Source organism: Epinephelus moara, chromosome 1 (assembly GCF_006386435.1).
Source record: "Epinephelus moara isolate mb chromosome 1, YSFRI_EMoa_1.0, whole genome shotgun sequence".
In the NCBI taxonomy this organism is placed as follows: Eukaryota; Metazoa; Chordata; class Actinopteri; order Perciformes; family Serranidae; genus Epinephelus; species Epinephelus moara.
In genome coordinates this window covers 43,653,793-43,758,302 of record NC_065506.1, presented here as the reverse complement: position 1 = coordinate 43,758,302, position 104,510 = coordinate 43,653,793, and the positions used below count along the sequence as shown (strand labels likewise).

The 104,510-nt window shown below is 39.4% G+C and overlaps 5 protein-coding genes across 6 annotated transcripts in view; 4 read left to right on the top strand and 1 right to left on the bottom strand.

Annotated features, from left to right (window-relative positions):
* The window catches only part of slc35c1 (solute carrier family 35 member C1), a 9,714-nt gene extending 4,662 nt beyond the window's left edge, over positions 1 to 5,052 (top strand). For both annotated transcript variants that reach the window (XM_050046376.1, XM_050046369.1), the window contains one exon: positions 2,337 to 5,052. In XM_050046376.1, the coding sequence (XP_049902333.1) occupies positions 2,337 to 2,917 (581 nt within the window). In that variant the 3' untranslated portion in view covers positions 2,918 to 5,052. The remainder of the gene's footprint in view (positions 1 to 2,336) is intronic.
* A 9,552-nt stretch (positions 5,053 to 14,604) lies between these two features.
* On the top strand, positions 14,605 to 32,823 carry LOC126391459 (inactive serine protease PAMR1-like). The gene is made up of 11 exons (XM_050046252.1): positions 14,605 to 14,908; positions 18,976 to 19,137; positions 19,311 to 19,436; positions 22,378 to 22,492; positions 23,624 to 23,845; positions 27,312 to 27,520; positions 27,645 to 27,839; positions 28,081 to 28,147; positions 29,606 to 29,856; positions 30,952 to 31,289; positions 31,976 to 32,823. Exons 1-11 carry the CDS (start codon positions 14,773 to 14,775, stop codon positions 32,546 to 32,548), a joined length of 2,394 nt encoding a protein of 797 aa, XP_049902209.1. The 5' UTR covers positions 14,605 to 14,772; the 3' UTR covers positions 32,549 to 32,823.
* Positions 32,824 to 49,842: 17,019 nt separating this feature from the next.
* slc1a2a (solute carrier family 1 member 2a) lies at positions 49,843 to 65,164 on the top strand. Its single transcript, XM_050046310.1, has 11 exons — positions 49,843 to 49,950; positions 53,286 to 53,425; positions 54,234 to 54,386; positions 56,673 to 56,923; positions 57,020 to 57,128; positions 58,350 to 58,476; positions 58,684 to 58,917; positions 59,718 to 59,912; positions 61,493 to 61,627; positions 62,377 to 62,584; positions 65,093 to 65,164. Exons 2-11 carry the CDS (start codon positions 53,296 to 53,298, stop codon positions 65,162 to 65,164), a joined length of 1,614 nt encoding a protein of 537 aa, XP_049902267.1. The 5' UTR covers positions 49,843 to 49,950; positions 53,286 to 53,295.
* Positions 65,165 to 68,220: 3,056 nt separating this feature from the next.
* LOC126391498 (uncharacterized protein DDB_G0271670-like) lies at positions 68,221 to 72,497 on the bottom strand. Its single transcript, XM_050046336.1, has 5 exons — positions 72,364 to 72,497; positions 69,609 to 70,397; positions 69,447 to 69,503; positions 69,272 to 69,350; positions 68,221 to 69,170 (listed from the first exon to the last, which is right to left on the bottom strand). The coding sequence occupies exons 1-5, from the start codon at positions 72,458 to 72,460 to the stop codon at positions 68,993 to 68,995; spliced, it is 1,200 nt and encodes a 399-aa protein (XP_049902293.1). The 5' UTR covers positions 72,461 to 72,497; the 3' UTR covers positions 68,221 to 68,992.
* Positions 72,498 to 83,335: 10,838 nt separating this feature from the next.
* The window catches only part of apip (APAF1 interacting protein), a 24,915-nt gene continuing 3,740 nt past the window's right edge, over positions 83,336 to 104,510 (top strand). Inside the window, exons 1-6 of the mRNA XM_050046405.1 lie at positions 83,336 to 83,474; positions 89,628 to 89,696; positions 94,683 to 94,783; positions 97,865 to 97,913; positions 98,020 to 98,137; positions 100,592 to 100,727. Of these exons, the coding sequence (XP_049902362.1) occupies positions 89,631 to 89,696; positions 94,683 to 94,783; positions 97,865 to 97,913; positions 98,020 to 98,137; positions 100,592 to 100,727 (470 nt within the window). The 5' untranslated portion in view covers positions 83,336 to 83,474; positions 89,628 to 89,630. The remainder of the gene's footprint in view (positions 83,475 to 89,627; positions 89,697 to 94,682; positions 94,784 to 97,864; positions 97,914 to 98,019; positions 98,138 to 100,591; positions 100,728 to 104,510) is intronic.

The window sequence follows — 104,510 nt, the reverse complement described above, 5'->3', positions numbered from 1 at the left end:
TCCAGACCTCCATGGGTTAATAAATTTGATTTCCATTGATAATTTTTGTGTGATTTTGTTGTCAGCACATTCAACTATGTAAAGAACAAAGTATTTAATAAGAATTTTTCATTCATTCAGATCTGGGATGTGTTATTTTAGTGTTCCCTTTATTTTTTTGAGCAGTGTATATAACTTTGCATGTAGAACAGAAAAGACTAGAGGCATCAGGCATTGACGACTACACAGCTCTTTCCTAAGATAAAATGAAACAAGATGAAACAGATTAATGCAACGATGAACTATTTATTTTTAACTAAAATAAACAATTGTGCAACAGCAGTTGAAATAGTATGAAATACCTCCACACATGACGTATGACGTACCACGTGTCGCAGTAGATTTAAAGGGAAAGGATCGCGTCAGGTATAGGTTGCATTTTCCGATACCCGATCCATCTATTTTGATGATATCGGGCTGATATTCGATCCAGATATCGGATCGGTGCATCCCTAGACTCAAGCGGTTTCACGTCACAAATCAGTGTTTCTCCTACTCTGTTAAGTGCGTCCCAGACAAGCTGCTATCCCAGCTCCTGCTTATTTGTGCTCACCTATTGTCTCTGGAAACTTAAGACCCAGACATTCAGGAAGTTTTTGCCAGGAGCCGCATTAAAGCAGGTTCATGTTACAAACCAGTGTTTCTCCAATGCTGTTTAGCATGTCAGAGACAGACTGCTAGCCCAGCACCTGTTTATGTGTGCTCACCTTTTTTCTCATGATAACCTAACTTAACTGTTTTAAAAAAAATCAGTCTTTTCCAATGCTCTAAATGACAGCAGCTGCTATGGTGGCCAACACAAAAATGTGAATGGCCCTATGTAGAGTCAGTGTTTGGTTTTTAGATTATATTCCATTTCTGACAATATATACCCTAAATCCCACACACTGGACCTTTGAATGAAATGCAGCATTGTAAACAATATTCTGTTCCTGTATTCCAAGTTTCCATTGCAAATGATAGCCTGCCTTTGGGTATTGTTTTGAATTAGAGTCCCTCCTCATTAATGGAAGGCTACATGATGATAATCATAATGATCATGTTAATAATACACTGCATCTCACAAAGAGATGAAGGCACTTGTCCTACCGGTCTGGACAGGCAGTTGGGCAGTTCAATGGTGTTCATTATGTCTTTAGTGTATGATAGTGACTTTAGGTTCTTCTATCTCAGACATGTTAGGATGTTACTAGTCTCTGTATACAGACTCTACATTCAGTGAATGTAGAGTCTGTGGGCAAACCCCAGAGATCTTGCCTCCGGAAGAAGAGCGGAAGAGCCCTGGTTTCCGGTTGTAGGCTGTTTGTAGTCCGCGTGATATTGACCAATCACGTTTGAGCCGGCTGCAGTTGTTGCCAGGTTAAACGGTCCGTGCGGTGAACTAACGAGGCGGAACATAATTGGCGTCACTGCAAACTCTGAATCCATCGCAATGGTTCAGCATATTTACTTATATATAAACGGAAGTCGGAAACGGAAATTCGCCTCCTCCGCCCAAATCAAACCGGAATGCCAAAAAATCAGGGGTCTGCCCCCAGAGGCTGTATCGCCGTCTGCCAGAAGTCAGACACCGAATACAGCCGATGGGTTCCGAGAATGGGATATTACATACCTTGACATGTTTCGGCGGAAACTTACACCTTCCTCAGAAGTGTCACTTGGTGATGGTTGTGATGCGTCTTTATCAGCTGATCTGTCAATCAGCCGATATTAAGGAGGCATGACCGTCCTTTCAAAAATTGACAACATGTCAAGGTATGTAATATCCTAACATGGTCTGAGATAATAGAACCTAAAGTCACTAGGCAGTTGGGCAAATTATGTAAATCCCTGCCATAATGCCCAGTCTCTGCCCTACCATGGTAGATATTTATGACTATTTTATTTTCTTATATACTTCAGATTGTGTCAAATGACCTTGGTGACTATGTAGAAGCTTCTTTCCTAGCTAAAGTTACAGTGGGATACATGTGTTTTAAGACTGCATTTTTTACATGCTACAGAGTGTATCCTCTCTGTAATACACAGCCTGTGCCCTTCCTTCAAGTATTTTATTTTACTCCAGATCATAATTTTTAACCTTTGTGAATATGGAGACGTTACTACTTTCCCAGCAAAAGTTAGTGGGGTGCACGTTCACACGTACACATTCTGATTTATTAACTTGCACGACTTTGAAAACACTTGTCAGAAAGATACTAAAATATTTCAGTGCTAAAATTTAAGCTGACATGTCTTGTGTGAAAACTGCTTTATTGTGTATTGTGATGAGTCCTTCATGTGTCCATGCTTCTCAGGTGGATTCTGGCTTGGTGTGGACCAGGAAGGCATCGCAGGCTCCCTCTCCTGGACAGGCGTCTTTTTTGGGGTGATAGCCAGCGCTTGTGTCTCTCTGAACGCCATCTACACCAAGAAGGTGATGCCAGCAGTGGACGGAAACATTTGGAAACTGTCCTACTACAACAACATTAACGCCTCCATCCTCTTCCTCCCGCTCATCCTTGTGTTTGGAGAGTGTGGCCGTGTCGTCAGCTTCAGCCGCCTCACTGACCTTGGCTTCTGGGGCATGATGACACTCGGAGGAGTGTTTGGTTTCGCCATTGGCTATGTCACAGGCCTCCAGATCAAGTTTACAAGTCCACTCACGCACAATGTCTCAGGGACCGCAAAGGCCTGCGCTCAGACTGTTATTGCAGTGGTGTACAACAGCTCCAGTAAAAGCCTGCTGTGGTGGACCAGTAACATGATGGTTCTCGGTGGCTCGTCAGCCTACACATGGGTCAAAAGTGTAGAAATGAAGAAGGCTCCTCGCAGAGACCTTGAGGACTCAGCCAGGGAAAAACTGCTGATGGGGGAGAAAGGCAACACGGGAGTGTAAACTAGGCTGAGAAAGCTTCAGCTTTTACCTATGTGGTGTGAGAATGTGAAATAATGTAACATTTAAGGCCTTTGCACATCAAGTCTGTACTTTTTAAATGCATTTTTTTAAAACCTATAATCAGTCAATCATTCATTTATCGTAATCGCTTATCGTGTTAAGGGTCGCAGGGGGGCTGGAGCCTATCCCAGCTGACATTGGGTGAGAGGCAGGGTTCACCCTGGTCAGGTCACCAGACTATCACAGGGCTGACACATAGAGACAGACAACCATTCACACTCACATTCACACCTACAGACAATTTAGAGTCACCAATTAACCTGCATGTCTTTGGACTGTAGGAGGAAGCTGGAGCACCTGGAGGAAACCCACGCTGACACAGGGAGTTCATACAGACTGCACTGAAGGGCACTCCCATCCTGGGGTTCGAACCCTCCACCTCGGTTGCGAAAATTTGCAATATGAGACAACACTTGAAGGACCTGAGCTGTCCTCCCGCTGTGTCTCCACACTGCTACTTCGTCGTTTTCTGTGTGCGCTCCTCATCTTCTATTACATCCTCTTCTTTGTCGTCATCATCATCCACCTATATATTACATTGTGTTGAAATGTCATAACTCTGAAGCTTTCGACAGATGCAAACAAACGCAAAAAAAAAGGAACCTACTCTGAAACCTTAAATAACGAATGAAAGTTTCAGTGTCAGCGTTTAAACTTCATTGACACAATGTGAGGTCATATTTATCTTTACTCGCTGTTTCCACATAGCTCTGTGCACAAACACAAGTTAACCAGGAGTCTGTTAATTCCTTCGTGAACCTCCGACATCTCCGACGTGTTTCAGAAACTTTTCCTGTTTTATTTATGCTGAAAAATGTAACTTTTGCGGCAAATTTCAAACAGACTGTCTGCATTGTGCCGCAGCAGGTCAGCATAAAGAACAAATTAGCAAATGTACTGACTGTAATACAGCCCAATTAATGCACAAAACAGACTTGGTGTGCAAAGGTCTTTAGAACATGATCAATCAGTGATTGAAGTTATACACACGTTGAATCAGTGATTTTTTATTTTTTGTTGAATTTAATAATCTTGTGGTTTTATACAGTTTGACTTGAGGCCTGAAGGAATTTGTATATATTTTATTTAAAACCGCTCGCGTGCATTTGGGACCTTTTTCCACTTATTATGAAATGGAAATCATGTTTTTATTCACGGGTGGGGGGGTATTTTTACTCAGACTGAGAGGACTGGTGTCATAGTGAAATAGAGACTTTTTTATTCCCATTGTTTTAATCATAATCTGAAGAATATTTATTAGCGGGTATGTGAAACATGCGAGTGCATGTCACTATTGAGGTTTGTAGGGAAGCCTCTGGTTATGATCATGTCGGCTTCCTCAAGTATGAACAAAAGCAAGACAGAAGGATTTGTCACATCCTGCAGTTAGGTAACGTACAGGTAACCTAAGCTAGGTAATCAGAAACCTTGTGTCAGTGCGACTGATATAATGGGCCTTTTATCTCCAAAGAAAACACTCCGTCGGCAACTGCTGCAGTCATACACTTGCACATTGTTTGCTAGGGCACAGGATGTTTCATAACTGGACACATTTTAAATAGTAAACCCAGCCGATGGCATAAGGTCGTTGAAATGTATGTTATCATTTCAAAACAAATGCAGACAGACTGAAAGAGAGCCCTGTTAGCAAACCTACTCACAGGTCTCTCACCTCTCGTGTGTCGTTCGTACACTTACCTGTGACATTATCTTAAATGTCACAGCGGTGAACAACTGCACCGCAGCTGAGGCTTTGTTTGCGCTTGTTATTCACTCTTTACTTAAAGTGTGACACACCAGGTTCCTCTCTACATAGCCTGAAAATGCTTTCAAAATCAGCTTTTTAAAATGTCTTTAAATGACTGTAACACAATAGAAACAAAGCCAGGGAGCTTATTTCAAAGAAAACATTAAAGATGGTGTACAATTCAACTGTTTTCAATGTTTTTATTAAAAGGGAACTTTGTGGCTTTACTGTTAAACGATGACATTAAATTTATTCATGTTTTGTATTTATAAAGGATGATCGTTTGGCATTCTTGTCAAATAAAATATATATAGTTTATTTAAACATTTTTCTGTGTCAGTCTACATTCTCTAAATGCAGCTTAAATTTAGAGACTGTCATCATTTGTGTATCTTCAGCTTTAATCTCATGGTAGTTCAGAGTCAGACTGAATGTAGGGCAGTCTGAGCATTGACACAATTACTGGATCTGTCCACATGCCTGCTCATCCCTGACGTGAGAAGTTCACAAAGCTGGTGGTCGTGATTGGAAGCACATTGCAGTCTTTTGTGGAGCTTGAAAGGTCACTACTGTGTCGAGTAGTCTGCTTCAAGTGCCAAAATCATAAAGCATCTCCACAAAAACTGACACTGACTGGATCTTAGTTATAAAGGTGACCAGTGCTCGGCACATGGAGCAGTGAGCTCTAAAGGCAGAGGTCTCTGATAAGTGAGCGTATATGAACACCTAACACCTCCCTCCATCTGAAGCTGATGTTTGACATGAAGACAGAAGAAAAAAGGAGTGATTCCTCAAAGAGCATTATATTCAGAGCACTGAGGAAGCTGAATATTCTTAGACCTGCTAATATAAATACATAATGTCTTAACAAAATCAACCATATATATCTGTGCTGGTACTCCTGTCTGCTTCTCCAGATTGGGGACCACCATCTACTGTAGGTAATAGAGAAAACATTTCTAAAAAGTATCACTACTAGTGCTAAGCACAGAACAGATCCTGTTTATTCTCTTGTCATTCTGGAAATTGTTAAAGTTGAACATCAAAACTTGGGGCTTTTGGCCTGTTTATTTTCTCATGCCTCATTTTGTCTGACCTGAAAGTTTGTTTTTAATAAAATCAGGTAAAGCGAGTTAATTTGCGTTATTTATTTGAATTAGGAATATTGAAAGAACAAAATACTACAACATAAATGTAACTCATTTTTGTTCAGTAAATCCAACACACCTGTGTAAGGTAAATTCATCATAATTATAGTATTATATAGCATTTAATGAAGACATTTTGGAGAGATCTGCTTAAAAGCATGTAGTAATAATTACATCTCTGGTCTTTTTCCAATTTATTCAACCTAGTTTCGTGGGGCCGGTTGACATAAATAAATTAAGTAAATCTGATGTTTTTTTCTTGAAGTGTACTTCTACAGATTTAAGTCACTGTATGTGATTTATCCCATTTTAGGTCACCAGTAGTCTCGCTCACCAGACCTTTCTCAAGAAAAGAAAGGTCTGGCTGGGCCGACTCTCACTTTAAGATTGGAGAAAAAAACGCCCCGGCTGCTTGTATTTCTTTCAACCAATCACAATCGTTCTGGGCGGTGCCACAGCAACGGTGCGCTTGCAAAAATATTGCCGGGGGGAAACAGGTTTTGGTGTAACACGCCCACAAAAATATCGCCTACAGGACGCGAACCATGGCAGAAAAATGGCTACATCCCCGCAAGATCAAACACTGCAAAAGTTAGTAAAGGACGTGTTGAAAACTGCTACACAACCGGAGGTGGTAGGGCGGGACTTCAGCGGGTGGCTCGTTCCGCCCAATGAGAGGCTGATCTATGCAGCGAACTTCCGCCCACTCAGACTAGGTCACCAGTAGTACAAGGAACAGAACCTACTACATGGTTGAGGATGTTCAAGACTTGTGCAACCCAATGGGCAGAAAAAATGTTGGCATTGTATATGTTTCCACAAATCATGGATACGTTACATTTGTGCAGTATTATTAGGGGTGGGAGATCACCAGAGGATCCACGATATGATATTATCACCATAATTAAGTCACAATACAATATCAATGCGATTTGAAATATGTTGAGATAAGCTGACTATTGCGATAAAATATATCGTGATTTATCACCTTTTTTTAAACTGTAAATTATGTCACCAAAGGAAAACTTTGTGAACATCTGTTTCATCTAATCAGATAAAGTTTTCAGTCTGTTCATCTCACCTCAGCCATTTGTTTGCAGCTGTAAAATGTATGTTGTGGACTGAAAAAGCAATTTACTTTACTATTCTAGTCGGCAACCTAAAGTTTAATTTGTATTTGTAATATAAATAATCTATATAATCAAAAAATAGATTCTTGGCACTGTGTGACATTACAATATTGCCACAAAAAAATATTGCAATACTATGCTGTATCGATTTTTCCCCCACTCCTAATTATTATGTAGTGTATACATTGAAACCTTATGTTTCAACAGTGCTGTGGTGAATGTGTGGGTAGGCTCAGGCACAAAAACCACTTAGTTATGATTTTGGCCCAGCAGGAAACACAGTGATGTCTTGGTAAAATAGCAACCACTTTTAATGACGCCATTCCCAATGGAAAAACAACAATGGGTTGCTAAAAAACATCCACGTGTGGGGGCTATAAAGTCCTGCTGTGACTCACTAAGGAACAACTAAGTGCGTCTGTTGGTCTCCCACAGTGGTCTGCAACACGGCTGGATCCCATCCACCTCTGGAAAACTGTTATAGCTCATAAACTGTGTCACTTTAGAAACATTGAGATAATACGTAAAACATAATAGTGGTTTGCAGAAGCATACAGTGCCAACAGTTTATTATATCTGCGAGCAAATTTCTAATACTTGTGTTTAAATAAGAAACATAATATTCCCTTTAATTTTTTGAGACTACTATCCAGTGGTCAAGTCGATTACATCTGTTTTACATTCAATTAAAAAGGTCTTGTATCTCACTCTCTCTCTTTCTACTATTTTAAACTCAGCACTAACGTTCATGTTTGACCTGAAGCTGGCAATAAATTAGCGCTAGCTCCACTTACCAGAAATGTACAGCTCCAGAAAGTGGAGCATGTGTTTAAGATTTTTTTCTTGTAACTTTTAATAGAATAGAATAGAATAGAATAATGTTTATTCGGACATGTTTAAAAGAAACAAACAAGCTTTGGTTAGAAAAAATAAAATTAAAATAAAAATATGATAATAAAGAAATAAAAAATGAAAGACATGAATAATCAAGTTGCGTAAAGTTAAGGTCAGCCATTCAGCAAGTCACAAAGACAAACCAAAGAAAACAAAAACAAAAAAAACAATCAAACAAAGAAATACAACTCGGAAACATATTTACATATTTCACGTCCGAAAAGGAGCAGGAAGGAAGTGTTACTGTGAACTTATCTAGTCCTACCCCTTTTTTCTTTCTATATTTTATCTTGAAACTTTATGTTGAACCTAAATTCTTAAGCTTTCCGCTTCGTTAACATACAACTCAAACAAATCAAGCAAGAAATCCATAAAAATAACATTGCAATCAGAATGAGACATACTTCAACAACAGGACAACCTACATGTCCTGTTCCGTCATATATCCCTTCAGTATATTGTTTTTGAACATTCGTTTGAACTTATTTAATGATGAACATTCTTTCAGTTCCTTGTTACAATTATTCCACAAGGTGACTCCTTTAACTGTAATACAGTGATATTTTGTGTTTGTTCTCACTAATTGTTTCTTAAATATACTGGTTCCCCTCAGGTCGTGCTGATTTTCTCTCATTTGATTGAACTCTTGGATACTGTTAGGTAATAATTTATTTTTAGCTTTATACATGATTTGAGCTGTTTTGAAGTCAACCAGATCTTTAAATTTTAGAGCTTTTTATTTGATAAAGAGTGGGTTTGTTGTTTCTCTGTAAGTGGTTTTATTTACAATTCTTATGGCTCTTTTTTGAAGACTATAGATTGGATTTGTGTTTGTTTTGTACGTGTTTCCCCACACTTCCACACAGTAGCTTATGTATGGAAGAATAAAGGAGCAGTACAAGGTGTATAATGATGTTTTATTAAAAAAAACTTTGACTTTGAATAGTATTGCAATTGACTTTGATATTTTGGTTTTGATGTAGTTCATATGTGGCTTCCAGCACAATTTATTATCTATTAATATTCCAAGAAATTTGTTTTTAGACAATTGTTTTAGATTAGAGATTAGAGTTGGTGAGACACAGTTGGTGAGACACATTTCAGCATATTTACATGAGGATTTACCATTTAGAAAAAAAAACAAATGTATATTTACAGTCAACAGTTTCTTTTTCCAATTTGTTTTTTTAATGTTAACCACTGTACTTAATGTCTGTTGTCTGCAGGACACTCACAGATCAGTAACCCCTGCAAAGCTTAATATCTATCTGCCCTCATAATTCCTGCTACTTCTGGGGACTTATTTAAGGTGTGTTTCAGTGAGGTGTCCCCTCTGTGTGTCACTACTGCCAGTGTGAGCAGCTCGGTTATTGTCATCACTGGATGTAGGTGAGGGAGGTTAGTGGATGTTGGAGCAGGATTGGATGAGAGTCTCTGGGCTCCAAATGAAATATTTCTCTGAGCAACAGGGGGGCTAAAAATAGCTGACAGAGCACCATGGGCAATTACATGTACCAAAAAAACACTGGTCTCTGATGTCAAGAACTCATTTCAGCAGTGAATGTGGCCTTGTGACACCAATGAAAGTTTTATAACTGCGTCGAAATGTGGAATACATAATCCCCCCCTCTCCTCATCTTTCTCTCTCATGTCTGGTTGGGTCAGGTTCAACATGACAGGACGAGGCAGAGTCTTCAGTAGTGATTGACAGTTCAAAGGCTGCGGGTATCATAAGTAGTCACTCATGCTTCTTTATAAGTGTCAGCTCAAAGTGGTGGTCAGAATGTGGCTGTCACTTTGTTGATGCGAGAGTTCATTACTGCTGGAACCAGTTAAAAATCGTATCTACAGTATCGTCTTGCAGTGTGTAGAAACACATCCTCCATGCACATGCAGTGAGAGTTGAATACCTTATGTTTGTAAAGACCCTTGTTGTGATTAAATGCATCTTAAACCTGTGTATATATATATTTTTTTCTCCACTTGAGGGCAGCGAAACAAGCTGCAAACACCGCAGTGACACAATACCGCCGCAACATGCTCATACTGAGCAACAGAGGCATTCATTCGGAGTCGTGTTTCTGGCCACAAGACAAATCTATTCTAACAAGAATGCCTGTATTTTTTATTAGAATGTACCAGTAGGCTACACATGATGGACAAGCCATAATATGAACAGCTCTCTCTTGTCACGGGCTAGCTAGCCTGCTATCATGGTCAAAAAAACTCACTTGAATTTACCCTTAGCAAAGAAACAAAGTGTATTTGTGATCTGCACCACCAGTCCTTGTGGGCCTTACCAGAGCCGGACATAGCATATCCATCACATTCAAAATTAATTGTCCTAGCAGTCGATTTATATCCATTCATTCATGGCCCAGGAGATTTAAAGCATCATCATAATGGTTTGAATAGCTTTTCCATCAGATCTAACAACAGTGCTGCTTAGGATGGTTCGATCATAAGATAAGATTTTTTTTCCCCCTAAATGCAGTTAGGAAATGTTTCTGTAACAGCAAAGATCCTAAATGTGATCTGGAACTGAGATAAGACAGGATTTCAGACTCTTCAGACTGGGTCCCAGGGACCAGTTGCACAAAACACCTTAAGATTTCTCCGTAAGTATGACACTTAAAGCTTAATTTCTCCTTAGCTGAGGGACCTACACAGTTGCACAGCATCTCTTCAAAGGTCTCCTTCGCGAAGGAAAAAACGTTAACTCATTTACTGCGTTGAAAGAGATTTTACAGCAGTAAAAGTTTCCATGGAGATTTTGTTTCCTTGGACTCATGCTTGTGATTCCTGTTATCATATTACAAAGTTGGCTTGTAGTTAGAGAGTTGAAAAATGGCAGAAGAAAAGAAGACAAGACACCCATATTGGTTAGAGGAGGAAAGGCTTATACCTCTGGAGGAATACAGTCATAGAACGCACAGTAAACTCAGTCATGTTGCAGTTAAGACAGAGTGAGAGGTACCTTACATTTTTTTATGCCTGCATGCTTTGGTCACTAAGGTCTTTTGTACAACGGTCTATAGGGATTCCTTAAGTATAAGACCAAGAGAAAGAGAAGACCATACTTGTGTGAACATTTTCAGCAAACCTTAAGGACAAGACTTGAGGGTGTTTTGTGCAACTGATTTTATTATGAGGAAACCTTACCTAGGACTTTTGGGAAAATCTTAACTTAAGGTGTTTTGTGCAACTGGCCCCAGTTCTTTAGACTAAAGAAGTTCTCATGCAGTAGAATATTATGGGTCATGGTTTGGCATCCATAGTTTTTGCCTGACCACGCATTCTTCAGTGTGATTTAAAATTTGACTATAGTTCGTCATCCACACCTGCTGTGTATGCTCAGGGTCATATCATTTATGTTGAAGTCTTTTGTATGTGCTAAAATGACAACTTGAAAGCATGCCCTGATAATTATTTCTAAGTTTATTAAAAGTGAAATACAGCCAATATCTATGGTAAGTCTATAATTTGTACAATCTCATTTGACACTAATTACAGCTTTTCATTTTCTTTGACACATTAGTAATTTTCACATATTTTTTCCCCCCTTCCTCCCACACGTTTTCTCACACTCAAGCTGGACAGAGTCTCACACTAGCTGCCAGACACCAAAGACGAGCTTGTGAGGAAAAAGTCAAACATCTAGCAAGCAAACGTCCAAAAGTTTTTGCAGAAATTGGTGGATAAGGTGACCAAAAATCTGGGGGTGGCACACCAAGATCAAAAGTCATAATTGAATTTCAGGAATTCTACTATGCTGTTGAAGTTTATAGGCTAGTTGAAATCTATGACAAAATGGAACGTTAAGGAAGTGCACACTGATATAGTTTAGTTTCTTAGTTTACAATTAATATTACTAATTATCAGATGTAGAGTAGAGTTAACATTTTGAGTTCTCCAACAATCCTGTTTTAATGTGTTACGTATCTGTATTATGTGAGAGGATTCATTGTCTCTCACATAGGCTGATTGTCCTTTTCCTTAAAAAGACAAGAGTGCATTGATTGTAAGGAACAAAACATTTACTGGAAACAAGCCTTCTCAAGTTTAGGGGAGACACATTGATACCCACAGAACCCAATTTCATTCAGATATCTTGAGGTTAGAGTTCAAGGGACCTCTTTGAAAATGGCCATGCTAGTTGTTGCATTGCCAAAATTTAGAACATTATTTTGACTTTTCCAGACAAGCTATGCCTACATGGTTGGTACCAATGGATGCCTTAAATTCAATCAGGAGACACTTGTTCTGAGAGAAAAGAATATTTATTTACATGTGTATATAAGTATGAGAAATGTGAACAAGTCTTTGCCGATTAGATCCCATCGTGATGTCATTTATTCCAGGAGGGTGGTAAAGACGTAGTAGATTAGTGTACATAGTTAAATAGCAGTTCTTTGCTAATGTATTAGCCTTAACAATGTAGGATTATACTATGTTAAGGCTATGTCACCATGAAGTTATTATGGATATCGTCTGGCCTCTAGTGGTCAAAACTATATACATGAAGCTTTAAAAGAAAAGTCTAACAAAAAAAGCCTTAGGTTATTGCTTAAGGCCTGGGCTAATAACAAAAAAAACCAGCCCTGCTCTCAGCTTTGTGACAGTTGATTTTTCAAGTACTCCAGTTGATGTATGGTGTATCTTCACGAATGACATTTCTCAACTCAAACAGGAAAACTTCATGTAATGGTTTTAAAGTTTCTGTAAAATTCAGCATCAGATCTGGAGATTCATGATTTTCACTGAGCATTGACGATATGTGCAAGATCTATTTGGTTTTCATTGTATTTTTTGTACTTTTTTATGCATGCCTAGTTTTTTAAGTATTTAAATTTTGAAATCTTGAATCTGACGCTTTCCCCTTGACTGCTGTAACACTGGAATTTCTCAATTGTGGGATCACTAAAGGTGTATCTTATCTTATCTCTCATCTTACATAATGTAAATCACTGTTATATTTCTGTATACCAACAATAATGTAATCAAAAGAGAACTAAGTACATTTGCTGTGCATATTTTTAAAGGTCAGGTGTGTAGGTTTTACATACAAAGTGGTGAAAAAGGACCTGCTTCGTATGTAGATACAGAACGAGCTCATTTTAAGGTAACAAAAACACAATCATTCTTAGATTATAAACTACGGAAACGTATTGCATTCACTTGACAAATAAAAAAAGCCCTGTTTTTCTGAGTAATTTTTTCTGTTTTTCTGAGTAATATTTTCCCTGTTTTTCGTGGTAATTTGTTCTGTTTTTCTGAGTAATTTTTTCCCTGTTTTTGAACAAGGAGACGAGATACTTGAAACTCTCGCGATAAGCTCCCACCTGGCACCTGCAAGTGACCCCTGCCTCCATGGTGACTCCTGCTCATGGATGTATTTTGCATCCGTGCTCCTGCTCCTAGACAATTTCAACTACGGGATCAGTAAGGGTAAAGCACGTAATTAGTTACACACAGGGTATGATAATCTAGCTATATTTTCAACTGCATTCTTCTAGTGTAGGCCTATCGCTCAATGTAACAGGTTAGGTTAGTAACAGGTTGTAACAACGTTAGCTGACAAACGTGTATGGGCATGATTTTATAACCTGTTACTAACCTAACCTGTTACATTGAGCGATAGGCCTACACTAGAAGAATGCAGTCGAAAACATAGCTAGATTATCATACCCTGTGTGTAACTAATTACGTGCCTTACCCTTACTGATCCAAAAAAAAATTACCACGAAAAACAGAAAAAAATTACCACAAAAAACAGAAAAAAATTGCCACGAAAAACAGGGCTTTTTTAATTTGTCAAGGGAATGCAATACGCTTCCGTAATAAACTAATGAAAAGATCGTTATGAATATTACATACAATTTCTTCCAATAGATGCCACTAAATCCTACACACTGGACCTTTAAAGTACCATAATAAGTAAGCTAAAAGTTCCAGTCTCTCAATCATCTCCCACAAATGCAGATTTTGAGAACCATATTTATCATTATTTATTTATTTTTTTTAAAAAAAAGGTAAAAGACAACAGTCTTTATGAAGCGCAAACAACAGCTGAAGTCATGTAATATTATCAGTCTTAATCTGACTGCGTACAACCTGCTGTAATGGAGAGGATGAGAGCAGATATGAAAACATGGAAACTCCTAGGTAAAGGCTTAGGTAATGGAAAGTAACCTTGGGCATGAAATGGGCTGTGACGGTCCTGTCAGCCTCATTGCTTCTGGCAAATCTATGGAGCCTGACATCATAAGCATTTCACATCGAGGGCATCTGTTATCTGTCTGCCTAGAAGTTGTGAAATTGTCGTGACTGGTGTGACAGCTGGTGTATGATGAAGCATCAGTAAACACACTTGGCTTGATGCACCTGCAGATATGTATTCTTTCACATGACACAAGGAAAAAAGACTGTTTTTGAATATCTAAGTTGCTGCTACGGAGAGATTCACTTCTGTTCTCTGCTCAGTAAACTGACAGATGGATTTTTTTTTCCTCTCTGGACTTCCTTCATCACTCTACACTGTTTTCCTCATTAGCATGTCTTTATTCCCCTCAAATGCACTTTCCACTTCCTTTGCCAACTAGTATTTTCCCCCTGTGACTATGCAGCGCACAGCACTCATTCTGGACTCACACGAGCAGAGAAACAGGAACTGGTTGCAGACCTTGCACTGATTTGAACTGAACCATTTTAAAGCAAAAACAAGCTTTCACGAGTGAATCATGGAAAGGAATGGGTTAAGGATCTGTCATTGTGCTGAGATGGGAGAATTCATCATCCAAAGCTACGTCATATTTTGAGCAGACAGGAAGATCTGTAGATAACGCTGCTGCAACTATTTTCTGGGGACGTCTTTAGATGTTTATTGCAGTGAGCTTGGCAGCCAACATGCTGACTTTCCTCACAAGGAAAGTGCCCGTGTCACCTCTTCTGGACCCCAGAATATACTACCTCCTCTTAAATCTCTGCTTTTGTGTAACAGCTTGGCCACATGGTGAGTTTAAGACATTTCTTGAAGTTGTTTTTTTATTAATGCTGTTCTTACTGTGCACAACCTCAGAGAATCTTAACATCATATGGTCTTTTCTTTGTGAAAATGTTGCTAACTTTTAACAAGCAATAGGTCTGGTGACTTAATTGCTGACTAACTGTGGAGTTATTTCATGAGTCACTTCTGCTGCTAAGGCTTGTCTCGGTTCGTGCTACAGACTCTATGTGCCTCCCTGAAATAACATGACTGATATTTTTACTTGAACAACAGTTTGGAGATGTAATCATAAGGCTTTTTCTGTCATTGTACTTTTTCTATAATACTGAGAGCATTAAAGATTCATGATTACTCTATTTGTCCCTAGGGAAATTTGTCTTGGACATAAAGCCTGCCTTATAAAAATACAGAATCAGACATGAATTGCATAGCACAGACAAGTGCAGACATAAAGTGCGATCAAATAAATGGAACACTGCCCCTCATTTTACACAATCCTTATGTCCCGAGTTTAGGAGATTCACTGATAGTGTGATGAAAGGGCTTTTATACTTATGCAAGTTATTCAGGAGCCCTATGGCGTCCATAAATGCTGTTCCCATACTGAAACTAACAGAAGTATAAAGATAAAAAACAATGACTGGCCAGCTCACTCAGTGTAAAAGCCCATGGTATAGATAGGCAGTCCAGAAATCCACCCAGGCACTCTGGTTGTAGTTTAATACATGTATAAACCAACATGTTTCGACTAGAGAGTCTTCATCAAGGTATTTTTACAACTGACTACATAGTGTCTTAACCCAGTGCAGCACCAGTTTATTATTATTATTATTATTCGATTATTAAATCCAGAGGCTAGAAATTATACTTGAATTCAAACCCCCACAAGTCATGCTCAAGGATAGATGCTTTTCTGGGTTACTCAGGAAGTATGCTTGGAGCTTTAGAGTGACCACTGCCCCATAACATTGGCCTTGTCTTCATCCATTAAACTCTCTCTGTGGAAAGTGAATATTTTTTTATTCTTAAATAAAAATTTGATTGGAAGAATTCATATTAAAACATTTTTTATGCAAACTGTGAATTGGTTAAGTCATTTGCAAAAGTCTGGGAAGCATACAAAGCTTATCAGCTTATCCGAAAAAAGAGCCAAATATTAAATGATTACACAAGAAACATACTGTATTGGAAGCAGCTCACAACAAACCCAAAGAAGGACCCATTATACACTGATATGCTGTAAAACAAGCTAGAAATAAAAAGAGATAATTTAATTTGTATTGTTTAAAGTCAAAATACTTTGAAAATGGAAACAAGGCTGGAGAGCTGTCAGCCCAAAAGGCGAGGACTTTCTCATCTTATCCCTGAAATCAGATCAGAAAGTGGTGAAATATTAAGATCCCTTCAAGACATCAATAAAAGTTTCAAGGAACAGAACACTGTATTATTCAGAAGTTCACCCATCACCTGATGATTTAGAAATGTTTTTCAGTGAAATAATTTTGCCAATACTTTATCCCCTGAAAATACAGAAAATCTCGAAAGACCAATTTCTCAAGCTGAGATTTTAGCTGCCTTCACCAACATGGCCACTGGCAATTCCCCAGCAATGATGGGCTCAGTAGTTGAGTCCATACCTTACCCAACATATTTTTCTCTTATCATGGTCCTACTTTAATCCTAATAAGGATCACTTACACTACAGAGGATATCACCCTATCTTAATACTTAATTCAGAGAGAAAAATATAGGCAAAAATCTTTGCCACCTAAACTCATTCACACTGACCAAAACAGTTGAATTCCACAGCTGAACCAACTCTTGCAGTGCATTTGGATGCTGAAGAGGCATTCGACTGCATCGAATGGTCATACCTTTTCAAAACGTTGAACAAATTTGGATTTGGTCCAAATATATGGATATACTCAACACCTACTGTAAAGCCAAAGTAATCACAAATAGTATAGTCTCTGAACCATTCAAACCAAGATTAGGGACACCTCGAGATTGCCCTTTGAGTCCTATACTCTTTTTTTGTTACTAAAATCACATTGATCAGAGAAAACCATAGCATCAAAAGAAATGTAGCCCCAGTGACAAAGATGAAAATACATCTCTTTGCAGACGATATCTTATTAACATTATCAGATTCTCTGACGTGCCTTAGATATATTTCTGAGACTGTGAAGGCCATTTTAGGATACAAGATTGTTTTGGATAAGTCAGAGGCTTTACCTTGAAATGCTCAGTGCCTTACACAATATATTGCTGATTTGTCCTTTAAATGGTTACCTGATGGAGTGTGCTCTCTTGGTGTGACTCTAAAGTCCTATATAGATGATATTGCCCCTTTTAGTTTGAAAAAAAGTAATCAATAATGCCAAATATGATATTGACAGATAAAATCTCTCCCTCTAACTATTTGGGGTAAAATATATTTTTTAAATTTTATTTAACCTTTACTTAACCAGGAAGTCCCATTGGGATTGAAAGAGAGCTGGCCAAGGTAGCAGCCAATCAAAACACATTTAAGATGCAACAAATACAACATATAATACAAAATTCCACAATAAAACAATAACTATTCAAACATAGTGGCCTCTCAAGAAAAACAAGCACATGTCCCTGTTACCACATTCTTTATGATGCCCATCGATGGATATAAGTGTTTCTAATTTTAGATCTTTTTGAAGATTGTTCCATGTCCAAGGTGCAGGGTAGGAAAATGCAGTTTTCCCCAGATCTATTAAAACCTGGGGTAGTACTTTTGAAAAAGATGAATGTCCTACAGTACTGAGAATCTATTCTCTTATGGCAGCTACTCCCCTTCCCTTGGATATAAGTTGTGTTTGTTCAAGAGGTTGTGAAAAAGTTCCCTCTATGCCATCCATGTGCAGATTCCCAACAGCAATCACCGTGATCAAGCTTGATCAGGCCACCTGTGCCTAGTGAGACACAGGGTGGAACCAGTTAGTTAGCTTATCTTTAATTGAATCCATAAAATGTCAAATGAAGTAGGATTTCATTAAGCAGGTTTACACGCTTGTTCTTGCAGTGTGTAATAATCTTGGAGATGTATTGTACTTGTGATTATTTCGCTCTTTCCACCAGTGTTATTGTGGTCACTGGCAATCTGGTATGAAGAGGAAGTAGAGGGCTTAGTCTCTTCCTCTTTCTGTGTGACCAGACACTAGGGGGAGAGTATATGAATGATTGCTCACCTTGAAATATTTCTTGCACTTACATGTTTGTTATTTTTCTGTAAGGATTAGATCTCAGTCTAGTTTCCTTCTCTGGTTTACCTTACCTCCATAGAGTGGTTTAGTCCAACTAGGTAACCCTCATATGGTGGGTTCGTCCAATAAGGGTGGGGCCAGGAAGGGTTAGATCAAGCCACTTGGGCACTGACTGTGAACACCTCTGTTTCATTGGGATTTAGGATTAATAAAACCACTGCCTTTTTTTGGTTTCACACTAAAATCCTTCTTTAGTGTAGAATTAGTTCCAATAATGCTACAGTCGTCGTTATTCAGAGACAACAAGGGTTAGCCATAAGAATTTATGTGGAGTGGGAAGACAGGGGCCAAGGCCACTGTGTATAGCTGCCACATTGCATTTAACTCTAAATATCCTTTGAAGTAAGGTTATGGCTTTAATTCAAGAGACACAAAATGGGAAAGCATAGACCGGCATGCTTCAGACATGTTAGAGGAAAAGGTCTCATTTCAAGGGCTATGTTCCCCTTTGTAAGAACACAGACCACAGTTTTCTTGCTCAATTTGTAAAAACATTCGAGGACCTGATCAATTTTAAGGTCAATACCTCTCACAGTGCTCCATTAGGGAGCAACTACAGGTTCATGTTGAACCACAGGCTGCTAAAAAACATGAAGACTGGTTCAGAAACAACAGTCCAACTTGAGGTTGAAAGCATCATCAGTCACAAAACCAAGACAGATTTAACAGCTCAACAGTTTGTCCAGTCCTTCGTGTCATGAAACGTAAGTATAGCATTCAAAATGCTTATTAAGTTTGATGCCTCTGTCTTTTGTTTTGCTTCCACACCTCTGACAGGTGACAATTGCCCGAGCTCTGAGTGGAGCGTCATGTGTCGTCCGTGTTGTGAGTACCACCTGATCCAGTGTCGGTGTCCCTCAAAAGGGTCGAAGGTCGGCTACACTGTTCCCTGCTGCCGCAATGCTCTGAATCAGTGTGACCCCTGTATCTTTCACCCAGGTACACTCGCATTGTTGCTTTTAAAATCTATGACCTGGTCACTGGTTAGTATGCTGAATCACTAGGTGTTGTATTAGTCAGTGACTAAAAGTTGCAAATTGACTTCTAAATGTTTCGGATGATTGTTTTTGTGTTACCTTCAACTTCTTTCTGTTTCTTTTTGTCCTTGCCAGGTTGCAGTTTGTTTGAGAACTGTAAAACCTGTCACAATGGAACATGGAAAGCCAATGACAACTTCTTTGTCAATGGAAAGTATTGTACTGAGTGTCGCCAAGGCTGGAGTGGAGGGGACTGTAGAAGTAAGTTAGATTGCTGTAAAGAAGAATTGCTGTAAGGCCTTAACTTACCAAAGAATTATTCTTGCTGACGTGAGAAAATAGATCACACAGTGCATACTTTTAAGAAAAATTTAATTATACAAGTATGAAGAGGTGCAGATTAGTTCTCATAAAGCATATACAACGCTTCAGCTGAAGGCTTGATTTTTTTTTTTTTTTGGATTACATTACATTAGATTCATGGACGGATTACTGAACAAGCCCACTGGGCACAGGCACATGGGCCTAAAGTGCCCCCCACCCCCAGCCTTCACCTGTAAAATGTCACAATGTCAGTTAACACTTACTGACCAGAAAGAGACTCAAAATGACCACAAAGGGACACAAAAAGAACACAAAGAGATTCAAAGGAACTGAAGAGAAACAAAATAGCTGCAAAGAGACACGAAAACAACCACAAGGAGACACAAACTAACTACAAAGAGACACAAATTGACCAAAAATACACAAAATTACCTCAAATAGACACAAAGTGTCATTTATAAGACACAAAGTTCCTTCAGTGAGACACAAAATTACATTCAAGGGACACAAATCAACTACAAAGACACACAAAACAATAAAAAATGACACAAAGTTACCTCAAGAGACACAAAGCTCCTTCAATAAGCAGAGGTGGGTAGTAACTAGTTACATTTACTCAGTTACATTTACTTGAGTAACTTTTTGGATAAATTGCACTTTTCAGAGTAGTTTTAATGCAAAATACTTTTTACTTTTACTTGAGTTATATNACTTTTACTTGAGTAATATTGTTCTAAAGTGTCAGTACTCTTACTTGAGTACAATATTTGGCTACTCTACCCACCTCTGTCAATAAGACACAAAATTACCATAAAGGGACACAAAACCACTATAGAGACACACAAAACAGTCAAAAAAGACACAAATTTACCTCAAAGAGACACAAAGTTTCCCAAGTAAGACACAAAATTACCTCAGAGAGACACAAAACGACTACAAAGACACACAAAACAATAAAATAATACACAAAATTACCCCAAAAAGACAGAAAACAATGAGGAGACACAACCAAATAAAGATGCATAACAACTATGAGAACTGATCAATTGAATTGCCCCTTTGGGGACTAATAAAGTTGTCTGAACTGAACTGAACTGAACTGAGAGATGCAGTATAAGTCTTTGTGTCTCGCTCTGTGTAGGAGAGGAGGTGGGGCCCTTTGCATATCTGTGTCCAGGGTGCTGTTGTCTTACAATCTGCCCATAGTGAGATTAAATATAGGAGTGAATAAAGTGTTATCTGGTTTTTCAACATATGAAATGAGCTCCTACGGTAAATGCAACCTCTGATAACTGAGTCATTCCACAGTGACTGACAGGACTCTTTGATACTGACAGTGACTTGATGTTTTGACGAGCTATAAATCCTTGTTCATGTTTGCAGCATTTGTAAATATTATAAATTATAGGTTTATTGTAAACTGAGTTTATGTAAGAAAGGATTTGGGGCTGAGGTCTGCAGTTTGTCCATATTTGTAGTACACCAAATTGACACTTGGTGGCGACAACGCTGTTTTGTTTGCTTTCAGCCGAGCTACAACTAGAGTCAACTGCTGTAGTCGTAGTTTAGATTCAGTGAAATATTGAAATATTAATGAGAATTGAGAGCATCATTATCAGCACTGTGCTGCAGCTGCTGCCATTCCCACATAAGTTAAACTAAATGTGTTGTGGTAAAATCCCACAGGAACGTTGTGCTATTAATAGAGGAAAGCAAACACGTCAACCAGCTTGCCACTCCTGCTATTCACTCTCATGATATTTTTCCATTCTTTATTTCTTCATGGCCCTGGGGAAACTGCCACTCGGATGCCTCTCTGTCACGTACTATCAGTTTAACAAACACAAAGAAAGGCATGGTGCCATTGTTCAACTTCTGTTGTCCTAATCATCCTGTTTGGAGTTTGTATAGGTCCAAGGATCATGGTTTTAATAATGTGAAGCGAAGGTGTGTGTACAAAAAGACTGCTGAATTCCTAACCTTTAACAATTAAATGCCAACTCAAACCCTAATCTCAGCCCACGCCCTGGAACGTTTTAGTATCGAGGACCAGCAGAAATCAATATGTAGAATTTCCAGTATCTTGGGGTTTTTTTTTTCATTACTCTGAAGAGCACTAATGCCAGCATGAATATGATTATAATAATGGTTATTGAAGTGGCTGGTTGCATGCTGTCATTTTTTGGGAAATTATCTGTCCACTTGCACAGCATGTCACATTCTGCAGAAACCCTGAATAAGTGAGGAAAAAATTGGGTGATTTATTTTCTTAATCTGATCAATTATCTTCAGGTCTGTGTTCATGAGTAAAGAACAGGATAATATTTCTGAGTTCCTTTATTTTTATTTATTTTTTGTTATTTTTTTAATTTCATTTTCTATTTTTACTTTGGGAAAACCAGGATAATCTTTCTAAGTTTCTTTATAATTGTTATTATTTATTTATTATTATTTATTTCTTTTTTTTAGGCCACAGATAAAAAAAAAAGTTTTGGTGTGTTTTTTTTAATTTATTTATTTATTTATTTATTTATTTTATAATTTGTGTTTGTTGTTGTTGTAATACTCATTTCAGGCACAACAGGCTAAAGTGCACCACTACCATATGTTCTTAATAAGACTAAAACACTCAAGTTTTCTTCCTCCTGGTTAGTTTTAATTTCTCCATGCACTCCAGACAAAAGGTACATATATTATTTGTTGGCATGATATGTAACATTACTGTAGAACAGCCTAAACAATGCCCTTGAGTGCTTGGTCGTTTCCTTCCATAGTCCTGCAGTAAACAATAAAAATATTCAGTGCACCTGTGATAAACACACATTTGATTTGATGTGAATTTACTCAGTAAAAGTAATTACAGTTCTCTTGTGGGTAGCATGTGGAGGTGTCATTCACCGGGCTCAAGGTCACATAGCCATGGAGAGCTACCCAATAAACGCCAGATGTGAATGGACAGTGCAAGTGGAGAGGGGCAGAAGCATCGAGCTGAGGTGGGTACCTCATTTCGAAGCTTTCATGTGCATAAAACACTGAACACTGATCTTAAACAGATAGTGCTCCACCTGTTACATGTGCACAGGTGTGTGATGATTAATCAGCGGTGGGTTTGTCCCACACCTGTGCACATGAAATGGGCGAGGCACTATCTATATAAGATCAGTGCTGTAAAAAATGGTTTTAAAAAACTCTTGACGAAGGTCCAGAGGGACTAAAACCTTAGTATGATCAATAAATTGGGAAGCTGAGCAAGAGAGAATCAGCTTCAACGCACCTGCATCTGCGACAGTTAGATGTGTTTAAACAAAACATGTGCACAGAACAAACATGGAAAAGTAATCAGTGTATGAAACTAGAAAAAATATCAGATTATTACTTTATTTGTAGAAGCACCAGGAGTCATTTTGTTATTAAAGTGACTTCAGCTGACAAACAGTGAGGAAAGCAATCTAGGGATTTTACTGTCTGTGTTAGGATCAATGAAACAACTGGAGTGGAGAATGGTTTAGAGTGAGGATTTATTTTAGACTAAAGTCAGTGTAAGGTTGACAAAATATTTATAGAGATGCCACTTCTTTCACCTGGTGTTAGGTTTGAGTGCAATTAAAAAAACATCCACGGCACATAATTTGAGATGTACACACAGTGTCCTGCAAAAGCACAGCTCACAACTTTAACTGGATTAATGTGATGAGTATAACCTGTGACAGGTTTTGTTCAGTTCACTTAACTCAAAATCCTTTTCTTTGAAACAGGCCAAGCTCAAGGATTTGCTTGTTTATGTGCGCTGGATACTAGTTTTCCTAGTTCCCAGTGTTGTTAAATGGTTTGCACCCTTGAATCTCGCCTTTTCAAGAGTTTTGGTACATGTAGCCAAAATTGAACAGTCCCATCTCAGGGGAAAATTGCACACTGACAAAAAAAAAAGAAATAGAGGAGGCTCTTCAGATGCAAAAAGAGTGAGATTATTATAATTGAGTGGTTTAGCCATAGCACCATCAGCAGCACAAGCAGAGAGGATAGACAGCTCTGCGTGAGTCCACATAATTGGACTTAGAAGACTGGTGTTGTTTTTTTTTGAATTAGCTTGAAAAATCATTTCAATTTAACTTCTCTTACTACAGGTTTTCACTGCTCAGCCTGGAGCCTGATCACAACTGTCGTTATGACTACATCGAGGTGCGTGATGGCGACGATCTGAGCTCCCCTGTGATTGGCCGGTTTTGTGGGGATCTGCTGCCTCCTCCAATAAAAAGCTCTGGGAACGTCTTACACATCCTGTTCGCCTCAGATGGCTACAACAACTTTGATGGATTTGTTCTCACTTTTCAGGAACGTTCAGGCAGGTACATGTGTGACACAATAACAGAAACACCAGTGTAATGCAGTCTAGTAGAATTACTTCTTTTAAAAGCTCCAGGTATGTTTTTGCCAAAGCAGTATTATTTCATCCACATGCTGAGCTGCATTAAGGCGGTCTCCTCTGTGGAATCCACATAAAAAAAGGTTATGCATGTATCAGCCTGATTTATTCCCATTCATGATATACTGCAGGTATTTACTCCAGACACCTTCATCATGAAGACATGATACAGATGATACTCTGCGCTCCCTCCATGCGTGCAGCACCTCTCTTAAATTGCATACACCTTATGTGCTCCAGGACCTTTCTCCTTCATCCCGCTGTGTGTGTGTGCAGTCTCCTATACAGGGCAGCGATGTGAGACGGACAGTCAGAGACACAGATTAATCATACTCATACCTCTCCATTTGCCCTCTTTGAAGCAAATTATGCATTTAACTTGCGTGCCATTTATCCAGTATTTACCCTCCAGGACATTAACTCCTGCTGGCTAACATGAACATATCATAGTGGTGCTGCTGCAGCGGGTGTTCGAGCCCCGCCTTTAGCCACAATTCTGTAAGATTACTTCCATAAGTCAAATGAAGTTATTTTAGCATTAGTTAATTCTCAGGGGGAAACAATTATTAAAACATCTACATGATAATATAAAAACAGACTAAACTAAAAGGTGGTGGTTTTAGAGAGGCTGTAATGAAATGGATTCATTCACTTCCTCCTTCAGCTCTGATCTCAAACTGTTTCGTATGCTGTCCAGTCAAAAACCTGGGATTTGTTGGCCGCCCCAGGGCAGTGTCCTAGCACCAATTTTCTTTTTTTCTATGTACTTTAACGATTTAAAATCAGCCTGCTCATGTAAGCTCTTTCTTTATGCAGACAATACTGTAATATTAGTAGAAATGTCAGTCAAAATTTGTTTTCCATTGAGATTCAAAGTATTGAAAACTGGCTCTCGTTTAGGGAAAATGAAGGCCATCCCATTTTGGAAACTGAGAAAGACAATCTCTGGGATTTTGGACATCAAAAACTCTGGGGCTGGGGTTTAGTATATCTTTGAAACTGCTGCCACCTTCTGCTACAGTAACTTCCTCACATTCTCACTCCCAACTTGTCAAGTACCGACACATGGTCAGGGGCCCTACATGTCAAAATATGCCACTCTGGTAATATGTTGGTGCTATATTATAGGCAATATTTTCTAGAACAGCAATGTACACATCTTGGCCAGGGAGGATAGATGTATTGAAAGAGGCATGAAAGAAGCCATCTACGTCAAACTGAAATGACCATCGTTAAACAGAAGAGGTGGCCTACGACACCACTTATCAGCCACCTACAACGCAGTCTCGAGATCCCTCCCCAGACAAAATGAAATGAAATGAAAATGAACTTCAGGCACTCATGCGTGGAGCAGGAACAGATGCATTTGAATTAAGTTAAAAAGCCTTTATTTCAAAACATGGCTGCTTACATTAAAACACTGACCGGTTTCGACTCTACGGTCTTTGTCAGGGTGTAATGGTGTAAAGGCCCTGACACACCAAGCCGACGGTTGGCCGTTGACCAAAGTCGGGCCGTCGGTGAGCGTCTGTTGCCCTAGTTTTTGCGGTGTGTCCTGCACCATCGGCACTTAAGCGTCGGCGGCTTTTCAGCCGATTGAGCATGTTGAATCGGCGACGGAGCTTGTCGGTGAGAGAGATCACTCTGATTGGCTGTTCAGGTTTTATTTCCTCACCCCTGTAGCGAGTTAATCTGCCTGTAGTGAAACCGGGGCTAACAGGTGCTTCCTCCTCAGGCTCCACTTCACTCAGCTGCCCCACAGACCCGCTGCTTCTTCCCACTTTAACCTGAATAACAAACCGGAGCTAGCTGGGAGCGGCTAGCGGAGCGTTAGCCGCAGCATGACCAGAGGAAAACACAGCCAGTTAGTCTCCGCTAGCCGCTCCCAGCTAGCCCCGGCTCTCTGTTTGAATCCAAACAGAGAGCCGGGGCTAGCTGGGAGCGGCTAGCGGTGCTGCGGTGCTCGGCTGCACAGATAGGAAACCCCTTGGCTGACAGGATGTACCACTCTTTCACTCCGCTCTCTCTCACGCAGGCGCAGAACATACGTGCTACTTGGCCGTCGGATGTAGTCCGTGTAGTGTGTTCAAATGCAACTGACACAGGGCGACGTGAGGCGACGTGAGGCGACGTAGACGACACAACAGTTGGCTTTCGTCGCCGCTAGTTCTTTGATGTCGGTTTGGTGTGTCCGCACCTTAAGGGTTCACACCCACACAGAGTTAAAAGCATGCGACTCTGCACCAGTCAGTTAGAACTGAAGAAGCCTCTTGGATAAGAGGTGAAACGTCTTCATGAAACTCAACCAAGTCCAGTTGCCTACGATATACGTAGCACTTAAGACACTCTGGTAACCCTCTAGCATCAGTTTTGGACACTTAAGGACAGTGTGTCAATTTAGCTTATTACACGCATTGTGTCTTTTTCCTTTTACTGAGGAAATGTACAGTTTCCGCTCATTAATATAGACTCTTTTCAAAATAAACTTAGAACATAGGTTAAATTTTTGCTTTTAGGGTTACTTCTTTAGGTTTAGGCAACAAAAGTGCATGCTTAAGAAAAAAAAAGACATCATGGTTTGGCTTAAAATATGTGCTGGGAGTTAAAACCACATCCTCCATACATTCAACCATCCAATCCTCACACTAGACAATAAATATGTTTAATGGGTAAAATAAATAGGTGTAATAGGTGAAACACACTTTGCTTGACAGAACTCAGCACAAAAACAGCATACACACAAAAAGGCACCAAACTGGAGAGCGGAAAGCTGCTGCACAAATGCGCGCCGCCATCTTGCTCACCATCATCTCTACTTACTAAAGAATTGCTAAGCATCACACAACAACACTTGGAAGTCCGGAGTCTGTTTGACCTATCCACCTCTCCACCTCACTCACCCTAAGCAGACTTTCTCGCACTTTATACTACGGCATTGCTTGGAGCTTTAAAACATGACGCTGCCTGAATTATCTCATTCCATCAGTAAAGGGTGCCCTTGGTGCATCGGTATTTGATGCTGAGGGCCACTGACCAAGTATCTGTATGTGGGAGGGGACCAGGTTGTTCCCCATGACATATTAAAGCAATAAATTTAAAAAAAATACTCATTACCTCCCAACACACGTGAACTTTTTCAAAATCCCAGAAATCAGTTCCTTGTCCCATTGCAATCTCTTCAGGGATTGCCATAATTATGCAGCAAGAGGCAAAACATTTTTTTACATACCACAGCAGTGCTTTTAAACAGCAGCACAATATCTGCAACAACTGTAGAATGAGAGGATTTTCAAACTCTGTGATTACCTTCATACCTTTTATGTGAATTCAGTGACTGACTTAATTGAGTTATGCATTGCAGCAGAGGTTTGTCTTTCATTTATCACCAGAACATCACCAGTTTCAGCCATCAAGGATCCAGTGTGCGCACCTCCAGAGAAACCAATGAATGGATATTTGCTGCCTATATATGGACCAAAGCAGGAGCTTGTGTCTGTAAACTACCGGTGCCATCCACCTTTCAAGCTGACTGGCTCCCAGCAGAGGATCTGTCTGCCTAACAGCACGTGGAGTGGCCCAGTTCCTTCATGTGTAAAAGGTACTTTTTCCACCTGCTAGCTTCATTAGTCGCCATTTCTGATGTTTGTAAGGTATAAAAGCCATATAATGCAGTCTTTTGTGGGAGTTTGTTCCTTTTCTCTCTCAAACACTTTCTCATACAGGACAAACAAGCAGAGTCCGGTGTCGCCCTCCACCAAAATTGCTCAATGGCTACCACAGACCGGCTCCTAACACAGCTGATGGTGCAGAGGTTATTGGGTTTTTCTGTAAAAATTCCTTCATCCTGAGTGGAAACCACCAGAGTACCTGCCTCTCTAATGGATCCTGGAGTAGCTGGCCACCCAAGTGTGTGAGAGGTAGCTGTTTTCAAAAACACATTAGGGTTGGGCACACACACACAAAGTAGTCGATTTTTCCACGTCATTTCTTTGTGAGGACGTTACAGAACGTTTCCAACATACAGTTGGTCTGACATTTTGTTTATCAGATTTTGATTTATCTGAAGAATTATTTCTACTCACTCTCAATAACTTAACTTTATGCGCACAATTATTTATCTCACAGAAAACAAATTGTTTCTTGTTTGTTTCCCTACAGCATGTCGAGAGCCCAAAGTGTCTGACCTTGTGCGACAAAATGTTGTGAAGCCATATGTGATATCCAGGTGAGATACTATTTCATCAGGTTCATTTCATTTCATCCAATACTAATGACGATCAAGCCCGTTCTCATTCCGAACTCATCAAACACTGTTGCACCTCCACTAGGCAGGAGTGGAGGTGGATGGGGCCACCAAACCCCAGACTTTCACCTGGGAGGCTGCTGTTGCTTCCCGTATGAAAGTTGAGCCAAACCATAACCTTCCCATGGTCCTGTGGTTGATTATTTCTTAAAATGGTGTCAGGAATCGTTTTTATCTTTGAATGTTTTGAAGACAAAGGATATGTGTGTTGATTTTAGACGTGTGCAGCCCTCATCTCCTGACTTCACAGTGATTGATGGTCAGGCAGTTGAAACTGGGCACTATTTTTGACAATAAGATGACATTCGAGAAAAATACAGACTTGATTTTTAAGAAAAGTCAGCAGCGTCTTTTTTGTCTTAGGAAACTTGCTAAATTCCAGGTTGACTCTACCCTGATGACTATGTTTTATCGTTCTTTTATTGACTCTGTGATCACGTTTTCCTTTATCTGTTGGTTTCAATCCTTGAGGGTAAAAGAGCGAAATCTTCTAAACAAAGTTGTTAGTGTTTGTAGTAAAATCACAGGGTCTGCACAGGAAACTTTACAGGACCTTTACAACAAACAGCTGATTAAGAAAGCAAACTCCATCTTGTCCGACTGCTCTCATCCTCTACATCAACAGTTTCAGTTTTTACCATCAGGTTCACTGCTCCGACTCCCACTTGCTAAAACAAACAGATACAAGCACTCCTTTGTTCCTTCTGCTGTCTCTCTTCTAAACGCCAGAAGGAAAAGGTAGCTTATTCATTAGTGCGGAACATCTTAATTCTTTTTATTTTTAACATGAGTATGAGTGAGTATTTATTAGGCTTGTCCACAATGTGTTTATCATGCTGTGTGTATTTGTGTATTTTTGTACTTTGTGTTGCTCCCACTGCTGCGAAACTAATTGCCCCACTGGGGACAAATAAAGCAATTGATTGATTGATTGATTGATTGATTGATAACATTTTTTTTTTCTGTTTTTTCTAAACATAACCTCATGCTTTTGTTGGACATTGAAATAAATTTATTATAGCACCAACAAAAGCCCTCAAATCCCCAAATTTCTTCTGATGAATTTTCATTGGGCACTGATACAAAATTAGGCACCCTTAAGTAAAGCTTGGAGGCTTATTATTGGCCCATGAAATAGGCCTAGTATTTTGACCAAAAACAAATTAGCACAAGGTCCAATTAGAGGAAATTAGTAATGGAGTTTGCTCTCACTGCTGATGAAGGCGACAAAATGTGATTAAAAGCTCTAGGAAATTACCAGTAAGTGGACCTTGTGTTTAGACTTTTTCGTCAGAGTACCTTTAAGTGTGCATTGGTAATGTTTGAAACTAAACACTGTAGCTAAGGAGCAATTAAGAAATACGTTTTTCTTTTTCACAGAGAGAATCCAGAGCAAAGAATCACCCTCTCAGCCAGGTACAACATGCACGATTTGTTGTCAGCTGGTTTTATTCCACTAACATCAAAAAAAGGCGACACTGCCGACGTGGAGCTCCCTCACGGCTTTCACCAAGTCTACACGAGCATCGAGTACACATGTGCATCCCCACTCTACCGCAACACAGGAAGCTCCCGACGCACTTGTCTGAAGTCTGGCAGGTGGAGTGGGCGCCATGTTACCTGCACACCAGGTAGAGCAAACTTTAGATATTGCTCTCTAAATTAACTAATAGATTGTATTACTCTTGAATATAGAGGTTTATTCTTGACCTTGGAAATGGTTGTTGCATTTGAAAGCTCATGTGACACCTAACTAGTAGGCATTGAGTAAGGATTATTTTGTCAAATTCTTGACTTTTGTACTACTTTTACACACACTTCAAATGAAGACAATGACAATGACTTCTGTTTAGCAAAACTTACAGAGGCTCTCTTTAAACTGATGGTTTGACATTTTGGGAAACACACAAATTCTCTGTCTTGCAGAAAGTTAGCTGAAAAGATTGATACCACTCTCACATCTACATGACGAATATAAAGCTACAACCAACAGCTGGCTAGCTTAGCTTAGCTTAGCTTAGCATAGCATGAAGACTGAAAACAGAGGGAAACAGTTAGCTTTACTCTGCACAAATACCCTTTTTCCATTGTCACTCCTGGCCGCGCCGAGTACTTTCTAGTATCTTCTAACTGAAACTCTGTGGTTTAGACTTTAGATATCTGCTTTATTTTACTGTTTCACGTTCACCATTCGCCGTATTAGAAGTTGCTGCTCAAAAACTCCACATTTCCGTATTTTGGTGTTTCACAATAAAAGTTTACACATAACAAAATAATGACTTTTACTGTGAAGAATCTATGGAGAATGAAAAGTGCTATTACTGAATTAGCAGAGCTTTGTTAGCAGCTTTTCTTCAACAAAGGCAAGTCTAATAATACGGCAGGGAGGAAGAGTGAAAGCAGAAACAGCCACAGTGAGATGATGGCTCTTTCTGCACCTCTGCAAACAGCTCACCTCCAACAGGTAAACTCCCTTTACCTGCCCTGCTGTGGAAAAACATTTGCAGCAAATATAACAAGCCCGAGCCAAGCCAGCACATGACTGTCAAAAAGAGGTATGAGTGTTTCTAAACGTTTTCCATGTAAGGAAAAGGACAGAAGACATTTTACCTTGTCTTTACATGAAAGGTTAAAACCAATATTGTGCACACCTTTTACTGCCAATTTGTCATGAAGTTGTATTTTTGATAAAGCCTCTCTCCTCTGTGACTGTTCCCTTCCAACAGCTTGTGGCAAACTCAACACTTCCACTCCACACAACCTCACAGACGCACCATGGCCGTGGCATGCAGCTGTCTACATCCGCTCACCTCCTGATCACACTTCCAGCACCCACAGGCCCCATGGGGTGACCCTGTCTATCCAGCAGGGGGCCTCAGAGGAGTCCACATTCTGGTACCTTGCCTGCAGCGGGGCTCTGCTCAGCCAGCGTAGCGTCCTGGTGGCAGCTCAGTGTGTGGTCGACAAGGACAAGCAGCAGACCCTTCACCCAGCACAAGTGAAGGTTGTCATAGGCGTACGGCAGCAGACACCCAAGGACCGGCTGAAAAGCCTGCACCTCAGGGTATAATGCGTTCTGCTAATCAGAAGACACAGTTTTGAGTGAAAATCCATCAAATGTTTGTTATTTTTTCCTTAATTAGATGAGCCAGATTAGACATAGGCTGAAATATTTCTTAGATTTTTAGGTTGCATATGAGTTTAGTTGTTCAAGAGAACTTCATTGACTGTATTTCAATGTGCAAGGTCCTAACTACTTGTTGAATTATTCATCTCCATGGTGGTTGGTTATATAGATATTTTTCAGCCACATTTATCCCACTTATAACCTAGAAGCCCAAACTTCTTTTGAAGTTGCAATTACCAAAACCATGTTCATCATTGTTTTTATTTTTAGATCATACAGTGCACAAAAGTTTCCCATGAATGCAAAATCAAACAGCAGATGTAGTGAGAAAGTATTAAGCAACGGATCTTCATTAAATAAATATAATCTTCTGGATAGGTTTTTGTTTGTAAATGGAACAGGAATATATCCTGTGGCAGTTAGATGTGCACTTAAAGCTTTGCCGGGATACGACTCTACTTGTTTTGGATTAGAATTCCTTGCACATCTTGATGCATATTATATAATCATGACAGATATTCCAAAACCAACAACACTTGGCACCTTCGCAGTGACATCAGGCCTTCTCAGGTGTTCCAACTTTCACTTTGGATTCATTTTCATTTCTCTTTCTGCCCCGACAGGTTTCAGACATTTTAGTCCATGCGAGTTTTCACTCTGCACCGGACTCCAACGTGGCTGTGCTCAAGCTAAAAGACAAGGCCAAGGTCAGTGAGCATGTGCTGCCAGTGTGTCTACCCAAAGTGCAAGGTGGAGAGGTGACAGCGCAGGAGGCTTACACTGCAAGGTGGATTTTACCCAGCGATCACAGGCACCTGAGCCGCTACACTCCCTCGAGCCAGACGAGACTTGTCGAGTTGGCAGATGTAACTCAGTGCGAACGAGAATTTGCTCAAGGAGGAACACATAACACAGAGATCAGTGACAACAAACTGTGTGTCATAACAAAGCCATCCAGTCCTCAAAGCCCTTGTCCCAGTGTTATTCCAGGTATCATAATTGCGCCAGCTGGGTTTTCAGCTACAAGTGGTGTCCTGCCGGGTCACGAGGAGACTCGGGGAGCCTCCAGCACGGGCTGGCAGCTTCTTGGTTTGGAGACTTTAAGCTTTACGGACGAGAACTGCCACCAGCAGACTCATAGAGTTCAGACATGGATAGCCAATTTTCGAGACTGGATAGAGAAAAACATGAAGTAGACTTCCTCAGCTAAAATCTTACATTCATTTATTTCCAGTTTGGTAAATCTCACAGTTGGTAGAAACGGTGCAGACGAAGAGGACGGTGAGAACACAGCATTTGTACCTGCTATCTGTGTCAATACCATGTAAGGCGAGAACTCTTTTACTGGCACACTACTTGTATCTCTCATGTGTGCATGTTATTGTTCTGTATTTGGGCCACCTCCACTTCAAACAGCGCAACATCAGCTGGTTACACACCCACATGCTCATGATCTTTCAATGTTACCTGATGTTTGTGAGCTTTATTTTTTCAGAATAAATTTTTTGAAGATAAAGACTGCTTCTCCAACAAGTACTTTTTGAGTCTTTAATGCTCATTATCTCAGCACTGCACTTCGCCCAGTTAGAACATTATACAATTAAGTTAATGACATTGTCACTGGCATGAGAAATCTATAAGTCTTCCTTAATTTACTGATTATCTTTAGACACTGTGTGCTTCTAGCTTCTTTCTGCTGTATTTCTCGTTCTTTATTATGTCCTTATGTCTTGATGTTTTTAAACTCTCAGTCCATGTTACTCCACTTTATAACTTTTATTTAAACATCTAGTTACTATTGCTATCATGAATATAATATGTTATATTTACAGCTTTAGAGCCGGGCTCCTGCATCCATCCTACACTTCAAACTCTTCTTCCTACTGGAGTGTCCTTGAGCAAATCACTGGATCACTGCCAGCTCCAGGCCTCTGACCTTGGACTATCCCAAACATAGATGTTTTCCAAGATGTGTTAAGTTATTATATGCAAAATAGGGCAAAGGTTTATCTTCTGCTAAGTTTATATTAGGAGCTATTATTCTGTTTGTGTGTATAGTTTAAATTCTAGATAAAATATTTGCATGTTTTACTTTTCTGTTAAAGACCACAAATATTTAAACAGCCAATAGAATGCAACAATAGATTTCCCTTATTTGCATGCATTCCCAAGTTATGCATGTGCACGACAGTACACCGTGTACAGACTGTATGTTTATCTCCCACAATCGCTGCTGTATGCACAGGCTGTGCAGACACACAGGCACTTTGCAGCCTGCGCAGCACCTGTGTGTCTGCAGCGTGTTTGCATGTGAGGCTCTGCATTCGTGAGTTTCCCTGCAGACTGTCCAACATGTGCTGTCATTGAGAAACACACTGAGAGGATTTGCTAAACTTAGCTCTTACTCCTGAGACGCAGACGCCCGCTGTGCTCTCCGCGGCTTTGTGCAGGACACCTTTTAAGCCCTGCCAATTAAACAGTGAGTGGCTCAGTAGTCGGCCTCTGCAACTTGCAAACTGGTTTGCAACATAGCAACTGATGTTTGTATTTGTTCTTCGAGCTGAATGACAGAACAAATGCAGAAGTCAGATCTAGAAAATGCAAAAAGACTGCCACTGTAAACACATGAGTGACTCTACTGCACATGCAAAAATAACAGAAAAAGCCACATGAGTGAACAAATGTCAGGAATACATTGTAAATACCTTTTATAATGTTTAGCATCTGAGTTGACATTATGGGCTTGTGCCTTTGTTTTACACTAGCAGAGGTCTATGTCTTACTGCATGATGTCATGACGCTAAAAATAAGGTGAAAGTCTGCTAATCTATTACTCTTTAACTGAGAGAACACCCCACCCACACCTGAGAGAAAGTACTGACCTCTCATCTCAAATCCCCACCGCCCTGTCTGTGCATCAGTGTGCAAACTGTGCATGTGCAGTTTGTTTAGGTTGCAGGGGGGGAGTTGTAAGTATTTCTACACCTTAGAGCAGGAGAGGAGGAACCTGCTGCAACACCTGTATTATTTCTCTCAAAAAAGTCTGCAAAAATCTTAATGCTAATTTAATTTCACCAACACTTGAAGGAAATTAACATTTATTCAAACCACAAATTTAACGAGGACAAGACTTCCACAGGTGAGCACTTTCGTTTAAATATGCTAGAGATGGATAATTATCCTAAGCTAATGGCATTTGTCCGTGCATCTGACTGGACAACAGGTAATTATAAGTAGTAAGGAGAGCAGTTCAGCCTGCGATTTCCCTCAAGGTGACCCAAGCTTCATCCTCTGCAAAGTACAAGCAGTGTCATTCAGCATCAATATGCTGAATAACACTTCTCATACTTAAGATGTTTGCGAGGTTAGACACACACTTTATAATATGCAGCAGTAACGGAGGAGTTTTTACAATGTTGCTTGTGCTGTGACCTAATTCTGAGCATACCTGAATGTAATGGTTGCAGCTGCCGTTGGTTGTATTCCTACTCCTACTCCTGAGTGAATGGCTCATTGTAGGTCAACTCAGGATACTGGTAAAAAGGCTCTGAGGGAAACTAATCACTGCACAAAGTCTTGAAATTACTTGGTTTGGTCCTTTTCCACCTAAAAATGCTTGAAACACATAAACTGTTAGCCTAAATTTAAAGATTAATGACTTTACATCTGAAGCAGGAGCGAGTCATCCCGTGCATTTTATGGAAGTGACAGTTTCTTTAAGCAATGTAAAACTGCTGGCCTTGGGCCACATGTGCATCATTAGAGATACGGCGTTCTGTGAGATTCACTCCCACCACACTCTCCAGCTCGAGACAAGGCTGCAAGAAGATGAAGTTCAAAAGAATAGCCTGAAGGGTTACACTGTAAATCCTGAGTAAAATTAACTGGATGGGTTGTACAACAGACAGCTTCTTCTTTTATGCTCCTTGTTAGGGAACGTGACTGTAGACATAATCACACGGTATAGTATAAATAAAACAATACTTTTTGCACATTTCAATTTGGGACCTAAAATACAGTGCACTCTTACCGAGACCTTAAATTGTACTCAGAGTTATTGTATGTAGTGGACACCTGTGGCATCAAAAATGTTTTTGCTTGACTCACTCACTCACTCACTCACTCACTCACTCACTCACTCACTCACTCATTGTACTTTTTTAAATAATGCACTTACTCCTAAAAACCCCCCCAGTATTTTCACATATTTCTTTGCATACCCTCACCAGGGGCGTAAATATAGACAGTGCAGGCAGTGTGGTTGCACTGGGGCCCGTGGAGTTGAGGGGCCCCATTGCCACCTTGAGATACGCCCATGTAAAAAAAAAAAAAAAAAAAATCCCCTTAAATAAAAAAAATGGTGCAATTTTCCACATATGCTCTCAAAAAGGCAAATCCATCTTCATAATGGTTTATAATTATAAAAAAACTGTTTAGTTTAATTAATAATTCCCTATTAATTTAATTTTCTTTCATAGTTTTTGTCATGTACAGATATGTAATGATGATTGCTGGGTAATATGTATGGTGATGTTGTCCAATATCAAGTCTCTGTTTAATCATGTAACGATATGATTTACAGTGGGTAGTTTTGGTGCAAAATCTCTCAAGACTGACAAGCTGGGCACATCTGTAAGCGGGTAGCATAAAAGCGGCAGTAAGACACACTGTCTTAGATACGCCTAAGACTACTAAGTCATAACTAATAACTACGGTGCACCAGGGCCTGTCACAATAGCGTGCACTGGGGTCCATCGTAACTACCTTACACCACTGATCCTCAGAGTTCAATTACCAAATTCCATCTTAGTGGATATTGGGTGTTGTGTATAGGGTAGCTGTTGGAAAAGTTAACTTGCTATGTTTTCTGTAAGACCAATATTTGAGGCTGTGGCAAGAGGCCCATTTTCATAATTGTCATGGGCTGTAACCCAGTAAAGCAAATCATTGCCTGTTGAGTGTGTGTTGACATTTTTATTGTTTTTCTGGACAGAGAGCCATTTAATTTAAAACCATTTCTCACCTTCTCTGTTGTCCTAGGCCACATTTCCCCCGTATGAATTGAAATGTATTGATAGTATATTTTTGCACATTCATGTATGCACATGTATGCCTACCACAAACTGTATAAAATAATGGACATAGCTTTGTGACATCAGCGACTGGTTTGTGGACTTGTGGCGTAAAGCCTTGAGTGTGGCATTTTGGCCGTCGCCATCTTGGTTTTTTGGAGCCAGAAGTGACCATAATTGGACAAGAGGGTGGAGCTAACTCAAATGCCTTGCAGTCATTAATCATGTGTGAATCAAAGCCTTATTAAAATGTAAATGTGTGAGTTATATAAAAATCACCAGTCATACAGCTGTCATAAAAGCTGATATTAACTATTGAGACCAAAACTATTTTTTGTTCCAGGCTGTTAACATGTTTATTTCTGCTGTAAAGTTCAGCATTTTAACATGGTTGGCCAAATCAAATTGCGAATTGACTCACTTCTGGAGCCAGCCTCAAGTGGCCATTCGAGGAACTGCAGTTTTTGTCACTTTTGCGTGCTGCTGCTTGGTGTGTACCCTACAGTGCCCCCCTACCCTCCACCTGCCAAAAATAAAGGGCTCCCCCAAAAGCTATGGTGTAATTTAAACTCTGGATAGCATGTGGCATCTCAGAGGTCCTGTCCTCATCGGAAAGTTGCCAGCTTTCCAAACTTTCCAATCTCGATTCAACTCCCAGCGTAAAACTTGAATGTATGAGTGTTAGCTTGCAAGCCAGTGAGATAAAACATATAAACAAGATTTTGGAGCTGTTGATAGATATATTTTTCTCTCTTTTTCTGGGTCAATAGTTCCCACTGCTTCCAGCAAAGCTAGGCTAAACACTTTTTGAAACAATGTTTTAAATGCACAGAGATGGAATCTGACATCAGTCCTCTCACCTCAGCAAGCATATCATCCTAGCTGCATAATTCAGCCTTAATTTGCCCGTACTCTGTGTAAGGAAGGACAAGATGACTTTGTGAAATGAGTCTGAGTGGAAACGGCATTTCCTTTTCAACTTCATTCTCAAGTGGAGGGCATGATGGCAGAGCAAGTCAAGGGCTCCTTAAATTTTTTAATTGTACATTTCCTGCATAAGTAAGAGCAGTTAACTCTCATAATCAGGAGCCGGTGCTGAGCTCTGGCCCGGATCCAGCTGAAATCCTGCTCTTACAGACAGATGTAATTAAAACCATCAGTGAAACACGCTCGTCAGCCGTGTGTCATGCCTCTATGATGCAAAACTGGGTTTCTATTAGGTAATGACGGGACTCACCGTATGTGACCTTCCCTGACATGCACGGTGTTGCATTTTAGTACGTACATTTTATTAGCATTGTTGAGAGACCTTATAATCCTGTCATTATTTATATTGTGATTTTTATTCACAGTCGAAACTGAAAGTTTGACAAGACTACTAAAAACCTTCCGTTGGTTTTTAGTGCTACTTCAGTACAGTTGAATGTTTACCTTCATCCTGTCAGGCTGGCATCAGTTGATATCAATCAATGCTCTCTTTCAGACTACTCTAGATAGTGTTCATGATTGATTGATTCATTGATCAATTATTACCTCAGCTAAGGAGGTTATGTTTTAAGTTTATTTGTAAAGGATTACAAAAAAAAACTACCAGCCCAGTTTTCATGAAACTTGGTGTAAAGGTGTAGCATGGGCCGAGGAAGAACCCAATTTTCCGAGTATTTTTATTGAGCCAAAGATGTAATTACTTAAATCATGTTGTAGTATCAGCGCTCATGTCATTTTTGAGTTTTGAAATAATGCGTTCACAGAAGCAGGAAACATGAAAGTAAGTAAATTGAAAAATTCAATTCAAATTCAAAAAATTTAATTTCCCCTCAGGGGGATTAATAAAGTATATAAAAATAAAAATAAAAAATAAATAAAGGGGGGAAAGAATAAAAATAAAATAAAAGGGGAAAAAAAGTGAAACTAAGTCTAGATACAGGATTTACCTTAACCCCTTATATTCCCTTATCCACTATCCTTGTCTCACTCATAAATTCATACTCAGAATGGGATATGTAGGGGCAGAACCCAGTTTTGGAGTGGATCCGAATCATGGAGTGGAAACACAAATTATTTTTCACCTTCTTTTGCATTGCGAGATAGGGCATTAGGCCTTGGTGGAGTTCTGCATTCTGCGAGTGTGCTTCGAGTTGTAGTATGTTGTCCCTTCTCACTTTTTAAAGACATTCAGTGAGGCTTGGTGAGTGTAGAGGGACAACCTCGCAAATACTAGGCCGGACAGTGCAGACGCAGTCTCAATGTATGTTCGGAATTATTGTCCTGCTGGAGATCCTTGTTCACACAACACTGAGCCTTTGTTTCCCAAAGTAATCTTTTGGGTGAGTAATACATTACTGTTTTCGTTTTTTTGTGATGCATGATATCTATTTGGTTTCGAATTTGGATTTGTTGTATTCAAACATGTCTGTATAATATTACTTCTGATGTTTATAGTTTCTTTTCATGGAGGAATGCTCTGTCCCCAATGTGGGAGTCAGACAGTGTCATTCAGCTCTGCTCTGATTGAACCTGATTGTTTCAACCTGAGCGAAGACTCTCAATCAAGCAGATCACAATCACCTGAGTGATGAGTGTGTGTGTGTGTCTATATATTGCTTGCTCTGCTTTAACCTGGTGATTTGCCAATGTCTGACAAAGATCTCTATCAGATGGGAACAGTGCACAGTTAGAATTGTTTGGAGCTACTATGCGACTCTTGCCTTAGTTTGATTTTTTTTTATCTATTACCTGTAAAAAATGTTTTGATGTGCATACCTTCCACCCTGCAGTGGCAAAGAAATACCAGTTTTATGCACTGTTTCATTAATGTCTCATTGGTGAAGATTAGCATCTGGAATTTTTAGACATGTTGCGACTATTCTGCCGTGAGAACAAGAAGGTCTGGGATACTTCTGGCTGTTCACAATTTGCGAGGTCTTAAGGGTTTGTTTTTTTCACAGAAAATTAAAAATATATCACGCACTACAAAAAGTGACAGCCCTATTTTTTCAAAGCACTACAATGAATTCATATTTTTTTCCTAATTAGTCTGAAAATGTCCAGAATCAGATTATTGGTTGTGGTTTTTAGATCTTGAGTATAAAATAAGTGACCTACAAGAGAGATAAAGAACTTTAAGAATTCCTTCAACTTGCAAATTACAAAGATAATATACTTTTGTTTTGTAGTATAAGTGTCAATGAGACAAATTAACTGCACTTAACTCCAGTTAACACTTTTTAAAAGATCTTGACACAATTATATTGTTTATAATACAATGTTAATACAACTGACATTCTCACACCTCATGTGAATTTTTGTTCTCATTTATTCTATAAAGAGAGAAGCTTCAGAAATTAATTCAAACTGCATTGCTTGTATAAAGAGTTACTGTGGCGTTTCAATTTAGTCCATCACTAAAAGAATATTATGTTTTGGTAATTATATTCACAATGTCACGACCCTCTGAAGTAAAATCTCTGTGTGTGGGTTGCATCGGGTGAATGCCACGATGAATGACTGTTTGACTATAAATAAAAGGCGACTCTCATAGCTGTCTAAACTGCGAGCAGAGTTGGGTTACATTTTCAGCCTCCAGAAATAATATCCATAAAAGAATCTCCGCAGCAGATGGAGATTTCTAAATCTGTAGTGAAGCATATAATAGTTAACTGATCTGAAAGCATGAAATCCCTAAAAGCATTGACAGTTTGACACTCTGGCACAATGAAACCATCAAAAAAAAAACATTAATCCTCATTGTTTCTGGCCCATTGAATTATCGCTGTTTTAGCGACTGACTGACCCCGGGTTGGTATCCTTAGACCAAATCTCTGCAGTTAATGGACTTTCAACGTCCACAGCAGACACGTGTCTGTGTTATGTAACAGGGGTTAAAGCATGCTGGGACTTGTATTCTCTTAACTTGTATTTACAGTATGTAGAAGGTGTAAACACCTGTCAGGTGATATAGATATATTGTAAATAAATGAATACAAGGGTAACTCTTTTTTTTAGATGTGTATTAACAAAAAGTCTCAAACTGTAAGTGTTTCTCTGTAACAGAAAACATGAACTGACAACCGTGACACTCTAGGTATGTAGCTTAAAGGGACAGTTCGGGATTTTTGAAGCGAGGATGTACACAGCACTCATCCATAGACAGTATATCAGAAACAGTAGGTGTCAGTCGGCATGACCCCAGTTTGGAGTAGCAAACTAAAGTCTAAAATCTAAAGTTAAAGTGTATGCTCTACTGAGAGTATTTCACTGCTTTACCTTAATGTCAGACAGGGATTTTCAATGGGAAAATGAAGCCGTTATATTGCTCTCTTCAAAGCCAAACTCTATTGAGAAAAACAGTGATTTAATATTGCTAAACACAGGGGCTGTAGGTCAACACTGCTCCAATCACTTAGTTTGTTTCTGATATTGTGTGACTTTGGTGTTTAAAAGGGAGAGTTTAGATTCACCAATACCACACAAAAACACTAACTAACTAACCAATCGATGCAGTGATAGACCAGCAGCCCGCAAATTCAGTGAGCTAAAATTAGTGTTTCTCTCAATGGAGTCTGGTGGCTTTGATGAAAGCAGACTGGGTACCAGAGCCACTAATGGCTTCTTTGTTGAAACAGGCTGTCTGGCGTAAAGGTAAAGCAGGAGGCATGCGGACTGACATCTACTGTTTCTAAGCCATTTTCCCCTTTACATCAGCTCCGCCAGTCTCTTGGCTGATGAGTCAAATAGATATGATATCAAAAAGGTTTTCATTCTTTAGATTACAACTCTGGGCATCTTTAGGATGGCACTTTCTCACATCGACCACTGATAATGTGGCTCTGACTGTGAATTGTCAAGTTTCAGGGTGCTTTCAGGGTCGAGGCTGAAGAACAGAATCAGCCTGCCATCAGCCTGCATCCTTCAGGGTCATGTACAGGCCATTTGGAGGCATTATTTAGTCACTGAAAAATTAGACACCATTTACACAAGCTAGACAAAATCAAAACTCATCAGAACTCCAAATAATCAGCACCTGAACTGCTCACAGATCAGCGGCAAACACGAAATTATAAAGTGACAGTAACTTTACGTGCCTAAACCTAACCTCTGTAACTTTATGTTAAGGATATAACGTGATTTGTGGGGGTGCTAATTTGTAGGATATCATATGAACTGCTGTGTGAGGATACGTTAAATTGTTAGAGCGCCTGCCACTTGTCCACCTTTGTGGGATTGGTGATTGAAGGTTCATATCCTGTCCAATGGCCCTGTCAAAAAAAATAATCTCAGACGACACATGGTTGATTGGACTCATATTCCTGGACGTTAAAAATTTTCCACATCTTTTAAACATCTTGAGTTTTATTCCTCTTTTATATGCACACACTAACACACACGGTACACTTCAGATGACAACTGAGATATAACCTCTACGACAGTACTTGTGATCTATTGAATTAACTTTTACGTCACCAGTATCAATTTTAAATTGGTTTTAACCTATTTTGACGATATTATAAATGGATGTAAATCATAATTTTTATTATGAAACAATATAAAATTAATTCTTTGGACAACAATATGATATTTGCTGATATCACAAAGTCTGCCACAATACGATTTCAATTCAATTCAATTCAATTCAATTCAAGGGCCTGCACTCAATGAGATAATATCAATAAATGTCCTCATCGTCTGTCTCTTAGCTGCCATTATCCGCCTGGCACTGGGCCGCTACCACTGTTTGAATGTTTAGGATGGAGGTGTGCTTGGATGGAAATGGCGACACAGATGTGCCATGGACTTTCAAAATACAGGCTCATCCTAAAGATTACAGTATGTGTTGATGTTTCCACTTTGCATCAATGATAATGGAGCCAATTGAATCCATTTACCGATCCAGATCTATGTATCCTTACATACAGTAGTTAGAGTTAGACGTTGGAGCCCTTGCAGTCAAAGGGTCCACAGTGAATTCTTTAACTCTAATGTCAGAATATTAAATTGGTTTTATAGCAATTGTCTTCGTTCCATGGTTTAGGTTTAACAGGTCAGTCTGGGGCCATGAGAACCACATCTAGGGCCAAATCATCTTGGTTCATGATCCAGTTTTGGGGGATGAAGATTGAGAGCACTACCCATAGAGCCTTCAACATGCCAAACTTGTTTTTACTTTTAAATGTTAGCCTGCAGCTATGGGAACATCGTCCAGCTGCTTTGGGTTACTGGGCTGTCTCATAGGGCTTGTGCTGATGTGGTCCAATGCAATGCACAACACTTACGGTTCCTGATTGTGGTATTTGGGGGCTGAGATTTCATTAAACTAGTTCCACTACAGCCTGGTAACAGAGAACGCCACATGTCCACACACCTTATGAAGAACTGGAGGGACAGAGATTTGAGTCCCAGTTTTTGTAGATCAGTGCCATTTAGGCTTCATGAACGATGGCGTGTGTGTGTGTATTCATTCATACACCATCACTGATGTTCAACACCATTAAGAAAGAATCCGAAAAACGTGTTTTAATCCCTTTCTTTCAGAGCACAAAGGTGACAATATAATTCTGTCCAAAAAATTCCTGGCTTTATGCTGTATGCACCACCACCTACTGAGCTATCTGCACAGCTTGAAAGTAATTTTGTATCGAGGGAAATAAAGGTTTGCAGGTACATTCATTTAGTTGAAGGTCTCCATCATCTGAACACCATGCTGTAAAGTAAACATTTTGTCCATTACGGTGGTTTGTTAGATTTTGTAAACAAATACTTTTAGAACTGTAAATGAATGCAGATGCACTTAAAATTCCTCTTCTAAAATTGATTAAATCCCTAAAACTCCATTCATCAAAATGGCATATTTACAGGTATTTTCTGTCATTAGAAAATACCTTCATGCATCAAAATGGCTGAGATGTATCTCCACAGCTTTGCCTCATTTAGGATGGGCAAAAAGTGAAAGAGAAAATGAAACTTTACTCGCAAAAGACTGCTTCTCCTCTGATACTCCTCGTTTTGCTGTGGCGTGGAATTGGTTTCTTAGGTTTGGAACAAACACTCCAGAGTCATTGAATCTGAAACCTCCAGTGTGGAGCAGGAACATATTTACGTAATTACTTGTATGGATTTAAAGCTGCTTTTTGTAGCATTTATAACATGGCTGAATTACTTTTTTCAGCCTCGTTGGTCTTTTTACTGTATTCTACATTTCATGCACTGTAACGTTTGTTAAATTTTTATAGCTGCAAAAATTGCAAACAGAAGCACGAACATATTTGCAGCAGAATTTAACAAGATTTGTGCGAAATGTATTAATTTTGAGAAACACTAGCAGTAATAACGCTAACATATGTTCCAATATTGTCACCAGCTGTGACAACGTCATGAAAGGCTGGTATTGTTTTCACTTTGTGAGCCTGTGTGTGTGTCAACGTGACAAAATGTGGCCCTGGAGACACAAACAACTACCACCAAGTGTTGTGAGTACTTTGGCAGGTGTTTGTGTCTGTGGACAGATTTTGTCACTGCAATAGTGTCACAACAGTGCAAGCTGCAGTTAAGAAACTTTACGGGTGTGTAGTTGAGGTCAAAATGAAGGCCAGTTTGAGGATGGATGCAGTCTGAGCAAGGCTGATGGAAGTAGGGGGATAGGAAGCAGGGAAGGGGCCATTGCCCTCTGACTTTTAAGTTGCAGATCACTGTGTTGTGGCTGGTGCAATTCCACTGCAAGATGGTCTCTAGTTTATGGTTGTTAAGTTTTAAAATGAAACTTTGAGGTGAGAACATACATTTAGCACCTTAAAAAGTTAGCCTGAACGCCTACGCAGCATTCACACTAATGTTATTGTAATCTTTGTCAGTGTATCAGCATTCAAACAGGACAAAAGGGGACTAATGGGACAAAAAAAACCTGTAGAAAAGAAAAAGACAGAAAAAAAGAAACGCTTAACTTTATAGTCATATTAAATATTTTGGAGTCCTTTGTGTTTCCAGCGAGGAACAAAGGTTTCTGTTTATAAATTCAACCGTTGACTTTCACACATGGATGATTGGGGCTCTGCCTTTCTCTTCCTTTGTGTATATATGTGTGTATGTGTGTGTGTGTGTGTGTGTGTGTGTGTGTGTGTGTGTGTGTGTGTGTGTGAGTGTGTGTTGGTGTTTAGCAGGTGCCTGGAATTAAATTCAGCCCAGTTCCACTGCTTAATAGTCTCTCTAGCTTTTAACATAAAAGGTTCTCAGACAAGTGTAAAATATACATGACTGCATCAGTATAATAAAGTATTAAATAAGCTTTGTTTCTTTTAACACTACACATTTTAATTACTTAGCCAGCAGAATTGTTTATAGGTAGTTAGTTATATATTTTTGTGTCTAATGACCTTGTGCTACATTTAGTCAGTTTTAGGGGTCCATATCTGTGGTGTTTGGGACTTTGTTGTGCAGAGACGTGTGCAACAATTCAGATAATAACACAGCCTGAATCACAGATCAACATTGCTGACTTGTTTCTGATTATCTGTATTATTGTTTAACTATTGGTTAATTGCCACAAATTGATCCATTATCAACCGACGCACCAGAAGAATGAGAGCTTTGTTTCATGATTTGTGGAAATATGCTCAGTTATCACTGTTGCAGACTTGTTCTCCGAGTGTGTCTGATTGATCGGTGTGTATGTGCGCTGGATTAGGGTGGCTCAGAACAGATTAGTTAATTATAGGCACCGTCTAAGCGTGGTGTGCCTTGTCAGGTGTTGCAGCATGAGGTCGGCTTGGTGCTGAGGGGAGAAAAGGCGGAGCAAGGTGTGGAATTGCATGGGCAAATGCTTTGCCATGTGCTCTTAGATCATCTCTCTTCCCCCTGTCCACGCTTTGAGAGCAGCTCAGCGATGGGAATGTTCACACACACTTCACGGATATAAAGTGTCACCTGCTCAACACCCTTTTGCCCTGGTAACGCTGCAAACTGCAACTGCCTGTTTCCTCCAGCCAATATTTGGTACTTTAATATTCACTGACAGCTGGCATTTAATTCTCCTTTGATTTTGACCAAGCAATTATTTGATTCCAAAATCAAGGGATAAAGTAGTAACATGGTAAAGCTTTCATAGCACCATTTCAGTGACTAAATTATACCAAGGAGTAGTACAGTGGCACTGAAGGTCAAAAACAACAACACTCCAGAAAACAAATTTCAGAAAACAAAACTTTCCACAAACACAGCATTTAAAAAACACAATAACATTTCAGGAAACACAACATTTAAAAAAAAACTCAATGGCATGTCACACAACACAATATTTCACACAACATGACAACATTTCAGAAAACAAAGCATTCCAGAAAACACAACATTTAAAATACACACAATGACATTTCAGAAAACCAAACAACATTTACAAAAAAAACATAGTATTTTACAAAACATGACAACATTTCAGAAAACAAATTGACATTTTACAAAACTCAACATTTCACAAAATCAACAGCATTGTAGTATGTTGTGAAATGTTTTGTGAAACGTGTTTTGTTAAATGTTGTATTTCATAAAATGGTGCTGTTTTTTCTCAAAGGTTTTTTGTTAAATGTGCAATTGTTTGATTCCAAAGTCACGGGATAAAGTAGTAACATGGTAAAGCTTTCATAGCAACATTTCAGTGACTAAATTATACCGTGGAGTGGTACGGTGGCCCTGAAGGTCAAAACACAACAGCACCTGAGAAAACACAACATTTCATAAGAACAATGACATTTTACAAAACACAACATTTAAAAAGACACAATGGCATGTCACACAACACAAGTTTTCGCACAACGCGGCATCATTTCAGAAAACACTTTTCACAAAACACAACATCTAACAAAACATCACATTTCAGAATGAACAACATTTCACACAACTCAGTATTTTACAAAACATTACAATTCCCACAAAACACAATATTTCACAAAACACAACATTGTAGTGTATCGTAAAATTTGTTTTGTTACATGTTATGTTTCATAAAATGTTGCTGTGTTTTCTAAAATGTTTTTAGTCAAATGTGTTATTTGATTCCATTGACAAGGGATAAAGTATACCGTGGAGTCGTACGGTGTCCCTGAAGGTCAAAACACACTTTAGAAAACACAACATTTAAAAAAACACAATTGCATTTCACAAAATGCAACATTTCAGCAAACAAAACAACATTTTACAAAACCAACAACACTGAAGTGTGTAGTGAAATGTTGTATTTTATAAAATCTTGCTGAGTTTTCTAAAATGTTTTTTCGCAAATGTTTTTTGTTAAATCTGTTCAGTGAAATGTTGTTCTGTTTTCCGAAATGTCGTGGGGGTTTTGACGCTCATGGCCACCATAGATAAACATTATTAAAGCTTAAAGCCTCATAACAGACAGCACATCATCATGACTGAGACCACACAGGAGCATGGCAACTGTCAAAATGTTAAAATGGCTCCAAAGACCATACACACCTCAGTAATCATCTTGTCCCAACATAAGATCAAAGAATAAATGCTGCCATGGCAACACCATCACAATGACTGTATGTACAATGTCCTTGTCACTCTGTGAAACTAAAAGAAGCCGTGGTCTCAAAGTATAATCACACTGAGGCCACTCGGTGAGTAAGCAGCACTAAACAGCTGCACAACTGAAAAAAAAAAAGCTAAAATCACGGCCTGACTCGTTGCAGTTGTTGCTGGTCTCTGCTGAGTGATTTAGGTAAAAAAATAGATTCAGCGCTGGCAGAGCAGCACGGAAAACATTCAGGCTCATATTATGGAACTATAATAAACACACAATTTGTAATATCATAAAAGGTTTATATTTCGCTTGATTCGCTTTTTATTTGCTCTCATCAAAATTATCGAGTCATCTCAAGCAATCCAATATTTAAGACCAGGAACAGAACTGACAAGCCATTTGCATCTTAAACCCTCTAATAAAATTAGTCAAAAATATGAAATCTTTCCCAAATATGAGCCATAATTAACGTCTGATTAAATACTCAAAAATGTGTTGAGGAAACTGCAATCACATTTTCTATTTTGTTCTCACAATCAACTTTTATTCTGCTAAATGAGCTCTCCTTGGAGCTTTTTGCCACTTAATTTGGAACTTATTGTTTCTTGTGAACTTCATGCTTCACATTAATTAAGAGCCTGACATTAACCCTTAAATCTCTGCTTTTCTCCATACTGGCTCACATATTAATAAAGCATACACATAAACAATTTAACGCTGCAAATAAATCATTGAGTTTGCAGGAGGCTTCGTCATGTTATGAAGACCATTTCATCATTCAATAGTACTAAATCATGTTTAACTCTCCACACGGCGGCACAGACGAACAGTACACATTTTATCAGCCATTATTAAGTGTTATCTGACTCCAATTAATAACAGGAGAAAGCCACATGAGACCCAGAGAGTTATCATTCAAGGGAAACACAGTAGAGCCCAGCTGTTGAAACTCTTGGCAATGCTTTTTGAAAAGGCTGTGCCAAATGAAAGCTCTACAAACTGTGCTCTTTGTGGCTCTTAGTAAATGTCAGTGCTTCTTGTGCTATGTTCTGCAAGTGCATCATGTGAATTCTTAAGGTCCCTCTTCACTCAGAAATGTGTTTTTCATCTATTCATGTCTCCTAAAATGTTTGACCATGACTACACTGAGTTGTATCTTTGCAAAGAAGATATTGGTGAAGATTCTCAGTCATCCAGATCATGGTAACCATTGCCACCAGTGCGATATTTTTTCTTTTCAAGATACTCGAGCAAATCTAGTTGCCTACGAAATAGCATTTAGGCTGTAACTGGAGTGGCATTTTCATATTCCTGAAGTGAAATTGACAATGTCTATGCACGTCCTAAAATCAGAGATTCAAACTTATGCTAGATTGGGTACGTCACTGATACAAAAGCAATCGCTGTTTAATATGGGAAACGCATATCGGGAACAGACTTCGACACAATACCAGTAGAAGAAATCTGAAACCTCCAGCACGGAGCAGATTTCTCAGTACAGAGAGCGAGAGTTAGCATTAGCATAGTGAAAGTACTGACAGCACACATGGTAGAGTGCAGTTTTTGGACGAAACCAGACTCTGGGGCTCTCTTCCACTAGCTACGAAAAACCCATCACAGCAGAAATTATTATACACAAACAAACACAAGATGCTTACGATACCAACCATTCTAACATGTCTACTAGTTGCCAATTTTGGTGCACAATACTCCACTCCTCTGGGTCTGGTCTGACTGAGGCTTAGACATGTATGGCCAAATTATGTATTGCTAACATGCTAACATTGGCCATCTTGTTGTGCACTGCTCTTTTACTGTTGCCATGCCGTTGTTCTGACGACCCGTTACTCCAAAGTCCCAATATTTTGGAAAAAAATGTCCTGTTGGACCAAAGGCTCATTTTCCCAAAAAGAAACGCCCATTGATCCGAAGTTCCAATGATCGGAAATTACACATTCATCCTGTAGTTAGGAAGATCCATGGCCTGTAATCTGTCGGCCCTGAAACAATATTTTTCCTACTATGAAGAAAGCATGACCTGCCCTACTCTGCCTCTGACTGGCATATCCTTATATTGTTACCCGAACCCTAACCAGTCTCATTCCTCATGCCTAACCCTATCAATCCAACCAATGAAGGCAACGAGCACTAGCCAATCAGAGGCAGAGTAGGGCAGGTCAGGTAGGGCCTTCGAAAATATTGGTGTTTGATTTTGGGATAATGGAATTGGACATATTTTCAGATTATTGGGGTTTCGGAATACTGGGCTGTCAGAGCTTGGCAGCCCCATTTTTACTTGTCAACCTAGTACTGGAGAAAGTGATGGCAAAAATCCAATCCAAAAAATTCAGAATCCAGAATTTCTCAATGAGGGTGAAAAATAAATCTGGAAAATCATATTTAACAAAACATCAGCCTAGTAGGCAATTTCAATGTGTCTGGGTGGTACTTTAAAGAAGTATCAAGATAAATAACCTTTTTTTTGTTTTGTTATTTCATAAATTTATGTTATCTAATTAAAAAGCTGTTTAAAATATCCAGACTTGATTTGTTTTCTGTGAAGTAGGACCGGTCAAGGAAAACAACTCCCAACACTTATTTTTACTCATTCAGGGCCTCCTGAGGCTTGATGTCTTTGGACTGCCAAAGACACCAACAAGGATTTTCCCTCCCTTGCTAATCTCAGCAGGTTGACTCCACCCTTCCTGTCTGGGAGACTTCTGTCAGACCTCCAGTACAGTCACTTTTTACCTTTACGCACCTCCCCGAGGCTGAATGTGCAGGCATCTGTGATTGTGGATGTACACTGAACACTGAGGAAGAAGTGATCTGCAGATTTTTAAGGACTGAAGAGACTGTTCCGAGGGGGATAAAAGACTTTTTTGGAGGTTCTGACTGGATTTACTAATGCATGAGCCATGACTTTGTTATTCTTTTCACTGACGCGGATGGCTGTGTAGTAGCTCTCCACGAATTTAATTTTAATCCAAAGCAACATTCAAAACAACTGGTAAGCATCATTAGTAGCATGTAGTGATGTGGTAGTAATTTATGAGATGAGTCATCAAAACAGTGGTATTGAAGAGGGGCCATCAAAATAATGTTCAGCAGCTCCAGTGAAGCTTAAAGCTGAATGATGCATGAATGATGCAATGATAGCTGTGGTCTACTGTGTCCAGCGATAACTGCTGTTAGCGTAAATGTCTGTTTAGATTTACAGCAGTAGAAATCCTGTTGGTGATATACTAATAGACTTCTTTGTCATTACTCTTTAAATACAGCACATACAGTCTGTCACGTTCTGCCCTTTGGCCTTTCATAACGAACATTGTAAGATCTTGATAGACATGTTGTGTGACTTTAGTTTGCATTGAAAAAGACAGAAATATTTTCTTTCTTGTTACAAAACCGCCTACCATTGTTTGGTCTTAAATGATTTTCCCAATGTTCTCGGAGTGCCTAGCTGTGCAAAACCAAAGAGAAACTCTGTCCAAACACTGAAGTTTGGTATTCAAATTAGTAATCTCCCACATAACAGTTGTCAGGCGGGTGACGGTGACACCTTGACTTTTCCTGGGAAGCCCCTTTTCTGTTGCATAACTCAATCACTTGAGTGCTGGAGGTACTAATTTTATCCTCTTTAAAAGGCTTAAGTCTCATTAATGCTAGAGCACAGTGTATCAGACAGGCGTGATTGACTTGGCAGTTGTTTTGTCCTCACCTTATATGTTCCCTGCTCCCTTTAATGTCTGGCACAGCCAGCTATTCAAATTGTGAATTATCAGTTCTTGAATGTGGGAAGAAGAGAACATTATGTTGCTGCTTTTGATGGGAGGCATTGTCCCCGCTCTGTACTGCAGACTGTCCTGGAGGGAAGTGCTTTTTCTGAAGGAAATGTTTCTTACTAAATCCACAACCTTTGCTTGGAGAAACTTGAGTATTTTTCTGTTGTGTTCTCCGCTGGCATTAATATTCCAGGTGTTAAAGTCATGAAGGTTGAGAGTGTTCAAATGTCACGGGCATTCGCTGTTACATAACCGTGCACGTCTGTGCTCTACAGAGGATTTAAAGGCTGCACAGGGGAGAGCTGATCTTTAAGTCAAAGAGGCTTTACGGCAGACCACAACAAACCTGAGCTACTTGTTGCTTCGGTGAGATGACGAAGCAGTAAGATGAAGGATGAGAAATTTGCATCTCTAAACAATTCAAGTCCTCAAAACTCACAGAAAACAAGAGGCCAAATCACTGACTACACACCACAAACACTTAATTGATACATAAAGTATTTGCTTGCCGAAGAAAAAAAACTTTTCAGCATGCAGGTTTTGTTGTTTTTATTCAACACAGAGTATCTGGAATTATCATAAATGACTATGCATAGACATCCAACAGAAGCAACAGCAGCAGAAGCAGAGGGGAGGATATGAGTAACAGCTGGTGTTCTGTTTATTCAAATGGAGTAAAAGTGGAATAATTTGTTTAAAATGCAGATTATAAACAGGCTCTTTATTGATTCTGTGCTAATTGTTTGGAAATGTCAGTCGCTAATTATGAAAGGCCATCTGCAAACTTTTTACAACTTTGCATGCATTTAGAGTGCAGAGTGTGCAGAATTAATTGAATGCAATCATGTGTGCATGTGCCCTCATTAATTACTTAATGACACAGTGATCACCTTTTTTTGAAAAACTAATCTTGTATTCAACATTGTAAATTTACCCCGCAAATGCATTTTTCTGGCACTGAAACACAATGCCATCAAAACTGTTTTTTATTTTCCTTTTGGTGTGTTGGGGGCCCTCTTTTCTCTCCTGTTTTGAGTCTTCAGTATCCAGTGTGCTGTCATCTTGTCACTGCTAACTCTATTGTTGGCATGATGAGGGTATTAGACAGACGTGTCTCCTCCGGTGCACATGGTGTCACTACTCAATTTTTAGCAAGGGATAGAAAGATATGAGTGCACATTATCCCCCAGTAGGAGATCATTGCAGTGACAAGAATGTGATCCCTCACTGGCTTCCCACTCTGCAATGGAAATGGCGTTAATGTATGTTGGAAAGCACAACCCAACTTTTCCACTTTTTGTCTGTGAATAATAAAGGTTGTCTCAGCAGCAAGTGGCTGTGATAAAGCTTTCTATTTGTTCCATACTCCACACTTTGTAATAATACTTCTACTAGAAGGCATAGCTCCAACTAGACACTTAACCCCAACTCTGTTTTTCAACATCCTTTAACAATGTCTTGTCGCAGCTGTAATTAAATAGAATTTTAATCACTAAGCATGTCTGCTTCTTTGTAATTTATATAGTAAATAATTTCATCCAACCTGTTCTAGTTCTCAAGTTGTCAAATACTGACACCTTGTCAAGCCCACTCGCCATCTCATACTGACGCACAGGGCAACCTTTACTATGAGAAACACATTGTAACACAGGGTTGATGTTGTGAAATGATCGTGGTTATCTTTGGCTAAAAAACAAATTAGTTAAGTTTAGAAAAGACCATGTTTTAGGTTAAAATAAGTACTTTGCTTTGAGGATATGGTTACATGCAAACTAACGTGATGTCAGTATGTTGCTGACATGACGTAACTTATGTAACATTATGTTAAAAGATTACTGGCTTTATGTTAGTTACGTAAAGTTACGTTAAAAGAACACTGACTTCTGGTTTCCAATGGGACACAAACAGCAGTCTCCTGGGTGGAAGTCCTGTGTTATTAGACCCACTCATCCACTCCTCCCTCCCACACACCCTACAAAGACTTTCTCACTCTTTGAAATGCATCAGTTTCTCTGAGCGTCAAATATTGCCGCGGGTGGGTTTACATTGGAGTTATGGTGAAAATACATTGGATCTATTGACATATGTGAAACTGACAGATCCTGTTTATTCTCTATGGGAGTCAGCTGCATGATGGATACAGCGTGGTGAACTGATTGACCATTTATCTGAATTTTATGCATAGTATGAGGTCCGTCCATCACAAACTGAGATCAAACTGTCAAACTAGGCAGAGCTGAACAAATATGAATTAAAATTCTTCTTCTGCATTGCCCATTTCTGCCTCAAATGTTTTCAGAAACATATTTTAATGTACTGTTTAGCTGTAAAATGATAACATTTATGACCCAGCTGCCATCTCAAAAACAATGATCTTGGAGCAAGCCAGACTGTTTAGGGTTCAGACACGTCTTTCCATTTGTTTGGGGGATTTGGTGTACAGTATCTTCACCACTGGCTGAAAGCCTGGTGCGTATCATATAGGCAGTAAAGGGTGCCTTCCGGTCTGATTCATCACAGTGAAACTTAAAAATCTGTCTTCTTCCTTTAATTCTTTCAGTGCCAACAAAATGCAGAAGCAAGTGGAAGTCAGAATGGGTGAGCCCCACCTGGAGCCCATCGTGGACCCTCCTGAGAGCACATGTAGCTCTCTGTGTGATAAAATCATGAAGAACATGGTTCTCACTCTCACAATCCTCGGTAAGTTATTGGTCCTGCTACTTCCGTCCACAAACCATCCATTTTCTATTCTTGCTCAGGAAGGCTGGAGCCTTTCCCAGCATGCATTAGACAATCCGCCCACACGAGGAAAACATCCTAACTTCACTTAGAAAGCCCCCAGTCTTTCAAATCCAGGACCTTCTTGCTGAGAGGCAATAGTGCCAACCACTGAGTCACTGCTGCTGCCCTACGTGAAGCCAAAACCTTTTACTAAATACCATTTAAATATGAAAATTGTTCACAGCTTCTTCCTTTATGTTAAAAGCATCCAAAAGAAAAGGAGTTTAATTGTGTTCTTTCTCTGGGTTCATACTGCAGCTAAATTACACTGTGATACACTGAAGTGAGGAGCTACTTTAATATTTCATTTGAATGTACCAGAAGCAAATTAAACAAGAAAAATGTGCTCTCTTCAGTGTTCTTCTTTATTGTTTTCAACCACTTCTTTCTTTTCTACGTCTGTTGACAGATGTCCAGTAATTAAAAAACCATATGGATCAAAGTTATATTTTCTTTGCATCATTGTTTTTATAAAGGTGAAACATTCTTTATGTGACCTTAAGAAGACACATACATTATAATCACAGTATTTATAGGCAACACTATGCCACTGTGATCACTCTTAGATGATCGGTTGTCATGTTAATTAAGACTCACATAAGCAAAAGGTGAGATTGTTCATCACATACACATTAATAGAATCATACTCAGGCACCTTCAGGGTTAGCATCTCATAGCTCAGAGTCACCTGGTTCGGCGGTTGATTTGTGTTTTCTCGCCGGCTTAGGTGTGTTCCTGGGTTCCATTGCTGGAATGCTGCTGCGGCACATATCGCCTCTCCCTCCTGATGTCATTATGATCATCGCCTTCCCCGGAGAGATCCTAATGAGGATGCTGAAGATGCTTATTCTGCCTCTTGTTGTTTCCAGTCTGGTCACAGGTGGGTGAGGTACAGTAGGTGCTGCAAATGTTCCGCTCAATTTGCTGACAACTGTCCTGAAATGAGGTCGCATGGTGCGACTTGTTACTACCTGAGAGTTGGGTTTCAACAGGAGAGACAGGAGAGTAGGTGGATTTTTTTTTTCCAGGCATCTTGTTTATGAACAAGACCTGTGAGGAGGCACAGTTCTTTGGCACAATGTGCAGATGTTATTGTTTTTTCACCATTAAAACTATTTTAGTGAAAACTTATAAAATTAGGACTATAAAATGTATTGATATATAATATATGGACATATTTATATTTGATTGGCTGTATACTAATTGTATTGGCAACATTTTCACTGAAATACACATTAAAAAGTATATGGTTGTCCTTTATTGTAATGTAGGAAAATTTGTTTAGCCTTTTTACTATGCTTTCTAGCTGTACTCATGTGCATCTAGATCACTGTAGACCTATTCAAACAAACTCAATTTATGTGGCCATAACTCAAACACATCAAATCACTTGAAAGATACTGCACAACTTTGCTTTACAAATTTTGTGATAAAAGATAATAAAGCTTTGAATATAGTCCCTAATTATAACTCAAAACTGTTTAACAATCTACCTGCCTAATTAAAAAGTAGATACACTTTTAGCTGTCAGGCCTAAACTTTATGACAACAGCTTAATAACCTGAGATAATACTAAATAAAAATCTTTCTCCAGCTATCCAGTTGTGAGGATAATAATAATCAGCTGCACAAATTATATTCAAAAAGTTGTCTACAGTACAGTGTGCTGACAGATACAGTACGGCCTTTCCACTGTTTTGAGAGTGTGCACAACTTCTGGCCAGCCTTCCTCACCAAACTCTGTTACCCTGCATATGATAAATACTGCTGTTACTCATAATGTGCTATTCCAGAAGTTGAGACAAAAGGCGACAAAGTGCAGAAACTGTTAAAATCACTTCCTGTCTGGCTGGGTAATTAAACCCTTGAATTCAAAAGAAGTCCAACTGTCTAGCTATGTACCGATGTGTAATTAAAGTGCAGTTTTTAAAGTTTCTGACTGAGTCATTTTAAATTTTCGAGGTCCAGAATCAATGTATCCTCATACCAAAGTTCATATATCTTAGGAAAAGATATGCACATTGTTCATATGATGTCAGAAATTAGCACCATAATATCTTACAAAATAGAGCCCCTATTGTTTAGGTTAAGTTTAGGAAACCATCAACACGTTATGTATTTCGTGTACTGTTGACTTTTCCTTGCTGGCAGTGGTCGTCAAAATGATGTCAGAAAGATGTCGTCTTTCTCTTCTGTCGGACAGACGTTGAATTTTGATTGGAATGAGAAAAGTGTTGATGATATTTTAAATGTCTAACAATGTTAGAGTTTCAGTTTTGTCATTAACATTATGAGGTTTTGTTCATAGTTTACGGCTAAATGTTCTTATTCCATGTCAAGATGACATTGGCATTAACATTAGGAAAATGTTGGATTTTGGTTTCGTAACAACACAATTTTAAACCATCAAAACGTTAACATTACATAACTATTGTTAGTATTCTACATCAAATTGACGATGTTGTTGTCCAGACATTGAATTTCAATCACCCAGCATCACAACCTAAATCCAACCAAATATCAGCATCTAAAGATGATGGTGGCCAGTTGGGTTGGTTTCACACAGGACACAAACAGCAGTCTCCTGGGTCAAAGTCCCGTGTTTGTTTGCCCCATTCATCTGCCCCAACCACCTTCTTATGCAGACCTCTTCTGTCTTTATATGATGTCAACCGACTCCCTCCTTTGCACTCATCATATGATGGACAACAGCCTGCAGTGAATAGGTCACTTGATCACGGCCTCCTGGCTCATGATTCCATGGGTTATATATGAATTATAGAGCATTACTTTATTTTTTGTAGGTATAAGTATGAACAGTGAGTGAAAACAGCGTGAGAAAATTAGTTTTTCCAGTGTATTTGCACAATATGTCCTCACACACGGGACTGTCACAAACACAACACTTATCTAAATGAGGTTAGCCTTATGTGTGGAGGCTCCACAGTCCAAATGCTGCAAGCTGGTCTGAGTGGAAGAACATTTGCAAATGTTTAGTGAGGGGAGCTGATCAAATTAATTGTGATTAATAACTACCTAAAGAGGAGGTCGGAAAATGCATAGATTTGACTCTGTTAAATCACAACCTTATCCCTATATATTAAAGAGAGAAGAAGAGATATTGGACACTTACTTTTTTTTCCTGTAAATCATACTATGCCAACAGGACTAGCCGGCTTGGATGCCAAATCCAGTGGACGCTTAGGCACCAGGGCCATGGTGTACTACATGTCGACGACGGTGATCGCAGCCGTCCTGGGTGTGATCCTGGTGCTGCTCATCCATCCCGGTAACCCCAAGCTGAGGGCTAATCTCGGACAGGGAAAGAAGAACGACGACGTGTCCAGCGTGGACGCATTCTTCGATCTCATCCGAAACCTTTTCCCAGAGAACTTGGTGCAGGCCTGCTTTCAGCAGGTAGGCGTCTGACAGAAAGAGTTCACCCACCACATGATGTGTGATTCATATGTCAGTTTCTCCAACTGTTTGTTCTTTTCTTTGCCTCTTGTCCAGATCCAAACAGTAACCACCAAAGTACCAGTGCCCACTAACAGAACCAAAGCACATCCACATTTCACAGTTAAAAGGTCGCTGCAGTTCAAGAGTGGGATGAATGTCCTGGGTAGGTGAAAAGTTTGAAAACACACCCACTGCACAACTGAAAAAGAAATTGCAGTAGCTGAAGAAAACAAGTTATTTTTTCAGTTTCAATTACATCATTATTAGAAAACACTAATAATATATAGTATGATAGGGCATTATGTCGGTACTATAGAGATAGTGTGATATATATTGTCTTAGATTTTAGATATTGTAATAAGTAAGTATAAGCATAAATGCTGTCTTCTCTTAGTTTTAAAGGCTGTATCACAGTAAAGTGATGTCATTTTCTGAACTCATCAGACTGTGTTGTTATTTGCCTTTACCCACTTAATCATTATATATATTTAAATATTTTTGAAAGCACCTATAGTCAAACCAACAACTTCGCCTTAATATGTACATCAACCAAAACAGAGCAAAAAACAATTCCTCCTTGGCATATGTCAGTTCACTTAACAAACTACACAGAAATTCATGCAGTGTACAACTTGCTGACTAACCTTAGCTTAGGTTACTGTTAGCTTGTTGGTTGCCCAGCTAGCTGTAACTCATGGATCAGCTGTTCGTTGCTTCGAAGCTGATGAAATAATTTGCAAACCAGCCCTGGAGTCTGGATGATTAAGCTTACATTATCCTATCAATAGAGTGCTCCAGCATTTAGTCGTAAAACTCAGAATTAAGTTTGCATTTTAGCACTCCTGGCTAACACTGTCTTGAAGTCAGTGGGTTTTTGGTGAGATGCCTGAAATAAGCTTGTGGCTAACCCAAGCTAAAGTGACTTTAATGTTTTGTTCTACGATATAAAATACGTCAGTAAATACCCCACTTGCAAATTTTGAAGCCCTCATGTGTCTTAAGAAAGATGATTGCAAACAAGTGGCTAAAACAGACTACAGAGCGTCATCACGCCAAATATGGCTTCACAGACTTCTTGTTTTGGTGATGTTATGGTCATGCATTCTTTTATAGCCTAGCATTAGCTTTTTATTTTGGCGATTGCATTTAGGCTTCAAAAATCATAAAAGTAATTATTTGTGAAGATTGATTTTGCTGAACAAATGTGCAAGTATAAACTTTTGTTTGTCACAGATCTTATTTTTTGCAATAATCCAAAATCCAATGGAAAAACCCCATTGGCTTTTACTTGAGGGAACTCTTGTGACGCTAACTTCCATGTTGGCTGAAAAAAAAAAAAAAAAACTTCACTCTATTCTAATTCACTGTATTCTGTGCTTTGCAGGTTTGATTGGATTCTTCGTCGCTTTTGGAGTCATTATGGGGAAAATGGGAGAAAAGGCCAAGCTGATGTTGGAGTTTTTCAACGTCCTGAATGAGATTGTTATGAGGCTTGTTGGTGCAATTATGTGGTAAGTGCTGTCCACTATAGGTCTCACTCCACATTCAGTGACACCGCCTGACCATTCCACTGATTTTTCCTCCCACAGAAATGATATTGTTGCAGAATATCCAACAGCTATCATATACAATAAATTCAACATACTAACAATAGACCTGCGGACATATGTGAATTTAATGTAAAAAGTAATCCTAATCACAAACGTATGTATCTTCAGGTACTCCCCTATTGGTATTGCATGCCTCATTTGTGGAAAGATCATCTCCATCGCTGACTTGGAGGTGGTTGCGCGGCAGCTGGGGATGTACATGGTCACTGTGATAGTGGGTCTCATCATCCACGGAGGCATCTTTCTTCCGCTGATATATTTTGTGATAGTCAAACAAAATCCCTTCACGTTCTTCATGGGAGTTTTCCAAGCTTGGGTCACGGCGCTTGGAACAGCATCCAGGTATGAGAGATTTCTGTCTCAGTTCCTGTTTAATATTCTAGGATTCTGCCTCTCTGACCCTGGTGAGCTCAGTGTGACTGTCTCTAAGCAGGTTTCCTCTCCAGTGTGCAGCATGTTTTAATGAATACCCTGATTTCCCTTTTCCTCCATGGCCGTATGGTAAATAACAAAAGTAACCTTTATTTCAAATGGTGAAGTAGTCTCGCCAGCAATGGCTTCTTCCTTTGGCTCCATGCGGGATAACTTTCCTGTACCCAATGTTTTATTAATGACATAGATGCACTCTTTCCCCTCCTGGGGTGAGCTCAGTTCTCTCAAGTTCTGGCCTGCTCACTGCTCCACCATCTGCGGGAAACACTTATTAATTATCAGACCAAAAAAAAAAAAGTATACAAAACAACTGCTGAGTCACAACTGCTGTTTTCTCTATGAGATTCACCCTCAAAGTGAATTTAAACTAGTATAACTTTTTGTTTCTTTGGTGAAGTAAAACTCATGAAAGCCTTAGCCTATATTAGTCTATTTTATGTAACAAATTAACAATGAATAAATTACCATAGTTCAGAGTGGATTTATGTCAGTATGAATAGAAGAATAGTGTAATTAAGTTTAAAAACTATTGCAGCATCAAGTGTGACCCAGTCAGATTAATTCTCAATGGACAGTCCGTAATAATTAGTTGTAGAGTTCTTTATTTCTGCAAGTTTTTAGTGCCAAATTGGGTGCAAACTAAACCTCACTGCATGTTGTTCGTGACTGTCATAACAAAAACTAATTTTTCCTGTTATTTTTTTCCGCAGTGCCGGGACTTTGCCTGTCACGTTCCGATGCTTAGAGGAAAACCTGGGCATCGACAAGAGAGTAACACGCTTTGTCCTCCCAGTGGGCGCCACCATCAACATGGACGGCACGGCGCTTTATGAGGCTGTGGCTGCCATCTTCATCGCTCAGATGAATGGGATTGTCCTGGACTGGGGCCAGATTATTACTGTCAGGTGAGAATGTGGCTAGAGATGCAGATATCACAGCACATTTGCAAGGTAACACTTTGGCTATCAATTAGATGAATTTTCTGTTAAAATCTGCACGGTCAAAAGAATGAAGATAATATTACAAATGGGAAACATGGGTACAGTAAAAAAAATTAAAGGGCAGAGTCATTGCCATTATTTGGGGGGGGGGGGGGGGGGGGGGGGGGGTTTAGGAATAAAAATTCCCACCCAGGAGACGGGGGGTGCNGGGTACAGTAAAAAAAATTAAAGGGCAGAGTCATTGCCATTATTTGGGGGGGGGGGGGGGGGGGGGGGGGTTTAGAAATAAAAATTCCCACACAGGAGACAGGAGTTGCCATAGACACCATGTTAGTTTGACTCTAAAAGTCACAAAATAACACAAACAAGCAAACGAATCAGAGGCAGTGATAGACTAGCAACTCCTTGTTGTTGTTTTTTTCTTTTTTTTTCTTTTATTTAATCAGAAAAACCTCTTGAGATTAAAAAAACTCTTTTTCAAGAGTATCCTGGCCAAGACAGGAAGCAATATAAGTTACTGACAGACAACATAGAATAAAAAAACAGAATCAAAAGGGCAACTACACATGGTTACAAAGACCAGCTAAGATACACCCTGACATTGTCATATAGAAGATTGTGTACAAAAATCCTGCAGCAGAGCTCTGAAACAGCCGAGAGGAACCAGTGAAGCAACTTTAAGTCCCTCTGCAGAAGATTCCACATACAAGGAGCTGCATACATAAATGCCTACTTACCAAACTCTGTATGTACCCTCAGTACAAAACATGTTCTGAGATCGGAGAGCACAGCCATTTAGCCATCTTGTGCTCTACCTCACAGCACACGGGAGTTGCTGTTCTCCCCGCTGCCTCAATCGTTTAGTTTGTTTGTGTTATTGTGTGACTTTCGGAACCAAACCAACGTGGCGTCCACAGCAGCACAGGGGTTTATATGTATTGCAGTAACACCATCATGCCAAATCCTGCAACAGGTCACATGGGAAAGGTTTTTGAGGGGTTTGGGAAAATGGCATTTTGACTCTAAAACACACATACTTTAACCAAAATTTGAATTTTAAACACTGAACACTACTGGGAAGCTACACAATTATATAAAAACCTTAAAATAAAATAAAATTAAATAAAAAAATTAAATTAAATTAAAAAATTAAATTAAAAAAATTAAATTAAATAAAATGGAAAATAAGTAAAATAGAATAAAATGAAATAATAAATAAAAATAAAATAAAATAATGGAGTCACTTTATTTGACATAACTTGGAGAAAACTTTATTTGTTACAGACATGTTTTTCATAATCAATCTAACAATCAGTTTGATAAAGATAATTGTCTTAATTATGTTTGTGTACTGTAGACTCATACACTTCATACATAGTTTGAATGATTAGTTTGGCTATATCAGATATTTGATTTGTCATTATACCATTAGTACTAGAAACACAGTGGCTGAATGTTAACAGTGCTTTGTGGCAGTGGTGTGATGGAGCCCTGCAGCCTGTGGTCTGTCCTCCTGCTGAGAGCTGTCTTTGCTTCATATTTAGTATGACAGCCACCCTGGCCAGCGTTGGAGCAGCCAGTATCCCCAGTGCTGGACTTGTGACCATGCTTCTGATCCTCACAGCGGTGGGTCTGCCCACTCAGGACATCAGCCTCCTGGTCGCTGTCGACTGGCTGCTGTAAGTAACATCAACACAAATGCTATTACTGAAAACAGACAGACACATTCCAACACCGTGCACGGGTTTGTAATTTCTAGGTTTGTTAAAGTAAAGTTCATGACCAAATGTCTGTGACAATATGTGACGAGGTCAAAGTGAGAATGTGTTGGTGTGCAATATGGCGAGCTCTGTGGAGGAGGACCTGCTCCCTGTGTAGATATGAAGGGCTCATTCTAAGCTTACAAAAACAACTCTTCTTAGATAACGGTGATTATACACCAATGAAAACAGTAATGAATAGTATGTTCCATTTCTGCCAATAAATCCTCCTCTAGTGTCCTTTCACTTTTTAATGAGACCTATGTGAATTTCATTTTCTACTTCAGTTAATTTTCTTTCTTTCTAAACTACAGCAGTGGCCAAAGTAGCATCAAAACAGATGCTTGCATTTAATTTGAATGTTTTTTTAACTTATTTGAAACAGTTTTTGTTACCCTCATTACATAGTGAGCATGTTGTACCGTTCTTTAACATATGTTTTGGGGGTGTGAAAAACTCATACAACTCTGACTGTCAGGCTTCTGTAACATTTTGTTTTTGTAGATGTAGAGTTTTACTTTCATTATGCCCACTCACTGACTCGCTGACATCTCTGTGTTGATCCAGAAACATAACAAACATTTCTTAAAATTAAAAATCTTGTTCTCTGTTTATTTCATTAATTATATTCCTGTATCTTCCACGCCCCTGTCCTCCTCGACACACAGGGATCGTTTCCGTACCTCAGTGAATGTGGTCGGGGACTCCTATGGAGCGGGTATTGTCTACCACCTCTCCAAAGACGAGCTGGACTCCTACGACCAACAGGCCCGGATGGAGGACTTTGACATGGCAAAGACACAATCCTTCTATGAAAATAACACCAACCAGAATGTATACGCTCACCACAACTCAATCTTGATAGACGACTGCAAGGTACATTTCACGTTAACGGACATAGAGACTTGTATGTAGAGAGTCCTCCCCAGCTCTGTGTCTGTGTTCGTCTTTCTTTTCCTTTCTGTGTTTGTGTTTCTTTTCTATGTGACTTCTTATATCTTTGTTTTGGTGTCTATGTGAATAGTAAATGTCATGTTTTCATTGAAAAAATGTTTTATAAAAAAGGGTGGAAAATCTTCACCTGTTATTCATGAAAGAGCCAACAAGTCCTCCAACCCTTACAGCCACATAGGTCGTTTGTGCCGACCCTCTAATACAACCCACAGGAGTGTTTCCTCAATTGCTGGTGGCAAGAGATCAACACATCCTCATACCTAAACAATAGAATAGGTCATTTGCCAAAACAGTTTGTATTGCACTTTTCAACACTTAGTTAACGTGGTTAGATTTATTACTCGGTTTAGGTTTAGGAAAACATCATGGTTTGAGTTAAGATAAGTATGTTACATTTGTTAAGTATGTTACATTAGTTAGCTTACATGCTTTGTTTTGTGCCCGGTTCACACTACACTATATCAGCCTGATTATAGCCCAACACAGCATCCAACGGTGTCGGCTCCGATCGTGATAATCCATCGTTTCATCTCGTGTAGCGTGACATAATAGACGACAACCGACGCAGCATCTGGGATGCCTCGCGACATCCTAACAGAAAGTCTAGCATGTTTAATTTTCTTATTGTTGATCATGACTTCTCCTGTCACATCCGTCACTTGGACCAATAGAAACACAGAGCTATCTGCTGCATCAAGCCAGTAAAGAATGTTATTTCATCATCATAATGGAGGATATAAAGTAATAAACTTAAGAAATAGAAAGAAATTTACTGACCACAACTGCAGAGGGTACCAGCTTCATTTGAAACAGACTACATTGGAACTGGACCTTTTATATATTATTCCCTCTGTATTTTTATATTTTTACTTTTTATCCGCTCTCATTCGCCTTACTAAAGTTAATGCATCATGCTGTCATTTCAAATTCAACACTTCCTTCAAATTAAAAGCCCCTTATAACTTCGGTTGAAAGAATCCCTTCATTTTCTAAAAAGGCTTTCATTGTGAAAAATTTGCAGGAACTTGTTGTGATCCTAGTGGCATTTTTTTTTCTTTACATTACTACAATAACATTTTGGCTGGCACATGAACACCCACAGTGACTAAAATAATCGTAATAATAATAAAAATGGGATGAGAATAATCCAACGACATCACACACGTCGTGAGAGACGACCAGCAATGATTGGTCGTGGGCTAACACGCAGTCTATCATGTCTGTCGGCCAAGTCACGGGATGATATTATGACTCCACAATCATCTAATCTGACATGGTGACTGTCGGAACAGACGAAAATGTCATGTAGTGTGAACCCACCGCATAAAAGAACTTCTTGATTTCTGGTTTCACACAGGACACAAACAGCGGTCTCCTGGGTCAAAGTCCTGTGTTTGTTTGACCCGTACATCCACCCCAACTTCCTCCTTTAGAAGGAAGTCAGGTGACGCAGAATTACAACACTAGAGGTCACCACCTAACAATAAACATAAATGTGGGTTGTAATTAGCTGCTTGCACAAACAACCTATGGGGCTATTTTTGGGGGGAGGACAATCTTGAAAAAGCAGTTTTTGTGGTACCAGGTTCAACAAAAGCAAAGTTTGTTCTTTTTTTATATTATACTTTTGTTTATTATCCTCAAAAACTCTGTTTTACTCTCATGAAATCCAAATGAAAGTGTTTACTTGTAAGCATCAACCATTCCAAATGCATTGTCTTGTACACAGTTATATTTGACTTGTATTCCTCTGTGGTATGTTTTCATTTTATAAGGAATCTGTTCTTTTTTTTCTTCTTTCGCCTACTTAATTGGACATGTATTTGTGGCAGCCCTGACCAAATTACAGTTTTCAATGATTTTTTTCCGAGTTTTTGTAACCAGTGGTATACATAAAGACTGCTTTCACCCTGTTTCATCCAAAGTAATGCATACATTCATGAAATGCCTATCAAATATCCTCTCCTATCAATATTGTAGTTAACAAACGAGAGCAAAGTCATTGTTATTTTTAGAGTCTTTCACTCATACAGTAGAATTTTGTTGATATTTCATTGTCTGTATGATGCAACTATTGCATGCTGATGCTAAAGTTGCATTCTCATTATTTTTGATGACTGAGTATTGTAATTCGGTTGGGCAGAGAATCCATAAAATACATGGCCAACTCTGAAAAGCTCTAATTATCCTGGTTTTTATATAACCCTGTAACTGACAAACCACATCAATATGTGAACAGCATCACTGTATCATTGTATCAGTGTATGAGGTGACATGTTTTTCAATGCTGGGGACTGACACATTAATTCTGCCCCAAGGTCAATGACTTGAATGTAATGATGCAATGGCTTCTCTGCTCCCAACCGGTGACAGTTTGTAAATGACGGTGCCTTGGCCCAATAGTTAGATGTTCTTGATAATTGCTTACAGGTCACCATGGGCAAAAATGGCAAGACTGCAGAGTTCTCTCTTGTTGAGGAGGGACCATGGAAATGCGAGTAAAGCAGATCCAGATGCTGCTGCGCCTTACCCTGAGTTCCAACAGCTTTTACTTTCTGCCGACACAACTGTAAATATCGACAAAAAAAAAAAAATCACAAAAGAAGAAAAAAAAGTGAACGTTAGCAGAGTCAACTGTACCACAAGCACGAACTGTCGGCCAGTCTTTTTTTTATCTCAGCTACCCATCCGGGTGGCCACTGGAGCAAAACTACAGATGAACTCTTATTAGATCTTGCATTTGCACTAAGTAAACACAAACTGTTATGAACTGGTGCATTTCATGCACTTTGTAGGGAAGAATAAATCATTCGGTTGACAACACTCAGGGCCTTACTTGGTGTTGCTGCAAGCTTCCTGTTCTGTCAACGAAAGAATTCATCAACCTTGTGCAACATCTCATTTTTCTTTTATATCGAAGCATTTTCTTTGTAGCTTAAAGGGCAGAGAGATGATACGTGGATGATTGTTTTTGCCAGGTACATTTAAAACAAGGACCATGTAAGAGAAGCTGGTGTAAAGGACTTAGAACAAATGTTACAGATCAGACGTCATTACTGAATGGCTGGTATTATCAGTGTGTATTTGTGTATTCCGAGATGCTCTGTACTCTTCTGACATGTCCATTAACACCGGAGCAGAGGTTTAAAATAATGCAAGCTGTGTCTATGAAAACAGATCATGAACTGAGGGATACAGTGCTTTGTGTGGCATTATGATGTAAGTGATGGTTAAACACTTCGTTACCTTTGACTGTTTGACTTATGGGATTACATCCTGATGTCACACACACATGGACAAGCCTAAGAAGCACAGCTTAGGACTTAGAGCATAAGAGCAGAGGGTGTGTCCTCTAAATGTGGCAACAAACAGTACAGGATGTGTTGTGGAAAGCTGTAAAGCACACCACAGAGCACGTGAAGGGTGCCCTCGCAATTATTTATTTATTTTTGTATGTATGTTCTTTACGAGTGAAGCACTGAGTTTCTGTCTGTAGTCAAAAAATATGCCTGTGTACTGCAATGTCTGTGTGTTCATGTGTGTTTCTGAGAGCAGAGAGAGATTAACAAGAAAGGAAAGTTGGAGGTTCAACATGAGAAAAAGGTGCGAGTGTCTCTCAAACTCTCAGCAGGCCAGTGCATTGCTCTGTGTTTTATTTCAAACTGTTAATTTCTTTGCTATATGACAACCTTGCCTTGACTATGTCAACTGCAGAGTGCACTCAGTGTGATGACATTTCTGGATATAAGTTACCACTATTCATTTGAGTAGAATATTGTGATTCTTTAGTAGAAGAAGTAAAGCTCCTCCAGTTCCCCCAGCTTTACTGCGCTCAGAGCGAGGGCGGCTGGGCCTTCCTCACAAGCTATCACTTAGATTTTGCACTATACAGCATTTCTTAAAAATGTGAATAACTGGCTTGTAATAACATGTAAAGTTAACTGGCTGTGATCACGTCTGTTTAGCAAATACACATGAAATTCTGCCTCCAGCACCCGCGTAAATCTGAAGCCGTAACAACAAGGTCATTGGATGTCGGCTGCATGTGTACATGTTTTTGAGTTTAACTCCTTGTAGCATCTCTGTTCAAACCAAGGTAAAAACGGGATTATATATTTCTCTTTTCATATAAGCGATGGCTTATATAATCATGTTTAAAGTGCCTCCTTGCACTTTGTGTATATACTCTCTTTAGTGTATGAATCAAATGTATATAGAATTTGACATTTTATGTCATCTATCAGAATTGTTTTTGCTATGCTAAAAGTTTCTATAAGACTATAACTATATATATGTTACACTCTTAGTGCAATGTAAAAAGTCCAGTGTGTGAGATTTAGGGGGAGTTAGTGGCATCTAGTGGTGAGGATTGCAGATTGCAGCTAGTTGAAACTTTTTCCTGCTAGAATTCCTTCAGTGTTCATTGTTCAGGAGATCTTTAACAGGAGCTGAATTATCTGCAGAGGTCTCTTACTCTCCAAAACAAACAGACCAGGTAACTGAAACTGGTAAACACTGAATATAAATCAGTTATAAATCAGTGTTTCTCCTACCCTGTTTGGCATGTCGCAGAAGGCTTACATGCCCAGCACCTGCACATGTGCTCACATATGGTTTCTGTTAACTAAATTGGTGCTCATCGTATTTCTGCTCTAGATTGATTTCCGATGAGTGAGCCGAATTATCCACAGAAGTCCACCTGTCTCTAAAGCAAACAGAACCGGATTTGAAACTGGTAAAATTACACAATAATGCAGGTTCACGTTACAAATCAGTGTTTCTTCAATGGTGTTTGGCATGTTCGAGATGGGCTGCTGGCCCAGCAACTGCTAATATGTGCTCGCCCTTTTTTTCTCTGATAACCTAAGATCCAGACGTTTAGGAAGTTTTTACCCTGAGCTGAGTTATCAGCAGAGGTCTCCTCCTCTCCCAAATAAATGGCTCCAGAGATTTTAACCTGTAAAATTACAAAATAAAGCAGTTTTGAGTGAGTACGTGCTCCCTATTTAGATATAAACAGCTCATTCTAAGGTAACAAAAACACAGCGATTCCTATTTGTAGGTGATTATACACCAAAGAAAACATAATTAATATATGATATGCCATTTCTGCCATTATATCCCCCTAAATCCTACACACTGGATCTTTAATTTTACATATATAGGCGACTAGTTGTCTCGAACGTTTGTGAACTTAGGGTTATTTATTTACATCATACCCTGATTTATGTCAAAAACCCATTATTTATTAATTCATTGTATCACTTTTCCATCTATTCCATTTGTTATTGGGCCTTGATCTAAATAAGAATATGTTGGTAGCCTACTGGCCTAGTGTAGCAAGTGTTTTCTATGAACATGTGAAACTGTATAATATTTAGATCATAAAACCTATATTTTCTATCTTTCTTTTTGATTCTATGCACACGTTGCTCCAATAATGTATTTAACATTTTCCTTGTGTCTGACATTCATTGTAATGCAAAACGTCTTCTGACTGTGACTGACTAAATGCAAGCAGGATTGAATGCACTCATACTAAATAAACTATAACAGAGCACAAACACCATTTGTCAGGCAAATGGACTGAAAGTGTGTAAATGTTTTAATACTTGTGTGTAAATATTAATGGAAACAAAATAAATGGTTATTGATGAGCTGCAGTTGTGTGTTGTTTTTTTTCTCAGATGTGGTCGGGTGTGATCCAGAATATGAACAAACACTGAGCGCCTGTTACAACAGCCGAAGGGCTGTGTAGGTTGGCTAATAAGTTAGTGGGCTGAGCACTGTTCAGCACTCAGAGCTTCTTTAATGACTGTGGGGGTAACAACAGAGCAGCTTAATATAAGTTACAACACAAGTCGTCAATAATATTATTACAAGGAGATTTAAAATAATATAATAATACAACAAAGACACTTTAAGGCTGGACGCTGAATCATTTTCTTGCATCCATTATAAAAAAAACTTTAAACATTAAATATGTACAAAAAATAAAACACTGTAACGTCTTTGTTTTGAAATAAATGGCATTTGTGGATGATACCCGACCAGTTTTATATTTTACAGTTAATGCAAGAGATGATATGACAATAAATGCATCAACCAAAATATTGATGTAATTTCAGATTAAAGATATTAGAGTTTTTGAGAGTCAGCAGGAATATCAAGATTCTGGGTCAGACTTGGCTCAGAGCTGTAAGAGTCCACAGAAACCTTTTGCTCAACAGCCCAAATAGTTTTGCTCCTCTGATCAAATTCATCTGCTTTAAATACGTTCTTGTGGTTCTGTGATGAGTCTCACGCCTCCAGAGGATCCGTTTCTGAACCTCAGTGTGATGAACATTTCTCTGGAAGCTCATCCAGGGGGATGACTGTGTACTCTGACGCCTTTCCGTTCTCCCTGGGCTGGTCTTTGTGCAGGAATGTCTCCATCTCTAGCTCCCTCTGCTGGTTTGAGGAGTTAGTTTCGCTCACAAGCTGGGATGTCTTGCTTGGTCCATTCCACCTGCGCACAAAGAACCAGTAAGAATTTAATTATACACTCAGAAAAGTTAAAGACAAAAATATTGTTTGGGGGATTTTTTTCCCCTGATTATAAAGTCTTACTTGTCTCTGGTGGCGATGGCAACGCAGAGCATTATCAGTGCTGCAAGACCAACAATAAAACCAAGGATGATGATCCAACCTGGAGATATGGGAGAGCTGGAGTTAATAAAATGGACTTTCATGTTTAAAAATGCAAAAATCTGGTTTATTAAAAGCAGTGTATTTTTGGACTCACCTGGTGTAGTGTGTCCTTTGTTCGTGGGTTCTGTCGGGCTGGGTTGTGGTTGTATAACTAAGGACAGAAAAACACAGGTTAGATATCTTCAGCAGGCAATAAATAAAGACATTGTGATAGTGATTGTAAGCATAACTATTGAAAAAGGAACAGCATATTTACCTGGAGCTCCAAGCATTCTTGATTCTTTTCGCACTTCAGTGGCGGATGACATTTGTTCTTCACCTAATCCATATGCATTCTCGTTGAGAATGAGAATTTTTGGCATTTCAGTAGTGGTTGACACTGTAGTGCTGTACATTCCTGATCCCGATCCTTCGCCCGATCCTGATCCTTCATTTCCTGCAAACATTACTGGAGCCTTAGGTGTGACAGAAGCAGCAGTGGAGCTTGATGATGCAGTGCTACTTTCTGTGCTGGAGCTAGAGGTCATACTTGTGGTTGTACTGGAATGATGGCCAAGCATCCCTCCATCCCCAGACCCTGATTCAGAGCTGTGGGTGCTCAGGAACCCAAAGCTGGAGACAGCGGGGTCAGTAGTTTGAGAGTGCGAGATGTGGTCGGGGGTGACGCTTGGCTGGGCTTCATTTGGCCCTAATGTAGACGTAGTGGTGGACTGAAGGCTTTGGGTGGTGGATGAATGTGAACTGGAGCTGCCAGTGTTCCCTAGCAACACTGTGGAGGTGGAGCTCTGAGCGTGTGACACATGCGGAGTTGTACTTGCAAACTTGTGGAAAATGGAGGTCGTGGACTCGAAGTCATTCCCACTGCCCTCAATCATGTCATCCTGTTTGGAGTCAGTGGACGGCTGCTGGGATGCTTGAACGGTTGTGTTTCTTTTGGGTGATTCCGTTGTGCGCGAGGGGGTAAAAAGGTGTTCGACGAGGAAGCCGTCTGTCACAGCCTCTCTCAGGACGTCATCCTCAGCTTTGGCGGGGATCTGGGTCACAGCTAGGACAAGGAGAGACAGAAAATTCCACAGGTCACCTTAAGTGTTTGACTACCAGCCCTGACATGAGCGGAAAGGAAAGTTACCAAGCCCTATTCATGTATTACAAAATTGCCACACAGGGCTTATGTGCTTCGCCCCAAATTCTTGTATAAACCTGCGTTATGTTCTTCTTTGATGAGGTGTGGTGAGGGACAGTAATGATTAACCTGAGTGACTAATCGTCTGAGTGGGTTAACAAAAGAGAGGCAGGCTCATCAAAGCATCAGTTAAACAAGAGCATACCACTCTTTGGACACACCCATTGCAACAGAGTAAACCATGACTGTTCTGTTTCTCTGTTTTCTTTGGAAGGAAGCCATTGTCAGAGTTTTGGTGCGAGCAGGAGGACAAAATAAGGAAATGTATAATTAATGCAAATATTCTCCCTTTTTGCTCATTGGCACTGTTGTGTTTTTAATATTTCAGAGCATATTACCATAATGAGTAGCGGAAATAAAGTATTTAATATTTAGGGTTTGCTCAAGTCTTGTAGTTAAGTAGGCTACAATTATCAGGTTACTTAAGTATTTCTATTGTATGCTGCTTTATTCTTCTACTCCACTACATCAATATTTCATATTTCAAAAAGGCAAAGATTAGAGGATAAATAATTACAAAATGTGTGTGGCAGAACTTTTTCTTCTTTAAGCCCCATTAATCACTTCATAACCCCTCAGGTTTATCTTGCGACCTCTTGAAGGGGCACGACTTCCTCTTGGGAACCTCTGGCCTAAGCTAATTGTATAAAGTACGAAGACAGAAATATGCTACTTACTGCTACAAAAGTATTAAAAATCTAATTATATAATGTATTATATTATCAGCGACTCCATCAGTGGAATATATACTTTAACTTTTGATACTTTAAGCTATTTTTTGGGGAGATTTTTTGCCTTTATTTGATGGGACAGATACAGTGTGAAAGGAGGAGAAAAATGGGAACGACATGCAGCAAAGGACCATGGGTTGGAATTGAGCCTGGGGCACCAGAGTGGGCACCAGACTTGTGATACTTTAAATATATTTTACTCATCATACTTTTGTACTTTTCTTAAATAGTATCTTAAACACTTGATTTGTAGTTGTGATGGAGTATTTTTACATTGTGTTATTAAAAACTTTACTTAAGTAAATGATCCATATATTTCTCCCATGCCTGACTATAATAAGAAACAATCTATTGCCTTAAAAAATCTTAATAGAGTTAGAAAAAAGAAAGAAAGAAAATGTGAATTCATTGATGATTTAATGAAACGGCCTAAGAATCAAATCACACATCTCCACTTTCCATCTCTGCCCTGTCACGTTCAGCTCCGATGTTCCCTATGAGGTTACCAAGTTGCCCGGACTTGTGTAACACCTCTTTGCCAATCTTTGGTTTCACCTTACTCCAGACACACGCATTAATGCACCTCCTGGAGCAGCTCAGAACACTGTACAAAGATCTCTGTGTGTAATCTGAAGGTGCCAGTGAAACCTGTGCAGCGATAATGAAATACTACTCTGGAATTCTTACAGAAGGAGTTAGACCTGAAACATAAAGAGCATCTTAGGTAAGGAGGGGAGTGCTGACTCATGGGGTAAGAAAAGGGACACCATGGGAATTATTGAAATTTCAGAGGTCTGTGTAGAAGAATTGCTGTATTTGTCAGACTGTAAAACCCATAACTATGGCCTCTCCTGTGAAGAATGTCATTTTGCCAAAGAAGTTCATTGAGTGAATATACCACCTGTGAATATCTTACATGAGGATATAACCAGGAAAAAATCTGCCTAGATTTGGGTCTTAATTCCGTAGTGAAATCCTCTGAGACAAAATCACATATCTAATAAAATCATACTAATACTAAGCTAAAATAGTGTTGGTTTAAGTGTTTAAGAGAGATACACTGTGAAAGACTGACAAAGAAAAAAACTTTCACTTACTATCAACAGGTGTTGAGTGGACGACAGCAAAAAGTCCAAAAATAAGTCCAAAAAGAAGATTCCTCATCTTCATACCAGAAACTTGTGACGCACCCATGGACTGAAGTAGACTCTTAGTGAACAGGAACTATTTGGCACACTAAACTAATAATGAAGTGGATGAATCATGCCTTGCCTTTTATACACAGCAGCAGGTAGGTGTTACATCAGTACAACAATGTCTGGTGACACACAAACACACACACAGGAGAGGGCTGGCACACCTGTGAACACACCCTCCTCCTCACTTTCTCACGCTTTTTACTCTCTTCCTCAGGCACGACACACAAACAGTCAGGGGAAAAAAAAAATCTAGTTTTTCGGGAAGTTAATTTGTTTTTAGATACTTGTTGCTGGAAGCGCATGAACTGCAGGAACGATGGCATCAGTTACTGCATGATCACATTTCCCCCTTTAGTTCTGTGTAATACCAAATAAAATGACTACAAACACCACTGATGTGCCTAAATCTTATGTTTGCTGCACTTTAATGTTCATCAAGGCCATGAGTCAATACATGGCAGCCAGGTGTTAACAACAACACAACAAAAAATGACAGTACGAAGTACCAGAAAAGGCTAAATGTATAGTCATCTTTTTCTATGGCTCCTTAGATACATGTTGCCAGTGGGAAAACAGTGGAACTAACAAAAGTGGAAGGAGGCATGGATTTAAACTTTAAGAAATTAAATACACTGATAGTTTTCATATCTGACTGCTTAATGTCTAATACACCAAAACCGGCAGCAACTGTTTGAGCAAGAAAATAAGAAATGACATACATACACGTAAGAAAGTAGAACAGATATACTTGACCTTTTCATTACAGTCAGTAGTAGATGCAAATATATACACATATACAAGCTTACACACATACATACATACATACATACATGTAAGAGAACTAAAAGATATATAGGAACAAAGACAACATGCACAGAGAAACATATAAAGAGAGACACGGAGATAAACAAACACCCAAATAAGAAAACTAGTTAAGTAAAATTATTTTTTATATGAAACAATGTTCTTATCTAAGTTCAAAAGTACTCAAAAACATCAAATTTAAAAAACAGAAACGAAAAAAAAGGAAAAAGAAGTTGCCACATTCCTATAAATCTAAGAATGCCATTACCTGGCCTTGATGTGCAATTAAGATGGTTGAGGATAACAAGTCTTTGTAAGATAGAGAGCACAGGTCTTACATAAAATATGAACAAAAAGATGCAACAGACCATCAACAATACCCCACGTTGCTATATCATAAAGTTCAACCAACAGTTTAACTACAGGAAACATAGTAACACCACTCTGCACACCGTGTGAAACAACATTCATGAATCTGATATCTGACAGTTGGGGGGAAATACCCTGGAAACAATTTAAGATCTCACTTAGTGACATGATTAATGACATGTGGTTCAGGAAAAGAACAAAACAATGCTTATCAGTGTTTCCTTGTAAGTTTATATTTCACAATCCCCACGTCACAACAGATGGGTTGCAACAAAACAAGAATCTCCATTCTTGGTGTCATTCTAAAATTTCTAAATGCAAATTTCAAACTTTTGCCACAAACTCAGCTCAATGTCATCGTCCCTACAGGCAGTGTGTATTGTATCTAACGACTGTTGTGATTGGTATTTGACGGAAATGAATGCGTCACAGCAGAGCTCACGCCTCGGGCTATCTGGCACGTTCATGAGATCGAGACAGTTGTCATGAATTACTCAGCGTGTGTGGGTGTGTGCCTGTCCAGTCTTGCACTCCACACCCAGAAAAGGCTCAACTCTGTTACTGTAGAGAACGGGAAGTTACAATATATTAGCGATGATGCATAATAGGAATAACCTCAAGGCTCAAGCCCAAATCTTGGATTCATGAGCGTGAAAGAGTCAGCTTTCACTGGCTAGACACTGGTGTAATGATTCAGTATTCAAATTATTCTCACAGTCTCTTGAGTGCGCAGGTTGTCTAGAGAGAAGAAGGTCATCACGTCATTTTATGGGGGGAGGTTGAGGAACAATGTGGGGATGACAACATCATTAAAAAGAGATAATGTCGTATCATCCCTTGCAGAAAACTGCTCTTTAAATACTTGGGTTTTAGGAAAACATGCTATTTTTCATTGTAGCCAGGATTTTTGGGGCAGTAAAATAATGCCAGTCGTTCGGGGACAAGGCTGAGATTTAAGTCTGAAAGCTAACTGGCTATGTCTTTCATCATCCTGCAAACTTCAATGGCTTTTCAGCTAACATGGGGTTGAATCAATAATGACTGAATTCTCATTTTGGTGTGAGCTTTTCCTTTACATTTTGAGATATTTGGACTCTGAGCAGTATTTCACTTTGGTTGAACATTTTTCATTTTTCAAAAGCAACCCTCGGTATAAAGCTGTGAACACTTGGCCCCAGGTGTGAGGTTTTTCTTCAGAATTACAAGTGCATTTAAATCTTGAAAAGTAAAACAGCCTGAATTTCAAAAACACGGTCTGAACACAAGCATTTCTGGCCAAATGCCTCACACCTTAGGAGAATTTAAGAGGCTTGACTTTAGTGTTCATATTTTTTTCTCAGGTATTAAAAAACACACACACATCCATCTCCAGATTTTCAAACCCTAAAACACGACACAGGATTTTCTCTGTAAAGCAGCAGAACACAGGGTCTTTTCAGGGCAGGTCTACTGGGCATGTGCAGGCCAATTAGCAACCATTGTAAAAGACTCCCTCCCTCACTCCCTCTACCTCGCTGTTATCTCATGTTTCATGGCAGCCACCATTGTTCCCGTCTCCAAAATCCCAGCTCTCTCTCTCTGCAGCTCTCACATCTATTACCACCATGAATAATCAAGAGGAGCTAGTCAGCCTTTATCACCTCTATTCTGCCGTGGACAAATATCCGCTTCAGTTTTCACATTTCTGCATCAGATTCATAAAAACACATGATAGCGGTGATTGTTGCCACCTCAAAGTACTGTTTATTGCTTGATGACTTTCCAATTTTAGCCATATCAGTGAAATGTGAAAAGAGTTTATAAATTCAAACAGGGAGGGAGATACAGTGGTGTTTCAGCTGAAAAGGAAATGTTATAGTCACTCAAAGTTTGGAAAGTTTATCCTTCATTGTTCACCAGATCATCCTGAATATATGTATTCTTCAGTTTCAGAGATGACACCATGAGCTTCTACATGATTACTCAGTGTAATCCATATATTTATTACTAATCACAGATGTAATTAGTCTTTATTTGTTCACACAGTTAAAGCTGTGGTAGGCAGTTTCATTTTGAGATCTCATAATAAACTTTAAGCATATTGTAATTCAAGTGGACTGAGAGAAAACTAGAATTCTGCACCTCCTCTTGGCTCTGTTCTCAGGATTTACAAAATCTAGCCTGTGATAGGAGACTTTGGCCAATCACAGGGCAGTTTAAACAGAGGGTGTTCCTATTGGATGTCCTATGAATGCAGGTGAGTGTGTATGTCCCTTTGGTCAGTGACTTAGAATCCTGCAAAGACGTTTACCATTCCAGCAGTGGCAGCGACTGCCTACACTGCAAAGCAACCCAAAACAGGAAAACAAAGTTCTCAAAAAGAGAGTCTAAAACAGTGGTTCCCAACTGGTGGGTCACGGTCCAAAATTGGGTTGTGGGTCCACAATGGAATGAGTGGCTCACAAGTGACTTGTGACGTGTCAAGTTTGTAAAAAAAAAACACTTAATTTTGAAGTACAGTGAATTTCCAGCACAGCGCTTTTATTTTGAATTGTCATTTCCTGCTGTAGAGTGAGTGAATAACTGACAGCTACTTGACAGAGACAGCAAACTAGCTTGAGGAGATGGCCAAACACAAGTATGACACCGAATATATTAAACTGTGTGGACCTTGAACTCATGACTGAGGAGAAATCTGGACCCTGTGGCTGCACCAGTTGGGAACCACTGGTCTAAAAGAGTGTCTGACAATAAACAAAACAAAACAGCTGTCAATATCAACAAAACATTTCAGAGATGGCAATAGGATGTTGCCATTAGTTTAACCTTTTGCCTACCGGAGCTAAAGGTTCCTAGCTGCAGCTTCAAGTTTACGTTTATGCAGCTAATGTTAGCTAGAGCCTTGAATCAGCCTTGAATGTCCTCCGCCTCACTCCCCACCGCTACAGACCACCTTGCAGAGATGAGAGCGGGCAGCTGCTCCGGAGACGAGCCCCCTGTCAGCAATAGAGCTTAGATTCTCTGCCTGAGCCCGAACTCGACCCGGACCCAGTCCGACCCCGCCACTATCCTCGGGCTCAGACGGGTCGGGCTCCTCATAATAGTACCTAGGCTCAAGTGAGTTGTCGACGGTGACAACGTGTGTATCGGCTTCGTCGAGTGTACCAAGTGCAGTGCGATGCTGGTAAATGACAGCAAAAAGACGGGGACCTCGACACTTAAGAGGCACATGACGAAGGCTTGCCATGGAAAGAAAGACGAGAGTCAGCCTTCAATGTCCACGTTCGTATCCTTAAAAAAAATGTTGGGTTTAAACCGGGTTCGGGCTCGCAAGTTACAGTTAAAGGGACGGGCCGGGCCGGGCTCAGACAGAACATTCATGGGCTTGGGTGGGGTCAGGCTGGATTTTTTTGGGCCCGATCTAAGCTCTAGTCAGCAACCATAGCAGCCTGTATTTAGCCAGTGCAAACCCCAGCTCCAGGGGACCAGACCCCGTTCCCCCAGTGGATCAGGAAACTTTCTGTTGCTGCCATTACACAGGTTCGACCTGGCACTGCCACTGGTCACCAGCTCGCTGTGACACCCAAAAACTGTAGAAAATAGTAAGCTTCTCCTCATCCTTACCACCTTTCTTCAGGAAAAGAGATCAGTGGGTTTGTCTGAAATTAGTTCCAAAGGGCAGTAGATGGTGAATTATAGTATCTGCATCTTTAATTATCTTTCATATTGTATTGCCCTGTAAAGCACTTTGAATTGCCCTCGTGTATGAAACATGCTATACAAATAAAGCTGCCTTGCCTTGCCTAGTACAGTGAATTAGATGTTGGGGCACTGATTAAGTTACAGATTAAACGAACACTAAGACACTGCTGAGTCAATGATCTACAAAAAAATGTCAATGTTATTGTTGAGCCTGTAAAAAAACAAACAAAAAAAAAAACACAGAAAAGTGGTTCATCAGTATAAATACTTATGTTTGGCTTCCCAGGGAGTTCATTAGGTGGAATTGTCACAACATGGACAACACGGTTTCAGATAATAACCATAATCAATATAAGTATGCTATAGTGAGTTAGCATGGCAGATAACATTATTATCATGCCTTGCAAACTGTCACCACTACATCAAAGTTAACCAGTATTATTTGTACAAGCTGCACTTGTGTTTACTCTGCTTTGGCTGCGCAGCATTTTAACCTCCCAGCTTGTCTCATCTCGCAAAGCAGCAGCAAGGTGAGGGAAGTCAGTTAAACTGGAGTGCAGGTGGCAGGTTTAGTTGGTTATCAAACAGCAGTACATAGTGTGGATTCAGAAGAGTTGTACACAGGTGTCCTAGAGAAAGGAAACATATTTGTACTGTGAAATGTTAAATCGTGTGTGAAACCATTAAAACCAAGATTTGAATTCATCATCATAATTCATCAAATGTTGCAAGGCTAGCAAAATCCCCTCTAACTATGTGTAGTATTTCTACGTTGTAACCTTGTTTACCAGGCTGTGGGTAGACTACATGTGGCGCTCTGTTTTCTCACTGCCTTAACAACTGATTCGGCAAATGCTGAACATTTTGTTCTGGGTTTAATTTGCTGCATTTTGTCACACCCAGGAAAACACAGTAGCTGATTTCCTGTATGATTTAATGATCTGGATATCAGTTCGAGACACACCCAATGTTTGTGTCTCCACAGTGATACCTGTTTAGGTGTTGAAGGAGTCCAATACACAGAAGGCTCCTCCCCTGATCAGGCTGGGCTGGATTTATTTACATCTGTTTTATTACATTGCAGACAAAACCTGGCAGGGCAAAACTTGAACAAGAACATGGCCGGCAGCTTAAAGGGTGTTGCTCTTGTTTAGTTGGAGGTTGATTGTGCTCCACAGGTTTAAGGCTGCATGATACTTGGGATGGGCCTATTTAGATTGATGCAACACGTCTAATTTGTTGCAAATACATTAGACCCACAATAAAAATCTGTAAAATGGCTGATAAACGTGCTGGATAGTCTGCGTCAATAGTCAAATGAACTTTAACATTTTTTTTGAAGAATCTTGTCATGGTTTAACAATGTTTAATGTAAAAATTGTGGTCTTGAATGTTTTGTACACATGATTTCTTTCTGAAATTTACTTTTACTTCACTTTCTCTAAATCCTGAGACAACATGTTTTTACTCCTTGAGGAACTTTAACAAGGTACAAGACCTTATCTTGTCACATTAAGATGACAATAATCCTGAGACCATGTTTTATTCCTGGTTGATTGATTGCATTTTTCTTTTACTGGTTGACTGCTAGGTAGATCAACCAGACACTGTTGTCTGTGTTAGATTTCATGTGTATTTTTGCCACTCTAAAATGCTCAATTCAATTTGTTTGAATTTTTTGTTTTTCAAATTTTGTAAGAACCAGATAGGAGATTTGCACATTGTATTAAAAGCTTCCAGTAATTCCTTGTAGACTGCTGTTGCTGCTGTTATTTTTAAAAGTCTCTTTCTTCCATTTACATTTAGTACCCTCTCTTTATAATGAATGTCTGTCCCACATTTTATAGCATTGTATCCAATAGTTACCACATATGAACAACAAAGGTCAACCCAATAATAGCTCTTGATGAAAAGTAAGTAGATCACCAAAGTCATTAGCATCATTTTCTGAGAACCAGGACTATCCGTACCAAATCTGTGTACCAAAACACCAATAGTTAGAAAACAGCAATTCAAGTTGAACTACGTTTCAGAGAGCACTGAGATAGTTCAGTTTTTTTTGGAAGTGGGGTTCTGTGGGGCACTTATCCATAGACAGTATATTATATACAGTAGATGTCAAGCTGGAGTCCAACATGGAAGTTAGGCAACGTATCACTGCAGAGGAGTCAGCAACAAAATATATTTCAGCCACCTAAAACAATCAGTGTCAGTTTAAGTGTACGCTATATTTAAGACATTTTAACTGCTTTACCTGAGAAAGCCTGTGAGTTTATCTTCTCTATCTCCTTTAACTTTCTTATATTGGAGTTATGCTATGTAGCATGTGACATAGAGTAGCCTATGGTGAATGTGTTAGGAAAGGTAGTATCGGCACGGTCTCTACCTGGAGCTTGCATAAACGGAGCCTGGGTTTGGTTGAAGGTGGCCGTGCTGTTTGGGCTGAGAAAGCCATGTGTAAGTAAGGTAAAGGAGGTTGTTGGGTTGGCGCGGGGAGCAGTGAGACCTGGCATTAGGGGAGTGTCTCTGGGATGCCAGATATCACTGTCTAGCCTCCTGGAGGTGTCGTGGGACCAACTAGACGAAACACTGGTGAAAGGAGGTTCCCACCCGATGACCCCAAAGACGTGTTAGTTATCACTGCTCACTGGTCTGTATAGTTAAGCCTTGCTATAATAGCTTATCATAGGGCTTAGGAGGTTATTCACTGAGTGCTGATCCTTTCTCTAGAGCACAAATTTATTCTGTTTATTTGAACCCCTGAATGTCAGACAGTGATTTCCAATGGGAAAGTGATGTTGTTTTATTGTTCTCTTCAGAGCCAGACTCCATTGAGAAAAAACGCAATTTAACATTGCTGAACTTGGGAGCTGCTGGTCTACCGCTGCCTTGATCAGTTAGTTTGTGTGATTGTGTGACTAAATTTTATTTTAAAGCATTTGGATTGCAAACCAATTAACCACTCAAAGCAGATGTGGACCAGCAGTTCAGCAAGCTAAAATGACTGTTTCTCTCAATGGAGTCTGGTAGCTTTGATGAGAGCACAGATTGGGAACTGGGGCTGTTGACAGTTTCTTTGTCGAAACAGGCTATCTGTAGGAAAGGTAAAGCCGTGAAAATATTCTCAATGTAGCTCTTAAAAGTACTGATTTTTTTAGGTGGGACTTGATTGGGTGGCTAAAATATGTGTTGTTGCAGAACCCCATCCACAGCACTACATTGCTTAGCTTCTGTGTCAAACTCCAGCCTGCTTCTCCACCTCGGGGCATGCCGACTGACATCTATTGTATGTAATACACAAACTATGAATAATGCAACCCCACTTCAAAAAATCAGAACTTTCCCTTTAAAATCAGCCTTGTACACACAGCAGCTCGTTGAAGGGGTCGAAAATATCTTATTAGGATTAAAGATCGTGGGCCTGCTTCAGCTCCTTTTCTACAAACCTATTCATCCTGTGTTTGTGCCACCAGTCCAGTTGGAGAATATAATGACACTTGAATCTTACTATGATGAGCCCTCTGACGAGAGACAGACCCTCACCAACATCTGCCATGCTAAAGATTGGTCAAAAATGGGAACTTCCACAGAGTACTCTCAGTTATCTTTTCCCACACGCAATAGGAATTGGAGTCTTTTCAACAAGAAAACAAAGCCAAGCTGTGAGGAGGAGTGGCTCGATGGAGCAATTGCAGACCATTCCATATATGGATCTTTCAAACCAACAGATACTGTAGCATGTTCAGACTAGATGCACAAGTTCTTATGAAACAGCACTCTTTAAAATTTATGAATAAAGCTGCATGGTATTTGCGTTTATGGGTTGCAATGGAGCAGTAAGTTCATGACCAAAGACATAAACAGCATGTTTATATATTTGATTTCTGTATGGGCTCACCATCGAGGTGGATTAAGGAAACAAAGGGGAACGGAGGGCTCTATTGTTTACAGCATTTAGAACCATTTAGCCCATGTTAATGAGAAATCATGTGAATGTTTATCCAGCATTTTTGCCCTATCTTGCACTGTACCAATGCTATATGCTGTATACCTTAACAATATGACCTGTATGTTTGTTATACAGATCTTGCCTGTAGGCTATATGATAATGATCTGTTTAGCTGCACATGTATGTTATCTTCATTTACATTTGTAGTCTGCACTGCATTTACACATATTAAGAGCTGCTGACAACTGGGGGAAAATTTCCTCATGTCTGTCAACATACTTGGCCAAAAATTATTGGCTTATTTGACCATAAAGTTTATTTAAGGCTTGATAGATATTGGTATCAATGGACAGAGATGCACTGTGGTGATATGACGTTATTAGGAAATGGGAATTATTAGCCTAACTCTTGTTCAATATGGTGGCTGCTGTGGCTCAGCAGGTAAAGTGGGTCGTCCACTAATTGAAAGATTGGCAGTTAAATCCCTGGCTCCTCCTGTCCTCATGTTAAAGTATCCTTGAGCAAGGAGGATCATTAGGTCATAACACAGGGTACAGAGTTTAAATGTTGAACATTGAGAATAAGGTATCTATAAGACACATTTGACATGCACTCAGAGAAAATGGAACATGCTTATGGAATGGGTGGGTGGTTTTACAGTAAGAGTAGAGATAAAGATCAGATTTCATTAGATTCAGTTTTATTGTCATTGCACACTGCAGCCTAAGTGGCCTACAACAAACAGTTTAGTATCAAACCAGATGGTGCAAACAGTAGCAAAGTGCATATTTAAGATGAATGAATGTCCAGATCGAGGGGATGGTCGGTGATATGCAGCTTGATATGCAACATGTACAAAACAAATGAATGAATGGAAAAAACAAACAAAAACATACACACTGTAGACATGATCGCAGCAAGATATGCAGTGGTGGAAAGTAACTAGGCTATCTACATTTATCCAGGTATTGTAGGCCTACCCAGTGGCGTTGTGGTGAGGGGACTGATTACCCAGGGCCCCAATAGGAGGGAGGCCCTAAAAAAGCCAAAAAATTTGGTTTTGTTAGCACTTTTTTTTATTTTAAAGTAATTGGTGCCATAGCTAGATTAAAATTAAACATCTGTTGTAAGACTTAACCTTGTGTAAAAAGCAAACAAACATTGGAAACTCTCTGTCTCCCTCTCTGTCACCGCTTAAAGATGCAAGATGGTTTGTCATGTTTTTCCCAGAGGAAGGGAAATAAAGGGCAAGAAAAAGAACTGACTCTGTAAATAAAATAAAATAAAATGAATTAAAGAGAACTGACTTTGTAAATAAAATAAAATGAATTAAAGAGAACTGACTTTGTAAATAAAATAAAATAAAATAAAATAAAGAGAACTGACTTTGTTAATAAAATAAAAAAAAATAAAAATAAAGAGAACTGAATTTGTAAATAAAAAAAATAATAAAGAGAACTGACTTTGTAAATAAAATGAAACAAATATAAGAGAGACATGGATCAGAGAGAAAGGGCGGAGGGCCCACAGAGACTGCATATGGACAGGCCCCAGAATTTGGTGCTACGCACCTGGACCTACTTGTCAGTTTCAGGCATATTACTTTACTCAGTTATCTTAAATTTTACTTTTAACTCCACTGACCTATTTACCAGATATACTTGTGGGTTCGTTTTCAGGTTGAGATTTTACATACAAAAGTTAATTCTATAAGAAGTGATGCCTGTAAAGCCATCAGAAGCTCAACCTCGACCAACTACAACATTTAAGTGCTGCTTACTGAATATAATAATAACACTGTCACGGCTCATTCTCCACAATAAGTAGCTGCTGTACTGTTTGTCTTACAGTACAATGTGTTACAAATACTTCTGTGCTTTTACTTGAGTAACTTTTTGAATACAGGACTTTTATTTGTAACAGTATTTTAATAGAGTTCCACCACAGATTATGTATCTGTATGAGATGTACAGTATGGATAGAGCTGGTAAAAAAAGACATATTAAAAATACAAATATCCTGAGGCGAAACGTTTCCGAGAGACAGATTTAACAGACACATCCGGCAGTGCATCCTGTTTGCATGTCGCACGCTGATGACGTCACGCTAGCAGTTAAATACCAAACGCTAGCTGTTTTAGCCATAGACATATGTCTGTGGTTTTAACTTCGTAAGTTTCACCCACAGACTTCACAACACACGTACGGTAAGAAGTTCTGCTCTTTGCACATATGTTACTGGTTTTATAAGTTGTGGTTAAACTGCCGTATTCACGCCGCAACACAATGAGTTTGCAAACTTAACCTGTTGTCAAAGTAACGGCTGCAGACGAGACACAGCTGTGGCTACTTGATGTTAATGAGGCTCCGTTAGCACACGCTCCACAGAACTCAACTTCAGTTTTATCATCTTTTGTCAGGTAACAATTTAAACTTTTAATGCTACCAAAAACGAGACAACAGTACTGTTAATAAATGCTGACTGTCCGTTTGGTACGACAGGTTTAACATGCTAGGGAGCGAATGACTTCTCAAACTTAGTGTGAGTACTAAGCTAGCTAAAACTTCTAACTAGCCATATGTTCTCTCTCAGTCAACGACATAAGATATAAACGTTGTATTTCAATGGGGTTATTTAATGTAAGCTACACTACAAGTCGAAAAAGTCATTGCAAATGCCTGTATGTTTGCCACATGCACCATATGGCAGTTGTAAATGTTGGGGAGTAACTAGTTACATTAAATTACAAAATACATATGCATGTAGTCAGTTACTGGGGAAATATGCAATTGAATTATAGTTACTGACCAAAATGTTGGTGATTTCAAAGGAGTTACATCCAAATATATTTTACAGTAACTGTTTGAATGTAGAATATAACATTCATTCTGTTGCTTTGCATCTTTTCGCCATGCTGACATGCTATTTTCTGACGTTTTTCACCTTTATTGCCCAATTAATAACTTTTTTTAAGTAATCCAAGTGTAATTAAATGAAATAAGTTATATTACCTTGATGAAGTAGTTAAATTAGTTACATTACTTAGCACATTTTCAACAGGGTAGCGCATAATCTGTAACCTATAGCATTTTTTTTTTTTATAAGAAAACATTTTATATAGCACATATCAGCAACAACGCAATTCAAAATGGTCTACATAAAACAACAAAAGCATCGAGACAAGGTGCAGAAGAAACATACTAATAGGACATTTAAAAGCGGTTCATTAAAGAACTAGAGAATAGAAAATAAAAAGTTTCTCAACACTGGCAGTTGTCTATAAAGGAACAAGATTTACAAACAACAATGTTACGATTTTAAAAGTTTAATGTTACATGTTTGTAACATTGTGACTGTTTATTGAACTTGTATATGTGTATCTTACACACACTTAAAGATGCAAGTTGGTTATGTAACATTAAGATTTCATCCTAACCCAGCACCAAGACTACAGCAGGTGATTTCACGTTTAAAACACAACCCGAAACCGAGAAAATTGAATTAAATGATAAAAAAATCTGCACACAGTAGTTCAGTCTTTAGTGACACAGGATTGCTTATTTAGCTATTATGTGTGCTGACATGCACAGTATTTCTACAAAAGCTTCAATGGAGTTTGATTTGTTGTCATTGTATTAAACAAGAATTGGGGAAACACCCAGAACAAGTTATGACTAATAAGTGAAAAATGGCTTCACATTAGAGCTGGCCTCGGTACAAAACATCTGTGAGGTAGCGTGAACTTTGCCCTCCTGAAGTAAATCACAAAGTGACCGTATACATTTATAATGAAGTTTGTCTCCTCATATAATTGTCTTTAATTGATTTGTATAAGCTGCTACTAGAGAGAGTCAATAAATTAACAAACTAACTGAAACATCTGGCCATATGTTGTACTTCAGTCAAACAACGTGCATACTACAATGGCCACATGGGTTATTTTTCAGAACGGTGCATTTGTTTTTAATTACTTATTATTATTATTATTATTTATTATTATTATTATTATTATTATTACTATACTATACTATACTTATTACCAGTATGTCTTGTTAAATATCCTGAACACCTGTAATTTATTTTTCTTTTGTTATACCTAAAACAATGCACTCATTGTGACTGCCTATGTGTGCACATGTACCATATGGCATTTGTCTACAAAAGAATAAAATAAACAAACAATAACTAACAAATTTGCCTATTTATTGACCTGAATGCCGCATCTTGGGTCTAATCACAGATGTTGGTTGTACTATGTAACATTAAGTTGTCATTCCAACTCAGCACCAAGACTACATCAGCTGATTTCACAGATTAACACACAACTTGAAACAAAGGATCATTTAATGATATGACATGACCTGATGTGGTCTTACTTTGCAGTGATTTTTTTTCATTGTTCAGTCTTTAGTGACACATGCTTACTCATCCCAGTATGATGTGTGCTGACATGTACACAGTATTGTCAGAGCAGTCACATGAGAGTTTAATAGCAGGCTTCCATTGTAGAAAACAAGACGTGCTACTGTAAACACACTCAAGTCAAAACCAAAAAACTATAAAGAAGCTTTTCATCAGAGCAATGCTCCTCGGAGCTGTGATTTGGAAATGTTGATTTTAAAACGTAATATTTTTGACGTGAAGAAGTGAATGATGAAAGTAACATCATATCATTCTTTTTCATTAATTTCAAGGGCTGCAACTAACGATTATTTTCATCATCAATTAAATCGGCCTGTCATTTTCTTGATGAATCGTTTGATCTATGAAATGTCAGGAAATGGTGAAAAATGTCTTTCATAGGTTCCTAAAGCCCCAAGGTGACTACTTGGTCATTAAGTAAGATTTAACGTTTTTTCCCCAGGGGCAAGTGGCAACTCATATTGAATAAATAAGTCATAAACTGTGACGTGCAGACTAATAACTTGGCTAACTAAAACATCTAACCATATGTTCTCCCTCAGTCAGATGACACCAAAGACAACAGCAGATGGTTTCACTAATAAACACACACTCTGAAACATAGAGCCAACTTAATTAAGCATATTAACCTGTTGTAGTCCTTCGTTGCAACACAAATTTGCATAGTCTTACTTAAATGACTAAGTGTTGCTTTCATCCAAGTATGTGTGCTGACATGTAAGCTAGTGTTTCCAGAGTAGCTAGAACAGAGATTTTAGCAGGAAACAGGCTTCAGTTGTACAAAACTTCCTCCACAAGTCATGACCAAAAAGTAAAAAGTGGCTTCTCATTAGAGCTGTCTGTATATATTATATTATCATTTGTATTATTAAATATTTGTGGTGAAATGCAAACTGTGCTCAATGGAGGTGAATGAATTAGTCATCATATAGGCTTAGTTTTAACTGAATTTGATTTTTAGGGCAACTGAAGCTAACACTTACTTCAATTATTAATTAATCTGCTTATTATTTTCTCAGTTGATGCTGCGTTCACATGGGAACAGGCACGAGATAGACGGTAAACCAGATATTATATTAGCAGGATAGTAAAATTAAGAGGGGCTGGTGGTAAATGCAGACAGCATTGCCAGTCAGAGTTAAAATATTTGAACTTCTTGCTGTCCTCCACAACAAAATTTACCATTAACCAGATGTTACATAGCTCCGTCACACAAGGAGAAAAGAAAATGCAGGCAATCTGGACAATAATAGGACATTTTCTCAGTTGATGCTGCATTCACACGGGATCAGGCAGGAGGTAGACAGCAAAGCGGATAATGACAAAAAACATTGGAGAGCCTGGTGGAGAATACTGGCACTGGTAACATCCACGAAAAAATTTACAGCCAGATGTTACACTGCTCCTTCACACAAGGAGAAAACAGAGGCAATCTCAACAATGAGGCTACTGGACATTACTTGAAAGTTACATAAAATAATTAACACTAAATAATTTTATTTGATATATTTTAATCCATTCTTTAGCCCCTTTTACACTGCCTGATTTTCGGCAAATGTTGGGCCGTTTTGCCGGCAAGCTGTGAGCATTTAGACATACAGAGCCGGATTGGCGAGTTGATCCGAGGTGCCCAATTTTAAGCCTCGTAGGGTAGACATATTGGTGGAACCTTTTTGGTTTAAAAAGAACGAGGCGCCCTTCCGCCACGGGTGGGGCTGTTGAAGACTTGTGGGAGGAGCTGTTGATGACGCTGCACGTGCGACCCACTGGTGGTGGATAAACAGGAAACAGCTGATAGCAGGAATGAGCAGCTAGTAGCAAGAGGGAAACACAAACCTGACATACACTGTAAAGATGAGCAACAAGGGAGACAAAATTAACCGTCAGATGACGGGGACGGTGAGGTACAGGCCGACTTATGAGAGAATCGCTGAAGGACTGACCAGCTGTGGCTTCCCTCGGAGTACGTCACTGTTTACGTTACACACTGAGCTACAGGTTTTGTTACTTGCTCACGCCCCCCATTGCCCCGAAAAGGGCGCATTCTGTATTTAAACAAAAGTAGGCAGGCGGCGTTTTGCCGCACTCCCCGATTTTGTTTTTATACTGCCAATGCTGAAAAAAGACTGATTGGGCTTTCCTGCAAATTTGCACAATTCCTATCCTACAGATTGCTTGTTTTGTCCAATCAGCAGTCCAAGCGCTTAAGAACTGTGCCAATGAAAGATTAAAAGGCCTGAAGAAAATACAGTCCAACAAAGACATAAAGTGAATTCAATATACATCCTTTGTATGCATCAACAATATAATAATGGCATGAAAAACATCAATTATTTATCTTTTTGTCTTTAATTACCAAATAGATTGTTTCCTTTGTGGCCTGGATTTTCCATTCAACATTAAAATCATATCACAACACAGAACACATATTAAAAAAAATATAGCCTGTACTGTATTACATTACACTTACAGGTGAAAGCTGAACATCTTTTTTTTTTCAATTAAATAATTAACTTACAGGTACAAAAGGACTCTCATAATTTTTTAGAGGCTTTTTTAAAAAAATATATAACTTTGCTGTGTCGTCAGAACAAAGTTGACGCGATAATAAGTAAAATTATGCACTGCAAAATTCATTCATCCCTGAGTCTCGCATTCAGCCCTTCAGGCAGTTCGAGCTATCTAGCTTGCAGATATCCATTAACAATAACATTAGCTTATACAAGTGTTTACTGTAAGCTAACACAAGGTAGCTGTCAACATTTACTGAGCATTCTGCCAGTAGGGCGCCTTTAGGTGTTTGTATAGCTTCCTGCAGCACAATCCATCCCTTGAAACAAACAACAACAAATGTGACTAAATGTGGAGTCAGTACAAGTGTCCATTCAGCCAGTTAGCCCACAGGAAGTGAGGTTTTGATATCCTGGGAAGGAAGGCAACAGAAGGTTTTGCCTTGAATACGCCCTGAAGTAATTCCATTGGCTGCCCTCGAGGACGGATCATCCCAGGATAATAAAACTGTCTCTAAAGTCCTTCTCACTCAAACTGTACTGTTTATCAGTAAACACTGTGTACTGTGAAAACGGTGTTCTGCTGCTCTACTTAACCCATGTCTCAGGGCTGTACATTTAGTGTTGGTGAGGCCTAGGTTTCTCTGTGCTGGACAATACTGAAAGACAATGCAGCCTACCTTTTCACTTTGTTTTCTGTGTTGTGATTTGATTTCATGTCACGACGAAAAACAATTAATTTGGTTGTGAAAGACAAAAAACTAAACTGTCTTAATGTTGTGTGTTTTTGTTAAATTTTAAGTAAATGCAAACATAAAAAATACATGACAGTGTGAATGGTATTTCACTTTATTTCCTTGTTTGATTTGTTTTTATTTAGGCATTTTAAATCTTCCATAGTTTGTTTGAACCGACACCCTAATCACAACAAAATGAAAATCGACCCTGTTCCCTCATTTGCCTTTTTCCAACAATCAATTCCACATTTTTATTGTCTCGTATTGGTAGAAATCTTGTTGTTAAAAAACGCCATAGCTTTAAGGGCTTCTCCATTGTGTAGTCGTTCGTATAACTAGAAATTCAAATCAATAGTGGCATCTGAGATTTTTTGAGCTCCTCCATCAAAGGAAGCCGCGACTTCTCCCTAACTGACGTGTGGGAGGAGAAGGAAGGAGAGGAATTAGTGAGAAATGTAAATCAGTCCTCACTAATTCATCCCTGTGTTATCTCAACACTATCTGATTTCAGTGGAGAATGAATCAGAATAAGGAAGTAAGACGCTGACAGAATGCTGTTTCATTGTGACCTAAGAGCACTAAGTCTGTCTCACATGACACTAAGATCAATGTTACTGCAACCATTTCCCTTATGTCTTCTCTTGGCATTGTGAATTGTCTCTAAATGTGGTCAATGGCTTTCTCTCGCAGGAGATGTCGTCTTTGTGTGGCACCAGCAACGGCTGCCAAGATGCAGGTCAAGAGGCCACAGAGAAACAGGTAAGCATAAAATGGCTGATAAACACTTTGAAATGCATTTGTATGAAATGTTGCTATAGAAACACACCTGAATTACTTGGCAGGAGTCAAACTGCAGCATATATTATGGTTTTTAACTCACTTTTTCAGTATCAGTAACCACATACACAGTGATTACATTGAATGATGATGTTAGATCAGATTCAGCTTTATTGTCATTACACAAGTAAGAGTACAAGTACTGAGAAATGAATGAGCTTATATCTAACCAAAGTGCAAAAGCAGTAAAATAGCAACGTGATATATAATATAGACTGTAGAATAAACAGTAAGTGGTAGATATGAATATGTTACAGTATCAACAGTTAGCAGGCAAAATGTATAGTGCAGATAAGTGATGATAAATAGAGATAGTGAGAACATAAACAGAATAAACAGCTACAAGTATGATTTAATATGCTGCATACACAATCGATCAGATCCGGTAGAGCCAGTGGTCTAAATATGAATATGCATAGTGTGGACAGTAGTGTAAACATGTGGGGATATGTGAGTGCATATACAGTATAATGCAGTAGTGTGGCAGTAAATGGATAAGTATGATGCAGCAGCCAGAGGAAGTCATAGTCAAACCAACTGTTAGGTAATACGGGCAGGGGGACAATTTTCAAACGTGGGCTCCTCATCCACACCCCACGGGCAAGGGTATCGATTTGTACTTGTAAAGCAGAGGTAGTCATGTTTGTCCTGTGCCAAAAAATGCTGTCCAGTGAATGATTAGAGAAAAGTCAAATCAAACACTTGATTGAGAAAATTAGGTTTTAAGTTATAAAATCAAATCAGGAGTGATCATTTTTTCTTCATTTATTAATTCAATCTTGAGGGCTGCTTCAACCAAATATTGGTTAAATTGTGTGCTGAACTGAAATAGTGAAAAGAGAATATGGCTGTCAACTCTGGTTTTCCAGTTATACCCAATTTATGCAGTTCCAAGACTGTCTAGGGACCCCAGTATGCAGAGATATCAACCAGTTTGGAAAAAAAAGGCAATTGTGCCTTTTTACTTCGCCAAAATTTAGTGTAGCTTTGGAGCATTATTTAGCCCTCTTTCCGACAAGATGGCTTAACTCGGTTGGTACCATGGATGCCTTAGGACCGCTAGTTTAATATGACATCTGTGTCTTCACTGTAGCTTTAAAACTGAGCCCGATACAGCAGGTTTATTCACTAAAAATGACTCTACCTCACTCCCCAACTTAAGCTCTGCCAGTCATACCTGCTGCTCCTTCACTTTTATTGCCAGACATTTGGCCACTGCCTCTCTGCTCTCTCCTCTCTGCTGCTCCTTTCGTTTTCTGGTTTCTGGTTATCATATAAATACATATAACTTACATTGTCAGTGATTTAAGTCAGTAAGTTGTTGTCATTGATCCAATCTAAAGGTCAACCATAGACCTTTTCATGGGCCCCCCTTTGGTTTTGGGCCAGGGTCTTCCGTACCCTTTGACCCCCCCTGACGGCCGGCCTGATCATAGTGCAAATGTTCAGTCACTGGAGGAAGGTGGGTGTGGGGTTTCTGGGTACAAGGGGTTGGGGAAATGTTTAGCGGATGGGGTGGAAACTATCTCGGTAACTGAAGCAAAGTTCAGCCAGGAGACAGGTCAGAGGAAGGCTGAAATCCGTGAGGGCTCAGTCTACAAGTCCAGAGAGTGGACTTGTAGACTGAGCCCTCACGGATTTCAGTTGTATGTAGTGTGACATATTCACTGTCTTTAAAAAAGTCTGCGAGGGCAGAGACTGCGAGCGGCTGATAGACAGCCCTTGAGACTGCTTTACTCGTTGCTGTGGAAACATTCAACTATCGCTGTTATATTAATATATGTCATATAAGTTAATGAACAGTTCCTACTCATCTGTTCCTGCAGATAACACATTATCACGTATAGCCTTTTTGTGACTGAGCAAAAATGTATTCAGACAACTGCATACAATGCAACACACATTCAAAAACAGAAGTGTTTGTAAGCAGTACAGGACTATAACTCAATATGTTGGTCATTACTAACATTAGAAGACCTTCTTTTGTTGTGTTTCAGCCATTTTTTTTTAGCCTATTAGACTGAGCACCCTGATAGGCCACAAGAGTAAAATGCATTTTCATTCCCTCTACAGCCTATACTGATACATACTTCTGTATCATAATGTGGTTGAAAAGTATTTCTGGCCCACACAATTCAAGTAGGATTTTATTAGGCCTAACTATCAATAACTATTTTATACATTCATAAGTTGTTTTTTTGGCATTTGAGAAAAAAAACACAATGTCAAGTCTGTGTTGCAATGAATTGTGGATTATTTAATCAGTAACGTCCCCTGAAATCTGCACCCCAAGCGGACCCCTAGAAAGTCCGCTTAAGGCCCCTTGTGGACTGGTTGAATTGTGGACTTGGACAGCCCTCAGCACTCTCAGACTTCCTGGGAACGCCCCCACAAAGTCTGCAAGTCCAGACATTTGGATTCAGCCAGAGAAGTTAGTCCGAGCCTTCTGGCCCTGGAACACAGAGTCCTGTAGTGCTTCCCAGAGCGAAGGAGGGCAAACAGTCTGTGCCTGGGGTTGGAGGTGTCCCTGATAATGCAGCGTGGCCTCCACAGACATTGCTTGTGCAGGACAGCCTTTGGTGCGAGACAGAGCAGATGCCATACCATACTGTGATGCAGGTGGTAAGGATGCTTGCAGTTGGTTCATTGGTAGAAGTTCACCAGAATCTGAGGAGACGGATAGACATTCTTATGTTGTTTTTTTACCAGGTCACTTAGCCGTGTTCCTTCTGGCAGGGAGACTGCCAATGGAAATTAGCCTTTTGGCTACAATTGGGTGCATTTACATTTTATTTTTAAAATGTTCATTAATGTACATCGTCCCTCTGCAACAAATAAAGATAAATTTAAATTAAATTCTTCAGGCTAAAAAGCACAGGGCATATACACATTTTAAACAGGGATACACAATATATATCAGGCCATAAATGATCAGTTGATAATGGGAAATTTATATTCTTATTTCACTTTAGTTGGTCTTTTATCTCTTTTTTTGTCTTTTTTTTAGGCTTCTTGACATGTTTCAGCAGAAATTTCCGCGTCACAACCACCACCAAGTGGCATTTCTGAGGAANAATGGGAAATTTATATTCTTATTTCACTTTAGTTGGTCTTTTATCTCTTTTTTTGTCTTTTTTTTTAGGCTTCTTGACATGTTTCATGAGAAATTTCCGCGTCACAACCACCACCAAGTGGCATTTCTGAGGAAGGCAGAGGTTTCCGCCGAAACATGACAAGAAGCCTCACCTTAACACCTGTCTGAGATAAAAGAGCAACTAAAGTGATTATCGAAAACTGAAGACATAATGAACACCATTGAACTATATTCTTATTTATCATTCCAATAATGAAATGAATAGAGCCAATAATCCAAAGGCATAGCATCTACACTGCCAGTAAACACAGAGAGGAAGAAGAAGAGCAAGCGCAGCATGTTAACTAGAGTCATACATGTTGACAGTGTGAATGTTTGTCGCAGCTGTAGAGGAAGAAAACATGATTGTGCCAGGGGGTCTGATACCTTTCTTATGCTGCCATTACACTGCGGGGTGTGCGACTGTCTCATCATAAACAGAGAGGGTGGGAGAGCAGCTCCATGAGGGGCTGAGTGAATCAATACGCTGCGTGCAGCGCTATAATAATATCAGATTTTATTGTACTATTTTGAATAGTAAAAAAAAAAAAAATGGAAAGCCAAAATTTGGTAGGTCATTGTTGATAAAAATAAATCAATGTATGAGAAACACAAACCCCTTACTTTTTTATTGAGGAATGCACTTACTTCATTTACTTGTTTATAATACTTTGACATGTCTGATTTGACAGACAGAATTCAAGTTTCTCTGTTTCACTGAAGAAGCACTAGCTTAGTTGCCTTGTTAACTCGTCATAAAACACACTAAAGTCAAACTTGAAACAAACAAAATAAAACAGAAAAACACAGTTGGTTAGTCTTTTCATTCTGACAACAATCACAGACTCTGGTTTGGTCAAAACAAACCCTTAATTCAATGAGTTAGATGTGAAAATATGCCGGCGCTACATGCTGTTTTTTCACGCTGTCTGTCTCCCTGCTGTCTCTCTTCCTGCTGTCTCTCTTCCTGCTGTCTCTCTTCCCGCTGTCTCTCTCTGCCGGCTGCCCGCTGAGGAGTGGCTCTCACTGGTTCTTTGGAGGCAGACCATTAAATTAGCAAAACAAAAAGACAAAAATCGCCCAAAAACAACTGACGATGTACTCAGCCAATAGCCGATACATTCATCCAATCGGCCAACCTTCATGGCTGGTGTTGTGCTGTATATTTTCTTATTGTTAACAAAGACCAAAACCAACAATGCATTAGTCCGTCTCTCAGTTTTTTCTGACTTCCTGACCCTGTTACTGGCACAGAGCCTCTCGCCCATTAGTCCTTAACTACTGGTTTTGTTAGGGACTGTTTTCAGCTGTGGATTAATCCACATAGGGAGCTCTAGTGAGTATTCACTGCATGTTAGTAGTGTGTGTAGGACGGATTCAAAACTACTACAGTGTGTGTTAATGGTATTTTAGAGACTTTTCACCCAGTGCAATGGTGGGGCCATTGATGTATTTTTATAGTTTTTGGACAAGAATTAAGCTCTTCTGCACACAAGATCAATCACACTCTGCCTGTACAGACAGTGCTTGTTAGTAGAATACATTTTTTTTCATGGCATTTGTTTACAATATGAATCATCTAAAATATCACCAACCATTTCCTTGATAATGTATGCATTGGTTATACTAAATAACAGCTACATAATCAACATTAAAAGAACAGTGCTTATACATTTAACCACATGCATTTAGTATTTAATGTCTTTATTCAAACTGAATTAGATTGTTAAACTTGAGCTATGATAACATGGTTGACAGCTTTGTGTCTGTGACAGGAGAAGGAGCACCCTCGCGTACTCATCCCAGAGTTATGCCGACTCTTCTACCAGCTTGGATGGGTGACAGGGACGGGCGGAGGGATCAGTCTGAAACGAGGGTACGTATGTAAATTAATGTCTTGCAGAATATTGCGAAGGTTCAGAAATGACTCACCTTCATTTAACTTTTCTGTTTGCATGTATTTGACAATCGTGCCAAAAAAGTAAATTCTTTTGTGGAGATTTCTTTTTTTTAATAACATTTATGTGCTGACAAAAGTGCAGCGAGGCTGATGTGAGGTCAGTTATATCGGTTTTGACAGTGTGTGCAAATCTAGGGTGAAGACAGAAGGCCACAGTTTTGCCATAATGAAACAGAATTCAAACTGAAGGCTTTGACAGGTTATTACAAGCATCTTTGAACTGTGTTGTTTTGGACGGCAACTACAAAGAAAGCGCCACCCATCAGCAAATCCCTGCTTGAAACGGGGAATGGCAGACATTTATTTATTAAGCCAACAGGGGAACTTGATGAAACCTCAGATGAAACCAAATAAGATTTACTGACTGCCGCCGCTCCATGTATGGTGGTATTTCATTCAGATAGAAAAACATTGTAACTCTAAAATGATCCACAGGAGAATTTCCTTTCATCTTGTTAAAATATTATACCTTTTAGATTTCTATAGAAAATAAGCTTCACTGCAATACTTCAGCTCTGCGGAGTATTATTCCTCCAAATGGCTGTTTTTGCCGTAGTGATGACTATTCTGTAGTTGAGAGTTTTTTTATGGAGTTAAAAAAGAAATAGGAGACATGTGAAGTCTCAATCTGTGGCCCCAACATCAGTTACATGGTCAAATAAATGAGAATTATTTCGTTTTTTTTTTTAATAAATCATAGCTGTTTGTACACTGTTGGTGCTTTAAAGATTCAGTGTGTAGGAATTAGGGGGATATATTGGCAAAATGGAATATAATGCAAGCATACTTTCTTTAGTGTATAATAAGATTTGTGTTTTCATTACTTTAGAATAAGCAGTTTATTTCTACATAGGGAGCAGGTCCTTGTCCATGGAGTCTGCCACGTTGCACCACCATGTTTTTACAGTAGCCCAGAACAGACAAACCAGCCATTCGTGGTTTTGTGCCAGCCACTGTAGTTAGCAGCCCCTCCACCATGAAAGCGTAGGAAAAGCACCATTTTTTTTTAACGTGAAACTGCTTTAGTCAGTGTTTTTACTGGTTTAAATCACTGTGTCCGTTGGTTTTGAGAGTAAAGGCTAGTTCACATTACACGATTTTCACCCCGCAAAATGCATCACGGAGACTATCGTAATCTTTTCAGTGTTCATACCTGGCGACGTGTGTTTCTGTCATCGGGAGTCTCACCAACGGCATTACGACCTGTGTTTGCACACCAAAAGATTTCTCCACCGAGCCCTCGCCAACAGAGCCCCAGATAAGCCCCAGACGTCACCAAACTTGGAGACGAAACATCGTAAAGGCATGGATATTCTCCCCAGTGTTGAATCAGATCTGCCTCCAGGGCCTGGGTCCTCACATTTCTTCCATCCTCCTGCGTGCTGACGTGGGACATATCCCGCCTCTCACTGGCTGATGCTCTTTGTCAGTCGTGTCAGACTTCTCCAGTTTTCTAGCATGCCAGATATCCAGTCCCAGTCACAGACATGAGAACTCGTCTTGGCAAACTATCTGCTGACTCACTTCCGACCCAAGGTGGCTCTCAAGATCCTCTGCGACGTCAAAATCGCGGTGAAAATTGTGTAATGTCAACTAGCCTTAAGAGACCCCTGTGGATAATTCGGCACCTGGGTAAAACTCTCCTGAATGTCTAGATCTTAAGTTATCAGAGGAAAAAGATGAGCACACATTAGCAGGTGTTAGGCTAGCAACCTGTTTCTGACGTGCCAAACAGCACCTGAGAAACACAGATATACAACGTGAATCTGGTTTAGTCAGTGTATTTTACCTGTTTTAATCACTGGGTGCATTCGTTTTGGACAGTTAGGGTGTTTTCACACTTGGTCCTTTTCAGCCCTCTAAACAGACTCAGAGCGGTGACTCAGAATTTTTTGCATATGTGTGAACACTCCAAGAGAATTTAGACCCCTCTTTGCCATTGTATTCAGCCCTCTAGATCACATGCTATTACACTGGGACGCATGAAAAAGCAGACAAAACCACATTGGCCTGTAACGCTTGCAAGGACGCAGGACGAGGAGTAGTTTGGTTCATGGAAGATACTGCACGTCTCCAGATGTAGAATGTTGGATAGATCAAATGGCAGCAGTCTACAGCACAGAAACACTGAGGTTGTCCTCCAATTTTAAGTTCAAAAAAGGACTATAATGTGAAAACACCCTCAGAGACCTCTGCAGATAATTTGACTCAGTTAAAACCTTTTGAACAATTAAAACCGAAGGAAATCCAACCTGAAGAAGTTTCAGCTGGATCAATCTGCAGTCCTTACTACTAGATTCTGCTAAATCCCAGTAAATCTTACACACTGTTCCTGTAAGTTTTCTTCCAGGAACCTAAAAGCTGCTTTATTAAAATAAAGCCTGTAATATTTACAAAAGATATTGGATGAAAATATGTAGTACATGTATTCCAAATGCAAACTAAATAGACAGTAGTGTTGTCCTTTTTATATCCTGCGAGGGCTGCTCTGAATTTAAAGTTCTGAAGCTCTTTTTTTCCACTGTTGCTTTGGTTTGACTCAGAAATGACTCAGAGCCTGAGGAGGCCTCGCCGAACCTTGCACAAAAAAAAAAAAATCAATAGGCTTCTCCTTTATCTGCTGTGTTTGGTGCTATATAAAGAGTACAATAGCTTCATCTTCTGCATGGTGCTGGCTCTCAATATTTATTTTGAGGGGATCAAATGAGGCTGTAAATTCAACTCTGAGAATCAGTTGATTTCTTCTCTTTATCTCGAGCCTTTTTTTTTCTTTTGTTCTTTTGGTCTAAGCAATAGAAAGAAAATAATTCCAACAATGACTCATTTCTTGGTTAGGGAAATGCGATGTGTTGACACATCACATAGTCATTAAAACGTTATTTACATTTCATGTTTGCAGTTCAAAGGGCACCCCAAGTAAATGGACAAAAAAATACTTTATTTTCCATGCCCTTTTCCTTGATATTAATACATACCATGTTGTTTTTTGTGTGACAGAGAGCAGATTTACATTGCACCATCAGGCGTCCAGAAAGAGAGAATACAGGTGAGCAGGTTTTAACCACAGTGTCAGATATTGTTCTGCTTGAGTTCTGATTGAGCAGTATTCAGATTAGTGTGTTAATACTTGCTGTAATGTTTGTGTCACTCAGCCAGAAGACATGTTTGTGTGTGATGTGGAAGAGAAGGACATCAGCTGTCCACCTGCCTGGAAGAAGTTAAAGAAGAGCCAGTGTACACCACTGTTTATGAATGCCTATACCATGAGAGGTGAATCACTCTCATACTTTCATACACACGCCACCCATACTAAACACCCATTGCAGACATTCAGTGATTGAACTGATCAGTGATCTGAATGTCACCAAAGATTTTTAATTAAGTCAGTGATAGACTTGTTTTGTCTGGACTCACACAGCACAGAGAAAATAATGGGGCAAACATGTTTCTTGTGTGAATGGCTGAATGACATCAGAAACTTTGGATGAATGTTCTGATTATGTTCATTTAAGGTGGTGCACTCTTTTGTTGATAGAAGTGATGTAACAAGTAGCCATGGAAACTAGGCTTGGGCCCTATTATGGTGTATACCAGGGTATTTAGAAATCCTGATCGTATAATTTTCAAAACCATCAAAATTGCAGATGCTCCTCTCTCATACAGAGATGCTGTAGTTAGGTTGTATTGTATGTAGTGTACATCACGCACCACCAGAGGTCAGTCTTTCCCAAAAACAGGCAGCTAAGCTGAGAAACATGGGGACTGCAGGTGGTTAAGGAAATGTTACAGGACTGTAAACAGCCATGCCAGAGATAGACTGCAGGGTAAAACAGTATATTTTCAAATCTAACTTTCCAAATGGAGGATTTATTTCTACCAAACCTGGACTAACTAACTAGACGACCAACAAGACCAATTTTATTTTGTTTCTGTTAACAAGGCAGGGAAGCTAGCCTGAGTTGGATGAAAAAAGAGAAACTTGAATTCGGACAATTGCATTCACACAAATATAGCCATTGGAAATTCAGGATACTATGAAAAAAGTGACACAGCCCAAGCCTAGTTTCTAATGTGAAAGGAATTAGAAAAACCTGATGTACATCACGCACCACATGAACATGTGATTATGTTCATTTATGCCCCGATCACACAAAGTATAGAGCATTTTGCAGGTTGCAAAACGCGAGGTGCACTGCACTGCCTTCGTTTAAAAATTGAATGCCACTGGTAAAAAAAAACGCTTGCTGCACCTTTTTGTTGTTGCCAGGCAACCACCCCATCACTTCCTTGCACTAACCTTCCGGTGTAATCATTATATCGTTGTTGTTGGGTTTTTTTTAATTTTGGTTTTTTTCCACATTAATTAGTCGCTAGTTCCTAAAATGTTGAGGCGGAGGGGACTTGCTGTAGCTCTGGTTGAGGGTGAGGGGCTGTCAGCAAATAGTTTGTTGGGCACAGGGAAACGGAGATCTGTGTGGGTACATCAGACCCTAAAAAGGAGGGTGGGTCACAGGGAGTACCACCAGTTGGTCCAGGAGCTTCACCCCTATGGTGGCTGTTACCAGGCATATTTCAGGGTGACTCAGACAGCAGGTTGTCAAACTGCCCCCATCGTCAGGCCGTATAGCTCTGGGTATCCAGCAACCACTACCCCCAGTTTCTCCTCCATTGTTTACCACCAGTAAACTTGTTGTCATGATAACTACAGAAGGCCCGCCTCTCAAATCATCCGATTGGACAATGGGAAAAAAGATGACGAAAAAGACATGACATGGGGCGGTTTTCTGCTGTGAGTTGAACTTTTCTCAACTCGAGGAGTTCCGAGCGCTCCGGCAAAAATGCAAGGCGCCTAGAGCGCAGAAAGGCAACGCGCAGAAAGGCAACGCGCAGAAAGGCGACGCGCATCGCAACGCAAACAACGCGAGCAAAAAGCTTGGTTCTCATTAAAAACAGTTACAAAGAGCTGCCTCCAGCTGCTAAATTTTTGTGTGATCAGGGTGTTAAGGTAGCACACCATTTTGTTATTAGAAGTGATCTAACAAACTAGCCATTGAAACCATTGTAGAATCAGTAATAGACCCCAGATACATTCTTTTATCATATTTCTTTTATTCAACAACTACATTTTATACACATTTAATCTCTAACATTTTATTCTATAAAAGTGGTTTATGAAATACCTTGAATGTTTTTCCTTGAACAGGTTTACTCTGACGTAAAGGCTGATAAGAGTAGGGTTATTTTCTACAAAAATGAAGGTCTTCCATGTGAAAGATGTGGTTTGTAGAAGTATTCCAGTTAGTTTGAAAATACAGGACAAATAACATTTAATAAAGAAGTAAAGTTTCACTCAGAGGATAGTTTTTAAATAAAAGGCATTATGATTAAAGGTCAGCATTTTAATGAAATACCTCACCACAAAATGATGATTCTTGTATCAGTTTCTCTTAATTACTCATCCGCTCTATCCTGAAATGCCAGGTGAAAGTTTGTTTAGTTTGCCTTCTCTGCAGATAATGAAGCCTTTAGAAGTAGAACCTATTACTAACACAGTTTAAATTGTGCCAAAGAATTTCAAAGCATGGTGCACCTTGATGTCAGATCATCATCTGTGGGTGGTGGCATGCTTTCTCTTGTCTTGTTACAATTATCATTTTAGAAAGACAATATCAGTAGACAAGACCCAAAAAATAAAAAATCTGCTTTTCCTTTGCTAAAATACAGGGGCACAGGCAGTTATACACACCCACTCCAAGGCTGCTGTCATGGCAACGCTGCTGTATCCTGGCAAAGAGTTCAGGATAACACACCAGGAGATGATCAAGGGGATTCGTAAGGGCACCTCAGGCACCAACTATCGGTATGTAATCAAGCAGCAAGGATTAGTCAAGTCCAAAGAGTTTCTAAGTATTTTCATCTTTCAGTCAAGCAGAGGTTTGTAAAGTCTTGTTTATGAAAGCACTCATAGCAGAAATCATAGCTGCAAGCTCATTGCGTTTCGGCAAAATTCTCCGTTTTGAATGCAAAATATGGAACCCCCGTGATATCTGTAGATCCGCACAGTGTGTTTGCTCCACCTGGTCAAACACATTGCACGAGAGGCAGGACCCTGCTCTACCTCAGGTTTGTGATAAAAGTTTTCAGTTGAACTTGAAATGTTGCTGTTTTAACTGAGCTTCAGTAACTTCACCTTGTCCAAAGTGCGCTTAAAAGGAAACTACAACCTCAAATTCTGCTAATTCAGTGTTTCGACAGTCACTGGTAGCACATTTATGGCCCTTTTGAGAGTCACTGCATGGATACCTGTGTTATATCTTGGGCAGTGGCTCTACAACGAGAGACTATAAGGTGTGTGTCTGTGCTGTTAACCACAGTTAACATCACTGTTTGAAGGCCCTAAATATCTTTGAGTCAAAATGACCGCAGACGGCATTATTGCTTGCTGCGCCAGGTGCTCTGTCCCTGCTTAGCCCTTTGTATCTGCCCTCACAGTGTGCTGGTGTTGGACTGTGGGTCGCTGCTGCTGCTGCTCGTTGTATGTGCTAACGCCAATTTATATTATTGTGGTGTGTTTATGCATGAATACAGTCCATCTGATCCTCGTTTTGTTTTTCGCAGTTTCATCAGTACTACAAATGTAACTGTAGCCAGTATCTCACTATCACTATCCTCATTCACATTTTAGGAAGCTACAAATTATATTCAGCCACAAAACAAGCCTGAAAAGCTGTAAATCAGATTGGAAGTACAGACAGTTGTTGCATAGAGATGATACACTGTCTCATCTAGTTGCATTGGTGTGAACTGGCAGGTTTTTAGAATGTTGCAGGTTTCAACTTGTCTCGTCATGAATCTTTGGTCTGAACTTGGCTTAATAGACCTCAGTCTTTCCAGTTTAGCAAGGTTTGGGCAGGGCGAGACGATAAGTCTGAACCAAACTTTAAAATCCAATGTTACACATACAAGCAAGCTAATATTGAGCAGAAAAAGCAGATTTTACATACAATATGAATTTTGTTAGAAAAATCTACTGTATTGACATCATATGGCAACACGAATCTGTGATTGTGCACAGTAAAAAAAATCAGTGTAGTTCCTTTTTAACTACTTCAGCTTTGTTGTTTGGATTCGACCCTGAAATAAGATCAGAGAAAACCTTAATCTGCAGGGAAACTGTTTTGTTGTAGTGTAAAGAAGGAAGAGTGCAAATCAAAACAAATATAAAACAATTTGTCTTATTTGCTGAAACTGTCACCACGTTCACATAGCACTAAGTGAGACAGATAAGCTGTGAAAACAATACATATCCCTTTACTTTCTCTTTTGTCTTGTAGCACTTCTAATGACATTACTGCATGTGTACGAAAACAACCAGTCAGAGCAGGGGAGTCTCTTAACATTTGTCAGTCATATCAATTGCTCCTGTAAACTGCGGTCAAACTGCTAAACTAGGCAGCACTTATCAAATATGAATCATGTTTCTGCATTGCGTATATGTCACTGTAAGTGTTTTCAAAAACATATTTTAGTGTACTGTTGAGCTGTAAAATGAGAAAGTTGGTCTGGCCGGTGGGCGGTGCTTGGTTTTTCAGTTGATCGTTTCCAACATGGCAGCCAGGTCAAAAACTCTCATTTTACAGCTGAGCAGTGCACAAAAATATGTTTCTGGAATAAACATCTTAGGTGAGAAATAGGCAATGCAGTAACAGAATCTTGATTCATATTTGATTAGCACTGCCAAGTTTAACAGTTTGACAGCTATGGTAGAGACTCTTTGGCTCTGATTGGTTGTTTTTGATGTGTCACAGTAGATTCTAGCGAATGCCAACAGAAGAGGAGGAGGGACATGATGTTTTCAGACTCTGTGTCATATATTTCTTTCAGAATATAGTGACAGTTAAAAGTTACCAACTGTAGCTTTAGGATTATCAATAAGTTGCAAAACCAAATGTACAAAAAGTCAAGGGAAAGGTTTGTAAAACTAAAAGGTGCAAACCTAAAATATACAAAATGTCGTCAAGGTTGATATGAGGACCACAGATCTGTATGAAAAGTATGCAATATTAAATCTTAGCACAGGGGAGTTTAAATTGTTAATTCAAAATGTTCAGACTGTTGTTCATGTCCATGCTGTTACACATCATGATCCCCCCCCCCAGTCAGAGAGTTGTAATGAATTATCATCCACAGGGAGATGGTAATCCAGAGAGGAGGAGGCAGATTAAACTGAACAGAGCAGATGTGAAAAGGAGGCTGGAGCCACCTGAGCACCCCATGTGGCTGCTGTCCATCTCTCTGTATGAGGTAGATGAGTTGTACAGTTTGATTGCCACAGGGAGAAAGGATTCCCAGTGATATTCTGTGGTGGTAGAGGTGGTCCTGTGCAGCATGTTGTGTAAAAGTTGAGTCACTGTTTATGATGCGCCACATGTGCAGCGTCCTTCTCTCTGACATCACCACCGAAGAATCAAGCTCCATTCCCATGACAGAGCTAGCATCCCTGATGAGCCAAGTGATGTCATTGGCATCGACAGCCCCTCACCCTGCTGCCCCAGCACGTGACAGTAAAGACGATGACACTGACTGCCACACACTGGTAGAACATCCTCAGCAGGGTACTGTGGTCACTGAATGACACGATGCCTCTGCAGGTGGTCTTCTGCGTGTGGACACAGCCTCTGTGTTCTTAGCCCAGTCCAGCTTGTTGTCCAGGTGAACTCCCAGGTACTTGTAATCCTTCATTTCAGTATGGGGGGTGTTTTCTGCCTGCTGAAGTCCACCACCAGCTGCTTTGTCTTGCCACTGTTGAGCAGCAGGTGGTTCAGCTCACAACACTTAACTAAAGAGTTGCTGATGCAGCCCACAATTGCAGAGTTGTCAAGGAACTTCTGCAGGTAGTAGAACCTGGAGTTTTATCTTAAGTCCATGGTGTAGAGGGTGAACAGAAATTGGTGACAGGACCGTCCCCTGTAGGGCCTCCATGTTGCTCACCACAGTGTCACACACGCAGCCCTGTAGAAATACAAACATGGGTTAGTTGTGCCGTGTTACCATGAATTTTTGAACAAAACTTTTTCCTTGTGTGCCTCCTTGGAAAACGGTGAACCTATTGATTTATTGGTCACTAGGAGTGTGCCATATCATATTGTCCATGATAATACCGGTAAAGATTTTAATATGAAAAATTCATATCGCAATATTTTGACTGGTCAACATATTGACCAGTCAAATACTGTTACCCACGGCAACAACAGGCATGGCTAAAGTGAAATTATTACCAACTCTGCCGTTGTTCCAAAAAAAGAGGAGCAGCCTCAGTAATGTGGAATAAACCTGTGGTGTTGTTGGGCCTGACTGAGGTGCTCAGAGGGAACTCATGCAGTGGCTCCTCTGGCAGCAGCACAGCGTCTTTCGCGCCGTTTGCACACAGGTGTCGGTGTGGTCAAGTGATTTTGTCGTAAACGTATGTGACGCTTGCAGCTTGACAAAAAACTACATATGTGAATGTGCAATATTTCTTTTTACTTCTCTCTTACCTCTGTCTCCCTCCTCTTTCCCACTATCTATCTCACTCTCTATCTGTATCTCTGTATATATATATATATATATATATATATATATATATATATATATCTCTCTCTAT

Bases quoted from the DNA above. Each gene is read 5' to 3' on its own strand.
- slc1a2a (XM_050046310.1), top strand. From the start codon at position 53,296: ATGCAGAAGCAAGTGGAAGTCAGAATGGGTGAGCCCCACCTGGAGCCC. The intron at 61,628-62,376 runs GTAAGTAACATC...CTCGACACACAG, and splicing joins GTCGCTGTCGACTGGCTGCT to GGATCGTTTCCGTACCTCAG. The intron at 62,585-65,092 runs GTACATTTCACG...AATTGCTTACAG, and splicing joins TCTTGATAGACGACTGCAAG to GTCACCATGGGCAAAAATGG.
- LOC126391498 (XM_050046336.1), bottom strand. From the start codon at position 72,460: ATGGGTGCGTCACAAGTTTCTGGTATGAAGATGAGGAATCTTCTTTTT. The intron at 70,398-72,363 runs GTAAGTGAAAGT...TCCTTGTCCTAG, and splicing joins CCACTCAACACCTGTTGATA to CTGTGACCCAGATCCCCGCC. The intron at 69,504-69,608 runs GTAAATATGCTG...TTCTGTCCTTAG, and splicing joins AAGAATGCTTGGAGCTCCAG to TTATACAACCACAACCCAGC.
- LOC126391459 (XM_050046252.1), top strand. From the start codon at position 14,773: ATGTTTATTGCAGTGAGCTTGGCAGCCAACATGCTGACTTTCCTCACA. The intron at 28,148-29,605 runs GTGAGATACTAT...TCTTTTTCACAG, and splicing joins AAGCCATATGTGATATCCAG to AGAGAATCCAGAGCAAAGAA. The intron at 29,857-30,951 runs GTAGAGCAAACT...CCCTTCCAACAG, and splicing joins CCATGTTACCTGCACACCAG to CTTGTGGCAAACTCAACACT.